Source organism: Phyllobates terribilis, unplaced genomic scaffold, assembly GCF_046119375.1.
Source record: "Phyllobates terribilis strain yellow unplaced genomic scaffold, ASM4611937v1 Scaffold_191__1_contigs__length_3620865, whole genome shotgun sequence".
Lineage (NCBI taxonomy): Eukaryota > Metazoa > Chordata > Amphibia > Anura > Dendrobatidae > Phyllobates > Phyllobates terribilis.
This window is the reverse complement of record NW_027362951.1, coordinates 86,447-230,625: the sequence shown is the minus strand read 5'-3', so window position 1 is coordinate 230,625 and position 144,179 is coordinate 86,447. Positions and strand designations below refer to the sequence as shown.

The 144,179-nt window shown below is 45.8% G+C and overlaps 1 long non-coding RNA gene across 1 annotated transcript; it reads right to left on the bottom strand.

Moving 5' to 3' along the window:
• Positions 1-29,489: 29,489 nt before the first annotated feature.
• LOC141213273 (uncharacterized) lies at positions 29,490-113,670 on the bottom strand. Its single transcript, XR_012282786.1, has 3 exons — positions 113,577-113,670; positions 108,867-108,935; positions 29,490-29,634 (listed from the first exon to the last, which is right to left on the bottom strand). It is a non-coding gene; the product is annotated as an uncharacterized lncRNA (long non-coding RNA).
• Between the last annotated feature and the right edge of the window lie 30,509 nt (positions 113,671-144,179).

The following is a 144,179-nucleotide window of genomic DNA, read 5'->3' as shown; positions in this document are numbered from 1 at the left end:
ACACTAAATTTCCCCCTTCACACAGTAAATCTTACCCAGCTCCATTACACTAAATCATTCCCAAACAGTATATACCCCCCGACATGCAGTAAATATCCCCAACACACATAGTATACCCCCCTCCCACACAGTAAATATCCCCCAGCCCCTCGTTACATTTAATCTTCGGTGTCTTCAGCTCAACTGCTGTGGAGCATTTTCCACCAATGTTCTTCACATTTCTCAGCACCGGTGAATGACGCTAGCAGCATGATCACATGGTCTGATCGCGCTGCTGGCATCGCTCTGACCCAGCGGTGAGAACTTCAATTGTTCACTGGGAGCCAGCGGGTTGCATGTTCTGTGCGGCCACCAGGGAAGATTAGACCACCGCATTAGGCTGCCTGACTGCGCCCCCTTGCCAGCTGCGCTTGGGGCACATGCCCTGGCTACCTTCCCCTAGATATGCCTCTGGTTTGGGGGACAACTACCATAACGCACAGGGGCTGTGGACTGAGATCAAAAAGCAGCTAGATAATATAATATTGTCACTCAAATTAAATATTTTTTTTTTTTGTTCATTGAAATCATATTTGTCAAATTGTGTTTGCAGATAACAGGAGGTGCTGGTTTTGTTGGGTCTCATCTCACAGACAAGCTTATGATGGATGGCCATGAGGCTACAGTAGTAGACAACTTTTTTACTGGTAGGAAAAGAAATGTGGAGCACTGGATTGGCCATGAGAACTTTGAGCTCATTAATCACGATGTTGTGGAACCACTTTACATTGAAGGTAAACACTTCATTCTTTTCTGGGGGATTCCAGCTTCTTCAGTCTCTTTATTGATCATGTAGACTTTTTTTATTTTTTCCATCCATCTGAAGGACCAGCCTAAAAAATTAAGTGCTACAGTCAAAAGTATTTTGTAATAGGTTTACTGAAGGTAGACCCTATACGGCCAAAAGTAGATGACCAATATTCCTAATTTTTCTAGTTAGTATTTCGACTACATCTATTGCAAACAGATGCGAAAAGTCAAGCACACAGCCATGCCATTTTCAAATATAAGTAGTAATAGAAAGTTCTTACGTTTTAAAGAATTGTGCATATGAAGCTTGAAATTGGTCTCCATGGTCAAACAGCTTCTTTAAGCCTAAGATCACAATGCCAAGCATCGGCAGTAGGGGTGTAAAACACATCCACCACTGAGCTGTGGAGCAGTGGAAATATTCTCTGCAGTTATAGGGAATCTGTCACCAGCTTATGCCACCCCAACATGATGTAGAGGCAGGGACCTTGTTTCCAGCAATGTTTAACTTGCTGTGGTGTTTGCTGTAGTTTTGCTAAAATTGGGGTTTTAGCTGCTGCAGATCTACCAATATTTTATTTATTTTTTTTTTTTAATGCTGAGCTCTGTATAACACGGTCCATGCCACTGACAGCTTTCTGTACTGCTGCCAATCAGTGCTGTGAGCGGAGTTATACAGAGCTAATCAATATGGAGGACTACCTGGAAGAAGGCTTGCTAGTTCTTAACTGACTTGCTGTTTCAAACTGTGTGTGTGTGTGTGTGTGTGTGTGTGTGTGTGTGTGTGTGTGTGTGTGTGTGTGGTGTATGTGGTGTGTGTGTGTGTGGTGTATGTGGTGTGTGTGTACAGTACAGACCAAAACTTTGGACACACCTTCTCATTTAAAGATTTTTCTGTATTTTCTTCACTATGAAAATTGTACATTCACACTGAAGGCATCAAAACTATGAATTAACACATGTGGAATTATATACTTAACAAAAAAGTGCGAAACAACTGAAAATATGTCTTATATTCTAGGTTCTTCAAAGTAGCCACCTTTTGCTTTGATGACTGCTTTGCACACTCTTGGCATTCTCTTGATGAGCTTCAAGAGGTAGTCACCGGAAATGGTCTTCCAACAATCTTAAACGAGTTCCCAGAGATGCTTAGCACTTGTTGGCCCTTTTGCCTTCACTCTGCGGTCCAGCACACCTCAAACCATCTCGATTGGGTTCAGGTCTGGTGACTGTGGAGGCCAGGTCATCTGGCGTAGCACCCCGTCACTCTCGTTCTTGGTCAAATAGCCCTTACACAGCCTGGAGGTGTGTTTGGGGTCATTGTCCTGTTGAAAAATAAATGATGGTCCAACTAAACGCAAACTGGATGGAATAGCATGCCGCTGCAAGATGCTGTGGTAGCCATGCTGGCTCAGTATGCCTTCAATTTTGAATAAATCCCCAACAGTGTCACCAGCAAAGCACCCCCACACCATCACACCTCCTCCTCCATGCTTCACAGTGGGAACCAGGTATGTAGAGTCCATCCGTTCACCTTTTCTGCGTCGCACAAAGACACGGTGGTTGGAACCAAAGATCTCAAATTTGGACTCATCAGACCAAAGCACAGATTTCCACTGGTCTAATGTCCATTCCTTGTGTTCTTTAGGCCAAACAAGTCTCTTCTGCTTGTCGCCTGTCCTTAGCAGTGGTTTCCTAGCAGCTATTTTACCATGAAGGCCTGCTGCACAAAGTCTCCTCTTAACAGTTGTTGAAGAGATGTGTCTGCTGCTAGAACTCTGTGTGGCATTGATCTGCTCTCTAATCTGAGCTGCTGTTAACCTGCAATTTCTGAGGCTGGTGACTCGGATAAACTTATCCTCAGAAGCAGAGGTGACTCTTGGTCTTCCCTTCCTGGGGCGGTCCTCATGTGAGACAGTTTCTTTGTAGCGTTTGATGGTTTTTCCAACTGCACTTGGGGACACTTTCAAAGTTTGCCCAATTTTTCAGACTGACTGACCTTCATTTCTTAAAATAATGATGACCACTCGTTTTTCTTTACTTTGAATTTGTATTATGGCAAGAAAAAAAGCAGCTAACAGTCTATTCAGTAGGACTATCAGCTGTGTATCCACCTGACTTCTGCACAACACAACTGATGGTCCCAACCCCATTTATAAGGCAAGAAATCCCACTTATTAAACCTGACAGGGCACACCTGTGAAGTGAAAACCATTTCCAGTGACTACCTCTTGAAGCTCATCAAGAGAATGCCAAGAGTGTGCAAAGCAGTCATCAAAGCAAAAGGTGGCTACTTTGAAGAACCTAGAATATAAGACATATTTTCAGTTGTTTCACACTTTTTTGTTAAGTATATAATTCCACATGTGTTAATTCATAGTTTTGATGCCTTCAGTGTGAATGTACAATTTTCAAAGTCATGAAAATACAGAAAAATCTTTAAATGAGAAGGTGTGTCCAAACTTTTGGTCTGTACTGTATTATATATATATATATATATATATATATATGTATATATATATATATACACACTAGATGGTGGCCCGATTCAAACGCATAGGGTTTTCTAGAATATGTATGCGGTACACCGGGCGCAATCAGCACAGCGGTGTTTAAATTTGGCGCCAATATCGCTGACTGGTCGTGGCCGGGGGGCGCGACCAATCAGCACAGCGGTGTTTAAATTTGGCGCCAATATCGCTGATTGGCGAACCGTATTACTGAGGACCGGGCAGCGGCGCCGTCCCTCCCTTCACACTTGCCGTCGGGAGATCAGCGGCCCAAGCCGCTGATCTCCCGACGGTAGCCGCATGGGGGTCAGCGGCGCCACAGGTTGGGATACTTATGCTGCTAGCAGCCGGGAGATGAGCGGCTAGCGCCGCTCATCTCCCGCTGCATCGCCGCTGATCTCCCGACGGTAGCCGCATGGAGGTCAGCGGCGCCGCCCGTCGGGGTACTTGTGCTGCCAGCAGACAGGAGATGAGCGGCTAGCGCTGCTCATCTCCCGGCTGCATCGCCGCTGACCTCCGTCCGGCAGATGAGCCGCTAACGGCCGCCATCTTTTTCTGAAAACCCGCATCGCTGATTGGCCGCGGCCGGACCAATCAGCGACGCGGGATTTCCTGGACAGACAGACGGGATAAGACGATTATATATATTAGATATACACATATACATATATATATATATACACACACACACACACACACATATACATACACTGGTGTGAAAAAGTGTTTGCCCCTTTCCTTGCATATTTGTCACACTTAAATGTTTCAGATCACAAAACAAATTTAAATATTAGACAAAGATAACACAAGGAAACACTTAATGCAGTTTTTAAAAGGAAGGTTTTTATTATTAAGGGAAAAGGAAATCCAAACCTACAGGGCCCTGAGTGAAAAAGTGATCCCCCACCCTCCTTAAAACATAAATTAACTGTGGTTTGGTGAACTTTCCTAGGCGTGGCCGGCTGATCAAAATTACCCCAAGAGCACAGCAAAGACTCATCCAAGAGGTCACAAAAGACCCCACAACAACATCCAGAGAACTGCAGGTCTCACTTGCCTCAGTTAAGGTCAGTGTTCATGACTCCACCATAAGAAAGAGACTGGGCAAAAATGACACGCATAGCAGAGTTCCAAGACGAAAACCACTGCTGAGCAATAAGAACATAAAGGCTCATCTCAGTTTTGGCACAAAAAATCTTGATGATCGCCAAGACTTTGGGGAGAATACTCTGTGGATTGACAAGACAAAAGTTGAACTTTTTGGAAGGTGTATGTCCCATTACATCTGGCGTAGAAGTATCACTGCATTTCAAAAAAGGAACATCATACCAACAGTAAAATATGGTGGCGGTATTGTGATGGTCTGGGACTGTTTTGCTGCTTCAGGACCTGGAAGACTTACTGTGGTAAATGGAACCATGAATTCTGCTGGTTAAACAAAAAATCCTGAAAGAGAATGTCCGGCCATCTGTTCATGACCTCAAGCTGAAGTGCACTTGGGTTATGCAGCAGGTCAATGATCCAAAACACAGCAGTAAGTCCACCTCTGAATGGCTTAAGGAAAACAAAATTAAGACTTTGCAGTGGCTTAGGCTTAGTGCCCACGATGCAGAAATGAAGCAGAAATTTTCCTGAGTATTTGCATGCGTATTTGCCATGCGTTTTTCCAATGCATTGTATAGGCAAATACTCATGCAGAAATGCACAATAATTGGTCATGTCCGTATTTTTTCTGCGAGTAAAATCTGCGCAGAAAAAATACGGACAATGTGCACAGAACTTGCAGAATGTCATAGGAAGTCATGGGATAAGGTATGCAATGCATTTCTGGAGCGTTTACGCGCTGCAAATATGCACCAAAATCCGCACCAAAAACGCATCGTGGGCACACAGCCTTAGTCAAAGTCCTGACCTTAAGAAAGCGGTTCATGCTCGGAAACCCTCCAATGTGGCTAAATTACAACAATTTTGCAAAGATGAGGGGGCAAAAATTCCTCCAGAGTGTTGTAAAAGACTCATTGCCAATTATCCCAAACACTTGATTGTAGTTGTTGTTGCTGAGGGTGCTTCAACCAGTTATTAGGTTTAGAGGGCAATCACTTTTTCACACAGGGCCCTGTAGGTTTGGATTTCTTTTACCCTTAATAATTAGGATCTTCATTTAAAAACTGCATTTTGTGTTTACTTGTGTTATCTTTGTCTAATATTAAAGTTTGTTTTGAGATCTGAAATATTTGTGTAACAAACATGCAAAAGAATGAGAAATCAGGAAGGGGCAAACAACTTTTCACATATACACATATACATATATATATATTCATCCCACAATGTCACATTCACCGCAGGAGAGAGGGATTGGTAAGATGGGACAACCATTACAAACCAGCCACCTGATCAGACGTTATTGAACACCTTTCCAGAAGCTTTAATCAATCTTATCTACTGTTATTTTCTGAAGAGAGGAAACAATTGTCCTAAAAATAAAAAAATATAAAAATGAAAGTTAAAAAAAATAAAATAATAATAATAGGCTCACCTCCACTATGAGCATTTTTTGCTCTTCTAATAATCCAAGCTTTCCTAATTGTTCTTCTATTTGCTCCTGTGTCTTCATATTCCTCTCCAGCACAAATGATGCATGCTGGGGCTGTAAGAGCTGTAATAGAGGCCTAGAAGAACCATCAGAGGTCAGGCCGATCTGGTTACAGCAAGAACACAGATACACGCTGTATAAGACAATGGGATGGAAACAAGATTTTAAAAGGAGTTATCAAACACTTTTATACTCCACTGGATAGGTCATTAATATAAGATAGGTGGGGGTCCAACCATCGGCCCCCCGATGATCAGCCGCCATCACCTCTGGCAAGATGCAGGCAATGTTCAAAGTGGAACAAAACCGCTCCGTACACTGCGGCCGCTGCCGGGTGCAGACCAGCTATTGAGGAGTACCGGAGGTGATCTGCAGCACCAGGCAGTGGCCACTGGGGTGCGCTCTGTTCACAAGTTACATCCGGCCGTTGCCAGAGCTATAAACAACTTATTGGTGGGGAGCCAAGAGTCGGACCTACAACCATCTGATATAGACGACCTATTTTATGCATAAATCATCTGCATTAAAGTATTAGAGAACGTCTTTAAGAGCCCTGCATTTTCAGAGCCAAACTTCAGTCAACATCTGATAACCAATTACAATGTCTTTCTTAGGACTCGTTCACACGAATGTATTTTCAGTAGGAAAGTTGTCTGTGGAACAAATGGACAGCACTCAGACCAATGCTATTCAATGGGAAAGTGCAGAGGAGTCATTTTTTTTTTTTGTCACTGATCGAATCTGTGTGAGCAAAAAATAAAGAAAGAAAATGGCAGCATGTCCTCGTTTCATCCGTCAGACCAGATTCACCCATTCAAGTCTATGGGTACAAAAAAAAATCTGCTTTATACAGATACATTGCAATCCTGTAGCCCTGGAAACAGTAAATGGTTAAAAAGCCAGATTAGATCTGGACTGCACATGGATGACAAGTGAGAAAAGAATTCTCCCACTTTTCTGGATGAAACTCTGAATGATATTTTATCTGCTTGTGTGAACAGGCCCTTAGAGGTCTCGACAAGACGGAGGAGCTGATCCAGAGTGTCCCGGGAAAGCTAGCAGTCCAGGTAATGGCGGATACGGAGGCAACCATCCACATCGTGCTCCATGCCCTTCTCATCTGACGTCCGTGACAGTGATGCTCAGTGTAAAGCCTGAGCTCAGGAGATGTGGGCTCGGACCCTGTTCAGACACACTGGAACTGATCAATCTCCATTCAACATTATGAACGTAAAACTGGAGCACGGGCCCCACTCAAATATATTGTATTATGGTCAAATCATTCCCTTTAGGAACTGAGTGCTGTGTAATAGAGGAGGATAAGGCCCCCCGTATACAGCAATCTATTCTCTGATAGGCGAGAGGGAAGAGACGTCATCTCCTCCTTTCTGATAATGTCCCCTGTATCCTGGTGACAGTGATTGTGCCATCCCAGCAGGTGACACTAGAGCCGCTCCCCGCTCTTAGGCTATGTGCCCATGAAAACGCTTGTAAAACCGTCTGCCATGCAAAGCAATGTGAATTCGGATGTGCTGTGCACATGATGCGCTAATTAGAGAGCCAAATTCGCATTGCGTTGCAAAACGCAGCATGACCATTTCTACCGCGATTACGCCGCAAATTCGCGGCCATTGAAAAGCAGCAACCCCGCAGGTATATGTGGATTTGCTGCGTTTCAATTAAATTCAATGGCCGAGAATTTGCAGCGTAATCGGGGTGCGTGTGGTACCCAGGATGAAGAAGAGACTACAACTCCTCTTCATCCCGGCTACCAAGCGGTGAAAAAAAGAAATAAATAAGTTAAAAATAAAAATCCCTGTATACTCACCTCTCCGGTCTGCTCCCGGCGGCGATCCTCTCTCCTCGCCGTCCAGCGGTGTACTTGCAGGACCTGCGGTCACGTCATCTAGTCAGCTGATGGTCACGCGACTGCTGACGTCAGCGGTCAGGTGATGGTCGCGTGACCATCAGCTGACTAAATGACGTCACCGCAGGTCCTGCCAGTATACCGCGGGACGCTGAAGCGAGAGAACGCCGCCGGGAGGAGACTGGAGAGGTGAGTATACAGGTTTTTTTTTATTTTTAACTTTTTAATTCTTTTTTTTTTTTTTACTATAGATGCAGCTATATAAAAGCATCTAAGTTGGTCACACAATATAAATCCATGCCGGTTGCATGGATTTATATTGTGTGACCAACTTGTCAAGCACTTTTCCAAGTTATGCTCAAAATCACTTGGAAAAGTGCTTGAAAAAACGCTGAAAAAATGCTGAAAAAATGCTGAAAAAACACTTCTCTCTGGCAGAAAAAATGCATGTAAATCTGCATGTAAATCTGCATGTAAATCTGCATGAGAGAGGCAAAAACGCTCTGCATCAAATCTGCTACGTGGGCACATAGCCTTAGCGTGTATGTGCTGTACTCATCATTCAGGACTGTGCAAAGACTTGCCTGTGACCAGAAGAACAACAAGGCTGTGTGCACACGCTGCAGATTTGGTGCGTTCTTCAATGGAACAGGCTGCCACGAGAGGTGGTGAATTCTCCTTCAATGGAAGTCTTCAAACAGAGGCTGGACAGACATTTGTCTGAGATGGTTTAGTGAATCCTGCATTGAGCAGGGGTTGGACACTAGGACCCTGGAGGTTCCTCCAATTCTAATGTTCTAGGATTCTATGTATAAACACCAGCTGCAATCTTCCATGGAGAAGTAACTGTGGTTTCAGGAGAACTTGCAGCAGAAGGTCTGTGCCTTCCGGTAGCTCCTCCCCCTTCCGCTAGCTCCTCCCCTTCCTTCTTTAAAGAGTATTAATCGCGCTAACTGTCATCTATCTCACTAATAGGAAAGTTTGTCTTCACTGAATACAGATTTTACAGATGTTACCGTGAATTGAGACTGAAAGATCAATCCAGCAGGAAAAAGAAGACTTCTCTGATAAGATTATAAAATTACTTATTATCATGTGTAATATTAATTTACAAAACAAAAATTAAAACAACGGTTATTCTTTAACTAATAAAGCACTTAGGACACGGATTCATTAAGACTGGTCATATTCAAGCTGCTCTTGATGAGGGAGCGTGCTGGAGTCAGACGGTCCAGATTCATTAAGTGGCGCATGAATTATGCGCTTCTGACAAGTGGTGCGTGCACCTTTCCACAAATCTTACTCCAGTCACGGACTGGAGTAAGATTTCTGGTGTAAGGGAAGCCACAGTTCGCTATGAATTAGACAAGCTGTGGTGCCACACTTCCATCCTGCCCCAACTCTGCCCATTTTGGTGAAGCTGGGCAAAACTGACGTGAAAACACCAAAAGTCACAACATTTTTGATCAACTCAACAATGCACAAAAATTGTGACTTTTCAAAGTGATTTACACCAGAATTCTGGCATAATTGCATTGATCAATCAGGACTATAGTGTCCTAAGTTTTTATACTTCATTAAAACATCCTCCTCCTCCCAAGAGGTGGTCCTAGGTACTGACCCTCGCAGTGTTAGGTCACTTCTGCTGCAGGACTGCTCGTCCGGCTTCTCGGTACAGATGAGATCCTCTATATACCTTGCCCTAATGAAGCCGGCACAGGACCACGTCCACAGCTGCTCCCTGTGTGTGGGGGCCGTCCACTTCTATTACAGGGTCCTAGTACGGAGTGATCAGCTCTGGATACAGTGGGGTGGTCTGTTCTGGCAATGTCATGTATACATTGCTGGGGGGCTCCCAGTGATGTCTGAGCACATAAGCTGAATCTATGGCAGTTATGTGATGGATCCTCGCAGTCAGTGATGGAGAGGAAAAGCCTCATGGAAGATTCAGCCGGACAAATCCACAACTGTGGACTGAATGGAGGCAGAGAAATCAGTGGCTGCAAACAAGACATTTCTTCTTGTAGATTCCCCGGATGATTGGGAATAGTTGCTTGAAGATGTAAGACCCCAGTCAGGTGGTCGCTGTTATTAACTCCTTTTGCCTAAAAAAAATACAAATAAAATCTGCAGTCACTTTTGATCATTTTTGGTCACAGCTTCGAGCCTTAGTCTTTCTTCTCTAATTCTATCCAGTAATGGAGATTACAATGATAGCATACACGGTGCCATCTAGAGCCCACAATACATTTATATGGAAAGGAGTTATAGAACATCAGAAAATGTCTGTTTTGTCACAGAAACAATCACATTAAATAGGATCTGTCACTTGTCATAAATCTGTAACATTTATTTGGTGTAAATGCCGCTGTTCTTCTGAATCTGGGATTGGTTTTATTCCCTTTTCCATCGGCCACTCCACTCCTCTTACTTATATATTAATCTTCTCCCTTTAGCTAAGTGGTAGTGATACAAAACTCCTCTACATGGGAGGCTTTTTAACCCCTTAATGACCGGAGCAGTTTCCATTTTTGCATTTTCATTGTTTGCTCCCCTTCTTCCCAGACCCATAGCCTTTTTATTTTTAGGTCAATATTGCCATGTGACGTCTTATTTTTTGCGGGACAAGTTGTACTTTTAAACGCCATCACTGGTTTTACCATATCATGTACTGGAGAACGGGGAAAAAAATTCCAAGAGCGGTGACATTGCAACAAAAAATGCAATTCCACGGTTGTTTCTTTTTTACCACGTTCACTGAATGCTATAACTGACCTGCAATTATGATTCTCCAGGTCATTACGAGTTTGTAGACACCAAACATGTATAGGTTCTTTTTTATTTAAGTGGTGAAAAAAAAATCCAAAATTTGCTAAAAAATGGCGCCATTTTCCGAGACCCGTAGAGTCTCCATTTTTCGGGATCTGGGGCCAAGTGAGGGCTTATTTTTTGCGTGTCGAGCTGATCGCCCGTTATTTCATTTTATTTCAATGTTGTGACGACCAAAAAACATAATTCTGGCGTCTAGAATTTTCTCGTTACGCCGTTTACTGATCGGATTAATTCTTTTTTCTATATTGATAGAATGGGCGATTCTGAACGCAGCAATACCAAATATGTGTTTTTTCTTTATTATTATTTTATTTTGAATGGGGAGAAAGGGGGCGATTTAAACTTTTATATATTGTTTTACCTTTTTCATATTTTTAAAAACATTTTTTCCACTTTCTGCCTCTTCAATAGTCTCCACAGGAGACCAGAAGCTGCAGATACCTGATCGGCTCGGCTTCAGAAAGGCGATGACCAGATTGCCTCTATGTAGCAGAAATGCTCATGTGCTATGAGCGCCAACCACTAGGTGGCGCTCATAGCAAGCAAGACATGACAACCACAGGGGTCTGCTGCAGACCCTGGGTTGCCATGCCCACGCATCGGTAACCCGCGATCACGTGACAGGTCACCGATGGGCGGGGCTAATGCCGCTGGCCAGTAAGGGGTTAAAGACCACTCCGAGTTGGCTAAAAAGACTACTTTACACAAGGCGTAAAGTGCCATATTTTAGAAACGAAGGGGCACAGGAAAGAAAAACAAAATGAAGCAGATTCATGAGAACGGAAAAAATGACACATTTATGTCAAGTGACAGCTTCTCTACAAAGGAAGTTGTTCAACAGAAAAAGTTGTCTTAATGTACTTAAAATAAAAACTGATGAAACTTCCTGTAACACGGCTGGGTGTGGACCCACTGCTCCTGGGGCCGGGCTGACCCTGGAGTGGCGTGACTAAGCAACTAACTGGTTTTCACTAGAGCCTCTGGTGGCGAGGATAGTCTTGGCCACAGGTAGTCGCCAGGTACCACTCCTGATCTCTGCAGGACAAAGCAGGGTTAAATTCCTGCAGAGACCGGCCACGCCCCCTAAGGCCAAATGGAAAACACCATGCTGTTGCAGCTGTGCAGAGGAGAGCTGCAAGAGGCAAACCTCAGCGAGCCGCCCTGATGGGAGGAGACGCCGAACGCTGACGATGGAGAGTAGGACGACGCTGAGGAGGCACGTGAGTTACTGCTGTGGCAGCACCCCCCTGACGCCCCACTGTTCTTTAGGCCAACCCGACGGAGAAACTGCTCAAAAATCACAGGGGGGAAGAGGGGGGAGAACGATGTTGTCGGCAGGCTCCCAAGACCTTTCCTCAGGACCGAAACCCCTCCAATCAACTAGACAGGCAGGTGTGGAGAAATGCTGCACAGTGAAAATGGTTTAAAATGTAGAAGTGTCTATTTTTATCAGTTAACAAAATACAAAGTGAATGAACACAATACATCATCAAAGCATCAATTCTTCTGGATGCACTTACACAGTTTTGAAGGAACTTGACAGGGAGATTGTTCCCAACATCTTGGAGATGTAACCACAGATCCTATGTAGGCTTTCACAAAACCTTCTGTCTCTTCATGTAATCCCAGACAAACTTGATGTTGAGATCAGGGCTCTGTGGGGACATATCATCACTTCCAGGACTCCTTTTTCTTCTTTATGCCATTTACAGTTCTTAATGACATTGGCTGTATATTTGTGGTCATTTTGCTGCTGCAGAATAATGTTGGAGGCAATCAGACGCCTCCCTGATGGAATTGTATGATGGAGTCCTTAATGCTGAAAAATACAGGCAGATAATTAGCCATCAATCCTGACTAAATCCCTAACTCCATTTGCTAAATTGCATGGACCATCCACTGTGCTTCACTTGGCAATCAACCTCTGCCTTAACGAAACACGCGTTCCAACAGTGCAGAGCAAATTCACACCACCTCCATACTGCGCAGCACAGCAATCAGGCAGTCTTCAAATTAATATGCCTTGAAGATCGCAGTCATACAGCTGAAGAGTTGTGGACAGCTCTCCAGGCTCAGTTTCAGCAATAGCTGTCTCCGCTGAACCTGGAGCCAGGGAAGGCCATGTACGATAACGGTGCGAACCTGTTTGCGGCTCTACGCCAAGGCGAACCCACACACGTGCTTTGCATGGCTCACGTCCTCAACCTGGTGGTACAGCGATTTCTCCACCACTATCCCGGCCTGGATGAGCTGCTTCAGAAAGTCCGGAAGCTGTGTGCTCACCTCCGCCGTTCGCACCCCTCATGTCATCGACTTGCATTGATACAGAGGTCTTTCTCCATGACAGTTAACAGGTTGATAGTGATGTGCCAACGCGGTGGAATTCCACTCTGCACATGTTGCAGCGACTGTGGCAGCAGCAACGAGCCTTGACGCAGTATGTCATGTCGTATAGCCTGTGCCAACGCAGTACGGACGTGGGGCATATCACATTTACGGTGTGGGAACAGATTAAGGACCTCTGCACCAGCAGCTCTCTTTGTCATGCAGCCTGTCAGCGCTGCACACCGGGGAGACATTACTTTGGTCGCGCACTGCGCATGACCAAAGGAACGTCCTGCCTGCTGGTGACCCGGATGTTGTCATAATGACATCGGATCGTCATAGCAACATCCGGAAGCCGCCGCAGACATCGCTGGACGCCGGCAGGAGAGGCGAGTATACCGATCACCTCCCCCCTTGCCACCGCAATGCTGCGATCGACTTCGATCGCAGCATTGTGGGGGTTAATGTGCCGGGAGCGGTGCGGGACCGCTCCCAGCACATAGCACCGGGTGTCAGCTGTGACAATCAGCTGACACCCGGCGGCGATCGCCCCGCTTGTGTGCGGGCACGATCGCAGCGAGCGTAATAATACGTAGCTGGTCCATAAGTCCCAGGGCACAGCTACGTACTATTACTGACAAGGTCGGAAAGGGGTTAAAATAGTTAGCGCTGACGATGCCATCATCAGCATCACTATTCCGGTCATACACATGCTGGAGCAGAATTTGAATAGTGTGCAGCACGAGGTGGTTGTCCCAGAAGAAGAGGAGTATGCGGAAGGGATAAGAATGTCTCAAAGTTCCAGAATATCGTCACACAGGCGGATGCCAAGTGACTGTGGATTCCGGCGATCGAGGGGTTTGGTGACACCAGACATACTGTTAGTGAAGGTGCAAGAGCCGAGGAACAAATGGAGGAGGAGGAGGAAGAGGTGATGGGTGAGTAGCTGTCAGAGGATGAAGAGGATAATCATCCCCTCTCTGTTGAACATGGTTTGCAGGAGGGGACGGAGGGAAAAAGCATCAGTGTTACGCAGCCAGCAACAGAGCCTGGCTTTGGACCACCTGGAAGAGCCTGACATACAAGTGCCTTCTTGATGCACTATATGCAACATGATTCCCGTATAGTTAGGATTCGAAATAATGCTGACTACTGGGTTGCCACTCTTGTTAGTTGCGATAAAAAACTCAGTAGAGGGAAAAAGTGCTAATAATTTGACTACTACATGCATGAACCTTCACATGCGCACACAACATGTGTTACGCTGGTAATCTTACCGCGCTAAAATGCGGACCTCAACAACCATCAGCTGCCCCATCAACCGCATCAGCTGCTTCTTCCTCCTCCTCCTCTGTTACCGTGCCAAGTATTGTCACGCAGGTCTCCCACCGCAGAACTTCTAGTTCTGTACCCGCTCCAGTCAGGCTGAAAGAGAGCCTGTCAGCTGTATCAGAAGCAGACATGCCTGCTGTGTTTGTTTCACTGAGCACACCACGTTTCTCAATCCATCGTTACATCTGTGCTTGCACCTCACTCACGGTCCAGCAGTTTGTCCGTTTCACCATACTCCGCCCTCTATCAGCACCACAGCCAGCCCTCAGTCCCGCATTTGTGGTCACGTAAAAGATTGTTTCCTCCCACACATGACAAAGCTAAGAGGTCGAACTCCACCATCTCCAAACTGTTGGCCACGCAAATGGTGGTGTCAGTCCCTAATTTTTGAACTGTGAACACTGCTGTATGGCTGCTTTTTTACTGAGGAGGTAACCGGAGAACCTGAAGGAAACACCCACAAACACGGGGAGAACATACAAACTACTTGCAGATGTTGTCCTCTATCATCATGGAGTTAGCTCGTTGTGTAGGAGACCGACCACCACTGCTGTCTACCTTGTGACCATTGTGTTGAAGCTTGCAAGGTGTTATGGGTTTACCGTCACAGAGAGGAGCCAGAAGCGTCTGATTCCTCCCACTCCTGCAGTCATTAGAAGCCTTTCGCCTTCATATTAATCGGTGCAGGGGTTTATCTGCTCAGTTGTGAGCTCTTGGAAGCTTACCGTGATTTAGGCTCTCAGCAGATTTGTTCCATGCATCTCTCCTACTGTGATAACGCTGTACCCCAACACATCAGACTGTCGCCTACCATGGAAAACCTTGAAAAAGAAGCTGAAGATCCACTTCTTCTGACAAGCGTACAATATGTGGTAACCCTCACTCCAGCGTACTTTTGCACAACCAGCTGTACCCTGACCTACTGTATCCTCAACCATCCCTTGCAGATTGATTGTGCGCCCTCGCAGGCAGGGTCCGCTCTCCTCTTGTACCAGTCGGTGACCCCTTTTCACATGCAAAGCACCACGGAATAAATGTCGCTGCAATAGTAATAATAAATATAGTATTTGTACTCTGGCATCAATTGACCCACTTTCCTGGTGTCTACACCCTTAATTGGATGTGTTTTGACAGCTTTTGGGCCAGAGTGAAGGTGTTGCATATGTTTTTTTTTTTGTCCCCCCCCCCCCATTGAACAGTATGGTGTTCGGAAATGTTCGGCGAATGTCTAAATATTCTATGAACATTTCCAAACCTAACGTTGAAATGTTCGCTCATCTCTACTTGTTAGCTAATTAAAAAAAAAAAAAAGATTGCTCTCAGTAGAAAAAAACAAGATAATCTTGTAGTTATGATATCTTTTAATGGCTAACAAATATAATAAAATAAACGATGTTGCAAAGCAAGCTTTCAGGACTTCTTAGGTCTCTTCCTCAGGCATGGTATAACAAAATATCTGAAGAAACACAAATATATGCACAAAAAAAAGACAGGTATGGCATCATAAATGGACATTTAACTAAACAAACAAACTGAGCTTAGAGCTGATGACACTGCTGGACATATTCCAACACTGAAGGGAAGTAATCCTGATATATCTTTCATCTGCTGCACTACGTTTCCTTGGTTACATAGTTACATAGTTTATAAGGCCGAGAAAAGACAAGCGTCCATCCAGTTCAGCCTATTTCTTGTGCACTGCAGCTATTCCGCAGCGTTGATCCAGGGGAAGGCAAAAAAAAAACCATGCGGTATAGGCCAATTTACATCATTGAGGAAAAATTCACTTCCCGACACCAATCTGGCAGTCAGATTAAATCCCTGGATTAATTAACTATTACTAAGCATAAGATGTAATTTTATTGTTCTCAAGAAAGGCGTCCAGGCCTCTCTTGAACTCATTAAGTGAGTTGGACATCACCACTTCCTCTCCCAGAGAGTTCCAGAGTCTCACGGCTCTGACCGTAAAGAATCCCCTTCTATGCTGGTGCAGGAACCTCCTTTCCTCCAGACGCATAGTGTGCCCCCTCGTCTTTGTCACCATCCTTGGTATAAACAGGTCATGGGAGAGATCTCTGTACTGCCCCCTGATGTATTTATACATGTTTATGAGGTCTCCCCTAAGCCTTCTCTTTTCCAACGTAAATAGGCCTAATTTTGACAACCTCTCTGGGTATTCTAGTCCCTCCATTCCCTTTATTACCTTAGTCGCCCTCCTTTGAACCCTCTCTAGCTCCAAAAGGTCTTTCCTGAGCACCGGAGCCCAGAACTGTGCACAATATTCTAAGTGCGGCCTTACCAGCGCTTTATACAGAGGAAGAACAATGTTCTCATCATATGCCCCTATTCCTCTTCTGATGCATGCCATGACTCTATTTGCCTTCGCAGCTGCTGCCTGACACTGGGCACTCCAATTTAATTTGCTATTAACCAAGACGCCCAGGTCCTTCTCCATGTCAGATTTCCCCAACGGTTTCCCATTTAATATGTATGGGTGACTGCTGTTTTTCTTTCCCATGTGCATGACCTTACATTTATCGGCATTGAACCCCATTTGCCATTTTTTGGCCCAACTCCCCAATTTATCTAAATCCTCCTGTAGCTGTGCCCTATCCTCATCTGTATTAACTACTTTACAAAGTTTAGTATCATCTGCAAATATTGCTATTTTACTATGCAACCCTTCCACTAGATCATTAATAAATATATTAAATAATATAGGGCCCAAGACAGACCCTTGAGGCACCCCGCTAGTAACCCTGACACACCCTGAGCTTACTCCATTGATAACCACCCTCTGCTTTCTATCACTCAGCCAGCTATTGACCATTGCATCTACAGCACTTAACGTTGCCCATTTCTTCGTGTCCTCGATGTTGAGAAATACAGGCAGATTCTTATCCACCATTCAGTACCATTACGGAGGTGTCTGACTGGTGCCAAAATCATTCTGCAGCCGGACAACAACTATCCAGGCAATGTCATTAAGAAAATACAGAATGAAGTACATACTACAGTACAACAAAAGAACAAGTCAACCGAACATGCAGTGTACAACTAGGAGGGACCGATGTGCAAAGAAAATATCACGTATACCAAGTGCACTGCCATGAGATTGTACATTATGAAGGCCTGGGATCAAACAATTTTAATAATAAAAAAATAAAAATAAACTGCTCCCACTGGGGGCCCGGAAACAGAGAATGGGCCGGGGGTGAGACCCAGGAACAGTAAGAAGGAAAAAAATGACGAACACTCCACCATACCACAAACTCTGCCACCAGATATGAGGATCGACCCTCTCACCCTTCCACCAGCCCCAAAAGAGTGCAGGCAGTTAGGAGTGACCCGGGCACGCCTCAAGGTCAAGAACCAAAAGGCAGGTTACAGGGTCCTCTGCGACAGGCTTCTCCATACTGTCATGTAGGAATCTAACCAACTTGGCCAGTAAGCTCAAATCTCTGGACAGTGTCACAGAAGGTGGAGGAACGTCCCCCGGCCCTTGCGACACATGAGGCATACATCCAGGAACTGGGGCTGGACCCTACTCATCCTGGCTGTGGTGTAATATGTGCAACGTAGGATACAGAGTTGAGCTGCTCTCTCGGAATAGCTAGGAATTAGTTTGTCTAAGCTGTAGGAAATGGAAGGGTAAAGAAGATTTCACTTCAGAACATGAAATGGGTCACCAGCCACATAGACCTGACCCAGGTAAACCGAGCCTGCCCTTTCCCATAAAGGCCCTCACTCCAAATCTAATAATTCAATAAGAGTGCTGCTATGCCAGAGAGGGGTATGATTGTGAGAAAAAGGAGCACAGAAAAGTTTCCATACCATGGTCTAGATTGATATAGCCTGCATGAAAATCAGTTATGTATTGAAGGGGCCCTCTAGAACAGGGATGTCAAACTCAAACACACAGAGGGCCAAAATGAAAAACTTGGACAAAGTCGTGAGCCAATCAGTATACAGTATAATGTGCCCCACATAGTCCTCCATACAGGGTAATGGACCCCACATAGGGGTGGCGGTTCTGGTGCCGCAAGCCAAATATAAATCACCTTGCGGGCCAGAGCTTTCCATGTATGCTCTTGGAGGAGCAAAAAAGTATGTACAAAGGGTGTTTAATCTCTGGGTCATAGGGTCAAACAATGACCACAAGGGATCTCAGGAAGTCATCCCTGTTCCACCTACATATACAAGAAACCTGAACAAACCAATAATGCGCAAAAGGATAATAATACGCCCAATAATACAGTCTAGGGTCCGATAAAGCCACCCCCTCACCCGAGCATATTACAGGACCGGGCGATGGATCCCAGTTCTGTTACCCTGCAAAATGACTGAGGAAAAGATGGAGTTACGCTTATTGAAGGTATTGAAGTTCACATATATTGGGGATATAACCTGATGTGAGCCGCGACAAACAGGAGTAACTTCTCTTATCTCCTTATCTTAGCTTTTATAATCAACAAAAGAGTGAAGCTGTGTAGCGAATTCACCTAAATATGTAGATACTTGGACTCCTAGATAAGAGAACTTTGAAACCCATATCAAAGATAGGAGGGAGGCTTGTCTGGAGGGGACTTTCAGGTCTACAGGGAAGACAAAAGACTTATCCCAGTTGATTTTTAGTCCTGAGAAGAGGCAGCACTCATCAATCACATTCAGCGCTGCTGGTACTGACACGTTAGCACCTTGCAGGTACAGGAAAGTGCTGTCTGCGTAGAGACTAAGTTTGCTGTGTGTTGGGGCCTGGATAAACCCCTGAATCTCTGGGGTGGAGCGGATAAGGGCGGCCAGTGGCTCCACTACAGTCACATACAGCATTGGGGACAGCGGACATCCCTGCTGCGCGCCCTGGATCAGGGGTAAGCATATACGCACCACAGTGTCCGCGTATAGGAGCTTCTCCCATTTAGTAATCACTGGCCGAAAGCCCATCCAACGCTTGGTCGCCCAAAGAACAGACCATTCAATAGAGCTGAAGGCTTTATTGGCATCAAGTGAGACCATAACGTGTCTTCCTTAGAGAAAAATAAATAAAAACGCTGGAGGTTGAGAGTTGTCGACTTTCCTGGCACAATGTCAGTTTGGTCACAATGAATAATTTGCCGAATATATGAACGCAGAGGAATTTCCAATACTTTATCTAGAATTTTTACATCAAACTGAAGTAATAAACAGGCCTGTATGAGGAATAAAGATTGGTAAAAATTATCAAACTCCGACAGAACATGTTTAGGGTCCCCTCTAGTTCTCCTCTCCTCGCCCCTAAGTGCCCTGATTACCATGGGATCACAGTAACGATTTGCCATATAGGTAAGTAGTTTACCACATTTGTCCCCATTTAGTATTCCTGTCATACATAAAAGGACCATGTTGCTCATCATCTCTAAGCAGAGGGAGTGTAACAAGTAAGGCTGCCGGCCACTGGGACTTATGCTCCACAGGTACTGGAGCTCCTGTGTGATACCTCAGTCATCTCCACATCCCTCACAGCAGGAGCCAGGATATCATGAGCAAATGCTTCAAAAGTATCCCATACCTGTTGTATTATACGGTCCTCATTGTTATTTTAAAATAAAAAAAAAAAGGAGAAGGAGAGAGACACAAGATGGATTTATATGTCACAGTGGCCTTGGAAATGGACCCTCCCAAGAGGGGAACAGGGAGAGGAGTAAGATCTGGGATGGAGTGACAGAGGTAATAATAGAAAATGACTGCAGCCAAGGCAGAGTCCGGCACCAGGGCAAGATCTATGTGGGAGAGGCAAGAAAGCAAAAACCTGACCAGAACCTCTGTAGCATCGGCGTCTCTGCCCCCTGATAGGTAGAGACGCCGTTCCCCTTACCGCCGCGCTCCCAGCCCGGCACCTTCCGGCTCTCCTGCTGCTGCCGGCGTGTGCAGCTTCCCAGGCACTGTGCTTAGGGCATGCGCTCCCTCCCTCTTAAAAGGGGCCACACGCATCGTCCTAAGGACTCCCCGGCCAAGGGCCGGAGGTCTTATCATATAAAAAGAACCTCCTCCAAAATGGAGGTGCCTGTGCAAGGTTGTAGCTCGGTGTTCTAAACTCTGCTTCAGCCCTCAGGTCCCGCTTCTAGCCTGACTACCAGTCCAGTCCGCGAGCCTGACTACCAGTCCAGTCCGCCACCCTGACTACCAGTCCAGTCCGCCAGCCTGACTACCAGTCCAGTCTGCCAGCCTGACTACCAGTCCAGTCCGCCAGCCAAGTACACTCTCCAGCCCGACGGTCTGCCTACAGTCCAAACCCGCCAGTCTGTCTATGGGCCCGGCTTGCCTGCCTACCCGGAGAACGTACCAGTTACCTGCCGTGCCTACCAGCCAGCCTACCCGGAGGCTCCTGCCAGTTACCTGTGGTGTACGCCAGTCCGTCTACTCTACCCAGATCACCAGTCAGTCTGCCTGCCGTGCTCATCTGCTGTACCGGTCAGTCCCTGCATTCTGACCCATGGGAGTCACCTGCTCTCATACAAGGACTGGCCCAGAGTAGCACCTAGTCCCTCTGCTCGGTCCTTCCCTGGTTCACGGAGTCGATTGAGCCGCCGTGCGACCTTGGTCAGTCCGAGTTGATACCTAGTTACGCCCCTCTGGTCCCTCCTTGTACCGCAGCACAGAGGTTCCACCACCCGGATCCGTAACAGTTTGCACGGGCCATGGAACCCGGTGACCCCCAGGCTCCTTTGCTTGCTGACCTGTACCAGGAGGTTTCTCCTCAGAGATCCCAACAGGAAACCATCCTGACCTGCCTGCGGTCTGTCAACTCTCGCTTGGACACGCTGTCCGTCCCACCTGTGTGCGCCTCGAGCCGAGCGACACCCGCTTCGGCGGCGCCTCTGCCTACCAGTGCCACGGGATCCAGCTCTGGAACCCGGCTCTCTGCGCCTCCTCGTTTTGGGGGTGACCCCGTCTTACGTCGGGGTTTTCTGAACCAGTGCACATCAGTTTCCCTCCGACCGGGCCAAGGTGGCGTTCATTATGTCTCACCTCACCGGGGAAGCATTGGCATGGCTAAACCCTCTAATGGGAGAGAGGGGATCCCCTGGTGTCAGATCTTCTGGCTTTCCTCACTGCCTTCCAGAGGGTCTTCGATGAGCCCGGACGAAGAACTTCTACTGCCTCCTCATTGCTCCGTCTCCGCCAAGGGAGTCTCACCGTGGGCCAGTATGCCATACAGTTCCGTACCCTCGCTTCTGAGCTTGCCTGGAACAACGAGGCCCTAGTGTCCACCTTCTGGGAGGGTCTTTCCGGACAGATCAAGGACGAGCTGGCTGGCCGGGACATTCCTACCACCTTGGTTGACCTGGTGTCACTAGCTACCCGGATTGACATCCGTTTCCTGGAACGTGCTAAGGAGACTACCTGGGAGAGAAGATTTCCTCGTCTTGCTCCTGTTTTCCAGAAACCTGCCTCCCAACCAGCAACTCCCCGGACACGCTCGCCTGAACCCATGCAGATCGACCAGACCAAGATGGTCAAGTCTCGCCAAGAAACACGCTGAGCCGAGGGGAGCTGTTTCTACTGTGGTAGTAAGGAGCATCTGATCCGTTCCTGTCAGGTGAAGCCAGGAAACTACAATGTCTAGGACCGCTCAGAGAAGTCGTCCTAGGCAAGAGTAAATCCTCTCCGTTCTTGACTTTATCCGTTTCTATTTCCTGTGGAGAGAACCGCTTCTTTGAAACTGCCCACCTGTATTCCGGAGCCGCTGGGAATCTCATTTCTCAGTCCCTTGTAGAGAAGTATCAGATTCCTACCAAACCTCTGGCTGAACCATTGGCAGTCGCTTCCGTGGATGGAAGACTCCTTCCGGTGACCATCTGGCTCGTCACAGAGCCTGTAACCCTTCAGGTGGGAATGCTGCACTCGGAGAGGATCTCCTTCCATGTGCTATCCGGACTCTCTCACTCCCTTTTGCTAGGTCTACCCTGGCTACAGAGACATGAACCCGTTCTGAATTGGCAATCCGGTGAGGTGCTCCGTTGGGGGCAGGATTGCCACGAGACCTGCCTGGTTCCGATTCGCCCGGCTCGACCTCCGTCTAATCCGGCTAATTTACCTGGTCTACCGGCACCTTACTGGTCCTATGCAGATGTCTTCGACAAGAAGGAGGCAGAGACCCTGCCACCTCATAGGCCATATGATTGCCCTATTGACCTGGTACCCGGTGCCACTCCACCCCGTGGGCGTATCTACCCATTGTCGTTGGCCGAAACCCGGGTCATGTCGGAGTACATCGAAGAAAATCTGGCTAGGGGATTCATCAAGAAATCTACCTCCCCGGCTGGAGCTGGATTCTTCTTCGTAAAAAAGAAAGACGGTTCACTACGCCCCTGTATCGATTATAGAGAACTCAACCAGATTACTATCAAAAATAAATACCCCCTGCCGCTCATCTCTGAGCTGTTCCACCGCCTTAAAGGCGCGAAGATCTTCACCAAGCTCGATCTTCGTGGGGCGTATAACTTGGTCTGGATCCGCCAAGGAGACGAGTGGAAGACGGCATTCAATACCCGGGACGGCCATTATGAATACCATGTGATGCCCTTCGGCCTCTGTAATGCTCCAGCCGTCTTCCAAGAACTAGTTAACGACATCTTCCGTGACCTCTTATATTCATGCGTGGTGGTGTACCTGGACGACATCTTGGTCTTCTCTCCGGATCTTCCCACACACCAGAGGAATGTTCGTCAGGTTCTGCTTAGGCTCAGGCAGAATCACCTATACGCAAAATTTGAGAAATGCCTCTTCAAGCATACCTCTCTTCCGTTCCTGGGCTATATTATCTCTAAGACTGACCTACGGAAGGACCCCGAGAAGGTCTCTGCCGTCTTAAAGTGGCCCCAACTGGAGGGGTTGAAGGCGATTCAGCGATTGCTGAGCTTCGCTAACTATTAAAGCCTCTTCATCCCACATTTCTCTTCCCGGACTGCACCCATCTCTGCGCTCACCCGTAAGGGAGCAAATCCTAAGGAATGGACGTCCGAAGCGGAGGAGGCCTTCCTCTCATTAAAACAAGCCTTCTCCTCTGCCCCGATGCTGCACCGTCCAGATTGCAACAAACAGTTCTTTCTGGAGGTTGATGCTTCCTCTTCCGGAGCGGTGCTCACCCAGGAATCTCCGTCCGGGAGAATGGTAACCTGCGGCTTCTTCTCCAAGCTCTTCTCCTCGTCCGAGCGCAACTATTTCATTGGAGATTGAAAACTGCTAGCCATCAAATTGGCGCTGGAGGAGTGGTGTTACCTGCTAGAGGGGGCTCTGCACCCGGTGGTCATCTACACTGACCACAAAAACCTGGCATATCTACAAAATGCCCAAAGACTCAATCCGCGTCAGGCCCGGTGGTCTTTGTTCTTTGCCCGTTTCAACTTTACCCTACATTACCGCCCTGCGGACAAGAACGTTAAAGCCGACGCTTTGTCGAGATCCTTCCTGTCTTCCGATCAAGAGGAGGAGCCTATGCATATCATCGATCCCTCCAAAGTGATGAATGAGGTCCAAGGGAGCCAGTCTCGTCTCCCACCCGATAAGACATTTAACCATATATTCATAAGGTACATTGTAAAAAAACACTCTACCCCAAGTGAGGTCCCAAAAATTGGAAAAGTGGAAGTTTATGCCACTCCATAAGACAAATATGCATGCTACCACAAAACACAGGAGTTTTTTTGGCAATAATTAGTAGACAAATATTTTATTGAACACTTAAAGACATGGGACATACAACAAGGAACAACCCGGCATAAAAAGTGGGGCTGCATATATAAATATATTAAGATCGAACAATCATAAAGAATAGAAATAAAAATGGAGAAAAAAAGTGCCACAGTATTTAACCCCTAGTGGGATAGTTGTCTAAGTGCTGCATACAGTAAAAGTCTATAAAGACATGCATTGTTAATACAAAAAAGTATATAATAATCATGTCAGCACATAAACTCCTATAATCTTTGTTCAAATCATGGTATTGCACGCTTACCCATTGCTAAATAGCAGCCCCACAAGAGAAAATCCCCAACGCACGTTTCGCTTGGTGTGTTAAACCACTTCCTCGGGGGGAATAAGGACTTCATCCATCACATCTTTCGTCTCCACGGCCTACCCCTCCACATCGTGTCTGATCGCGGGGTTCAGTTTACTTTGCGCTTCTGAAGAGCTACGTGTAAGCTGCTGGATGTCTCCCTGTATTTCTCCTCTGCTTATCATCCACAGTCCAATGGCCAAGTGGAACGTATCAACCAGATCCTTACCAGCTTCCTCCGGCACTTAGTCAAAGCTCACCATACCGATTGGGTAGAGTTCCTACCATGGGCCGAGTTCTCCTATAACAACCATGACAGCGAATCTTCTTCCAAGTCCCCATTCTTTGTGGTCTACAGTCAACATCCCCGGATTCCGTTTCCCGTCTCCGCTTCAGTGGACAACCCTGCCGCAGAGTCTCTGGTCAGCGAATTTTCCACCATTTTGGAGGACACTAGATCCGCACTTCTTCAATCCTACAAGCAGATGAAGAGACATGCCGACAAGAGTCGTCTGGATCAGCCTCCATTCCGCCCGGGAGACAAGGTTTGGCTCTCCTCCAAACATGTTCGTCTCAAAATACCCTCCTATAAGTTGGGTCCACGGTTCATCGGTCCATTTGACGTCCTCAAGCAAATCAATCCAGTGGCCTACAAGTTAAAACTCCCGGCCCCCTTCGGGTTCCCAACTCCATCCAGGTATCTCTCCTCAAACCAGTTGTTCTTAATTCTTTTTCCGACAATCCAGGTACCTCCCCAGCTCCGGGCTCCACTGAGGAAGTCTATGAGGTAGAGAACATTCTGGACACCAAGAGGGTAAGAGGAAAAACCTTTTTTCTGGTGGATTGGAAGGGGTTTGGCCCAGAGGAGAGAACTTGCGAACCCAGGGAGAACATCCACGCCCCGCTTCACCTTAAAAAATTTCTTTCAGGCTTAAAAAAGAGGGGGCATAAAGGGGGGGGTACTGTAGCATCGGCGTCTCTGCCCCCTGACAGGCAGAGACGCCGTCCCTCTTACCGCCGTGCTCCCGGCGTCTTCCAGCTCTCCTGCTGCTGCTGGCAAGAGCAGTTTCCCGGGCACTGTGCTTAGGGCGCGCGCGCCGTCCTAAAGAGTCCCCGGCCAGTGGCCAGAGGACTTCTCATATAAAAAGGCACCTCCTCCAAAATGGAGGTGCCCGTGCAAGATTGTAGCTCTGTGTTCTAAACTCTGCTTCAGCCCTCAGGTCCCGCTGCTAGCCTGACTACCAGTCCAGACCGCCAGCCTGACTACAAGTACAGTCCGCCAGACTGACTACCAGTCCAGTCCGCCAGCCTGACTACCTGTCCAGTCCGCCAGCCTGACTACCTGTCCAGCCTGTCAGTCCGCCAGCTTGACGTCCAGTCCACCAGCCTGACTACCAGTCCACCACCCTGACTACCAGTCCGCCAGCCTGACTACCAGTCCGCCAGCCTGACTACCAGTCCGCCAGCCTACCAGTCCAGTCAGCCAGCCAAATACACTCTCCAGCCCGACGGTCTGCCTACGGTCCAAACCCGCCAGTCTGTCTATGGACCAGGCTTGCCTGCCTACCCGGAGAACGTACCAGTTACCTGCCGTGCCTACCAGCCAGCCTACCTGCATGCTCCTGCCAGTCCGTCTACCCGGATCACCCGTCAGTCTGCCTGCCGTGCTCATCTGCTGCACCGTTCAGTCCCTGCCTTCTGACCCGTGGGAGTCACCTGCTCTCATACAAGGACTGGCCCAGAGTAGCACCTGGTCCCTCTGCTCGGTCCTTCCCTGGTTCACGGAGTCGATTGAGCCTCCGTGCGACCTTGGTCAGTCCGAGTTGATACCTAGTTACGACCTTCTGGTCCCTCCTTGCACCGCAGCACAGAGGTTCCACCACCCTTATCCTTAACAACCTCCATATAGTGTGAACAGGTGCACGTTGCAATGACTGCATAACATAAAATAAGAAAGAACAGCAGCACTCTCTAAGGGCCAAGAGGTGGTGGTCAGGTTTTTTGTTTTCTTTCAGTTTACCATGGAGGTTTTGACTGCCTCCTTTTCTGACTCTGCACTCCACCCATCAACCCAAGGGTGCTTTTAATTAGTGTTGCTTTCTAACTGCCCACTTAAAATTGTAGGCTTATAGCCCAAGAGAGGCATGTTTCGGAAAATAGTTACCCATCATGCGGAGGTCACCTTGCCGTGGTTGATGGGCACACATGAATTGGCCAATTTATGTGCTAAGAACCTTGATTTTTTTCTAAGTACATTTTATTTAGCAATAGTGCAGTTTAGATCTTATTTTCTTAGTATTTGCATATGTCTTGGCCCTTACAGAGTGCTGCTGTGCTTTCTAATTCTATGTGGGAGAGGCAGTCATGAGTGAAAGGATAACAGGAGTGTGTCCTAGACGAGGAGATGGAAGAGCACCAGACCCAGTCCCCATACACTGCAATATTACAGAGGAGTCCACATCAGTGTCAGGGCTCAACAGCCGGGACCGCTCCCTATTTATACCACGAGTACAGTTAAAATACTGGAGCCAGATTACTAGTGGGGAACTATATAGTAGCATGAAAGCAACAGCTTTGTGCATGACGACTGGTATAAATGGAGGGGGTATATAAATATCCAGATGGGTAATAGGACACACAAGTTCCGTACAGTACAAGAATACACACATACCCTCTTTATATAAATGTCAATGTTGTAAAGGGTACAATTTAGGGTGCGCATGACTAGGATAGAAACTCCCCAGGCATATGTGCAAAAGACAGAATAGTAAGCCCACCTGAAGACAGATAACGTGAAAACGCCTCCAGTGGGATTTCAAAGAAGTCAGACTGGTTGTCAGCAATGACCTTCAGGCGAGACAGAGAGAACATGGAGTATATAAGGTTGAGTTCCTTCAGGAATTTGACAGAACTGAGCGAGTATTCTCAAACTACATATGGTCTTTTCGAGACAAGCAAAGAAGAAAGTCTCTGTCCCTACAGTTGAAGAATTTTGCAATGAAGGTGTAAGGTGCAGACCCAAGGGGCAAGGGATGGAGGGATGTGATATGCCCTCTGCAATGTACATAGCCGAGAAACTATCCCGGCCATAGGTGGAGATCAGTACATTCCCTAAAAAGAGCCGTGGATATTTGGGAATATGTCTGAAATACCCCCACAAAACAAGGTCCAGGAGTATGTGCCAAAGGGGCCATAGACTGTAATGATGCAAACTGAGCGAACGTCCAGTATACGCCTCCCGGAGACAGACACCCAGACCCAGTCTACTATGTCCAGTCAGTGAATACGCCTGGACCCTGTTTTTTGGGGAACTTCGGAAGTATGCCCCGATGGGGACACAGAATGCAAGGTGAAAGCACCCTAACAAGTTGCAGTTTATCTGCTGTTCTGTTGTGAGATGAAGCCCATTTTGGTGGAGTCCGTATAAAATGGATCAACTCAGACTCCTAAAATATATAATAAATTGGGTACAGTAGTTTGTGGGGAATATTTTTCTCACAAGAATTTGGTAAAGTTATGAAATGTCCTATAAATGTCTGTCCTATTCCTGATCTAAGGGTCTAGACTTTTAGCTGAGATGAATCTGTGCTACAGTAAATTTATCACTTACACATGAGCCGTGTATGAGGGAGTCGGAGGCCTGGAAATGGAGGAGTCGGAGGTTTGGCTTACTGACTCCACAGCCCGGGTTAGCAATAGCCGGATGCAGGTGAAGCCGAGCAAAGGACGGACACTACATCTCCCCTTCTAATGAGCCGTGTAGTAGGTGGTCTCTGTCACAGAATAAGGTAAGGGTCCGGTGTGCTACCGGGGGTGTACAACTCCAAGAGGGGCAGGAAGAGAAGGATAGAATCCAACGGAAAAGGAGATCGCACAGTTTCCCAAGGAGACCGGATCACTAATGATCTACTCCAGACACACAAACAAGAGGATCTGATGGGGGAGGGGCGACAGACAAATTCATAGAGAACTGGATTCATGTAGCCAAAGTAGAATTAGCAAATGAGCTATAATGAGCCTGAAAAGGACGGACCCCACAAAGCCAGAGTTAATGCTGCAGATGTCACCGGCATCAGACAATGAGAGCGGGGGGCTTTGCACAGCTTAAGATACTGAGAGAGTTCAGTATATAAATTGTAAGCTTGCGAGCAGGGCCCTCACTCCTCCTGTAACGGATAAAATGTGTTACATTGTATTGTTTTTATTGTCTGTACAGGTCCTTACTTAATTGGAAAGTGCTGCAGAATATGTTGGCGCTATGATACAATAATCATTTTTATTTATATGTGCAGAGATGTTTCAGTTTTCACATTCACCACATGAGGGCAGCAGAGTACTATGCTCAGAATAAGGTCAGACATAACAGTACCTGCATATTACATGTGCTGACTAATGAAAGATACTGCCACTTGCACTGGTATGGCTGACATCAGACTGTAAGTGCGCCCGATAATGTCTGTGAGGGCGTATCTGTGCCCTGTTCCTCAGTCTCCTCTCGCTCTCCCTCTGAGCGCTGGTAAATAGGTGATGGTATCAGGGGGAACAATGTCTACCTACAACTGCACCCTTGGTCTGGGCCAACTACACCATCTTGTGGTAACGGACAGTACCAATTAGTGAAGCGCTGCTAAGGGGCCATGTGTTTCTGAGTCGGGTCTCACAGTCTGGGGCCCATTCGTAACAGGACAATGGCAGACAAGGTCCTCTGGTCTCCCACCTCAGCTCAAGTGAGGCCGCAACTCTGAGCATCGCGTAGGCCATGCTAATGGAGCACAGCCAAACTCATCTGAAAATGGGCCCATAAGCTTCTTGTAACCAAGAGGAGTCACACTGATGGCCCTCCATGCCGGGATGAGCCCTCTGTGTAGCTCGGAGCCCCCTTGGACACATACGCACCCAATGGCTGCCGGACATGCCCCCCCTACACAACACTTATTTTTTAAAGCATTCTGACTTTGCAGCGTTTTCCCACAACACTATATCAGCGCTGGTCCCAGGTGTTGGCAGCTCCATTCCCACATAGGTGTCACTGGCAGAAGGAGATCCTGGACCAATGCAAATATGACAACTTTTCCATACCTTTTTTTTTAACTAGAGCATAATAGTAAGTTTCATCCATTTTTACTTTTAAACATAATAAAGCAACTTTTTCTTCTCAAGTTGGACAAATAATCTTTTCCTATAATGTCTCCAATTCCATTGCCAGCAGTTCTGCGCTCTCCAGCGCTTCTTTGCGCCTCCCCAGACGTAGTAAGCCGCGCGCCTGACTTTCCTGGACGTCGCTCCTCATTGCGGTGTTTGCCAGCGGTATAAGTGCAGAGCAGTCGCTGGACACATTAAACGCCTTCTGAAAGGGAAGAAAGAGAACGGCCATTATCCTTCCTAAAAGAAAGGGATGGTGGCAGAATTCTTTTCAGCTGTTTTAGCAAAGTTTTTTGGATTTATGGGCAAAGTGTTTCCTACAAAACTGCAGAACTGATTTCTTGCAATTCTGCGAGTCTGATCATTCTATAAGAAAATCAACTAAGTGACAAATATATTGTTTTATTATAGTTCTGTGAGTACAAATCATTCCATAACCTTGGGTTCACCCTGGTATTACACACAAAGCAAATGGTTGGCTTGCTGTAAGGGGTTGTCGGGTCACTGTGTAACTGCAGACTTATAAATCCTCCAGCGCAGAGACTGGGCACTGTGCGGAGTCGCTGGTTTCTGACCCGGGGACGGCGGTGATATATGCATTATACATACTCCCGGGCAGAACCCGACTAGTGGGCGCAGCCCCGCTCCAGAGTGGCCTTGTACACACCAGTTTTCTGATTTGGAAGTGACAGTCAGTTTTTTGCTATTTGTATATTGTCTCTCTGACCGAGCGCTCCACCCTCCAGCCTGTGGCGGATTTAATTGCAGCAGGATCCTAGCTACCCATAAATGCAGGCTTTAGCCTAGCAGAGGATTCACATTAGATCAGTTCCCAGCAAACCGGAAAGTGCCTTGTCGTTGGCTGCTGGGTTTGCAAGAATTGGCCAAATTATGTGCTAAACATCTCCATTTTTTCTTATTATCTAAAGCAGTAATGACATTCAAATTCCATGTATTTCATGTTTCCATGCTTTAGCACTACAGAGTGCTACTTTGTCTTTATATCATGTGGCTTCTGCCACAGAAACAGCACGGCCATGCCAGCCACACATCCCCTGGATGCTCACTATGGTTATAGTGATATACTGTACTGCTGCTCCCAGGGCTGCCATTGCTGGCCCTACACTGGAGTCTCTGGGCAATGGGGAGCCAGTGAAGGGATTGACAGAGAGGAGAGGCGGGGGACACGTGGATTAGTCGGGCAGCAGAGTTTAGGATAGATTGGAGGTGTGCGAGTGGTAGAAGGGAGGCCACAGAGCAAGAGGTTGCAGTAGTCAAGGCAGGAGATGATGAGGGCGTGCACTAGTGTTTTTGCAGATTCGTGGTTGAGGAATGTGCGGATCCGGGAGATATTTTTTGAGTTGGAGTCGGAAGGAAGTGGAAAGGGCTTGGATATGTGGTTTAAAGGAGAGGTTAGAGTCCAGGGTTACCCTGAGGCAGCGGGCTTGCGGGACTAGGGAGATTGGGCAGCCATTGACTTTGATGGATAGTTCAATTGGGGGGGTTTGAGTGAGACGGTGGAAAAATGATGAATTCAGTTTTGTCTATGTTAAGTTTTAGAAACCTGTCAGAGAAGAAGGATAAAATAGCGGACAGACATTGTGGGATTTTGGTTAGTAGGGAGGAGAAATCGGATCCAGAGAGGTAGATCTGTGTGTCATCAGCATAGAGGTGAAACGGAAAGCCATGGGACCCTATGAGCTGTCCCAGGCCGAAGGTGTAGATGGAGAAGAGCAGGGGTCCTAGGACTGAACCTTGGGGGACACTGACAGATAGGGGGCGAGATGAGGAGGTGGTGTGTGAGTGGCAGACACTGAATGTCCGGTCAGTTAGGTATGAAGAGATCCAGGATAGAGCCAAGTCCGTGATGCCAAGAGATGAGAGTCTGCAGTAAGAGGGAATGGTCGACTGTGTCAAAGGCAGATGACAGGTCCAGGAGGAGGAGGACAAAGTAGTGTTGCTTGGATTTGGCAGTTAGTAGGTCGTTGGTGACTTTAGTCAGGGAAGTTTCAGTGGAGTGGTGCGGTCGGAAGCCAGATTGGAGGCGGTCAAAGAGGAGAGGTGGGAGGACAGTTCAGAATGGACGTGTTGTTCCAGTAGTTTTGAGCCATAGTGGAGAAGTGATATGCGGCGATAGCTAGACAGAGAGGATGGGTCAAGGGATGGCTTTTTGAGGATGGGTGTGATCGAGGCATGTTTGAAGCATGAGGGGGAAGACACCAGTTGTTAGTGACAGGTTGAAAAGGTGGGTTAGGGTTGGGATGAGAATAGTGTTAAGGTTAGGGATGAGGTGGGACGGGACTGGGTCAAGTTTGCAGGTGGTGAGGTGTGATTTGGAGAGTAAAGAGGAGAGTTGATTGTAATGGTGGAGAAGCTGGTTTTGGAGGAGGATGGTTGAGTAGGTGTGAGGAGGGGCTGTGGGAACTTTAGTCAAAAGATTTGTCTGATAGTGTCAACCTTCGGCTTGAAGAATGTGGCAAAGTCTTCGGCTGAGATGAGAGGAGATGAAGGAGGCGCTGGGGGACGGAGGAGAGAACTGAAAGTTTTGAATAGCTGTTTAGGGTTGTGAGACAGGGATGATATGAGAGATGAGAAGTATGTTTGTTTTGCTGCAGTAAGTGTGGACTTGAAGGTAGTGAGGGACTGTTAGAATGCAATGAAGTGCTCGTTGGAGTGGGACCTTTTCCATTTCCACTCAGCAACCCTGGAGGCCCTTCTCAGTTCTTTAGTCAGGTTGGTGTGCCAGGGTTGCCGGTTGAATGGGCGAGCTGTGATACGTGTGAGGAGGCGACCCATTTGAGAGCTGCAGCTATTGAGGTGTTATATAAAGTGGCAGCAGCATTTGCATTGTGTAATGAACTTATGCCTGTGAGAGGGAGAAGGGATTCAGAGATTGAGTGTAGGTCAAGGTGTTTGAGATTTCTGTGAGGGTGTGCAAGTTTGTGGAGTGTGGCTTGTGTACCTGGAGAGGAGAGGTAAGAGAATGTAAGTTGTGGTCAGAAAGAGGGAAAGGTGAGCTTGAGAGGTTAGATAGGGAACAGAGGTGGGTGAAGATGAGGTCCAGTGTGTGGCCATCTTTGTGAGTGGGGGCTGAAGACCATTGAGCAAGGTTGAAACTTCGAGACAGATGAGTGAGAAGTGTCAATGGGGATGTTGAAGTCACCCATGATGATAGTGGGGATGTCATCAGAAAGGAAATTAAGCAGCCAGGTGTTGAAGTGGTCAAAGAAGGTGGTGGCTAGTCCTGGGGGGCAAGTAAACGATGGCCAGTTGGAGGGGGGAGTAGATGAGCACACAGTGTACTTCAAAGGAGGGGAGAGTAATGGAGGGTGGCAGTGGGATATGGGTGAAGGAGCAGTTGCCTGACAGGAGAAAACCTACTCCTCCACCATGCTTGAAATTGGAGCTGGGTGTGTGAGAAAGATGGAATCCACCGTACGAAAGTGCAGCTGGGGACGCCGTGTCAGAGGTGGTGAGCCAGGTATCGGTGATGCCGATGAAGGAGATTTTGTTAGTAATGAAAAGATCATGGATGTAGGAAAGTTTGTTGCACATGGAGCGAGCATTACATAGAGCTCCTGTTAGTGGGACTGGGGAGGCGGGGGCTGGGCGGATAGGAATAAGGTTAGAAGGGTTGCGAGAGTTTGTGACAGATCGTGGATAGGAGGTGGAAGTGACTATATGACAGAAATACCCAACAGTGACAGCATTCTAAAAACTGCACCCCTCAAGGTGCTCAAAACAGCATTCAAGAAGTTTATTAACCCTTCAGGTGCTTCACAGGAATTTTTGGAATGTGGAAGAAAAAAATGAACATTTAACATTTTTCACAAAAATGATCTTTTAGCCCCAAATTTTTTATTTTCACAAGGGTAAGAGGAGAAAATGGACCCCAAAACTTGTTGTGCAATTTCTCCTGAGTACGCCGATACCTGATATGTGGGGAAAAACCACTGTTTGCGCGCACGGCAGGGTTCAGAAGGGAAGGAGCACTGTGTGACTTTTTGAACGCAAAATTTGCAGGAATCGAGAGCGGACGCCATGTCGCATTTGGAGAGCCCCTGATGCACCTAAACAGTGGACATCCCCCACAAGTGACCCCATTTTGGAAACTAGACCCCCCCAAGGATTTTATCAAGGGGTTGTTGTAGATCGGCTCACTTGGTTGCATATAGCGGTACACAGGAACATTGTCTCTTTAAATCTTCTGCTGGGTTTATTAAGAATGCTGCATAAACCACAGCACAGATAGCAAAAACAAACACGGCCTTCCTGGCCTAACAGGAAAAACAAAACATAAAGTATGGCACAGTCCTTGCTGCTACGAGTAACCGCCCGCTTCAGGAACAAACAACTCAAGGTTTGTCTTTCCTTCACATGACAAAACAGCTCAGAGCTTTCACCTCCAAACCCACCCTACACACAAATGCTCTAAAAGGCTGGGATTTTATCCTCTGACCCCCTTCCTTTCTACAGGTGTTTAACCACCTTAGAACTAAAGATGGCTGAGTAACCCCTTCGTGTGCTGGAACCTTTTTCCTATATTTAATTACTGGAGCTCCTAATCTCAGTGCTACACATCTTCCCTCCAGTACTTTGCCAGTGACTTTGTCACAGGGTATAGTGAACATTTTGAACCCAGAGGTACGACACAGAACACAGAGTTTGATAACATTATGTCATCATATTGAATATGTTGTCATTAGTCTTAAGAGCAAGTGCTCGCTACTTGAGTTTGCATCAGGTACTCAGGTATGAAACAAGTATCGCGGGGGCTCGAGTGACATGCTCGAGTCCCCGCCTCGCATGTTTCACGGTTTTTAGACACTCAAAAAAACAAAAAAAAAACATGCAGGGATTGCCGATGCATAGCAGGCAATCCCCATGTGTTTTCTTTTGGCTGTATAACAGCCGTGAAACATATGGGGCAGACACTCGAGCATGTCACTTGAGCACCTGCGATACTCAGTGCATACCCGGCACCCGATGCATACTCAAGTAGCGAGCACTTGCGCTCAAGACTAGTCACCATATCGTCATCATTTTTTTTTCTTTACTTTTGAAAAAATCCCAACCTCAACACAACCCTAACCCTAAAACAACCCTAAGGCCAGGGCCCCATTATCAGTATCTGGTCAGTATTTTTTCTCAGGAGTGGGAGACAAAACCAGGAGAGGAACAATCAGAGAAAAGGTATAATAGAAACAAGTCACCAACTCTGCATTTATCACCCACTCCTGGTTTTGGTTCCCACTCCTGAGAAAAAATACTGACCGAATACTGATAATGAGGCCGTGGTCTAACCGTAACTCTAATGCTAGAGCTTATTTTTTACGCTGTTCCTCGTGTGGTATAAGTGATTAGACGACTTTATTCTTCAGGTTGGTGCGATTACAACGATACCAGATTCATATTCATAAAAGACGCTTTTTTTGCACAGACTAGTTTTTGCATCCCCATATTTTGATAGCTATAATTTTTCCATATTTCGGCCGAGAGAGTCATGTAAGGGCTTGTTTTTTGCGGGACAAGTTGACGGTTTTATTGGTATCATTTTCAGGCACGTGACATTTTTTGATCGCTTTCTACTCCTATTTTTGGGAGGCAGAACAAACAAAAAACAACAATTCAGGAATTGTTTTTACTTTTTTTATGCTGTTCCACGTGTGGTAAAATTGATAAGGTCGCTTTATTTTTCGGGTCAGTACATTTACTGCTATACTACATTTATATAGTTTTTTTGTTTTGGCGCTTTTACACAATAAAAATGCATCTGAATTGATGATATTTCGCCAACGAGGAATTGGTCTTCACATTCCGGAGTTATGTTCATCAAACTTATCTGAATAAATACCAGTGACAGGCTGCTGTATATTAATACAATAGCTTTTTTGATATAGAGGTTTCTAAAATTAGTGGCTCCTCTCAATCCTTATATATTTATTATTGTTTTAAATAAATTATATACACATTTTTTATTGTTCATATATGCACTGTAGCACTTTCATAAGTGTATGGAAAGTATGATCAATTGTTATTCACTTTGTGTCGTTTACTTTTAGTTCACAATCATATACTGTACAGACCAAAAGTTTGGACACACCTTCTCATTTAAAGATTTTTCTGTATTTTCATGACTATGAAAATTGTACATTCACACTGAAGGCATCAAAACTATGAATTAACACATGTGGAATTATATACTTAACAAAAAAGTGTGAAACAACTGAAAATATGTCTTATATTCTAGGTTCTTCAAAGTAGCCACCTTTTGCTTTGATGACTGCTTTGCACACTCTTGGCATTCTCTTGATGAGCTTCAAGAGGTAGTCACCGGAAATGGTTTTCACTTCACAGATGTGCCCTGTCAGGTTTAATAAGTGGGATTTCTTGCCTTATAAATGGGGTTGGGACCATCAGTTGTGTTGTGCAGAAGTCAGGTGGATACACAGCTGATAGTCCTACTGAATAGAGTGTTAGAATTTGTATTATGGCAAGAAAAAAGCAGCTAAGTAAAGAAAAACGAGTGGCCATCATTACTTTAAGAAATTAAGGTCAGTCAGTGCGAAAAATTTGGCAAACTTTGAAAGTGTCCCCAAGTGCAGTTGCAAAAACCATCAAGCGCTACAAAGAAACTGGCTCACATGAGGACCGCCCCTGGAAAGGAAGACCAAGAGTCACCTCTGCTTCTGAGGATAAGTTTATCCGAGTCACCAGCCTCAGAAATCCCATGTTAACAGCAGCTCAGATTAGAGACCAGGTCAATGCCACACAGAGTTCTAGCAGCAGACACATCTCTTCAACAACTGTTAAGAGGAGACTTTGTGCAGCAGGCCTTCATGGTAAAATAGCTGCTAGGAAACCACTGCTAAGGACAGGCAACAAGCAGAAGAGACAAGTTTGGGCTAAAGAACACAAGGAATGAACATTAGACCAGTGGAAATCTGTGCTTTGGTCTGATGAGTCCAAATTTGAGATCTTTGGTTCCAACCACCGTGTCTTTGTGCGACGCAGAAAAGGTGAACGGATGGACTCTACATACCTGGTTCCCACCGTGAAGCATGGATGAGAAGGTGTGATGGTGTGGGGGTGCTTTGCTGGTCAAACTGTTGGGGATTTATTCAAAATTGAAGGCATTTTGAACCAGCATGGCTACCACAGCATCTTGAAGCGCATGCTATTCCATCCGGTTTAGTTTAATTGGACCATCATTTATTTTTCAACAGGAGAATGACCCCAAACACACCTCCAGGCTGTGTAAGGGCTATTTGACCAAGATGGAGAGTGATGGGGTGCTACGCCAGATGACCTGGCCTCCACAGTCACCAGACTTGAACCCAATCGAGATGGTTTGGGGTGAGCTGGACCGCAGAGTGACGGCAAAAGGGCCAACAAGTGCTAAGCATCTCTGGGAACTCCTTCAAGATTGTTGGAAGACCATTTCTGGTGACTACCTCTTGAAGCTCATCAAGAAAATGCCAAGAGTGTGCAAAGCGAAATCAAAGCAAAAGGTGGCTACTTTGAAGAACCTAGAATATAAGACATATTTTCAGTTGTTTCACACTTTTTTGTTAAGTGTATAATTCCACGTGTTAATTCATAGTTTTGATGCCTTCAGTGTGAATGTACAATTTTCAAAGTCATGAAAATACAGAAAAATCTTTAAATGAGAAGGTGTGTCCAAACTTTTGGTCTGTACTGTATACTCATTACTTAGTTTATTTTTCAATTTTCTTCTTTCTTACTTACATTTTTCACATCTGCTTACCCCCCCCCCCCACTGTTTATTCATAATAGGTCACTAACATTCATTCATTCACCTTTCACACTTCTGTTTTACGTTTCAGGACATGAGGCTCCTTGTATATTTATTGCGCTGAGCCCAGCCGGCTGTTATTTGACCCTTGTGTTCTAACGTGGAGCGTAGAAGACGCCATCTTGTTTTGCGCTCCAACGCTGAACGCATAACGCCGTCACTTCTACCCTATTGATACGCTCAAGCGAGTCGAGTCACGCGGACCGGATGTGACGTTGACATGTCATGCATGACGATCCCTCTCTCTGTTACCAGCTAATCGCGGCTTGCTATATCGCACTTTGCACCCTTTTTGGCTGACTCCGGCTTAAATACCAACTCTGCCTTTTTGTTCCTTGTCCCTAGTCAAAGCCCAGATGGCGAAAAGTGCGTTGGGTGCAGCAGCATGTGTGTGTGGTTTCAGCTCATGCCGGTATGTAAATTTTTTCTGGCGATATGGCACCAGAGAGATCCCGCAGAATCCCACCACTGCCACCACATGTGAAGGATCCACACCTCGCGACCCGCCTGACATCACAGTTACGTCTGACGGATCACATGATATGGATCTGCCCTTTGCACCAACGTGACGTTCCGCACCCCCTCGAGGACGCGTAATGTCAGATTGGTTCAGTTCTACACAGACACCCCCTGTCCACACAGGTACAGGAAGGTACCGGGCGTGAGAAGAGGTTGCCAACTCAGTGTCTGACGTGGCACCACACTCGCTCACACCCCTGACAGGCTGAGAGGCCCCTTCCACTAGCCCCAGTGAAACAGAACCTTGTCAGCCTGGTAGAGCTGCTACAAGTTTCCATTAGATATAAGCCCCCAGGTCCGTTAACGGGAATTATCGGGCCAGAAACCAGCCCCGGTATCGTGTTAGTTGGACCGTACAATGGATATGAGGATTCGTGGATCGAGATAAAAGATCAGCCCAAGGTTAAACTATATATTTAATCGCCATCACATCGCCTATATACATAAGGATTATAAATACATAATGGTCAGAGATGCAAACACAATAGTAGTGGTACAAAAGATAAAAACAGATATTAAGAGTGAGTTACCAGTCAGATGGAAAGCCTGGCTTGTGGGGGAGGGCTGCCACATGGGAGGCTTGTGGGTCCCTCTGTGGGGATGACTTATCTCACATGATGAGTTATCGCGACCTCCCAGAGAAAAAGCCCTAGGCTAGAACTGCAGGAGCTTTTAAACTCTCTGGGTCACTCCCCCTCCTGCCCCCTGGACTGGACCTAAATCTCCACCCATGGCCTCCCTCAGCTATAAACTCCAAAAACAAAAATGGGTTATACTTCCTTAATGGACGGTCCTAGGGAGTCGGTTCTGGTGTCATCACGATCCAGGCGGGCCCCTGCTACACGAGGAGACTAAAGACAGTGGCCCTACGGGTCTTCAAAAGGCTGTGTCTGGTATCTCCCCATCCCTACGCGCTAGACTGGGCTGGGAGTAAGGCTGACATTCCCCATTCTCTTGGGATCTTGAAAATCTATTTTATAAATAACTAGGACATATAGCATTTCCATAATTTTGGATCTCCAGGGGGTCTTCCTATTGAAGCCCACCAGCTAGCTGGTGGGGGTGTAATTTCTTGGCTTGGAGCTGCTAAGTGAGATATTTGTCACTCACTCTCTCGGGCCCCCTTCTTCCTTCTTGGCTGTAGAAGTGTCCAGTTACAACTGTATGCAGTAGATCTTTATAATCCCCTGCCAAATAGGATACAATGATTGACATGGGATTATATCTACAATATTCTTTACATATTTTGCATTTTTATTGCATCGTTTTATTCTGAGAGCTATAACTTATTTTTCAGCTGATGGAGCTGTATGGTGGCTTGATTCTTGCGGGACAAGATGACGTTTTCAGCGGTACCATTTTTATTTACATTTGTCTTTTTGATTGCGTTTTATTCCATTTTGTGTTCGGCGGTATGATGATAAAGCACTGTTTTTTGCATTTTTTTTACACCGTGTTCACTAAATGGGTTAACGAGTGGGACAGTTTTATAGGTCAGGTCGTTCTGGACATGGTGATACCAAATATGTTTACTTTTATCGTTTCGTATAATATATTTTTATTCTTTAAGATTTTTTCATTTTGTTTTATATTTTTCCAATTTTTTTTTTACTTTCTGACACTTTTTACTTTGTACTACTATGGGACTTTCATTTTTTTGCAGGCTGATTGCTTGTATAGCATAGGGATGCAGCAGCATCTCTAAGCTATGCAGGCTGTAAGCTCTGCACTGACACAAGTTAGACAGATAGTGCTCTGCACATGATCTAACAAACTTACTGGTGCCTGGTGACCCGGATGTAGTCATGAAGACATCGGGTCACCATGGCAACAAACAAGACCACCACACTGAGACAGTGAGGGGTCTCTGATCCAAGGTAGGAGGGGCTGTCTTACCTCTGCCTGCTCCCGAAATGCTGCGATCGACTTCAAATCGCAGCATTTTGGGGGTTAATGTGCCGGGCTGCTCCTGGCACAGAATACTGGGTGTCAGCTGTCAGAATCAGCTGACACTCGGAGCTGAACGCGCCAGCACAGCATGTGTGCGGGCGCGATCGCCGAGGTGTAATAATACGTACCTGGTCATTAAGACCCAGGGCACAGGGATGTCTTATTACGCCTCATGCCAGAAAGGGGTTAAAGAAATTTTTGTATGACTGTGACGCTGGATTTCCAGCATTTCCATTGCTGGTGAGCTGGATTTTTCCTATAAAGTCTGTTAGTGCAGTTAATAGTTACCATCCGTTTTCCTCTAGTCAGATAGGTTCAGATCACTTGGACACTAAGTTTGTGTTAAAAAACTCAAAAGAGAATAAAAAAAGTTAGAGAAGACCTCCATGTGTTATACACGTATTTTCCCATCAATATTTTGCCACAAATCAATTTATTGTGGAAAACTCATCATGGCTGGCAAACTGAAATGTTACCAGATTCTGTCATCTGCTCCTCAATGTTTGCTGATCCCTCAGTGCACACGTTGTATAATGCAGTCACAGCACCCGGCACTTACTTCCAGCTGTTAGGAGGTGCTGGGAAGTTTCCTTCAGTTTAATGCTGACTGATATTATAGTGAATGATTCCCAGTGAATAGACCATGCTGGCGATGTGGAGCATTATTCTATTCAGGGGTCGCCCACCCGTCACCTCCAGTGACTCCGCTCAGTAAGCGCTGCAGCTGCAAGAACTGGTAATAATCAGTGTGGGGCGTCACATTCCTCCCGCAGCGGCCATTTCATCCATCTGCCACATTCTTACACTGTCTTCTCCACATTTACACCATCTAGTTAGTTAGTTACTTAGTTTCTGCCAGAAATGTGAGCTACAATTTTGGTGTAATTTCTGGAGTAGAATGTTAGGCCCCTCCCCTCTCATATAAGCCACACCCCTTTTCAGCTAAGCCACGCCTCTTGTCAGACAAGGCACAGAAAGGGTTTAAAACATGTGAAGCAAATCATGAAATACAGATTTTGCTGCACAGAACTACAGGATTCTGTCATTTAGCTGATAAATCTCTCCCAGTGACTTCTGATTAATATTTAGATTTGTAATGAACATAAACCGCAATCGTATGACCATTAATAGATAACCAGCCTTCTTTATACACGTTCAATTGTTACCATAAGTTATTTTCCCCCAAAATATCTCTGCAGATCCTCTAAATGAATCTATGTAAAATATGAAGAGCTATATATGGAGAGCTATATATGCCCCCACATTATCTGCACAGGGCCACATAATATACAGTATTTGGGGAACATTATAGTAAAATGTATGATAGCACTATAACGGCATCCTGTCCCTTTAAATCTTCAGATACTTCTGTCACCATGGTAACTGCATTTCTGAACAACCAATAGGATTGCTCAGTTTGAATTTGGAAAAAAAAAAAAAAAAAAGAAGTCAGTCTGTTATATCTCATCCGAGTGTGAAGACAGACACCTGCAGTCAGCACGAGATTCCAGGTATAAGACGTCTATAAGATAACGGAGGAGCCACATCCCATCACACGCACTCACAGACCACAACCAAGACGTCCTGAGAAATCTGCTCATCACCAACTTATTATTCCCCAACACACAATAGGATGAGATATCAGGGGGTGAGGCCGCACTCGTCACATCTCCCATCTGGATGGATCCGGCGACAAGATCCCGATATTTACCCCCCGCTCTGCTCCTCCATGGGGAACGGCCCCGGCGCACACAGGATGGCCGCAGTGTAGTATTGCTAGTACTCTGCACGATACCCCGTCCTCCATATATACCACATACTAAAGGGGAGCTCCCAACAAGTTATCACCTATCTGCGGGATAAGATCAGAGTCCGACCACTGGGAACCACCAATCGCCAGAACAGGGCCCAGTTATCCTGTTAGGAGGCAGCGGCAGTACCCTCGCCCAACCACCGAGGGTGCCAGAGAACGTTGAGTACAGCTCCTGCAGGCCCCAGAGAGGGTGAATGGAGCGGCGGTGGAGCATGTGCACCTCCTCTACCATCTAACGGGGATAAAAGTTCTGGTGACGGCTGGAGTTCCCAGCGGACGGACCCCACTGATCTATAAGTCATCACCTATCCCAGGTATAAGTGATAACTTGTTCCAACTGAAAATCCCCCTGTAATGGAGCCGACATATGTAACAGTCAGTATCCTGTACATTTCTCAATGTTGCCCTTCCCCTGCACCAGAATTTATAGTCAAAACCCCTGCTGACTATTCCTGATGTTTTATAGGATTTGGATACATTGTCAGTGAAGATGTCAGCAGTCACCATGTGCCCCGGATACGTCCCCCCTGAGGAGATACTGAGAAGACTGGCGTATTGTACGAAGCTTCTCCCTTCTCCCCTCTACAAGAAGGAGCGCCTCATGCCAACCAACCCAGAAGACCAAAGAAGGTATACTGTAAGGAGAGAAGAACGGCCCGCTCCACCCATAAGCATCCAAGCCAGGGAGAAAAGGAAACGGGAAGAAGAAGAACAAATGGCTCTAAGAGAAATGCTGGACTATCTGGATGAAGAGGAAGACAAGAAAGAAGAGCAGAAGGCGGCAAAGAAGATCAAACTGGACATTAAGCTCCCGAGAAGCAGCACAAGAAGAAGCAGGACCAGGCCGCACAACTTCCACCACCAAGTCAGCCAAGTCTTCCCTATGACAAGAAAGAAGAACATCCTGTGGACCGTCCTGCTGGGACCTCTCTGCCGATAACATCAGATGCGGCATTACCGGCCCGTAAGTATAAAAACACTAGTAATAATAATAGCAGGAGAATAGTAATATAGTGGTAATAGATCAGTATTAGACTAACAAGAGTCATTATATTAGTGATAATAAGAAAGTCATAAAAGTAGTAATAAAATATCCGTAGTAATAGTCCAGTAGTAGGTGGAATAGCAGTGTGATCCGGGGTCCTAGGACTGATCGCCTTTTCTCGGGGTCAAGAAGGAATTTTTCCCCTGTGACACAAATTGGCTGAATGTGTCCTGGGGTTTTTGCCTTCTTCTGGATCAACAGTGTAGGAATAGGGTAGTATTAACGCTAATAGAAAAGTTAGAATAATAGTTATAAAATAGCAGTATTAATAATAGTAAGAATATAAAATAGTTATATCTATAAAAAGAACAAAACACTAAATTAAAATAATTATAGTAGTAGCTCAATCAGTAGTGTAAAGTGAAATAGTCATAGAAAAGTTAGAATAGTACTATAAGATGCAAAAGAATGAGGGGTCGCTCACTGTTTTGTAGTGGGTGCTCAGAAGAAAAAAGGTGTATACTCTGTATTAAGAAAGCTTCGGCACTCCAATAATTATGCTTGAAGAAATTATAAATTTTATTTACATATGTCCCTTGTTACACAAAACAGGGTGTGAGCCCAAAGTAAAGGAAAACAGACCAACGTTTCGACCTTTAGGACGGTCTTTCTCAGGGTCATCACTAGGTATAAACAAACAAATAATTAATGCAATAATCCATATACAATGAATTCCATTATGTAGTGTGTGAACAGCAGGAGAACGAAAGTGCATGGATATAATCGAGTTTAAATATAGTGTATGCACCAAAATTTGGGTCTATTTTTCCATAAGATAGAAAATAATAGAAGAGGCTATGCTTTATAAGAAAACATTTCACATGGGTCAAATTATATGCTTATGGATATATACCTCATGGGAGGCCAAAGAGTCTACCAATACATTAACTGGAACTAGTGGTACATAAAATGAGGTTCATATTACCAGTTTGAAAAAGCTGTCTCACTCAGAGTTTAGAGAGCTGGAGGTATCCTATGTAATATAAGAATAGGGATTATACTTTTAAGACAGTATAACAGGTCAGCAATGGCTAGTATATAGGTGTAAAAGACACCTATGGTCCCATTCACTCACTAGCGGTATCTTACCTGTGCCTGGGGTGAAGGTGGATAAGGCTGCACGTGATGTGGGGAAGTGTGGAGTGCTGATTATTTTTATATCCAGTGCCGTAATCTCATTGGTGGTTCTGGTGGAGGAGCGTTCTGCGTGAGCAGAGTGTGCATCGCTAGTGGTTTGAGGACCTACAGGTCCTTCAAGTCACATGTATTGCGACTGCCTGTCACATGACTCGTGACTTCCGGGAGCAGTGGAACGCATATGCGTTCCATAGCCTCCGCTACTACGTAGCGTATTATTACAAGGGGGAAGAACTGAGTCACCAATGTAGTGTGGGAGAGTGTGCACGGTGGTTAGAAGGAAAGGGGACCTACCCACAAGGTGCCTAGGAAATAATCATAACACATAAATGAACGGAGAGAGTGCGGTCCTTAAAGGATGAGGGAGTGAAAATCCATTACTGATCAGGCATCCTGGAGTGCAGTGAGATGGGACCCTGGTGAGATTAATGAGTGACCTAAACATGAAGAAAAGAGAAAACAGATGAAACGATATAGCTAAAAAGTCTTGAATATGACAAATCGTATACAGTATGGACAAATAGACGATATAGGGAAGAGATCTCGGAATCTACTAATAGTATATTTCATGCATATTATTCCTTTACTTTGGGCTCACACCCTGTTTTGTGTAACAAGGGGCATATGTAAATAAAATTTATAATTTCTTCAAGCATAATTATTGGAGTGCCGAAGCTTTCTTAATACAGAGTATACACCTTTTTTCTTCTGAGCACCCACTACAAAACAGTGAGCGACCCCTCATTCTTTTGCTACTTATTGTCCTTTTGGGATCCCGCTCCTGTAGCACCCATGTCATTTTCAACATTTGCCTTTAACCAAGAAGAGGCCAGTGGCATCATATCACGGGTCACTACCCCAGGCTCTTTTCTCCATACCCCTGTTGAGGAGGTACGTGCAAGAGACTTGGAGAAAGAGCTTAAACGACATACGGCGTTGGATCTCCATTGTATTACTCTAGCCGAATATCATAGGAGCCAACGAATACCGAGGGGCCTTAGAGTCTCCTTACGCCCCACTTTATTCAGTGACAATCAAGATTTCTGTACCAAATTTGAAGGGATTCTAAATAAATGTTCTATGGACATTATTCTTCTAACCATTGACTTTTTACAGAAGGAGATAACAGACTTGAACACCCGCATAGCTACAACGGAACAACAACTGAATAATACGGTAACGCCCGAAGAGTTCTCCACCCTGAAGACTAGGATTGATAAGACTATTGCCGATTATCGCACAGAATTACAAGTGAGAAAAAAATCCAAATTTCTCCGCGACGCAGAAGATTACCTACACCATCAAGTGTACAGATGGCGTTTCTCCGATTCTTACCGGACTCCAAGACTACCACGAAGGGGCTACTATACCTCATCAGGCCGCAATTCCTCAACCGACAGCGACCACAGTACCCAATATCCGAGTCATTTTTTAGAACAACGAGGACGCCGACCACACAAAATAGGACGCGGAGGGGGAGGCGGACGTCCACAAGACTACAACCGAATGACGACACGCTCCCAGGTAGGACGGAGAACATTGTATACAACATCTCAAAATATAATTTAACGTCAACAGAACTAACTGTCCTCCAGAAGGGACTTTCTTTTTGTCCTACCCCACCTCTTGACACATTTGTGTTAGAACAAGAACTCCAGAGATTTTATAGAAATATAAGACTTAAGGTACATTTTTTGAGTAACAAAAACGATATCTCTAGTAATAAAAATGATAATGGTGGAAATATTGAGAATAAGAGCGAAGGCAGATTCTCTTTAAACGATTTACAGCTAAGGGTCACAAGCCGATTCCAACCCCCTCGCCATTATCACCATGTCGAAACCTTTATAGATCTGGTAAATAGGGATATTGAGCAGACCCTCTCCTCCATCAAGAGGGGACTATTTCATAATAAAAACAACCTCACCAATGAGGAATCTAAGGCACTTCAGTCCCTCAAAAATAACAAGGACATTATTATTAAACCAGCCGATAAAGGCGGATCAGTGGTCGTGTTAGACCGGGCATACTATGTCACTGAAATTAGATCACAATTACATGATAGTGATACTTACTCTGTGATACCTTCCAATCCCACATCGCAGATAAGAGATCTTATCACCAGATTAATCTCTCAATATCTAGAAATAGGTACCATCGACTCCAAATTGGGCGAATTCTTGCTTAACCACCATCCCACCATACCAGTTTTCTATACATTACCAAAAATACACAAGAACTTACAAGCTCCACCAGGTAGGCCCATTGTTGCTTCCACAGACTCTATTCTATCACCCCTCGCCATTACACTCGAAAAGATTCTGACACCATACATTCCTCAAATTACCTCATACCTTAAGGATACCGACCATTTTCTCACCACCTTGCGAGACATCAACGCTATTCCTCCTAACAGCATACTTGTGACAATGGATGTCAATAGCCTTTATACAAGCATTGGCCATAAGGAGGGTATCGCAGCCACCACTAACTTTCTTAATACATTGACCCCTCTAACCCCACAACAAATCCTTTTTTGTGTGGATTTGCTCACACTAATCCTCACTAAAAATTATTTTCTTTTCGAGGACACTTTTTACTTTCAAATAAGGGGTACTGCAATGGGGTCCAATGTGGCACCCCCGTACGCCAACATCTTTATGGCACACTTCGAGGACGTTTTCGTATATACCCATGACTGCTTTCCAAGATATATACTATATTGGAAACGATTCATTGATGACATTTTTTTCATTTGGACAGGGACTACCCATGAACTACATTCTTTTTTTTCATATCTTAATACATGCATTCCTGATTTGACCTTCACAATGCACTCTGACTTCCATTCCATCCATTTTTTGGACACTATAATTACTCTAACTGAGACCGGCTCTTTAGAGAGTGACCTGTATATCAAACCCACCGACAGAAATAGCCTACTCTTATATTCCAGCTGCCATCCACGGCACATTAAAAGGTCTCTACCCCGGTCTCAACACCATAGAGTCGAACGTATAGTCTCTAATAATGGACTCAGAGGCATCAGACATATGGAAATGAACCAGAAATTTTTACAACGGGGTTATCCAGAACGTTTTTTAACACAAGACAATCCACGTCCCTCCACACAGGAGAAAATCCAGAGGATTGTCTTTGTTAATACATATCACCCCTTTGGAAATGTGATACAACGATGTATATCACGGCATTGGTCCCTATTGACCAAGTCATACCCAACTGTACCTGAATTTGCCAACCAACCACTGATATGTCACAAACGCCCACGGAATATACGCGACCATCTGGTTAAAGCAGATGTAGGTCCCTTAAAAAGCGGACCAATACAACGCACTCTATTGACACCCCGCCGGGGCACTTTCCCATGTCTGGGGTGCCTCCAATGCTCGAATATCATAAAAGGTGGTTCTTTTACACACCCCCTCTCAGGTAAGAGATTCTTTATTCAGGGATACTATACATGTGAATCTACATACGTTGTATACCTTATCAAATGCCCTTGCGGTCTCGGGTACGTTGGGGAAACCACCCAGCATATCCGAGATCGCATATCCCAGCACAAGTCAACAATCAGATGCAAACGTACTATGCTACCCATACCTGCACATTTCCTGGATAAATCCCATAATATATCTCAATTGAGATATCAAGTGATAGATCATGTACCTCTGGCCCGTAGAGGTGGCAATCGGATTAGAAGGTTGAAGGAGCGTGAATCCTTTTGGATTCACACCCTTCAGACCCTATATCCCAAAGGTCTCAATAGGGAATATGAAACACTGTTTTGATCATCAGTATTAATATGCATGAAATATACTATTAGTAGATTCCGAGATCTCTTCCCTATATCGTCTATTTGTCCATACTGTATACGATTTGTCATATTCAAGACTTTTTAGCTATATCGTTTCATCTGTTTTCTCTTTTCTTCATGTTTAGGTCACTCATTAATCTCACCAGGGTCCCATCTCACTGCACTCCAGGATGCCTGATCAGTAATGGATTTTCACTCCCTCATCCTTTAAGGACCGCACTCTCTCCGTTCATTTATGTGTTATGATTATTTCCTAGGCACCTTGTGGGTAGGTCCCCTTTCCTTCTAACCACCGTGCACACTCTCCCACACTACATTGGTGACTCAGTTCTTCCCCCTTGTAATAATACGCTACGTAGTAGCGGAGGCTATGGAACGCATATGCGTTCCACTGCTCCCGGAAGTCACGAGTCATGTGACAGGCAATCGCAATACATGTGACTTGAAGGACCTGTAGGTCCTCAAACCACTAGCGATGCACACTCTGCTCACGCAGAACGCGCCTCCACCAGAACCACCAATGAGATTACGGCACTGGATATAAAAATAATCAGCACTCCACACTTCCCCACATCACGTGCAGCCTTATCCACCTTCACCCCAGGCACAGGTAAGATACCGCTAGTGAGTGAATGGGACCATAGGTGTCTTTTACACCTATATACTAGCCATTGCTGACCTGTTATACTGTCTTAAAAGTATAATCCCTATTCTTATATTACATAGGATACCTCCAGCTCTCTAAACTCTGAGTGAGACAGCTTTTTCAAACTGGTAATATGAACCTCATTTTATGTACCACTAGTTCCAGTTAATGTATTGGTAGACTCTTTGGCCTCCCATGAGGTATATATCCATAAGCATATAATTTGACCCATGTGAAATGTTTTCTTATAAAGCATAGCCTCTTCTATTATTTTCTATCTTATGGAAAAATAGACCCAAATTTTGGTGCATACACTATATTTAAACTCGATTATATCCATGCACTTTCGTTCTCCTGCTGTTCACACACTACATAATGGAATTCATTGTATATGGATTATTGCATTAATTATTTGTTTGTTTATACCTAGTGATGACCCTGAGAAAGACCGTCCTAAAGGTCGAAACGTTGGTCTGTTTTCCTTTACTTTGGGCTCACACCCTGTTTTGTGTAACAAGGGGCATATGTAAATAAAATTTATAATTTCTTCAAGCATAATTATTGGAGTGCCGAAGCTTTCTTAATACATAGTACTATAAGATAGCAGGACGTAAGTAATAAATATAAAATCTATAAAAAGAACAAAACCGGATGTAAAAGTTAGAATAGTTCTGAAATAAAATAGCGGGATATTAATAATAGTATAATATCTATAAAAAGAACAAAGCCCTATATATAAAATAATAATAACTATAGTAGTAGTATAATTAGCACTGCAATATTAATTAGATAACTAGTAATAACATAATTAGGTTTGATCCAGGGTCCTAGGACTGATCGCCTTTTCTCGGGGTCGAGAAGGAATTTTTCCCCAGTGACACAAATTGGCTGAATGTGTCCTGGGGTTTTTGCCTTCTTCTGGATCAAAAGCTTTAGACATAGGGATTTTAGTAATACCATTATTAGAGTCACAAGAGTAATAAAAAAATGATAAAACGAATAAATAAACTAAATAATGAAAGGTACATTTTTAATAAATCATAAAAATGGTAGTAATAAGATATTTGTGAGGCCGAGTTCCAGTTAGTAAATAAATTAGTGTTAGGTTAGTGTAGGGACCCATCTGAAGAGGTCGCCTTGTCGTTGGCAGATGGGCTCGCACAATTTGCTCAAAATGTGCGCTAAGAACCTCATATTTACAGTACAGACCAAAAGTTTGGACACACCTTCTCATTTAAAGATTTTTCTGTATTTTCTTGACTATGAAAATTGTACATTCACTCTGAAGGCATCAAAACTATGAATTAACACATGTGGAATTATATACTTAACAAAAAAGTATGAAACAACTGAAAATATTTCTTATATTCTAGGTTCTTCAAAGTAGCCACCTTTTGCTTTGACTGCTTTGCACACTCTTGGCATTCTCTATATGAGATTCAACTTTTGGTCTGTACTGTATATCTATAGTAAATCTAGCAGTAATACCATTCAGGAGATATAGATATACATGTATACACTCGTTTTGTGAATAACTTTTTGTGCAGCACCACAGCAGCAGGTATACAGGTATAGGGAGCTCACATATAATGATAGTGTTACAGTGATATTATAGCTGGGCCTTAACGGGAATCTGTCAGCAGGCTTTTGCTATGTAATCTGACAGCAGCATGATGTAGGGACAGAGACCCTGATTCCAGCGATGTGCCACTTACTGGGTGCAGCAATTGTGATAGAATCACACTTTTCTCTGTAGCAGAGCTCAGATGTTGAGCCCTGTATAACCCCGAACACACCATTGATTGGCAGCTTTCTATGTACACTGTATATTGACAGAAAGCCGCTAACCAGTGATGGCGGTGTGGTTGGACTAGGAGACACGAGACACCTAGTCTTGTAGTGATAACGTCCTGCTGATAAAATACTGATTGTATTAAAACAGCAAAACACACCCAGTAATTGACACATCACTGGAATCAGACTCTCTACCCTTAACCTGCTGAAAGATTAAGAATAACTGGTTCCCGAGAAGCATCGAAAATATACTTCACAGTCAGGATCCAGCACCCGCTCAATAGTGCACATTTTCATCAGGCAGGTGTCGTCAGGGCACCTACGAGATCTGCAGCAGTCGTACAGCGGTATTACACAGTCCCGCTGCTGGAGGAGCTATTCCTGATCCTGGCAGTTTAACCCCTTATACCCCACCGTCAGTAGCAACCACAGCATCTAGATGGTTTGGACAGAAGGAGAGGGAGATACGATTACGGTGCTGATGAGTTTCTATAGAAGTTGGGGTCCTAACAGTGACCCCCATGACTGACATCTTACTGCTCCTATTAGACCTTGACTGAAGAAAGGTCTATTAGGACATCGGTCAAAGTAATGTCACCTGCTCTGCAGCTATTAGAAATACCTAGGTCTGATTACTTTCCTATTTGCAAAATGTGATTTTGCGCTGCACCTACAGCAGCACTGTTTTACCATCATCATCAGTGACAGGACCTCCAGCCTTTCCTGAGATTGATCAGTGGAGGAAGAAGCTTTCAGTTCCTTGTTCCACCATTCAGTTCACCTGTATGTCTCTGCTAGCAGCTGATTGGACTGGTTAGTGCAACCAGCTGTGACATGCCACTGCTGCCTTGCACTGTGTGCAGGCACAGGAGGCTGAAGGAGGAGGGTCTGGCAGAAACTGGGTGTGGTGTTAGTTGTGACTTCATCACTAGTCTCCGAACAGAACACGAAAAGACTAGTCAGGATGTGACCAGGTCCTCCAAAACCAGGAGTGAGGCTGGTCACATGCTGAAGTATAGTATGTAGGCAACGGTGCAGAATGCTGACAGTGAGTATATTACAAGGGGGCAGCATTCTGCAACTTAGACACACACATTGAAAAGTATAAAAGCTCGGACAACCCCTTTAAAGAGGTATTCCTATTTTGTTAACACACACCATACACTTTTTGCACATAATGGTCCTAAGCCCAGAAGTAGCAGAATTCTCTACACTTGTCTCCATTAGTAGCAATGATATCACTCGATGCCTCGTAGTCCTCCAGCTGAGAAATTGTCATTTCTCATTACACAAAACTTCATTTATGGACATCTATGGTGATTTCTTTGCCTGTGTGGATTGGATGGGCTGTTACCGACATCTGGTGAGAATTTCATGGCAATAGTGTAGCACCCCGAGGGCTCGGCTGCTACAGGGGTATTGCACCTCGAACCAGAGGTGTGATATTCCACTCCCGGGTAAGGATGGAGTGTGGACCGGGGCTCAGTAGGCTGCATACACTACACTCACCCCATTTCCGAGGGACAGATCTACGGTACTCCCACCAGATAGATGTGCAGGTACGACAGCGTCTGTCCCTGGCTGGAGTGGGGAGGGGGGTGGAAAACCCAGTGGTGTAGGAGCAGATAGGGGTGGGTTTCTGGGCATAGGTAGGAGCCCATTGGTTGCTAGTCACCTGGGCTCACACATAGAAGGAGGTATAAAAGGTGGGCACCATCATAGAACAGAGTTCAGTCCGGTTCAGTTCAGAGAGGAGCTCAGCCAGAGAGGGCTGACAGGGAGCTGTGGCTCAGTCTGGGTCCAGCCCCAGAGCCAGGCCTGGAGTAGAGGCCTGAGACAGCAGAGAGGGAGAGAAGAGAAGGAACAGCAAGGAGAGTAAGAAAGGAACTGAAACAGAGGAGAAAGGAGGCGAGGAACACAGAGAAAGGCCCAGAGACACGAAGGCAGAAGGAACCCCATATTCCCAGAGGAGATACTGGGTGAAGGGTTGGCAGAATAGGGTACCGGAACCCAAATTGGTGGAGGCGACTAATCCTCAGCCAAAACCGGAGGTTGTCACCACATCTTGGTGCGACCCCTCACTACATCCACCAGAAAGGCATACCGCCTAGGGTCAGGGAAACCGCAGAGAGGTTTCACCAACAGAAGGCCCGAGGAAGCTGGACAAAGGTGGGTCACTGGTGGGGACGGCCAGTAGAAAGGAAGAGAGGGGAGCTTTCAGCCACACTCTGGAATTGCTTGGGAGTTGACCGAGTCCCTCACCTGGTGGACGCAGCACGGCTCGGGCGGTCACTGCTGGCCGAAGTGACCGAGCAACAACTGTGAGTAAAGCTTTGGAAACTGCACCACAAGTCTCTGTGTTTCATCGCCGCACCAGCACCATCAGTACCGGGACACTCGCACCATCACTACCACCATCATCCACATTAGCTGCCCTGAGGCAATACTCCTCCCGTGGGGAGTCATCCCATACTCAGCTGCGCAAACAACATCAGCCTCAGCGGTCTGCAGCGAAGCGGCGGTCCCCACTGACCGCAATCCACGGGTGGCGTAGTCGGACACTTATTATAACACCAATAGACTGCCACTGGTTTGACCACCCTGGGCACGGGCCGGGTCACCGCCACGGAGAACTACAACCCCCAGCATTCTACAACAGGCCCGGTTCCGGGTTCCCCAGCAGCAGCACAGGCCCAGGGGGCGCGTCAATAGCACCTTTAGAAATATATTTACTTAGAATAGTAGTGACGTGATGAATACTTATTCCACCGCTGTTTGTTCAGGGAAATAGTCATGGGATAGCCGCCATAAGAAAGCTTGTCCAGCCGTCACTATTCCTCCTGCCCCGCTATACACATGCACACTCCACAGCCAAGAGGGCATTTATTCTCACCAGAGAGATAGCCGCTGTCAGACGCCTCTGGTGACAGCTTCTCTCAGAAGAAAAGGATTGGGCATGCTGATATCCAATATGCCTGATCTTTCCTTCCCAGACATGAAGAAACACCATACATGTTAGGTGGTGAATATGAGCAGGCTTGGTCCACATCCACCCAGTGAGTGTGAGCATTGTTACCGGGAGTTCACACTAATAAATCCCTTGTGCATTTGCAATGTGATCTACGAGCAGAGATTCATGGCTGACCCTATGATTCCCGCTGCAGGTTTAGGCTCTGTGCACACAGCGCCTTTATCAGGCCGGTACGCTCCACAACCCGTCTGAAGAACAACCACCCAATAAATAGATAGAATGACCATATACCCTGCAATGTAATCCGCCTCGCTGTGCACATGGTCAGTCCTTTAACCGTTTCACGTTGATGAAGAGGCCACACGGTTAGAAGTGACCGCTCCGTTCTCCAGGCGGTTTCTGCTCGGAGTTCTCCCTGTCTCGGTTTCTGCAGCTTCTTCCTGTAGTAAAGCTGAGCGGGTTGCCAGCATCTACAAGACGTGGTGCGCACAGACCCTTATACTTATATCCAGAACACTGAGGACCACGGAGGTGTGAATGAGACCCCACTCGTATCCAAGGTGCGGAGCTCCGAACAGTCATCGTTTCTGGGGCGTCACCGGCAGATCTCTTCTAGGAGATCACAGTGGATCCGGAGATCTCCAGCATTTCTCCATCGTTATGTCTCACTATATTGTGGCTGATATCAGCGACTCCACCCTTATAAATGTACAGAGGCCACAGGTGCAACACACCAGACGCCCTGACCACAACACCCCGGACCCCCTGACCACCAGGGCACAACACCCCGGACCCCCTGACCACCAGGCGGTCACTATGGGGGCTAATGGACTATGTTACTGGAGGAGAAAAGGATTTCTATAGAATCAGTAGGAAACACCCTGAAGGTTTCTCTTTGCGGCTTTTCTCCAGGATTTTCCTCACCCGTCATTTATCGCTTCTCATTATTGCCAGAATCCCAGTGGGTGAGGACGATCCCGGACAGCGCCCCCAATAGTGAAATGCACCGAGGAGTTCACAAGATTCTTTTATATGTTGTAGGGGATTAAACGTCCTGCAGATTGAGGGGTTGGGGTCCTCAGACCCCCAACAATCATGCAACAGACTTTATAGAAACCCCTGAGCAGCAGAAGCAGTGAGCGGCTGCAGGAGCGTGCACACAGTGCGGTGTGAGGACCAGAGACTTTCTATGGAGTCCATACACAATGTGCTGAGCGCTCTGGCAGGGAAATAACCTCTCTATTGGTGGTGGATCATAGGACCGCTGCAGACAATCAGTAGCTATAGATCGGCTGCAGACATCACATTCTATATGTAGGTATGGGCTGAGTGTGGGATGGAAATACTGAACAGCCCCTGTTGAGACCCCCCTAGTCCTCCATGCTGCTGGTCGGGTCCCTCCAGGCTCCTTTCCCAGTTCTGTTGCCATGTGACTGCTGCAGCCAAGTCAGTGGCCATACCTGCTACCACCACTGCTTGGATAGGACAGGCACGAGCCAACAATGAAAGAAGAGAAGAAACCGGCGGGGACCCGGCCAGTAGGACGGAGGAATGGAGGGGGGGGATATCAGCAGGAGGGAGGAATGGAGGGGGGATATCAGCAGCACGGAGGAATGGAGGTGGGGGATATCAGCAGCACGGAGGAATGGAGGGGGGGATATCAGCAGCACGGAGGAATGGAGGGGGGGATATCAGCAGCACGGAGGAATGGAGGGGGGATATCAGCAGCACGGAGGAATGGAGGGGGGGATATAAGCAGCACGGAGGAATGGAGGGGGGGGATATCAGCAGCACGGAGGAATGGAGGGGGGGGATATCAGCAGCACGGAGGAATGGAGGGGGGGATATCAGCAGCACGGAGGAATGGAGGGGGGGATATCAGCAGCACGGAGGAATGGAGGGGGGGATATCAGCAGAAAGGAGGAATGGAGGGGGGATATCAGCAGCACGGAGGAATGGAGGGGGGGATATCAGCAGCACGGAGGAATGGAGGGGGGGCTTATCAGCAGGGCGGAGGACTGAGGGGAGGGATATCAGCAGGAGAGAAGGTGCTGGGGTATATCTCATAGCACTATGGAACCGCACTAACATTAACGGCAGAAAATACCGTTGATAAAATATTCAGTTATCAGAAAATAATATAATAACATTTATACCCATCACTGGAGTGGACGTCCATATGTGCCACGGCCACCGGGCCAGGAGGAACTGCAGGAGGGGCCTTCACCTTCTCGTGTCTATTACTCAGGGGCTACTCACATCTTATAGGGTCACATTGTAACCCGGAATATAACGATCACAATGGCACAGAGCGACGCTGCAGCTAATCCCTGGTATATAACGATCAGAATGGCACAGAGCGACGCTGCAGCTAATCCCTGGTATATAACGATCATAATGGCACAGAGCGACGCTGCAGCTAATCCCTGGTATATAACGATCACAATGGCACAAAGCGACGCTGCAGCTAAACCCTGGTATATAACGATCATAATGGCACATAGCGACGCTGCAGCTAATCACTAGGACTTGGTTACAATCCGCTTCTTACAGCCAATCCCAGCTGTAGAATACTGGCAGATCAGCAGGTGATCGAGTCTCCCCGGGCACAGTGAGCAGCACAAGTCTCCCGGGCACTGGCAGCGTTACCAGGGCAGGTGCCAGTCTCACCCCATCACTCCAGACACCACACACTATGGGCATCTCCTCCTGCCAGCATCCCTGGCACTGCTGCGCCCCCATCTGACCAGTATGTGCCCACTTCACACAGGACCCATCACCTGCTGCCAGTCCCGGCTGCCATCGCCTCTGCCAGCAGCAATCAGCAGCCGGAGGCTTCTCATACATACAATAAGTTTAATACAAGGTAAGACAGTTTAAACTGTTACATGAGGAGTGAAGTCCCTGCTCCTAAGCTTACCATCTGCAAGCAACACTATTTTATTCCTTACATCCATGGTAATACAGCAATTCCAGGTAAATGTCCAAAATACAATTGTCTCAGTCCACAAGATCCCCTCCCCGGGGAGGTAATTCCACTGCCTTTGTGCCAAGCGATACTCACTATCCCCCAACTTTTGGTTGGCCCACATATTTTGTATCTCCAGCAAGTATAGTCTGTAGTCACAGTCCACGATCCTCCATGTGACACATAAAACGATAGAAGCAAAGGTATTCAGTAGCAACTGTCCTTTAAGAAAATGTATCAAATCCAGACAATGGATCACGGATCCCACAACTGTAACACATTTATTCAGCTCAGGTGGTAGCTGATCTCTACGCCATAAGCCATCGATTCATCCATGGTCCAGATCCTCAGACAAGATACTATCCCTTCAACGACATTCCACCAGCTCTAACCATGTGGCTTCTTTTCTCCTTCACTGGGATCAGCCCTCTGAATGGACAGAACTGCTCCCACCCTCCCCCCAAAGCTAGTGGAGGTATTTTTCTCAGGTCAAACACATCACCTGGGTCTACATGTGAGACTCCCTGTGGTGACGGCTCCGCTGGATATACTTTCAACATTCACACAATGGGCCTAATATAATGCCTCAATAATACTGCCATACAGTGGTCAAATTAATTCCACCAAACAATCCCTAAATACCCACCATATGAAACCTCTAAAGAATAGTAACACATTACTAAAAACGACGATACAATAACTAAATAATGGCGCCATACAGTCCATAAGAAAATAATTCCATAAAGAGGTCAAATAATTCTGTCATAAAATAATACCGCACGTACGGTGTTCAAAATGTTACATAGACTATAAAAATAGAAGCAATTACATTAGAATGAACAGAATTGTACAGTCCACAAAATGATGACACAAAGTTTCAGAATAATAGTATCCATAGTGCCAAAAACTACTACCATATGCTGGCCAAATAATATAGCCACACAGTTCTATGGAAAATAGTGCAATACAGGGCACAAAATAATACTACCCCACAGTCCATAAATACACGTCAGAAAGTCCCCAAATAATAGTGCTGTACAATACTGAAATACACCGGCCAAATAACTGTGCCATAGTCCTGACATCACACCGTAAAGTTTATTGTATTAAAGTTTTAAATATTAGTACAATACAAATCATTACCTAAAAATACTGTTATACCCTGACCAAATAGTTGATAGATTAATGTCCCAAATACTGCACAAACAGCATAAAACCCCCCAGATCAGTGTCAGCTCCCATACTCCGGAGGGCCCAATTCCCAACAAAATAAGCAAAATGTTGTGGACCAGGGTCCTCTCTCTGTGGAAAAGCCGCAGCGTATTATAGCAGCAGGAAAGCGGATGCAAGTTTACAAAATGTAATCTGCACGCTGAAAATAAATGTCTCTGCTGATTTCATGCAGAAATTGTTTGCAATGTAGAATTAAAATCAGCATCATGTCAATGTATGTGACACATTTATGTGACGTCCCTTTAGCGTTTCCAAGCGTCTCCTGCCCATTAAACCCTAAAAGACAGACATCGCTCAAATGACGTGGATAGCATCCGAGTGCTGCGCATTTTCCTTACAGACTTTCACTTGAAGGGGCGAGTTTTATCTGCAAATCCGATGGAAAATGGATATATCCATGTTTTATCTTTGTGGACATTGTGAACATGACCATAAATTACAGCCCCAATTCCCAAAAAGTTGGGGCCGTGTGTAAAAATGGAAAGAAAACAAGAATGCAATGATTGGGAAATCTCTTATAGCCACATTTTATTCACAACAGAACATAGATCACAGATCAGAGGGTGAACATCAGACATTTTCCATTTCATTTGAAAAACTTACCTAATGTAGAAATTGACTGCAGCAACACAACTCAAAATCAGGTCATGGTCATGTCTACCACTGTGTGGCATCTCCTCGTCTTTGTACAGCAGTCAGGAAACCTCCTGTGGAAAGCTTTAACAAGCCTAGGAGCAGAGACATCATCCGTCCTTACCCAGGAGTTGTCTTCGGGACCGAAACCCTTCCAGGAACCAAGATACTGTAATATCCCTCTATGCCATCTTGAATTCAAAATACGAGAAATTTCATATTCACCGTCCTCCACCACAGGAGGAACTGTGACAGTGGCGTCCCTATTAGAAATGTCAGCCTTTTTCAACAAGGAAACATGAAACACAGGATTAATCTTCCAGGAAGTAGGGACATCCAACCTGACAGCAGATGGGTTAACAACCTGAAGCACTTTAAATGAACCCATAAACTTAGGACCCAGTTTTTAGAGGGAATCATCAACCGCAAGTTCTTTGAGGACAACCAAACCATGTCACCCACAGTAAACAAAACCTCTTTACGTTTCCTGTCAAAATACTTCTTGGACTTCTTGTTAGCCTCTTGCAGGTTACAACGTACATTAGTCCAAACTCTCTTCAAATCACCGGAAAAATTCTCCTCCTCCGGCACCGCCGACCCCAATTTGGAGAACGAACCAAAAGACGGATGTCTCCCAGTGCAACAAAAAAAAGGAGAACACCCAGCAGAGGAGGATGTATGATTGTTAAGAGCAAATTCTGCGAGAGGCAGAAACTCAGACCACACCTCTTGATTGTCCGCCACAAAACAACGCAAAAACTGTTCTACATCCTGGTTCTTCCTTTCAGTCTGTCCATTAGACTCAGGATGATAACCAGACGAAAATGACAAATGAACTCCCAACCAGTCACAAAAAGCACGCCAAAAGAGATCCACAAACTGAGGTCCTCTATCACAAACAATATCCGTGGGAAAGCCATGGAGCTTGACAATCTCCTTAACAAACGCCTTAGCGAGTGTCTTGGCGCAGGGCAGCTTAATGAATGGAACCAAATGACACATCTTACTAAAACGGTCCACGACCACCCAGATGACAGTAAAACCCTCAGACACAGGAAGATCAGTAATAAAATCCATAGAGAGATGCGTCCAAGGCGCACTAGGAACCTCCAGAGGGCAAAGCAACCCTGCAGCAGGAGTATGTGAAGCCTTTGACCTGGCACACACAGTACACTGACGCACCCACTTGATGACTTCCTTCTGCTATCCAGGCCACCAAAAACTGCGACTGATAAGTCTCTTGGTCTCCGAAACTCCTGGATGACCTGCCAACCGAGACTCATGACACTCCACAAACAAAGCTCTCCTAAAGGCTCTAGGCACAAACAACCTCCCATGTGGAGTGTTAGATGGAGCATCATCTTGAGCATTCAGAATCCCATTCTCCAAATCGGAGTCCAATGCCGCCACCACAACTCCTTTCTGCAAAATGCTCTCCTCCTCCTCGGCACTGACCGTAGGAGAGAAGTTGCGAGATAAAGCATCAGCTTTAACATTCTTAGTACCAGGGATATAGGTAACAGAAAAAGGAAACCGAGAAAAAAAAAGTGCCCACCTAGCTTGACGGGCATTCAAGCGCTTGGCAGCATCCAGATAGATCAAATTCTTATGATCTGTGAAAACCTGAATAGGAAATCTAGCGCCTTCCAAAAAATGATGCCAGTGTTCAAACGCAAGTTTAATAGCCAGCAACTCCCGATTTCCAACATCACAATGCAGTTCGGTTTCCGAAATTTTTTTCTAAAAGAAGGCACAAGGATGTACTCCACCCTTGTTCTCCTGAGACAAAACTGCTCCGACCCCCACTGATGAAGCATCGACCTCGACCAAAAAAGGTTTGGTCTCATCAGGCTGTATAAGGATAGGGGCAGAACTGAACCTCTCCTTGAGATACACAAACGCTTCAATGGCTTCAGTAGTCCACTGGACCGTATTCGCACCTTTCCTGGTGAGATCGGTTAGAGGTTTAACAGTTACAGAAAAATTCTTAATGAATTTCCTGTAATAATTGGCAAAACCCAAAAACCTCTGTATAGATTTCAAACAAATAGGCCTAGGCCATTCCTGCACAGCCTGAACCTTCACAGGGTCCATCTCAAAGCCCTCGCTGGAGACTATGTAGCCCAAAAAACTAATTTTCTGCACAGCGAACTCACATTTCTCCAGCTTAGCAAAGAGTGAATTATCACTCAATAACAGCAAAACTTCACGTACACTCTGCCAATGGGACTCCAGATCTGGTGAATAAATCAAAATGTCATCCAAATACACAACCACATTCTTGTGGAATGGAATTTTTGTGTAAGTAGTTGTATCAGACAAAAGCTCCAACATTTGGTTGTGATACATGTCTGCATCCATAGCTACTACTAGTCCGCCTTTATCTGACATCTTAATAATGACATCCTCCATCCGTTTTAGTTCCTGTAATGCCTTCATTTGTTTTTTGTTCAAATTACTTTTTGAGCTGTTATTTTCCACCTGCATATGGAGATTTTTTAGTTCACGTTGAATAGTTTCCTGGAATTTATCCATTGTTCCCGTTCTCGATTGTATAGGATAAATAAAGGATTCCGCCCTGAAAAAAACTGTGCTCAATTGACGCTAGGTTGTGGAGAGCGATTTTCCTTTTCCAAATCTTGAAGGTGTAGTAATGCTGATTGTTCCTGAAAATTAAGAGTCCGAAATTCATTGGTTATTTTGTCATGATCTATATTGTTAGGTGCAGATAAAAAAATGTCTTTTTACCGTCAGGTTTCTTACAAATTTATTGACATCTTTCATCTTTTTATTACTTTGAGAAAAAAATCTATGCAAAAAACAAATGAAGGCATTACAGGAACTAAAACGGATGGAGGATGTCATTATTAAGATGTCAGATAAAGGCGGACTAGTTGTAGTTATGGATGCAGACATGTATCACAACCAAATGTTGGAGCTTTTGTCTGATACAACTACTTACACAAAAATTCCATCAAATCCCTCCACAGATTACAAAATAACAACCCATGCTATAATAAACGAAGGTTTTGTTTTAGGGGTTATTACTAGTGTTGAGCCACCCCCGTAGTGCTCGAGTTCGGTTCGGTTCGTCGAACATCTTCGAACACCGTTAAAACCAATGGCAGGCAAACAAAAACACATAGAAACACATAGAAAACACCTTCAAAGGTGTCCAAAAGCTGACAAACTGCTCAGAAGACATAACTAACACATGGAAAAGTGACAAGTACATATAGTCATGCGAAAAGAAAAGAGGTGGAGGAGTAAAAGGAGGGGGAGACACAGATATAGGCATGTCATGCCCTTCTAAAATCCAAAAAGTGAGAAGCCGACACGGCCAGTCCATTCCTGCCCGTGCCACCTCCGTGTCGCCGGGTTTGTGCCAGAGCCGCGGTGAACCCTGACGGCCAGCCCCCTCTCCCAATACTGGTGCCTCTCCGCTGGTGGGTCGAGCGAGCCCCCCTGTGGTGGAGGCAGCTCTAAGCTTTTTAATTTAAATTGTCTCTCTAATTTGAATGAATACACTTTAAATCCTTTTACAAGGATCTATTGGAGGGCAAGTCTCATGCCAGCAGCCGCGTAATTCCAGCTCCAGTAGCGTCCACTAAAGCTGCTGCAGTTAAAAAGCTTTTATAAGGATCGAGCTCGGCTGTCCACCGCAAGGCATCCTACCGCCAGTCCCAGCCCCTATGCCTTGGGGTGCCTCCTGATGCTCTTCACTGAGTATCCCGTGGTCCCGAAGCATTTCCTTTGAAAAAATTAAGTGTCCAAACTACAGGTGGTGTAGCTTGCTTAACAGCCGGGATAATCCGCTGACTAGCAGACACTGCTACTAGGCACAAAGTATTTCCTGGGCTAGATGCAGTTAAAAATTTGTAATTAGATACTCACGTTGGATGCTGAGAAAGCATTCCATAGAGTCTGCTGGCACGCCATATATTATTCTCTTAAAAAGCTTGGGGTAGGGGTCTAGGGGACCCTTTTATAGCCAAAATCACGGCCCTGTATCGCAATACGTCACCTAGGCTGAAGATAAATGGAACTGTAGCACCCTTAGGGCTCGGTTGCTACAGAGGTATCGCACCTCACCCAGAGGAGTGATATCTCACTCTCAGGTAAGTGTGGAGTGTGGATCAGGACCCGACACCTGCATGCATTACACCACATTGCCGTGGGGCAGGGTGACCAATATGCCCCTGAGATGGGCACGACAGTCCCTGTCCCTGGCTGGAGTGGGGGGAGGGAACACTGTGGAAGGGGAACCCTGTAGTGCAGGAGCAGGGAGGAAGCAGTTCCTGGGTGCATTGAGAAGGGAGTATAAAATGTGGGCACCATCTTAGTTCAGTGCAGAGAAGTCTGAGCAGAAGTGACAGGGAGCAGGGGCTCTGCATGAGCTCTGCTCCGGAGGCGGGCCTAGTAACAGAGGCCCAGGCCTGGAAGAGGGAGAAAGAAGGAAGAGGAGCGGAGAAGGCTCCAGGAAAGAGGAACGAAGGGATCCCAGGGGTGCGGACGGGCGAGTCACCACCGCACGCCCGAATCCACCTGCGTGGAGGGGTCAGGCCAAAGGGGGAGACCGGTCCCCGAAACTAGTGGAGGCGGGAAACGACCCTCAGCTAGAAACCGGAGGCTGTGACATTTTATGTGGCGCAGCCCCTCGCTACACCCGCTAGGAAGGCACCACATAGGGTCAGGGAAACTGGCGCCAAGTTTACCAAGAGGAGGCCCGAGGCAGCCGGACAGAAGGGTTGGTAAGAAAGGCCAGACAAAGGACACACAAAGGGGGTCCTGTGAAGCGCTCCAAAGTTATCTGGGAGTTGTCTGAGCCCCTCACCTGGTGAGCACAGTACGACGTGGGCAGCCGTTACCTGCAGAAGTGGTCTGGATAATAAGAACTGTAAGTAAGGGCCCTGGACTGCATCACTGACTCCGTGTCGTTACTGCTGCTGCCCTGCACCATCACCCCAATCCTCCGCATACACTGCCCTGAGGCTATACTCCTCCCGTGGGGAGTTATGCTACGCTCTGCTACACCCACAACACCAGCCTCAGCGGTCTGCCCTGCAGCGGCGGTTCACTCTGACCGCAATCCACGGGTGACGTAGTCGGACATTTAAACATCAAAACCACATAAATAGTTCCGCCACTGGTTTGACCGCCCTGAGCCACGGAACCGGGTCGCCGCCACGGAGACTACAACCACCAGCATCCACCAAAAAGGGTCCGGCTCCGGGTGTCCCAAGGCCCAGGGGGCGCGTCAGAACATTTTCATCACCTTTCATAAACACCAATGGGACAAGGCAGGGATGTCCTCTGTCCCCTCTCTTATACATCCTAGTGACGGAGCACCTGCTCTCATCAATTCGCCATAACCCCAATATTAGGTGGATTGAGGTGGGAGGCACCGAGTACAAGTGCTCTCTATTTGCTGATGATGTCCTAGTATATATCACTCAATCACATATATCCATCCCTGCTGTTATGGCTGAAATAGATCACTTTGTTACATGGTCAAACTTTAAAATCAATGCAGTGAAGTCTGAGGCCCTCGATGTCTCCCTCCCCAAATCCATACAGGATTCCATCCAGTCCAACTTTCCCTTTGCCTGGCCCTCACAGGGTATCAAATACTTAGGAATTCCTATTCATAGAGACCTCTTCCGTCTATGTTATCTTAATTTTGGGCCCTTTATTGAACAACTCCATACAGACCACGGTTGACAAGTTAGAACTGTAAGATTCACTACGTGAACCACTGGTGTTTTGTGGAAAAGCACATGTACACTGTGTTCCAAATTATTATGCAAAAAGCGTTTAGGAGTGATAAGGGAAGAATTTGTTTGTTTGTCAGTTAAACTCATTGATGGTGATGTGTGTCAGGGCTCTTTATATCACTGTAAGCAATTGCAGACACCTGTGCTAATTAGTTTGGCAGGTGTGTCCAATGAAAGGCAAGACTACTTAAGAAGGCTGTCCCACATTATGAAGCAGCCTACATTTTCTGCCAAAATGGGAAAGAAAAAGGATGTGTCGGCTGCTGAGAAGCAACAAATTGTGGAGTGTTTAGGTCAAGGCATGACTACAATCAACATTGTGCGATGATCAGGATGAAGTGTTTTGGCAATCAAGAAGTATGTAGCTGATTCACAGTACACACGTGTGCGTGCTGATAAGGGCAAATTGAGGACTCTTTCCTACAGGCAATTACGTCAGGTTAAAAGAGCAGCGGCAAAAAAGCCTTGTCATAGCAGCAGACAAGTTTTTGAAGCTGCTGGTGCCTCCAACGTCCCCCGAACAACAAGATGCAGGGTCCTTCAGAGGTTTGCAGCTGTGCGTACGCCATCCTGTCGACCTCCTCTATCCACTGCACACAAGCAGAAATGGCTCCAGTGGGCCAAACAATACATGAAGACTGATTTCAAAACTGTTTTGTTCACGGATGAGTGCCGTGCAACGCTCGATGGTCCAGATGGATGGAGTGGAGGATGGCTGGTTGATGGACACCCCACGCAAACACGGCTACAGCGCCAACAAGGAGAAGGTGGAGTAATGTTTTGGGCTGGAATCATGGGGAGGGAGATTGTCGGCCCCTTTAGGATCCCTGAAGGGGTAAAGATGAACTCCATAATGTATGTGGAGTTTCTCAAACAGCATTTCCTGCCATGGTTCAAGAAGAAGAACCGTGTATTCCACAGCAAGATCATTTTCATGCATGATAATGCACCGTCTCATGCTGCACATAACACATCTGCATCTCTGGCTGATATGGGCATAAAAGGGGACAAACTTATGGTGTGACCCCCATGCTCCCCTGACCTCTACCCCATTCAGAACCTCTGGAGCATCATCAAAAGGAGTGTCTATGATGGCGGGAGGCAGTTCACATCTAAGCAACAGCTCTGGGAGGGTATTCTGTCCTCATGCAAAACAATTGAAGCAGAAACCATCCAAAACCTGACAAATTCAATGGACGAGAGAGTTCAGAAGCTCCTTTCGAACAAGGGGTCCTATGTGAAAATGTAACATCACCTAGAATAAAGTTTTGAGTTGAAAACTGTTTGATTCCAGTTTCTAATAACCTGCTAATGCTTATAATTTCAAAAATGACCATTTTTTTGGTCTTTATTAAAATGAAAAGGTTGATCGAAGAGTGTGGGGGATCTGAGAGTGTGGCAACCCAGTAGTCAGGATTACTTCGAATTCTGACATTCTGAGGGTCATGTTGCAGGTAGTGCAGCAAGAAGGCACTTATGTGTCTTGCGCATCTCGGAGCCCCAAAATTATTTTCCGGGCTAGATGCAGCTAAAAATTATTATTAATTTTAAATCTGGTAGAGCTTAGTATAGATGGCCTAATAGAATCAGTACTGCACACTGCTACAAAGCCCAAATTATTTTCCAGCCAAGATACAGATAAACATGATTAGTAATTTTAAATCCGGTGGAGCTTAGTATAGATGGCCTAATAGAATCAGTGCTGCACACTGCTACAAAGCCCAAATTATTTTCCAGCCAAGATACAGATGAACATGATTAGTAATTTTAAATCTGGTGGAGCTTATTATAGATGGCCTAATAGAATCAGTACTGCACACTACTACAAAGCCCAAATTATTTTCCAGCCAAGATACAGATAAACATGATTAGTAATTTGAAAGCTTAAAACAGTTGGTGAGGTGATTTTAACCAATCATCAAGCTTTTACTCTCCCCAGGATGACACAGGGGTAGAAAAGTCGTTTCGGATCCATGATTTATTCATCTTTATGAACGCGAGTCTGTCTACATTATCAGTGGAGAGCCGCGTGCGCTTATCTGTCAGCACACCACCAGCAGCTCTGAACACACGTTCAGACAGAACGCTGGCTGCGGGGCATGACAAGATCTCCAAGGCGTAAGTGGCTAGCTCCGGCCATTTATCCAGATTGGAAGCCCAAAAACAGCAAGGGTCCAGTGACACAGTCATGGCTTCAATGTTTACTTGGAGATACTCCTGTACTATCGTCTCTAGGCGTTGACTATGTGTCAGACTTCTTGTCTCCTGTGGCCTTGCAAAGGATGGGCTAAAAAAGTGGTGAAGTGATTACGCAAAATTGATGTTACCAGCAGATACTGTGTTTCTGTTACAGTTTGAGTGCTGAACACTCGATGGTCCCACGGTTGGCAAGTTGGAACTGTGAGATTCACTACGTGCACCACTGGTGTTTTGTGGAAAAGCACATGTAAGATTCTGCTACAGTCTCTGCTGATACTCCTGCATGCGTGCATCCCTTTCTATGTCAGGAATAATTTCTGCAAATTTACTTTTGTACCGGGGATCTAACAGTGTGGCAACCCAGTAGTCAGGATTATTTCTAATTCTCACAATTCGAGGGTCATGTTGCAGGTAGTGCAGCAAGAAGGCACTCATGTGTCTTGCGCATCCAGGAGCACCAAGTCCCTGTTGTGTTGGTGGCGAGGTAACAATCATGCTTCCTTCCTCTGTCCTCTCCCCCCAACCTCGCACAACAGAAATGTGATTAAGGTCTCCCTCATCTGATGACTCTTCCATCAGTTCGTCCTCCATTTCTTCCTGGGCTCCTGCACCTTCCTCACTAGTTTGGCTGCTACCATGCGCCCTGGTAAAACCATCTCCCCCACCCTCACATGCCTGCCGCCTTGGTGCTGCCGACCGTCTGGACCTTGCAGATGTTAGCCCTTCCGCATACAACTCCTCCTCTTCTACTTCCTCCACCTCCTCTTGTGCCACCACCTGACTCCGAATTCTGTTTAACATGTGCTCCAGCATGTAAATCACCGGAATAGTCATGCTGATAATGGCATTGTCAGCACTAAACATCTTCGTCGCCATTTCAAAACTGTGCAGAAGGGTGCATAGGTCCCTGATCTGAGACCACTCCTCCAGCGTGAGTTGCCCCACCTCTGGATCTCTTTGGCCCAGGCTATACGTCAGAACGTATTGCACCAGGGCTTGTCGGTGCTGCCACAGTCGCTGCAACATATGCAGAGTTGAATTCCACCGGGTAGGCACATCGCATTTTAGACGGTGAAGTGGCAGGCCCAACGACTTCTGTAGAGATGTAAGTCGCTGAGCTGCGGGATGCGAACGGCGGAAGTGAGCACACAGCGACCGTGCCCTCTGCAGAAGGCCATCTAGTCCGGGATAGTGGGCTAAAAATTGCTGGACAACCAGGTTCAACACGTGAGCCATACAAGGCACGTGTGTGACATTGCCTCGGCGAAGGGCCGCACCCAGGTTTGCAGCATTGTCGCACACGGCCTTCCCTGGTTTCAGGTCCAGTGGAGACAACCATTCATGAAATTGGTTCTCCAGAGCTGACCACAACTCCTCAGCTGTGTGACTCACATTTCCCAGACATTTCAAAGTAAAAACCGCCTGATGACGTTGAGCCCTACTGCCAGCATAGTAAGGAGGTGTGTAGGATCCCTTCTGCGCAGTTAGAAAGCTTGTGGCATGACCAGACAGGCTTTGGGTGCAGGTGGAGGACCGAGAGGAGGCTGAGGAGGCAGAAGCAGTGGAGGAACTTTGAGATAAAGAGGATTGACGCACAACTCGTGGGGACGGCAAGACTTGGACAGCAGCCCCTTGTCCTGCTGTCACCATAGTTACCCAGTGCCCAGTCAGCGACATGTAACGCACCTGTCCATGCCTACTCGTCCAAGGGTCTGTGGTGAAATGCACCCTGTCACACACAGAGCTTCTCAAAGAAGCGGTGATGTTGTGTGTGACATGCTGGTGGAGAGCAGGCACACCTTTCTTTGAGAAGTAGTGCCGACTGGGCATCTGGTACTGGGGCACTGCGACGGACATAAGGTCTCGAAAATCCTCTGTGTCCACCAGGCGGAAAGGCAGCATTTCTGTAGCCAAGAGCTTGCAGATGGTGAAATTCAACCTCTTAGCTTTCTCATGGCTAGGAGGAAATGGTCTTTTACTTGTCCACATCTGAGGGACCGAGGGCTGGCTGTTGTGCTTAGATGGGGTTGATAAGGGTGTCCCCGGCAAACTGCCGGTCTGTGAGGAGGATGCAGGCGGACATGTTAGGTTGCCTTGATCCAAAGGTGGTGCTATCGATGTCGGACAGCGCTCAACACCAGCTGGTGTTACCACCTCCAAAGAAAATGATGACCTGCCAATCACGCTGGCTGTTGTGGGTAAAGAGGTGGCAGGTCTGCGTCCCAAAACAGGTGTGACTGCTGTCCCCCCAGTCACAGAGGATGAAGAGGCCGCGGATGCACAAGATGTGGCAGACAGTGGTTGGCCCGGCCGGCTAGGCCGCATTGTAGCACAGTGAGCTTCCCACTGCAACTTATGCTTCATGTCCATGTGCCGGTTCATGCATGAAGTACTCAAACTATGTATTTTTTGGCCTCTACTTAGCTTTTGCTGACAAATGTTACAGATAACACGAGTTGGGTCATCTTTATCGATCTGAAAAAATGCCCAGGCTATGCAAGGCTTAGCACCCATGCGACCTGAAGAGCCACCATGACTTGTGGTGAGAGGCAGAGTTGTGCTTGAGGATGCAGTTGTTGACGTGCTTCCAGTACTACGTCTCTGTCCAGGAAGGCGCAACCTGACCTCGTCGTCACTAGCATTCTCCTCCACCTCCTCTGCTGACCTCATCTCTTGGCTGACTGTGGGTTGACAGTAAGTGGGATCTCCAACCTCATCATCATCACCCTGTCTATTATCACACCCGTCGTCCTCAGAGCCAACCTGTTCCTGACCTGACAAAAAACTAAAGTTGTCGCTCCAATCAGGTATTTGAGTCTCATCATCGTCTTCCTCATTGTCTCCACCAACAGGAGTTACAGTTTGGGAATGAGGATCTACATTATGGTCAGAACCTTCTGCGTCTGGTCCTAGATCCGACTCATAAAGATTCTGGGCATAAGTGCAGATCATTTCCTCGTCTGGATTCACAGAAGCGCTGGAGCCGACCTCTGATTCCCAGGCTATAGTATGAGTAAACAGCTCTGCAGACTCAACCATCTGTTCTACCTCATACTCAGACGGGCAGCTGGAGATTTGGGAGCTGTGAGGAAGCAAGTGCGATTGGGGTGACACCTCTGAGGACTGGAGTATTTGTGATGTTGAAGTTGATGTGGAGGAGAGCCCACTTAAAGGAGCACTTGATATCCGTTGAAGCACCTGCTGTTTTTGTGCCTCATCTGGAATTTGTAGCGATTGGCGTGGCCGTAAGAAAGGGATCTTATCACATTGTCCGCTAAAAGAAGTAGACATTTTAGTTTGGCTGGAAGATGGTCTTTCTTCTGCAGATGTTACTGTTGCTTTAACACCTACCCCACGGACACAACCTTTTTTCCCCTTCCCAACACGCCTATTCCCCTTTCCACCAGCAGCAGGCCTTTTTCCACTCATTTTAGTGGTTAACTAATTCACAACTCTGGAGTTGTTTGCACAAAAAAACAATGGATGGGAACCGAGCAGAGCTGAGTGGCCAAACTGTGGTATTGTTAGAACCTTGCTGTTAGGTTTTTTTTCCTTTGCTGGTCACATGACCTTGTTGGCCTATTTAATCCTGCTCCGCCCTTCTGGCTTTGCTGGACTTCATTGTATATCTACTTTCTAGCTAGCCTGTGCTCTGTATCTAACTCTGTTAGTTTGCTTGGTCTACGGACCTCTATGTTCTATCTATTTTGTTTGTTCGTCTGTCTGCTACTATTTCTGTTAGGAGGTGTCCCATATTCCTCCCAGTCCTTAGTACTTGTAGGGATTCCCTCCCCACATCTATAGGTCTTCGTACAGACTAGATTAGGACTTTAGCAGGTCTGATCGCAGGATCAGGTTCCCTGTTACATCGTAGGGATTCAGCTGAGTCCTATAGTAGGGACAGATCTCCTCTCTTTCCTTAGCTTTGGTAGCAGAACATAACAGTAAGTCCAGCCAGCAAATTCTCTAAGGAAAGATTTTTTTTGTTTCATCATGGTGTCGGTTCAGGATTTGGCTAAACACCTGCAGGGACTCTCTCTGGAAGTGGCCGAGCTCCGTCAGCACGTGAGTAACTGTCCTGGAGCATATTTCTTGGAGCCTAAGGTATGTTTGCCGGATTTATTTTTTGGTGAACATCGAGAATTTTTTTCATTTAAAAATGCTTGCTTATTGTATTTTCGTTTGAGACCCAAGTCCTCTGGGGATGAATCCCAGCGCGTAGGGTTCATAATGTCACTTTTGCGCAAAGAGCCTCAGGAGTGGGCCTTTTCTTTGCAACCTAGTGACACATGCTTCAGATCTGTGGATAGTTTTTTTTCTGCTTTAGGACTATTATATGATGATCCTGACCGTGTGGCATCAGCTGAGACTGAGTTGAGACGTTTAAAACAAGGATCAGGTAATGTAGAAAAATATTGTACACATTTTCGTCGTTGGTCCACTCAAACAGGGTGGAACGATTCTGCTCTGAAAAGTCTACTTCTTGCTGGGCTCAGTGAAAGGGTTAAAGACCTGCTAATTGCTTATCCTACACCTGAGGATTTGCAACAGGCTATGCAATTAGCTATACGGGTGGATAGAAGACTGCGTGCTAGGGTTAATGAGAGCAAATCCTCTGCTATGTCAGTTTCTGGTTATGATAATGTGTGTACTAACAGTGGTGAACCGATGGAGATTGGATCGGTGGCACCTCGCTCTCAAGAAAAAGACCGTCGTTTTTCGGAAGGCTTGTGTTTCTATTGCGGAAAATCTGGTCATTTGATTAAAGGCTGTGAGCTTCGTATGAAGAAAGAAAAAAAAAATGGTCAGTCACGCCCGTATTGCCTGTTTAAATTCCAAGGGTATATTTTTAGCTGCTTCCACGATTGCTCAGGAAAAATTAATGGAATTTCGGGTGTTTGTTGATTGCGGGTCTACACTGAATGTAATTGATGGGGGATTCGTGGAAAAACTCAATTTAAAACCTGAACCTTTATCATCCCCCATTGCTGTGGTTTCTGTGGATGGCTCCCCTTTGAAGAATATTACTCTCAAGGTCAGTGAATTTCCTCTCACTATTAATGGTGTTCACCATGAGAAATTGGATTTGGTAGTGTTGAATAACTTGCCTTCTCCAGTAATATTGGGTTTGCCCTGGTTAAAATTTCACAATCCTGTACTGGATTGGTCTACCAGTGAAATTAAATCCTGGAGCCATAAATGTTATGACAAGTGTTGTAATGGGCGTATTGCAGCTGTGGATAGAGGGGAATTGCCTGTTCCTATTCAGGATTTTTGGAGAGTTTTTTCTGAGAAGGAATCGCAGGTTTTGCCTCCCCATAGAGACTATGATTGTTCTATTGAATTTGTCCCTGGAGCGACTCTTCCTAAAAGTCGTTTATTTAACCTTACTATTCCTGAGAGGAAGGCTTTGGAGGAATACATACAGACAAGTTTGGCCGCCGCTCACATTAGGCCCTCTAAGTCTCCTGTGGCGGTTGGATTTTTTTTTGTAAAAAAAAAGGACGGCGGTTTACGTCCTTGTCTGGATTTTCGTGAGATTAACAAAATTACGGTACGCAATCCTTACCCACTGCCATTGATTCCTGATCTGTTTAACCAGTTATTGGGGGCCAAGTGGTTCTCTAAAATTGACCTTAAGGGGGCATACAATCTGTTGCGCATGAAGGAGGGTGATGAATGGAAGACTGCTTTTAACACTCCTGTGGGTCATTTTGAGAATCTGGTTATGCCTTTTGGTCTTACTAATGCTCCTGCATTTTTTCAGAATCTGATTAATGACATCCTTAGACCTTTGATCGGTAAAAATGTGGTTGTGTATTTGGATGACATTTTGATTTATTCGCCAGATCTGGAGTCTCATTGGCGGAGTGTGCGTGAGGTATTACAGTTATTAATGGACAATTCGCTTTTTGCTAAGCTGGAGAAATGTGAGTTCGCTGTACAGAGAATTAGTTTTTTGGGCTACATTATCTCCAGCAAAGGTTTTGAGATGGATCCGGTTAAGGTTCAGGCTGTGCAGGAATGGCCTAGGCCTATTGGTTTGAAATCGATACAGAGGTTTTTGGGTTTCGCCAATTACTATAGAAAATTCATAAAAAAATTTTCTAGTATTGTCAAACCTCTGACTGATCTCACCAGGAAAGGTGCTGATGCGGTTCAGTGGTCTTCTGAGGCCATTGAAGCTTTTGTGTATCTCAAGGAGAGGTTCACCTCTGCTCCCATCCTTATGCAGCCTGATGTTACTAGGCCGTTTTTGGTTGAGGTTGATGCTTCCTCTGTGGGGGTTGGCGCAGTATTGTCTCAGGATAACGGGGATGGATTACATCCCTGTGCCTTTTTTTCAAAAATTTTTTCGGAGACTGAATTGAATTACGATATTGGTAATCGGGAATTATTGGCTATTAAACTCGCATTTGAACACTGGCGCCACTTCTTGGAAGGTGCGGAATTTCCCGTTCAGGTTCTTACGGATCATAAAAATCTGCTATATCTTGATGCTGCCAAGCGCCTGAATGCCCGTCAGGCTAGGTGGGCACTGTTTTTCTCGCGGTTTAATTTCTCCGTTACTTACATCCCTGGTACTAAGAATGTTAAGGCGGATGCCTTGTCTCGCAGTTTTTCTCCCATAGTCGGTGCTGAGAAAGAGGAAAACATTTTACAAGAAGGTGTTGTGATAGCTGCTTTGGACTCCGTTTTGGAAGATGAGATTCTTAAAGCTCAGGAGAATGCCCCATCTAACACTCCTCATGGGAGGTTGTTTGTGCCTGGGACCTTTAGGAGAGATTTGTTTGTTGAGTGTCACGAATCTCGGTTGGCAGGTCATCCCGGAATCTCTGAGACCAAGAGACTGGTGGGTCGCAGTTTTTGGTGGCCTGGATGGCAGAAGGAAGTCATTAAGTGGGTGCGCCAATGTACTATATGTGCTAGATCTAAGTCCTCACATACTCCTGCTGCGGGGTTGCTTTGTCCTTTGGAGGTCCCCAGTGCTCCTTGGACACATTTGGCTATGGACTTTATAACTGACCTTCCCCCCTCTGAGGGTTTTACTGTCATCTGGGTGGTCGTGGACCGTTTTAGCAAGATGTGTCACTTGGTTCCCTTCGTCAAACTGCCCTGCGCTAAAACTCTCGCTAAGGCCTTTGTCAAGGAAATTGTCAGACTTCATGGCGTTCCTACTGACATTGTTTCTGATAGGGGTCCTCAGTTCGTGGCTCGTTTTTGGCGTGCCTTTTGTGACAGGTTGGGAATTCATTTGTCGTTTTCGTCCGGATATCATCCTGAATCTAATGGCCAGACAGAAAGGAAAAACCAGGATGTTGAGCAGTTCTTGCGTTGTTTTGTGGCAGACAATCAAGAGGGGTGGTCTGAGTTTCTGCCACTTGCCGAATTTGCTCTGAACAATCATACATCTTCTTCTGCTGGTTGTTCGCCTTTTTTTTGTTGTTCTGGGAGACATCCGTCGTTTGGGTCGTTCTCCAAGTTGGGATCTGCCGTGCCTGAGGAGGAGAATTTTTCCGGTGATTTGGAAAGAGTTTGGACGGATGTGCGTGGTAATCTTCAGGAGGCCAACAGAAAATCTAAAGACTACTTTGATAGGAAACGACAGGAGGTTTTGTTCGCTGTTGGTGACATGGTTTGGTTGTCTTCTAGGAATCTGCGGTTGAGGATTCCTTCTAAGAAATTGGGTCCCAAGTTTGTAGGGCCCTTTAAGGTGCTTCAGGTTGTCAACCAATCTGCTGTTAGGTTGGAGGTTCCTACCTCCTGGAGAATTAATCCGGTCTTTCATGTCTCTCTGTTAAAAAAAGCTGTTGTGTCGGATGGTGACGCCTCTGCCTCTGTTCCTCCAGTGGTGGAGGACGGGGAATATGAAATTTCTCGCATCCTTGACTCTAGACGGTATAGAGGTAGTTTGCAGTATCTTGTGGCCTGGAAAGGTTTCGGACCCGAGGATAACTCTTGGGTGAGGTCAGATGATGTTTCCGCGTCCAGACTTATCAGAGCGTTTCACAGGAGATTTCCTGATAAGCCTGGTCCTAGGGGATCCGGAGGATCCTCTTAGAAGGGGGGGTACTGTTAGAACCTTGCTGTTAGGTTTTTTTTCCTTTGCTGGTCACATGACCTTGTTGGCCTATTTAATCCTGCTCCGCCCTTCTGGCTTTGCTGGACTTCATTGTATATCTACTTTCTAGCTAGCCTGTGCTCTGTATCTAACTCTGTTAGTTTGCTTGGTCTACGGACCTCTATGTTCTATCTATTTTGTTTGTTCGTCTGTCTGCTACTATTTCTGTTAGGAGGTGTCCCATATTCCTCCCAGTCCTTAGTACTTGTAGGGATTCCCTCCCCACATCTATAGGTCTTCGTACAGACTAGATTAGGACTTTAGCAGGTCTGATCGCAGGATCAGGTTCCCTGTTACATCGTAGGGATTCAGCTGAGTCCTATAGTAGGGACAGATCTCCTCTCTTTCCTTAGCTTTGGTAGCAGAACATAACAGGTATTAGGCCAAAACTATTGGCTGGGTTAGATGCAGAAAAAAATTATATTCAATTTGCAACCTGATGGAGGTCAGTATAGATGAACTAATAGACCAAGTCCCACACACTGCTAGAAGCCCAAATATTTTTTCAGAGCTAGATGCAGAAAAAAATGATATTCAATTTGCAACCTGGTGGAGGTCAGTATAGATGGACTAATAGACCAAGTCTCACACACTGCTAGAAGCCCAAATATTTTTTCAAAGCTAGATGCAGAAAAAAATTATATTGAATTTGCAACCTGATGGAGGTCAGTATAGATGGACTAATAGAACAAGTCCCACACACTGCTAGAAGCCCAAATATTTTTTCAGAGCTAGATGCAGAAAAAAATTATATTGAATTTGCAACCTGATGGAGGTCAGTATAGATGGACTAATAGAACAAGTACCACACACTGCTAGAAGCCCAAATATTTTTTCAGAGCTAGACGCAGAAAAAAATTATATTGAATTTGCAACCTGATGGAGGTCAGTATAGATGGACTAATAGACCAAGTCCCACACACTGCTAGAAGCCCAAATATGTTTTCAGAGCTAGATGCAGATAAAAATTATTTTTAATTTGCAACCTGATGGAGGTCAGTATAGATGGACTAATAGACCAAGTCCCACACACTGCTAGAAGCCCAAATATGTTTTCAGAGCTAGATGCAGATAAAAATTATTTTTAATTTGCAACCTGATGGAGGTCTGTATAGATGGACTAATAGAACAAGTCCCACACACTGCTAGAAGCCCAAATATTTTTTCAGAGCTAGATGCAGATAAAAATTATTTTTAATTTGCAACCTGATGGAGGTCAGTATAGATGGACTAATAGACCAAGTCCCACACACTGCTAGAAGCCCAAATATTTTTTCAGAGCTAGATGCAGATAAAAATTATATTCAATTTGCAACCTTATGGAGGTCAGTATAGATGGACTAATAGACCAAGTCCCACACACTGATAGAAGCCCAAATATTTTTTCAGAGCTAGATGCAGAAAAAAATTATTTTTAATTTGCAACCTGATGGAGGTCAGTATAGATGGACTAATAGACCAAGTCCCACACACTGCTAGAAGCCCAAATATTTTTTCAGAGCTAGATGCAGAAAAGGCTATAGTATGAGTAAACAGCTCTGCAGACTCAACCATCTGTTCTACCTCATACTCAGACGGGCAGCTGGAGATTTGGGAGCTGTGCGGAAGCAAGTGCGATTGGGGTGACACCTCTGAGGACTGGAGTATTTGTGATGTTGAAGTTGATGTGGAGGAGAGCCCACTTAAAGGAGCACTTGATATCCGTTGAAGCACCTGCTGTTTTTGTGCCTCATCTGGAATTTGTAGCGATTGGCGTGGCCGTAAGAAAGGGATCTTATCACATTGTCCGCTAAAAGAAGTAGACATTTTAGTTTGGCTGGAAGATGGTCTTTCTTCTGCAGATGTTACTGTTGCTTTAACACCTACCCCACGGACACAACCTTTTTTCCCCTTCCCAACACGCCTATTCCCCTTTCCACCAGCAGCAGGCCTTTTTCCACTCATTTTGGTGGTTAACTAATTCACAACTCTGGAGTTGTTTGCACAAAAAAACAATGGATGGGAACCGAGCAGAGCTGAGTGGCCAAACTGTGGTATTAGGCCAAAACTATTGGCTGGGTTAGATGCAGAAAAAAATTATATTCAATTTGCAACCTGATGGAGGTCAGTATAGATGGACTAATAGACCAAGTCCCACACACTGCTAGAAGCCCAAATATTTTTTCAGAGCTAGATGCAGAAAAAAATGATATTCAATTTGCAACCTGGTGGAGGTCAGTATAGATGGACTAATAGACCAAGTCTCACACACTGCTAGAAGCCCAAATATTTTTTCAAAGCTAGATGCAGAAAAAAATTATATTGAATTTGCAACCTGATGGAGGTCAGTATAGATGGACTAATAGAACAAGTCTCACACACTGCTAGAAGCCCAAATATTTTTTCAGAGCTAGATGCAGAAAAAAATTATATTGAATTTGCAACCTGATGGAGGTCAGTATAGATGGACTAATAGAACAAGTACCACACACTGCTAGAAGCCCAAATATTTTTTCAGAGCTAGACGCAGAAAAAAATTATATTGAATTTGCAACCTGATGGAGGTCAGTATAGATGGACTAATAGACCAAGTCCCACACACTGCTAGAAGCCCAAATATGTTTTCAGAGCTAGATGCAGATAAAAATTATTTTTAATTTACAACCTGATGGAGGTCAGTATAGATGGACTAATAGACCAAGTCCCACACACTGCTAGAAGCCCAAATATGTTTTCAGAGCTAGATGCAGATAAAAATTATTTTTAATTTGCAACCTGATGGAGGTCTGTATAGATGGACTAATAGAACAAGTCCCACACACTGCTAGAAGCCCAAATATTTTTTCAGAGCTAGATGCAGATAAAAATTATTTTTAATTTGCAACCTGATGGAGGTCAGTATAGATGGACTAATAGACCAAGTCCCACACACTGCTAGAAGCCCAAATATTTTTTCAGAGCTAGATGCAGATAAAAATTATATTCAATTTGCAACCTGATGGAGGTCAGTATAGATGGACTAATAGACCAAGTCCCACACACTGCTAGAAGCCCAAATATTTTTTCAGAGCTAGATGCAGAAAAAAATTATTTTTAATTTGCAACCTGATGGAGGTCAGTATAGATGGACTAATAGACCAAGTCCTACACACGGCTTGAAGCCCAAATATTTTTTCAGAGCTAGATGCAGAAAAAAATTATATTCAATTTGCAACCTGATGGAGGTCAGTATAGATGGACTAATAAAACAAGTCCCACACACTGCTAGAAGCCCAAATATTTTTTCAGAGCTAGATGCAGATAAAATTTATTTTTAATTTGCAACCTGATGGAGGTCAGTATAGATGGACTAATAGACCAAGTCACACACACTGCTAGAAGCCCAAATATTTTTTCAGAGCTAGATACAGATAAAAATTATTTTTAATTTGCAACCTGATGGAGGTCAGTATAGATGGACTAATAGACCAAGTCCCACACACTGCTAGAAGCCCAAATATTTTTTCAGAGCTAGATGCAGATAAAATTTATTTTTAATTTGCAACCTGATGGAGGTCAGTATAGATGGACTAATAGAACAAGTCCCACACAAGGCTTGAAGCCCAAATATTTTTTCAGAGCTAGATGCAGAAAAAAATTATATTCAATTTGCAACCTGATGGAGGTCAGTATAGATGGACTAATAGAACAAGTCCAACACACTGCTAGAAGCCAAAATATTTTTTCAGAGCTAGATGCAGATAAAAATTATGTTTAATTTGCAACCTGATGGAGGTCAGTATAGATGGACTAATAGAATGATGCTATGCCCAAAAGGTTTTACTTCACTAGGTGCAGTAAAAAAATTGGTATGCTATACACAGGTGGTGTAGCTTGCAACACAGATAGGCTACTCCACTGACTAACACACACTGCAAGAGGCCAAAAAGGATTTGCTTTGCTAGATTTAGCCAAATGCTGTGAAAAAAACTTGCACAGCACTGGCACAGACCTGCCTGGCAAAAACTGATAGGAGCTGATGTTACTTAGTCCTGAAAAGGACTGCAATTACAATTAGTCTTTACTCCCAACCTATCTATTTAAGAGCACAGACCTGCCTGATAAAAGTCGTAGGAAATGCTGTAACCTAGTCCTTAAAAGGACTGCAATCACAACTCTTCCCTACTCCCAAGCTATCTGTAGATTTGTGCGAAAATTGGCTTGAAATTAACAAGGTATAGCGCACACAGCAACAGCGGTGCCGTCTAACACGCAGCTGCAGCAGTGAGAAAATGGTGGCGACTGGGAAAATGGCTGGGTCTTATAGGGCAAGGACATGTGACATACACTGCCAATGACACATGCCCTTGCTTGTGTGAAAAAAAGCACTTCGCTCCGTGTGTGTGCTGCTGATAGGCTGACAGACTGCACCTCCCCACTGTAAATGTGGGAAAGAGAAAAAAAAATGGAGATCCTCATTATTTCTGCAGAGATCCATCCCCTGCCCCTCCCCCCGCCCCGCTGAACACTCAAACTGCGTATTAACATTAATTTTCATCATTACTGAGAAAAAAATCCAGTTATGATTTTGGTGCACGAACAGTTATCGAACATAACCTCGAACAGCCGAATTTTTTTCAAATCGTTCGTGTTCGCCGAACGGCTCGAACACCGCCCAAAACAGCTCGAATTTGAGATTGGCGAACAGTTCGAGTAGAACAACGCTCATCTCTAATCGTCGAGTTCAGAATCACCCGATCTGTCAAAATATAAAAAGAATTAATCAGATCGGTAATGAGGGAAAAAAACAAAAATGTAGAATTTTGGTTGCTGCAACATTGCAATAAAATGAAATAACGGGTGATAAAAACATCGTATCTACCCCAAAATGGCATCAATAAAAACGTCAGCTCAGCGCGCAAGAAATAAGCCGTCACCCGACCCCAGATCCCAAAAAAGGAGATTAAATGGGTCTTGGAAAATGGCTCCTTTATTTTCTTTTTTACAAACTTTGGAATTTTTTTCACCACTTAAATAAAAAAGAACCTATACATGTTTGGTGTCTACAAACTCGTAATGACACAGAGAATCATAATAGCAGGTCACTTTTAGCATTTAGTGAATATGTTAAAAAAAACAATTGTTGAATTGCACTTTTTTTGCAATTTCACCACACTTGGAATTTTTTTCCCGTTTTCCAGTACACAATATGGTAAAATCAATGGTGTCGTTCAAAAGTACAACTTGTCTGCGAGAAACAAGCCCTCACACGGCCATATTGACTAAAAAAAAAAAAGTTATGGCTCTGGGTAGAAGGGGATCAAAAAATGAAAATGCAAAAACAAAAAATCCCAAGATGGTAAAGAGGTTAAATGAGCAATGTATATATGTGATTTGTGTTTTGAAATCTATGTCTTAATCCACAGTTTTTAATATACCGTATTTTACAGACTATAAGGTTTTAGAGGAGGAAAATAGAAAAAAAATGTGAAGAAAAAAATGTCATGCCGCATTGTTATGGGGAAGGGTCTCCTGCTGGCACTGTTTATGGCCCCCACACGCCGATGTCAGCTGCCGGAATATTCACTGCTCCCCATGCCCGGGGGTCTGTAGAAAGTTTTAAGAAAATTATACACACAACCTTTTCACCTATCTAAATTAGTGCCCTTATGGGAAAATCCTAGATTTATTCAGGGTAAACAGAACACGCTTTGTAAGCAATGGAACCAGAAAGGGATTTATTAAATGTTAATGAAGGAAGGCTGCTCACCTGGCAGGAATTCTCAGGGATGTATGATATGGGAGATCATCAATGTCTACAGTACCACCAAACAGTTACTTTCTACAGCTCTATGGTGAGAGATTTCGGGAAGGTGGAAAGGAGGGGTGATTTTGACATATTGATGTGGTCTAGCTCATGGGTAAATTCCCTATCCACAATATACCAAAGGATTAGGAGACAAATTCTGCACACTGCGGTACCTGATTCATTTATCCATTGGAGTATAGCGCTAAATGACACTTAGATAGATGGTAAACTTTTGACGGGCTTGGATAAAGTAAAAATAGCAATAAACAATGGAGAGAAATGCAGTACAAACTGATTCATAATGCCATTTATGCTTTCAATTTTTCCTACAAAGATGCTTCATCACATTATTTATGAAAATGCCCAAAATGTAACCTAAAACCAATTTGTTTGATAGCATCAGGCGATGCCCTTCCACCCAAATGGTGTGGGAAGAGACCCTTCTCTATTTAGATAATGTTTGGAAAATGAAAGTACCACAGTCTCCTCGGGCATGTTTATTTCATCATATTGTAACAGAACATCGGGAGGATGGGGACAGAGTTCTGTCTATACAGATAATACATGTCGTTCTTTTGGTGGTTAAAAAATGTCCACTTAGATATTGGTTGAAGAAAGAGACTCCTCAATTATCTGAAATAATCAAAACTCTGAAAACCTTATTAGTTTATGACAAACTTGAGTCAGAAAGACAAAAAGGAAAGTCGACGACAGCGTTTTTTCACAAACTGAGATCTTTTAATGAATATAGCAATACACAATCTGATATGTCACAGCTGATGAAAGTATTCTGACACACATCCTGGCATCATACGGAGGAACATAGGGGGCAACAGGATTACTTAAAGTCTAATGGATTCACTTATTTTTACATCTATTCATATAAGGATTTTGGAAAAGTATTTTTTGCTGTTTTGCATGCGGAGTTAAAAACTGAATCTGTTAAAATTGTGAAAAAAAATGATTGGATGGATTTCACACTTATTTCTAAAGATGTGGTCTGTGTTGGTAAATGTCATGGAGATTCTAGGATTATAACCTGATTTGTTTGTCTATTTTGTCTCATTAAATAAAGTTTGTTTAAAAAAAAAAAAAAAGATGAGAACACTAGATTCCATCATGACATCATAATTAACCATCACTACTTACAGAAGTGTTTACACCCATATAGTCACTTTGACATTCCGGTGTCATTGCTGTCAGTGAGAAGCTACATAGCTAATCATATACTGATTGCGCTTGGATTTACTTTGGATTTACTTGAAATGTCTGAAATTCCTTCAGACAGACTTCAGGTGTTAGCACTGCTCCAGGGGATTCTTACCACCTACGCCCCTGACATTGTGCTACCACTACCCGATGGCGTCCTCAGCTTCACTTACCGGCTGGTTATGAAGCTTGTGAGAGACTGCCTGACCAAATACCACAAAGGTCGTATTAGCTCAGAATATCTTGAGCATTTACAGCAAAACATCTGGACACTCGTACAGCAGGTAAATAGCAGGCAATCTGCACAAATCTTATAATAATAATAATAATAATAATAGAATATGATAAGGGATTACAAGTTTAAGTTTAACCTGTTCCAAATACTAAGATAAGAATAGCTGGGGACCAAAAATAGGGCATACAGGCTACATGACAAGGGAAATTGAGGTATCTAAAGGGTTAATTGAAATAGGGACAGGAAGGTTGTTACCGTGAGGTGAATGGGATTGGTTAACCTTGTAAGGACCAGGAAATTTGACATTTTTTTGCTGTCATTTTTTCATCACTTTCTTTTAAGAGCCATAACTTTCTTATTTTTCTGTTGGGGTTTGTGAGAAGAGTTGTAGCTTTGAGTGGCTCCATTCTTTTTACCATAAAATATACAGTAGTTTTTGGGGGGTTTTGTTTTTACAGCGTTTGTTATGCAGTAAAAATGACCTGGAAAAATGATTTTCCACGTCAGTTCGATTAAGGCGATACCGAATATGCAAAGAAAATTCAGAATATTGCGAAAACATTTTTTTGCTTTGTGTCGCTAAATTCTGAGACCCGTAACATTTCTTATTTTTCTGTTGATGGGGCCCAGTGAAGACTTGTTTTTTTACGCTGTAAGAAATGGAGGAGAGGAAGGAGGATTTAAAAGGCGGTACTTGATAAATAGATGGTTTGGGGAGATGTGATTTTTAATTGTCACAGGCCGATTTACACAAGTCGTAAGCAGTCATGTGTCTTACTTACATGCCCTAGGTGTGGAGGGTGGACGTGGAGATATAAAGGGAACCTGTCGCCTAAAATAATGCTATTAACCTGCACCTGAATCTGCAGGTTAACAGCGTTCTGACACCATGGAACCGCCACACTGAAATAAACTGTATCACCCCTGGCAGCCTCACTCTTTCCGTCATATCGGTGGCGCCGGCAGGCTTTCAGTCTCCGTTCTCTGCATAGTGAGCGGCGGCTGTAACCGCACCCGGCACTGACTGACAGCCGGTGCTAATATGGCAGCACAGTGTCAGAATGCTAATAACCTGTATATCAACTCCATATCTGCAGGTTAATAGCATTACTTTACATGACAGGTTCCCTTTAGAGGTTTACAAATGACCGGATCCCTCGTCAGCTGTCATGTAGCATTTGTAGTGCCGATATCAGGAGTAACACGGCGATATAAATGGCGTCCTCCATTCTGCACTTTCTCTCATGATTTTCCTTTCTTGTTTATTTCCATCTCTATAGGCTGAAGAAAAATCCCATAGTGGAGAATTGGCCTTTATTAAACAACTGGCCCAGAATGTCCTGCTTGTACTGGAGTATCCGGCCTACTCCCTGGAGCGCCTGGTAAGGAGCCATCGTCTTCTATATCTCATGTCCTTGTTGTCTGATCCTCTCCAGATTACCGTCATATAGCAGAAGCTCAGATTTATGGTGGTAGAGGCCTCCCTGTCCGCTCCAGGCAGACACATGACATTTTTGGCCGCCTGTCTCTGCGGCTCCATCATCTGTGAGGACAGTCTGTACTCAGCGGTGCGGAGTTAGTATTTCCGCTTCTGTCTCTCTCAATCATCACAATCTTCCTTCTTATAAATGCTGCAGTCCTGATAGAAGATATTGGAGATCAGCTGTAGATACAAGTCCCTTATACAAACCCTGGCAAAAATTATGGAATCACCGGGCTCGGAGGATGTTCATTCAGTTGTTTAATGTTGTTGAAAAAAAAGCAGATCACAGACATGGCACAAAACTAAAGTCATTTCAAATGGCAACTTTAGGGCTATAAGATACACTAAAAGAAATCAAGATTAAAAATGTGGTACTCAGTAAGGGTAATTTTTTTCATACCAAGTAGAGGGAAAAAAATGATGGAATCACTAAATTCTGAAGAAAAAATTATGGAATCACCCTGTAAATTTTCATTTCCAAAACTAACACCTGCATCAAATTAGATCTGCTAGTTAGTCTGCATCTAAAAAGGAGTGATCACACCTTGGAGAGCTGTTGCACCAAGTGGACTGACATGACTCATGGCTCCAACACGAGAGATGTCAATTGAAACAAATATGGAATCACTCAATTCTGAGGAAAAATTATGGAATCATGGAAAACAAACACACAAAAGAACACTCCAATACATCACTAGTATTTTGTTGCACCACATCTGGCTTTAATAACAGCTTGCAGTCTCTGAGGCATGGACTTAATGAGTGACAAACAGTACTCTTCATCAATCTGGCTCCAACTTTCTCTGATTGCTGTTGCCAGATCAGCTTTGCATGTTGGAGCTTTGTCATGCACCATTTTCTTCAACTTCCACCAAAGATTTTCAATTGGATTCAGATCCGGACTATTTGCAGGCCATGACATTGACCTTATGTGTCTTCTTTCAAGGAATGTTTTCACAGTTTTTGCTCTATGGCAGGATGCATTATCATCTTGAAAAATGATGTCATCATCCCCAAACATCGTTTCAATTGATGGGATAAGAAGACTGTCCAAAATATCAATGTAAACTTGGGCATTTATTGAAGATGTAATGACAGCCATCTCCCCAATGCCTTTAACTGACATGCAGCCTCATATCATCAATGACTGTGGAAATTTGCATGTTCTCTTCATGCAGTCATCTTTATAAATCTCATTGGAACGGCACCAAACAAAAGTTCCAGCATCATCACCTTGCCCAATGCAGATTCGCGATTCATCACTGAATATGACTTTCATCCAGTCATCCACAGTCCACAATTGCTTTTCCTTAGCCCATTGTAACCTTGTTTTTTTTGTGTTTAGGTGTTAATGATGGCTTATGTTTAGCTTTTCTGTATGTAAATCCCATTTCCTTTCGGCGGTTTCTTACAGTTCGGTCACAGACATTGACTCCAGTTTCCTCCAATTCATTCCTCATTTGTTTTGTTGTGCATTTCCTGTTTTGAAGACATATTGCATTAAGTTTCCGATCTTGACGCTTTGATGTCTTCCTTGGTCTACCAGTATATTTGCCTATAACAACCTTCCCATGTTGTTTCTATTTGGTCCATATTTTAGACACAGCTGACTGTGAAAAACCAACATCTTTTGCAACATTGTGTGATGATTTACCTTCTTTTAAGAGTTTGATAATCCTCTAATTTGTTTCAATTGACATCTCTCGTGTTGGAGCCATGAGTCATGTCAGTCCACTTGATGCAACAGCTCTCCAAGGTGTGATCACTCCTTTTTAGATGCAGACTAACTAGCAGATCTAATTTGATGCAGGTGTTAGTTTTGGAAATTAAAATTTACAGGGTGATTCCATAATTTTTTCTTCAGAATTTAGTGATTCCATAAATTTTTTCCCTCTGCTTGGTCTAAAAAAAATTACCCTTACTGAGTACCACATTTTTAATATTGATTTATTTTAGTGTTTCTTAAAGCCCTAAAGTTGCCATTGGAAATGACTTTAGTTTTGTGCCATGTCTGTGATCTGCTTTTTTTTCAACATTAAACAACTAAATGAACAACCTCCGAGCCCGGTGATTCCATAATTTTTGCCAGGGGTTGTATATTAATGTGGATTTACTGGGGGGAGCGGCGTTGTACAGTTCGTCCAATACTGAAATTATCCAGGAAATCCAATGTTTAGTCCTTCCTGTCTATTGTATGTGGTAATGTAGTATTTGTGAAATGTTATATTAATTGTATATATTATATCCATCAGGAAACATCTGAAGGCGACTCCAAAGAGGGGCAAAATGGAAATATTGCTGACCCTGATATCAGTCAGCCGGGGCCGAACCCTGATCTGATGGAAGGTAAGCCGGTCATCTAATATTCTACATACAAATATCAAGTTATAGAGAACGGCAGAGAACATGGAGATTTACTCTTCATCCAATGTATGAGGCCGCTGGCGGCTCATGAGCCCCCATGGACTATAATGGAGGGGGTCACAAATGTACAAAGAGGCTCATTGGTCCCCAATCATGTAATTGTTGAGGATTCGGTCAGATCCTGCGCAATGACACGTTCATAGTACAGTATATATATATATAGATATGCCATAAATATATACAGTGTGTGCAGAATATCCTTATATCTAGTATATTCCATGTACAGGGGTCTTATCATTTTCATTATTATATGGATGTGTTATATAAGTGGTGATATAGACTAATACATGTCGTCTCTTTTTTATTTTATCATTATTATAGGAATAACTGTGCCGGCAAATACTGATGGTGGAACATCTGAGCCACCAGAAATCATCCAGGAATCAGCCAGTGTAAGTATCATGGGACGTCTGTATATCATCAGATGAGGGGTGAGAATTACACATCCCATATTATACCCCATATGACAATGGGATATCTCTGCTCTTATGTAGATCAGACCTATTATGGGTGACGGTGGTGTTATTATTCTGTCTCCTCCGTGTGATGTCCCTTATCCTCCCCTGCAGTACAATGATTTATGTGTATGGGGAATATCCCCTTATAATATAATAGTGTCTGTGGGGGGTCCGGCTTTTATCACGTCCTCTACTTCGGTTGCAGTGTAATCAGGGGGGATATAATATAGACGGGAGATGTTCCTGCATCTGGAGCTTTTATCCTCCTGCAGCTTCGTTGTCTTGATGTCATTTCTTATTCCTTTTTAGGCCTTGATCGGATCAGTGAACCCGGGGAGAAATCCTTGTAAGGACGACTTTAATCCTATCAAACTGATCAGCTGTGGAGGATTTGGGTGAGCTTTACTTTGGCATAATATTTATTTCTCAGGGCTCCTTATGACGATGCCTATGTCTCTACGTCCTGCCCCTGCAATGCTACCATAGAGAAATTATGGTTCCACATCACTGTCCACATCTAATTGTCTCTCTTCAGGTCAGTTAGGATGTGACGTGGATGAGGACTTTCCATAGGTGATCATTTATGGAGTGTTATTTTATGGATTTCTAGTGATGGCCGCACATCTAGTATTAACCATTAGTACAGGAGATCACTTGATCAGGTCTATGGATGGACTGTTAGTAAGAATTCATAATAAATCATGGATTTTCTTCCTCCTCAGATCCGTCCACCTAGTTCGCCATACAGACACAAACAAGATATGTGCTATGAAGAAAATGGACAAGCAGAACCTGAAAAAGCCAAAGACCCTTAAATGGGCCTTTCAGGAGAGGGACATCTCTACATTCGCTGATTGTCCCTTTGTGGCCTCCATGTTCTGCTCCTTTCCTACTAAACTTCATCTGTGTATGGTCATGGAGTATGCACCAGGTAGGACACATCCATTGTATTTATATCCAGCCCACGTCTGCCTAATCCTAGCACCTTATATATAACCTGAACATGTCCACATGGACGGTTACATGTCCACACCGCATTTACTATAATGTTACTAAGATGCCTTGTGTGTCCTCACTGAGCATGGCGGCAATATCTGCTATGGAGGAAAGGAAGATTTCTCTGTATTTGAACAGTTTTTATAGATGAGAACTTTCACAGAGAAATAAATTAGAGGCTTGTAGATGAGGCCTGGCTCTGTCTCTATGTACAGGGTTCCTCTGCAGTATACGCTCTACATTACACAGTGTATCTCTATATATACCATCCTGTCCCAATATCTCCGCTTGTTTCACATTCACACTCATCATGTGTAATTTACTCTGTAACAGACCCTCACCTGTCATATTTGCTTTTTCCTGTAGGAGGAGACTGTGGCAATCTTCTACAGCACAGGGGTCCTTTACCTATCACCTTGGCCCGTCTGTACATTGCAGAAACAGTCCTTGCTGTGGAATATCTGCACAGCTATGGTGTGGTGCACAGAGACCTGAAGCCTGTAAAGTAAGTGACCCTTGAGGTATAATAAAGGGGATGAAAGTTAGTTTGTTATACAGTCTATGGGTTATTACTTGGGGCTGACACCATCTTTTCTTTTACAGCATCCTGATAACATCAACAGGACATATTAAAGTGACCGATTTTGGAGTTTCAAAACTTGGCCTCATGAGACCAACATCAAACATCTATAAGGCTCCAACTAAGGACATCACCAAAGAGTTCTGTGATAAAGAGGTCGGCTTTACTTACAGGATCTTCTACTTTACATATCTCATCTCTTTCTCCTTCTCTGATCATTTCTCATCACATTTCCACTGATGTTATTTGTCGTATGTATTGATCATCATCTCATTCTTCTGTTGTTTTCCAGACTGCTGGCACGTCTAGTTACATGGCCCCAGAAGTTATCCTACAGAAAGGCTATGGAAGACCTGTTGACTGGTGGTCAGTAGGCATCATCCTATATGAATTTCTCTTTGGATATACACCATTTTATAGGGCTTCCCAAAAGGAGAAATTACGCAGTATCCTCAGTGGTAAGTAAAATAATCTGACTGCTTGTCATGTCGCTGTTGTTTGGTTTGATTGGTTCCTTGGTTTAGCTTCTAGCTTTTTTAAGGAAAATGCTTTTTTATGTAAATAAATGAAGAGGTTTTATTTCCTGTAATATTTTCTTTTTATATCACAGATGACATTGTTTGGAGATGTAATTACTTTCCTCCACCAAATGCTCGGGGCATCATCACTCAGCTACTCAGAAAAAATACAGAACAAAGACTTGGGACAGGTAATATGATAATAGTATTAATAATGACTTATTACACCTCGGGACAAATGAAGGTGTCCATGAGGATGAGCACTGAAGGTCTCTACCAACGTGTCCATTCCCCATTCTTCATGCTCTAATGTTCAGTACATTTCCTTCATGTTGGCTCTTTTAAATCTCCAGTTCAGATTACCATAAACTGTATAGATACAGAGTAGTTTCTCTGACAATAACTGTATCGATTTCTTTCTTGTCTTCCTTTTCCAGGAGGGGCACACGAGATCAAAATTCATCCATTTCTGCGTGCCTTAAACTTTAACAACCTTCTAAGTCAGAAGCCTCTGTTCGTTCCTGATCTAAAATCAGATGAGGACACCAGCTACTTTAGCAGTAAGTAAAATGAGACGTTATCAGCAGAAAACTGCTGAGTGCCTTTTCTTTCATTATGTGTGACAATCAGTTCCCATCATAATGAGTAATAACATGGTGACTGTCTGACCGGCTCTTATACTAATAATTTCTCATAACACTTTTACTTTTCAGATCGCTCTGTGCGCTATAAATTTAGGAATTCAGATGATGGGGACACAAGTGAGGACAATGACTGTCCAGAAATCAAAAACTTTGAATCATCTTCTCAAAGGTTTTCCAAAGTAAGTATGTCTAAAGCATGTAGGTCAATAAAATGAATAAAACCTATAATTAGAAAAAAAGTTTAAAAATATATCTATTTATATTTCTTTGTGTTTTTTAGCTATATACCACCAGTACCAAGATGGTGACCATTGAAGAACCTATGTCACCTCCAGAGTGTACCCCTGAGAACAGCGAAAAACACCCAGACTGGTGAGTAGATTATTATTATTATGAGATTTAGCTCTGATATATGCTCAGACACGAGTAACACAAATCTAAATCCAGCATCCACCACCCCATGATAACTGATTACTGTGGATCTGGCTTGTGATTACACAGCAATATCAGTTGATCATTGCAACCAGCCATTCATTCCCAGCTCTTTATAGGCCAATATTACTAGTTAGACTCCATTCTTGCTGGTAGAATGGGGTCCTGAGCAGAGTATCCCCTTCATGATGTCCCAAATGGCCTTACAGACAAGTGTTCTTCCTTTTTGTATTGTTTTCACTTGTAATTTACTTGACTTTCTTCTACCAAACAGGCAGAAAGAATCTCCCCCTTCCAAAACTGATGATGGTGACAATCAGTGTGTCACTGCTAAAAAGTGTGAGTCATCCTCGCCCTCATTGTCAGGTATGTACAGATTTATAGACCATCCCATTATAGACTATGATACAAAAGTGTAATGTGAATCTGCACATGAAGGCTCAGATAATGACTTACTTTATTCCTGCTGCCCCTGAGTATTCAATTTTTTGTTTTAGTAAAATCCACCATACGGTTCCAGAGTTATTGGCAGTTTTATTTAGTGCTAATTTTTATGGTCTTTACAAGGGGGTGGTGCTTACAGGATTATCTGGGGGGGGGGGGGGGGTCTTCAGCCTCTTCTTCAGTATTATAGTGTGGTAAAGACCATAAAAATGACCACTAAATAAAAAGGCCCCTGTCTGTGGGACTGTAAGGCGATGTGCTCACTATGTGTTTTTAATCGTTTCCGCAGCGGCAATTCCGCCGCAGAAACGCTTAAAAAACGCTTGGTAGAAGGTCTGCCATGTTCCCCAATGATAATCCGCATCTGCTGTGCACATGCTGCGGAAATTTCCGCTGCGGATTATCATTGCGGAAAAATCCGCAGCACTACCAATTATTTTGCAGAAGTGCTGCGTTTTCACCGCCATTGACTTGCATTGGAACGCATGGAATCCGCATCACTGCATCTGTACATGCGGAATCCATGTGTTTCAATGTGCGGATGGTACTCGGGTCTGGAGAAGAGGAGACTCTCCTCCGGACCCCCCCCTACCATAGAACCTGTAAAAAAAAGAATAAAATAAAAAATAAATATTATACTTACCTTTTTATGGCCTCCGGTTCCTTGTCTCGGCTTGCCGGCCGATCGCGGTAGACTAAAGGACCTGCGCTGACGTCATTTAATCATGTGACGGGTCATGCGACCAATGATGTCGGCAGGTCTTTAAATCTACCGCGAGCTGCCGGCAAGCCAAGACAAGGACTCCGGGGGCCATCAGAAGGCAAGTAGATTTATTTTTTACCATTCTTTCGATCAAAACGCTTCGCATCCGCATGTCCCTGGCAGGAAAAACGCGTGTACAATCCGCGTGTACAATCCGCGTGTACAATCCGCATGCGTTTTTTGTGCCAGGGAGATGCAGAAAAGCTCAGGAGAAACTCCGGAGCACTGCTGCATCGTGGGCACATAGCCTAAGGGGGATTTTAATAAAAACCAAAAACAGAGTCCTCAGGGGAGCAGGGGGAACAAAGTAAGAGTGAATTCTGGACACTTAAGACCTGGTGATGAGTCTTCTTTAAACTTACGCTTAAGTGTTATCTGACGGATTATATAAAAACACTTTGGCTTGCTGCAAGTAATGTCATGTTAATAAGGGAGACACCACACGGCCGCACACAGAAAAGCTACAAGTGCATATTAACCAGTTTGAGTAACTCTATAAACATATAAAATTAATCTTTGAGGAGTTTATAATCAACATCTTTTTCTGACTTTTTATTAGAACCTCCAGTTCAGGAGAGAAAGAAATCTGCACTAAATCTGAGAAAACAGCAAAGAACAGATAAAGTGGAAGAGGGGGAAAGTAGTAGGCGAGGTAAGTGTGAGGATAACCTCCATGTTGTATGATGTCAGTGAGATAAGTCATGTGGAGCAGATGTCATCTGTCAGTGGTGGGATTGTCACATGTATGATGGCTGACAATGATCCCGCACCTCTGTATGGAGAAGATTCCTCTACCGGCCTCCCACAGAGACACCACAGTAGTGTCCTCTAATATGGAGTCCCATTACTTACTTCGGTTTTACATCTTTTTTATAGGTTCTATCTTCCGCCGGATGATATCATCCTGCCGGCGTGGATTGTCCAGGGCTGCTCGCACTATCAGACAAAGCTGCATTTTTGCCCACTGTCACCAGGGCACCAGAAACATCTCAAGGGCAGAAAACCCTCACATCTAGTGCCCTGAAGAAAGTACAGCACATCCACCATCAATGCTGTACCTGCATGGAAAGAGTTGTACCATCTACTGTACCTGCGGCCGTCTGACCAGCAAGAAATATCTGCAAAAGTCAAAGGCCTCCAAGAACATCTTTTCAACCTTCCATGTAATTCTTAATTAAAAAAAAAAATTAAAATTGATTAATGTCCTTTTGAATTTAATTGAATATTACTGACATTTATGGCATATCAATGCTATACATGTTATATCTGTCCAATGGTTTGGACACCAAACAGAAGATTAGACAAGACTGAAACATACAGTTTGCACAGCAAGTTGTTTTTACATTGCAGTGTATGTTCAATTTAATTTTTATTGAGTGCTTTTCATAAGGGAACCAGGAGGAAACCACCTGAAATAGACATTGTGTGCACAAAAAGTGGCAACCAAGCTAGGGGGAAACATGCCCTGATCCACTGATTTTACAAGAACTCAGATACTTTTACCTTAGTAGCGCTCTATTTCAGATTCAGGCACAAGAACAAGTTGGATTCTGTGCTGTGCATCCTGGGGGTCCCAGCAGTCACAATCCACCAAAATCGTAGCTAAGACTTCAAGCACAGGGGAGGCGAAACATCCGAGTGGGTCACTAACCGATATTACCACTATTTGGTGACCATATAGTGGTAGATAACAGCATATAGATGAGTGAGCACTAAACTGCTCAGATGCTTGTTACTCGAACCGAACAATTCCTAATGCTCGTGTGCTCATTTCAAGTAACAAGTATAATGGAAGTCAATGAGAAATCCGAGCATTTTTCTGGAAGACCCTACAAGGAGGTCTGGGTGGCAGTGAAAATGTACAAATGGATGGAAAAAGTGCTGAATGGAAGGAGAACAGCATGGGGAAGACCCCTGGAGGCATCTCTGACTCCCAGATCACTGCTGAGAACAATGGTGTGACACTTTTTCTCCACTTTAAGAACTGACAATAAAACATTCCCAATCAATGAGAAATTGCATTTTACAGGAACAAAAATGTTAAAGGGGTTGCCCAGTACTTTAGATTACCCCCACAATGTATCCCCCCTGGGCCCCTAAGGATTTTTGTAATTACCTTACGTTGCAGATAATGCCTGTGAGTGGCGCTATCACTGGCCGCTCACAGACATCACGTGACCCCCGGCTGCAGCCGGCTCTGATATCCGCTGATGTCACGACAAGTGCTGGCAGCAGCCGGGGGTCTCTCTCTTCCACATTCCACGGTGAATGCCAGGCTGTAGGTGGGGTTACCCCCTGCGTCACACCTGGCATCCACCTCGCGCTCTCCCTCTCCCCATTCATTGGGAACGCACGCGGTGAATGCTGGGTGTGACGCGGGGGGTGATCGCGCCCACAATCCAGCTGTCACGCCTCACTTGTCGTGACGTCAGCGCGGGGTCACGTGATGCCTATGAGCGGCGCTATCCTTGGCTGCAACGTAAGCTAAGTACAAAAATCCTTAGGGGCCCCGTGGGGATACATGGGGGGAGGGGGGTAATCTAAAGTACTGGACAACTTCTTTAAGAATCATTTTTTTCCTGTATAATGACCAAAATTTTATTTTTATTAACAAATAGGTAATTTCAGTGTAATTTATGAAGGAAGAAAGAACTGCCAAAAATTAGGGATTCTGATACATCCTGTATTAGAATAAAGGAGGGTCTCATACACATTCTGGTCAATTTGACATATAGTAGTACTTCTAGACTCATAAAGGCTATGCACTAAGTGCAAAATGCAAGTAGTTTCATGCTTTGACTACACCCCACAATTTTTTGGCATCTGTTGGCTTTGCCTCAGAAACAGCATTTTTGATGTCACCCCACAAGTGTTCTATCGGATTAAGATAGGGGTGTAGCATCGGCGTCTCTGCCTCCTGCCCGGCAGAGACTCCGTCCCCATTACCGCCGCGGTCCTGCTCCGGCGTCTTCTGGCCTCCCTGCAGCTGCTGCTGGTGCACGCAGCTTCCCCGGCTCTGTACTTGGGGCGCGCACACGCTCGCTCCCTCTTAAAGGGGCCGCGCGCGCCGTCCTAAAAAGTCCCCGGCCAATGGCCAGAGGACTTCCCCTATAAAAGGCACCTCCTCCAATATGGAGGTGCCCGTGCAAGGTTGTAGCTTTGTGTGTTAAACTCTGCTTCAGCCCTCAGGTCCCGCTGCTAGCCTGACTACAAGTCCTGCCTGCCCGCCAGCCTGACTACCAGTCCTGTCCGCCAGCTTGACTACCAGTCCTGTCCGCCAGCCTGACTACCAGTCCTGTCCGCCAGCTTGTCTACTCTCCAGCCAAACAGTCTGCCTACGGTCCAGTCCGCCAGTTTGTCTATGGGCTCAACCCGCCTGCTTGCCTGGAAGCATCTGCCTTTTACCTGCCGTGCCTACCTGTCTGCATGCCAGCCGTGCATGCCAGTGCCCACCTATCAGCCTACCTGGAGGCTCCTGCTTGTTACCTGCCGTGCCTACCTGTCAGCCTACCTGGAGGCTCCTGCTTGTTACCTGTCGCGCCTGCCTGTCCATCTGCCCGGATCACCCGTCAGCCTGCCTGCCGTGCTCATCTGCTGTACCGATCGGTCCCTGCCTTCTGACCCGTGGGAGTCACCTGCTCTCATACAAGGTTGGTACCCAGAGTAGCACCTGGTCCCTCTGCTCGGTCCTTCCCTGGTCACGGAGTCGATTGAACCGCCGTACGACCTTGGTCGCTCCGAGTTGATACCTAGTTACGCCTCTCTGGTCCCCCCTTGCACCGCAGCACAGAGGTTTCACCATCCGGATCCGTAACACCGGGGATTGGGCTGCTCACTCCATAACCTCTATTTTGTTGGACTGGAACCAAGATTTTGATCGTTTACTGGTGTGTTTAGTGTCGTTGTCTTGTTGAAACACCCATTTCAAGGGCATATCCTCTTCAGCGTAAGGCAACATGACCTCTTCAAGTATTTTAATATATGCAAACTGGTCCATAATCCCTGGTATGCGGTAAATAGGTCCGGCACCATAGTAAGAGAAACGTGCCCATATCATGATGCTTGCTCCACCATGCTTCACTGTCTTCAGAGTGTAATGTGGCTTGAATGCAGAGTTTAGGGGTCGTCTGACGAACTGTCTGAGCGCCTTGGACCCAAAAAGATCAATTTTACTTTCATCAGTCCACAAAATGTTTCTCCACTTCTCTTTAGGCTAGTTGATGTGTTCTTTGACAAATTGTATCCGCTTCAGTACATGTCTTTTTTTTAACAGTGGGACTTTGCGGTGACTTCTTGCTAAGAGATTAGCTTCACACAGGCATCTTCTAACTGTCACAGTACTCATAGGTAACTTGAGACGGTATTTGATCATCCTGGAGCTGATCATTGGCTGAACCTTTTCCATTCTGGATATTCTTCGATCCATTCGAATGGTAGTCTTCTGTTTTTTTTCCACGTCTCTCTGGTTTTGCTTTCCATTTTAAAGCATTGGAGATCATTTTAGCTGAACAGCCTATCATAGTCTGCACTTCTATATAAGTTTTACCCTTTCCAAACAACTTTTTAATCAAAGTACGCTGTTCTTCTGAACAATGTCTCGAATGACCCATATTTCTCAGGCTTTCAAGGAGAAATGCATGTACAACATGTGCTGGCTTCATCCTTAAATAAGGGCCACCTGATTCATACCTGTGTCTTCACAGAATGATTGACCTCACTATTGAACTCCACACTGCTATTATTTTGAACACACCCCCTAACAATTAATTATTCAAATACACAGACTCAAAAACATGCAGATCATGAATGCGGAGTCCGTTGGTTTTCTTAGAATCTACTGCACCAACTGGTAAATTGTTTGACATGTGGTAATATAATTTATAAATCATATATAGCAACTATAGTGGATTTAAAACTTAACTTTTACTATTAAGAATAAAAGATTTGGCAATCCTCAATACAAAATTGACAATACACATAACAAATATGTTAAAAACTATAAAATATGTCCATGTCCCTGTTTAGGATCATACTCTGACAATAGTCAAAAAGGTGGCAACAAGGCATCAATGAATACCTATATAAATATATAACATGTTACAACAAAACCAGACAATAAAGTCCAGAAATTGTATACAGTAGGGCCAATGGATATAAGGAAAGATCTCGCCAAATTTGCTGGTCTCCAAATTCCTCCAACAGGTCCTCATCCATAAAGGCCCAAATCATGGAGTCCAAGGGGTTGATTATTCCTGTCAGTCTCCATAATCTTGACTGACCCTCAAACCCCAAGACTCCCTCCCTTACAAGGGCAGTCAACAGGTGACCCTGAAAACCTGGACAGCCCTGAACTGACCCTATGCGCCTCCCGACACGTTTCTTCAAAAATCTTGAGTCATCAGGGGATTGGCACAAAAAACTGTAGAATATAGGGCTGGGAACTGGGCTGGGAACCCTCTATCTGGGTTGTAATTTTAGGCAATGGCAGATTCCATAGAGGCTGCCAGCAATTTATAGCATGTCTAAATCAGGGAGTGTGGACACCTGGAGAGTGGTGCCCCACCCCTTAGTTATGTAGATGTGTCGTAATTGGTAGATTCAAAAATAAACTAATCAAGTGGACCTATCCAAGACATTCTCGCCTTATTTGGGCAAATAGGATTACAAAACCACCCATATCTGTGACCCTGCAATAAACAGAGGGCACGCCCCTATAACCAGATTTAATATTATATCTCATGTTTGTGGACCGCCGGTTGGTTCCGGGATGTATGCGCCACTATGCTATTATGGAACGCTGTATGCTCTCCACAGGATTTCCGGGGGAGCCGCAAACTATGCTGTATGCGCTCCACAGTTTCCCTACTATATTTCCGGGGGAGCCGCAAACTTCGTTTCCGGTACGCTGGAACGCACCCTGCGTGCCAAGTAGATGGGGCGCACCATTAGCGACACGTATGCACGTCACTTCCGGTGCACTGGAGCGCAGAATACGTTTGAGGGTCAGTCAACATTATAGGGACTGAAAGGGATAATCAACACCTTGGACTCCATGATTTGGGCCTTTATGGATGAGGACCTGTTGGAGGAATTTGGAGACCAGCGAATTTGGTGAGATCTTTCCTTATATCCATTGGCCCTACTGTATACAATTTCTGGACTTTGTTTGGTTTTGTTGTAACATGTTATATATTTATATAGGTATTCACTGATGCCTTGTTGCCACTTTTTTGACTATTGTCAGAGTATGATCCTATACAGGGACATGGGCACATTTTCTACTTTTTAACATATTTGTTATGTGTATTGTCAATTTTGTATAGAGGATTGCCAAATCTTTTATTCTTGATAGTAAAAGTTAAGTTTTAAATCCCTATAGTTGGTATATACAGTTAGTGTAGGTCCATATATATTTGGACAGATACAACATTTTTCTAATTTTGGGTCTAGACATTACAACAATGAATTTAAAAAAAAATAATTCAGATGCAGTTGAAGTTCAGACTTTCAGCTTTCATTTGAGGGTATCCACATTAAAATTGGATGAAGGGTTTAGGAGTTTCAGCTCCTTAACATGTGCCACCCTGTTTTTAAAGGGACCAAAAGTAATTGGACAATTGACTCCAAGGCTATTTCATGGACAGGTGTGAGCAATCCCTTCGTTATGTCATTCTCAATTAAGCAGATAAAAGGCTTGGAGTTGATTTGAGCTGTGGTGCTTGCATTTGGAAGGTTTTGATGTGAAGTAAACATGCGGTCAAAGGAGCTCTCCATGCAGGTGAAACAAGCCATCCTTAAGCTGCAAAAACAGAGAAAACCCATCCGAGAAATTGCTACAATATTAGGAGTGGCAAAATCTACAGTTTGTTACATCCTGAGAAAGAAAGAAAGCACTGGTGAACTCATCAATGCAAAAAGACCTGGGCGCCCACGGAAGACAACAGTGGTGGATGATAACAGAATAATCTCCATGGTGAAGAGAAACCCCTTCACAACAGCCAACCAAGTGAACAACACTCTCCAGGAGGTAGGAATATCAATATTCAAATCTAGCATAAAGAGAAGACTGCATGAAAGTAAATACAGAGGGTTCACTGCACGGTGCAAGCCACTCATAAGAATCAAGAATAAAAAGGATAGACTGGACTTTGCTAAAAAAAAACATCTAAAAAAGCCAGCACAGTTCTGGAAGAACATTCTGTGGACAGATGAAACCAAGATCAACCTCTACCAGAATGATTGAAAGAGAAAAGTATGGCGAAGGCGTGGTACAGCTCATGATCCAAAGCATACCACATCATCTGTAAAACACGGCGGAGGCAGTGTGATGGCTTGGGCATGCATGGCTGCCAGTGGCACTGGGTCACTAGTGTTTATTGATGATGTGACACAGGACAGAAGCAGACGAATGAATTGTGATGTATTCAGAGCCATACTGTGTGCTCAGATCCACCCAAATGCAGCCAAACTGATTGGTCGTCGTTTCATACTACAGATGGACAATGACCCAAAACATAAAGCCAAAGCAACCTAGGAGTTTATTAAAGCAAAGAAGTGGAATATTCTTGAATGGCCAAGTCAGTCACCTGATCTCAACCCAATTAAGCATGCATTTCACTTGTTAAAGACTAAACTTCAGACAGAAAGGCCCACAAACAAACAGCAACTGAAAACCACCGACGTGAAGGCCAGGCATCAAAAAGGAGGAAACACAGCGTCTGGTGATGTCCATGAGTTCAAGACTTCAGGCAGTCATTGCCAACAAAGGGTTTTCAACCAAGTACTAGAAATGAACATTTTATTTACAATTATTTAATCTGTCCAATTACTTTTGGTCCCTTTAAAAACAGGGTGGCACATGTTGAGGAGCTGAAACTCCTAAACCCTTCATCCAATTTTAATGTGGATACCCTCAAATGAAAGCTGAAAGTCTGAACTTCAACTGCATCTGAATTGTTTTGTTTAAAATTCATTGTGGTAATATCTAGAACCAAAATTAGAAAAATATTGTCTCTGTCCAAATATATATGGACCTAACTGTATGATTTTCGAATTGTGGACTTGGCAGGAGGGGCAACCCACACATATTGCCTCCCCTTGAATTTTGCTGTTAATGTTTAATATAATTTATACCAAAAACAGTGATCAATCTGGTTAGTCATATTGGACTGCTATTATTTTGAATACTACTGTACATACAGCGCCGGACTGGGGTGTCTGGGGCCCACCAGGGACATTGACTCCAGGGGCCCACCCACCTTTCAGCTATTTGCAAATACCTGTTAGCCGTTATACCCATTATATTGTCGGCTCCTGCATATCACTGTGCGCTCACAAGAACTGCGATGTACAATTACTGTAGTTTGCATTAAAGGGTTTTTATTGGTGAAAACAAGTTATCAGCGATGCACAGGTTGGGAAGGTGATCACTTATTTATTGGTGGAATCCGCACTGTCAGAAGATTGTGGCACTTTGAATATTTGGTGAGATTTTTACCTCTGTATTTATAAGACAAAACCAGGAGTGGAGCAATCTGAGGTAATGTTTTATGCATTTCTCACCCACTCCTGGTTTTGTCTTATAAATATGTGGCACCCCAGGGGTCTGGTTACCACAGTAATAGAAATATTACGTCTGAGAGCAAGTGGGAGGTTTCCTGGTCAGGAGCCCTTAAACATGCAACACCTCCTGTCCAGTCCTGGGAGGGGAGGAATCTGCCCTTATAAACTGGGTCTGGGGCGGGGTTAGGGAGAACAAGCAGACACAGGGAAAGTAACAGCAAGGAGCTCTGTAGGAGCAGGAGCTGAAGACCAGGGGCTGGAGCTGAGCAGAGCTCGCCCTGGCAGAAGAATCTAAGTACCGGACACCGGAGTCCGAGGCTGTAAGGATCTCTAAGTCCAACAGCAGAACCCAGCCGGCAGGGGATTCCAGGTCCTCTGGCCATAGAAGCCCGGAGGCTCAGTCACAAGCAAGGGACCAGCACCGCCATCGAGGAGCGGAGGCTAACAGAAGGCCCCAAGTCACCAGCCATACGGGTGAGCACTACACGGTACACTCAGGGACGTGGGCTACTATCACCCGCTTATAGCAAGGTAGCCAGGAAGAGTGCAGACAGACGGGGAGGCCTACAACTCCACCTGGCCACGGGAGCTCCTGCTTGCTCACAGACTGACCAGGCCTCTTATGCTAGCCAGTACTCCCGGGAGGGTCTGCCTTATTATCATCAGTAAAGACCCTGAACTGCACTGCAAAGACTCTGAGTCGTTCCTGTTACGCTCGTGCACCATCACTCCCATCATCCACACTCATTGCCCTGAGGCTATACTCCTCCCATTCTCTGCTGCGCATACAACACCAGCCTCAGCGGTCTGCCTCGCAGCGGCGGTATACCCTGACCGCAATCCACGGGTGGCGTAGTCGGACAATTAACCTAAAACCTTACAAATAGACTGCCACTGGTTTGACCACCCTGAGCCACGGGACCGGGTCACCGCCACGGTGACTACGACCCCCAGCGTCCCACGAAAGGCCCAGTTCCGGATTCCCCACGCGGCCCAGGGGGGCGCGTCAACTTTGGCGTAGTCGGCAGGATTTCGTGCCCGCAACCACCGGGTACTGCGCGCCTTCAAAAGACTGTCATACCTGCCGTGGTGAAGGTTTCCGCCCTCTTCAGCCGTTTTCCCGCCATCTGCAACTGTTTTCCCGCCATCCGTACTCGTTTTCCCACCATCGGGCGCCATCTTCGGGACGCCACGCGGGAAGAAGAGGGGCGTGGATGCCGAAAGCGCGCGAGACCTGAAGCTCCGCCCTACGCACCGACGCTGCGCAAGGTCCTGGAAGGGAGAGAGAGCGACGCTGACGTCACCAGGACGCGACGCAAGGTCCTTGTCCGGAGCAGCACCAGCGGAGCCGCGGCCTACAGAAGAGGATCGTCGGAAGGTAGGCCACACTTAACTAGGGGGGAGGAAGATGACGGACACTGAGGGACCCTCTACCACCAGCGCGGCCGCTGCCGCAGTAATGCCGTTCACAATGCCATACATCCCCGGAGCGGCCTGGCTGCCCCAATACTCAGGGGAGTCGCATATCCTAAGCGACTATAAAGAGAGACTGTACAGCCTATTTAAGGTATACCCCCTGACGGAGGGCCAGAAAGTGAGCATATTGATAGGCCAGCTAACCGGCGCAGCCCAACGCGAAGTAAAGTCCTGGTCAGTCCGGGACAAGGAGACCGTAAAGGAGATCTTAGCCCGGCTGAAGGACACTTTTGATACCCGCACCTCAGACGAGATCAAAATGAGATTTTATGGGTGCAAGCAGCGGGCCCAAGACAGTATAAGAGACTATGCTTTGAGTCTGCATGAGGCCCTGGGAGCCATTAAACAGGCAGACCCTGACAGTGTGCGGAATGCAGATGAACTATTAACTGAGCAATTCATTGAGGGTCTGCTGTCCAACGCCCACCGAACCCAGTTACGTGCAATGGCCTTGCAGAACCCTGGTTTAGACTTTGCAAAGTTCAAAGACAGGGCCATCCGGGTGCTCAGAGAACCGGCACCGGGTAGTGCTGTAACCCACCGGCACCCTGCTATTACCTATCACCAGGAGGCGGCGCCCTTGTCTGCAGAGCCTATAGGAGCTGGTGCGCAGGCTTTGGACAACAACCCGGCTACAGACCTGCACCATCAGGTCCAAGAGCTAACTAAAAGCGTAGCCGCGCTAACTAGAACTGTGCAGTCTTTACAGGTCTCTCCTCCAGGAAAGATCCAGCCGGCATCCGGACCGGAGGATGTCCCGTGGCGCCGACAGAGGAGGATCTCATCGTCCAGAGGAAGACCCAGCGACAGATACAACGAGGACAGACAACCCATCTGCCGCCGCTGCAATCAACCCGGACATATGGCAAGGTACTGTCATTTAAACGGGCACAACCTGGGGCAGAGGGCCAACCCCCAGGCATAAGATCATCAGGCCCCTCGAACTGGCGTGATAAATATGTAGGGGGACGTCCAGTCTTGCCTGTGGTACTGGATGGCATTCCAATGAGTGCCCTACTAGACACCGGGTCACAGGTAACTACCATCCCTTATGTGCTCTTTAAGCGGTACTGGAATGACTCGGACATAACCCGCTACCCAGATGACGACCTGAGTATCATCGCCAGCAATGGTCAGCCCGTGCCGCAGGTGGGATTCAAAGAGGTGACCATTAAAATCGGTAAAGTCGAACTGGCGGCACAAGGACTGATCATTGTGGACATTGACCGTCGTGAGAGTCACCCTAAAATAACCTTGGGTACTAACGTGATTGAAAATTGTCTTGCAGAGATAATTCTCATTTTACAGCAGGTTGCCATGAAAGCCAGTTCCAGCCAGCAGCGTGTCCTCCAAAAAGAGATCTGGGCACTGATGAAACGGCAACAAGTGGAACTATCTGATGGTGAGATAGGTAGCGTGAGAAAGTGCGACTCGTTCCCTATTACCATGCCCCCGAAAAGTGAGATGATGATCTGGTGCAGAGCAGCTATTGGTCTAAGAGGTAGAGACTACCAAGCAATGGTAGAGCCCGTCTACTCAGACAGTAGGCCCACCATTTTGACAGCACGGGGAGTAGTCGATGTACGCCATGGGAGGGTACCTGTCCGCATCGTAAATATCGGGGAGAGAGAAGTATACCTGCCCCGGTATGCCACGCTAGCCAAATTGTTCACCATAAATCAAAATTCTGTAAAAACCGTGGAACCCTTGCCTCCATCTCAACCAAAGGAAGGTAACGGCTCTAAGAAACAAATGGAGGACAGGTGTCAGCAACTGCATTTGGGTACTGACTCCACTCCCTCACACCAAAAACAGGGAGTCTACCGGGTGGTTCAGGAGTACGAAAGAGTCTTTAGTAAACACCCGCTAGACTTCGGGTGAGTAAAGGGGGTAGAACATCACATCCCCACGGGAGACCATCCACCCATAAAGGAAAGATACCGACCTGTACCCCCTGCACACTATCAGCATGCAAAGGGGATGTTGAAGGACATGAAGGAGGCTGGGGTAATCAGGGACAGCTGTAGCCCCTGGGCAGCTCCACTAGTTCTAGTGAAAAAGAAGGACAACACAATGAGAATGTGTGTAGACTACAGAAAGGTCAACCGTATCACACACAAAGATGCGTACCCGCTACCTAGAATAGAAGAATCTTTAGCTGCATTAAAATCTGCTAACTTTTTCTCCACTTTGGATCTTACTAGCGGGTACTGGCAGGTTCCTGTAGCAGAGGCAGACAAGGAGAAGATCGCATTCACCACCCCGATGGGTCTCAGCGAATTCAACTGTATGCCGTTCGGGCTCTGCAACGCACCAGGAACCTTCCAGCGGTTGATGGAATGCTGTCTGGGACACCGGAATTTCGAGACGGTCCTGTTATACCTGGACGATGTCATCGTTTATTCCAAAACCTACGAGGACCATCTGAAACACTTGGCAGAAGTGTTTGACGCCCTGGCAAGCTAAGGCCTAAAGGTGAAACCCTCCAAGTGTCACCTGCTGAAACAAAAGGTGCAGTACCTGGGACACGTGGTGAGTGCTGACGGAGTGGCTCCCGACCCCGATAAGATCACCGTGATTAAAGACTGGCCAAGACCCTCCAGCATAAAGGAAGTGCGGCAGTTTCTCGGGTTGGTAGGCTACTACCGAAGATTCATTCCCGGTTTCACCAAAATGGCAGCTCCTATGCAGGACCTCCTGATAGGTCAATCCAGGAAGGCCAAAAACCAGAAGCCGCCCTTCAGGTGGGAAAAGCTGGAAGAGGAGTCCTTCCGCCAGCTGAAGATGGCCCTCACGGGGGATGAAATCCTGGCATACCCTGACTACGGCCAGCCCTTTATCCTCCACACGGACGCGAGCAACATCGGGCTAGGAGCCGTACTGTCCCAGATCCAGCAGGGGAAAGAACGGGTAATCGCTTACGCCAGCCGAAAACTACAGCCCACAGAGAGAAACCCTGAGAATTATAGCTCATTCAAGCTAGAGTTCCTGGCAGTGGTGTGGGCAGTGACCGAACGTTTCAAGCATTACCTTGCCTCTTCAAAGTTCACCGTGTACACGGATAACAACCCGTTGACACACCTGGACACTGCAAGACTTGGTGCACTGGAGCAGAGATGGATGGCCCGCCTGTCCAACTATGAATTCACCATCAAATACCGGGCGGGACGCTCAAATGCCAACGCGGATGCCCTGTCCAGAATGCCAAAGTTACCGGACGTAGGGGAAGATCCAGAAGAACTGGAAGAAGTCGAACTCCCTGCGTTCCACCGTCATGGGATTACCCTGTATTCCCACCGTGTAAGGGACAAGCGCTCTGCTACGTTCAATCCCTTACCCCACTATAGCTGGGCGGAGACACAAGACAGTGATCCCGCAGTCCGTCTGGTGAAGGAAATGCTGACACAGGCTGATGCCCGTCTTGACCCAGATGCTCCGGAGGAGACCAAGCAACTGTGGAAGGAGAAAAGTAAACTGTTTCTTTACAAGGAGAAGCTGTGCCGGAGAATGGTCAACTCTAGAACACATGAGCTGACCTGGCAGGTAGTGGTCCCAAGACGAGACGCGGCTATGGTTCTGGAGGCATACCACGACGGAGCAGGACACTTTGGATGGAAGAAGCTGGAGTTCTTGTTGCGTGGACGGTTCTACTGGGTAGGCATGAGAGGAACCACGAGAGGTGGTGCAGAGACTGTGGCCCGTGCAGCCTAAGGAGAAGAGACCGTGCCAGCCAGAAGACTCCCCTGCAGCCCATCATCACCAGGCAGCCACTAGAACTGGTAGCCCTGGACCATGTGAAACTGGCTCCAAGCAAATCTGGGTACGTCTACGCCCTCACCATCGTAGATCACTACTCCCGGTTCCTGGTGGTGGTCCCTGTCAAGGACTTAACGGCTCAAACAGCAGCTAGAGCCTTCCAGCAGCACTTCTGCCGTCCACACGGGTATCCGGAGCAAGTGTTAACTGACCAAGGGCCAGCCTTCGAAGCGGAGGTCTTCCAAGAGTTCTGCAATCTGTATGGCTGCAGGAAGATAAGAACAACGCCCTATCACCCTCAGACCAACGGACTATGTGAGAAAATGAACCAGGTGGTGATAGACTTGCTAAAAATGTTGCCCCTGGAAGAATGCGGTCTGTGGCCTGAAAAACTGCCTGATCTGGTGGACTTGTATAACCACATCCCCGTAGGTTCTACCAACTGTACCCCGGCTTACCTAATGAGAGCAAGACCTGGTAAGCTGCCTATTGACCTGGATATGGGAGTCCTGACACCTGAGGACACCTCGCCAGAGGCAGACTGGGATACAGAACGGCAGCAGCAGTATCAGAAAGTACAGGAGAGCGTCGAGCAAAGTCTGTCTCAAGCAAGAGAAAGGCAAGAGAAGACTTATGACCAGCATGCTCCCGCTGTTCCCCTGGTACCTGGAGAGCAGGTCTTGAAGAGAAAGAGGCGGCTCCACAAGTTGGACAACCAGTGGGAGAAGGACCCGTACACAGTACTGCCCTCAAGCCATGATAATCCAAAAGTCTGCATAATCAGTAAGGATGGAGGAGAAACCACAGCCATTGTTTCCAGAGACCACCTGAAAAAGTGTCCCAAGCAGCTGCAAAGAGCTGACGAAGATCAAGAGAACCCTCAACCCGCAGAGGAAAGAGAAGAAATGATCAGTACCGTACTCGGAGACTTTCCCCGGTCCTGGACTCAAATCAACAACGCAGTCGTGGTACCCGTCCTCACCTTTCTCCAGCCAGCCCCTCAAGGGCCTACAGAAGAACAGGGAGTGTCAGAAGAGCAGCCGGCCCAGGAGGCAGAAGAATCCATACCAGCAGCCCAGGAGAATCAACCCTCTGCTAGTAGTGAGCCTGCCGTGCCCCTAGTAAGCCAAAGAGTACGCAGAAAGCTGCCAGGCCTACCCGCAACACCTTCTACACCCTGTAGTGCAGAACCAGATAGTGGGTTACGTAGGTCCACCAGGAGCACTAGAGGACAAATGCCCGCTCGCTGGAGAATCTAAACTGTAATGTGAATTTACCTGTAAACTGCAAATGTTGAAAATGGTTTATGTTTGCTGCCTGTTTATTAATTATGTTTCTCTAGTTACCCTTCAGGTTTATTTGGACTGACAGGTTATGGACGCTGAATAACCGGAACTACATTGTAGATAGTTACACTTGGTGCTTCTTGCGAAAACGAAGAAAAACCTGTCTGGCGTGGCCTCCTTGTGGCCCAAAGTAGTTAGCTTTGCCTTGCAGCCACGCCCAGGGCCAACGTTCGGGGTTTGCTTTGGACAGGTCCCCTACTCTATTCTAAAAAACTTCACCTTGGGTGATATGGACACCCGGTTACGGAAATGCCGTGACCATCAATACAAAATGTACTTTTCCGGTTATTGTTTTACCCTGTATTTGTGTTTTCTTAAAAATGTGTTTAGTCCCGGAGTACTAAAATTTACTAGGGGGGAATGTGGCACCCCAGGGGTCTGGTTACCACAGTAATAGAAATATTACGTCTGAGAGCAAGTGGGAGGTTTCCTGGTCAGGAGCCCTTAAACATGCAACACCTCCTGTCCAGTCCTGGGAGGGGAGGGGAGGAATCTGCCCTTATAAACTGGGTCTGGGGCAGGGTTAGGGAGAACAAGCAGACACAGGGAAAGTAACAGCAAGGAGCTCTGTAGGAGCAGGAGCTGAAGACCAGGGGCTGGAGCTGAGCAGAGCTCGCCCTGGCAGAAGAATCTAAGTACCGGACACCGGAGTCCGAGGCTGTAAGGATCTCTAAGTCCAACAGCAGAACCCAGCCGGCAGGGGATTCCAGGTCCTCTGGCCATAGAAGCCCGGAGGCTCAGTCACAAGCAAGGGACCAGCACCGCCATCGAGGAGCGGAGGCTAACAGAAGGCCCCAAGTCACCAGCCATATCGGTGAGCACTACACGGTACACTCAGGGACGTGGGCTACTATCACCCGCTTATAGCAAGGTAGCCAGGAAGAGTGCAGACAGACGGGGAGGCCTACAACTCCACCTGGCCACGGGAGCTCCTGCTTGCTCACAGACTGACCAGGCCTCTTATGCTAGCCAGTACTCCCGGGAGGGTCTGCCTTATTATCATCAGTAAAGACCCTGAACTGCACTGCAAAGACTCTGAGTCGTTCCTGTTACGCTCGTGCACCATCACTCCCATCATCCACACTCATTGCCCTGAGGCTATACTCCTCCCGTGGGGAGTCATCCCATTCTCTGCTGCTCATACAACACCAGCCTCAGCGGTCTGCCTCGCAGCAGCGGTACACCCTGACCGCAATCCACGGGTGGCGTAGTCGGACAATTAACCTAAAACCTTACAAATAGACTGCCACTGGTTTGACCACCCTGAGCCACGGGACCGGGTCGCCGCCACGGTGACTACAACTCCCAGCGTCCCACGAAAGGCCCAGTTCCGGGTTCCCCACTCGGCCCAGGGGGCGCGTCAACTTCAGAGGTGAAAATCTCACCAAATGCCAACTTGCTTTCTCTGGTGAACCTCTGTAACTGCATCTCTGCTGCTGTGTAATAGTCACAGGGCAGGGAGGAGTTAAACATCCAAGTATTTAATATCTATTGGAAATAAAGAGGTTTCCCCTTATTGATATCAGGTAAAACAAATGACCAACCACAATCCACTCTACCAAGATCAATATCAGGGCAATGAAAAACAAAAAAAGGGCTTTCGGTAAACTTAAACAAGAAGGCAGCGAGGAAGCGCTAATATCTTATAGGGAAAAAAACTAAATCTGTAAGAAACAAATAAGAATAGCAAAAGAGGAGACAGAGAGACTAATTGCGAAGGAAAGTAAAACGAATCCCAAACTGTTCTTTAACTATATAAACAGTAAAAGGATTAAAACTGATGGAGTTGGCCCATTGAAAAATAACCTGGGTAAAATCATAGAGGCCGATGAGGGTAAAGCAAACCTACTCAATAGCTTCTTCTCCACTGTTTTCACAAAAGAAAACAATTTATCGAAGGAAATGCAGAGTGATAAAGTAAACCCTCCGCTAAATATCACCCACCTAACCCAGGAGGAAGTTCAGAAACGCCTAAATAATATCAAAATAGACAAGTCACCAGGCCCAGATGACATACACCCCCGGGTACTAAAAGAATTAAGTAATGTGATAGACAGACCACTGTATCTTATATTCAAGCACTCTTTATGGACAGGGACTGTCCCACTAGACTGGCGCCAAGCAAATGTGGTACCAATATTCAAAAAGGGGTCTAAAAGTGACCCTGGGAACTATAGACCAGTCAGCTTAACGTCTGTTGTGGGTAAATTGTTTGAAGGATTTCTTAGAGATGCTATTGTAGAATATCTTAATAATAATAACTGTGTAACTCCATATCAACATGGATTCATGAGGGATCGCTCCTGCCAAACAAACCTGATGGCCTTCTACGAGGAGGTGAGCTCACAGCTGGACCGGGGAGAGTCAGTGGATGTTGTATACCTTGACTTCTCCAAAGCGTTTGATACCGTGCCACACAAAAGGTTGGTATATAAAATGAGAATGCTTGGTCTGGGGGATAATGTGTGCAAGTGGGTAAATAGCTGGCTGAGTGACAGAAAGCAGAGGGTGGTTATCAATGGAGTAAGCTCAGGGGGTGTCAGGGTTACTAGCGGGGTGCCTCAAGGGTCTGTCTTGGGCCCTATATTATTTAATATATTTATTAATGATCTAGTGGAAGGGTTGCATAGTAAAATAGCAATATTTGCAGATGATACTAAACTTTGTAAAGTAGTTAATACAGATGAGGATAGGGCACAGCTACAGGAGGATTTAGATAAATTGGGGAGTTAGGCCAAAAAATGGCAAATGGGGTTCAATGCCGATAAATGTAAGGTCATGCACATGGGAAAGAAAAACAGCAGTCACCCACACATATTAAATGGGAAACCGTTGGGGAAATCTGACATGGAGAAGGACCTGGGCGTCTTGGTTAATAGCAAATTAAATTGGAGTGCCCTGTGTCAGGCAGCAGCTGCGAAGGCAAATAGAGTCATGGCATGCATCAGAAGAGGAATAGGGGCATATGATGAGAACATTGTTCTTCCTCTGTATAAAGCGCTGGTAAGGCCGCACTTAGAATATTGTGCACAGTTTTGGGCTCCGGTGCTCAGGAAAGACATATTGGAGCTAGAGAGGGTACAAAGGAGGGCGACTAAGGTAATAAAGGGAATGGAGGGACTAGAATACCCAGAGAGGTTGTCAAAATTAGGCCTATTTACATTGGAAAAGAGAAGGCTTAGGGGAGACCCCATAAACATGTATAAATACATCAGGGGGCAGTACAGAGATCTTTCCCATGACCTGTTTATACCAAGGATGGTGACAAAGACGAGGGGGCACACTATGCGTCTGGAGGAAAGGAGGTTCCTGCACCAGCATAGAAGGGGATTCTTTACGGTCAGAGCCGTGAGACTCTGGAACTCTCTGGGAGAGGAAGTGGTGATGTCCAGCTCACTTAATGAGTTCAAGAGAGGCCTGGACGCCTTGAGAACAATAAAATTACATCTTATGCTTAGTTAATTAATCCAGGGATTTAATCTGACTGCCAGATTAGTGTCGGGAAGTGAATTTTTCCTCAATGATGTAAACTGGCCTATACCGCATGGTTTTTTGTTGCCTTCCCCTGGATCAACGCTGCGGAATAGCTGCAGTGCACAAGAAATAGGCTGAACTGGATGGACGCTTGTCTTTTTTCGGCCTTATAAACTATGTAACTATGTAATATTACCAGATAGAAGGCAGAAATACCACCACACCGTGACGTCATGTCATGACCAAAGCACATAATGCTACCACATAGTGACAAATAATGCTAAAATAATAAAAATGTAAAAAAGCTCTGTATATTGGGTCAGTGTACAGGTTATACAGTCATCACCAGTGACATTATACACAGAAGCTCTGTATATAGTGTCAGTGTGTGTGTATAGGTAATACACATACTCACCAGTGATGTCTAGGTGAAGTTCTTTATCTGCCGCAGACCGATATATCACATCTTCTATGCAGGACTTATCTATGCAGAAAATAACATAGTTAGCTATAACTGATCACTTCCAGAGCACAATCCACACTGCATGAAATGACAAAAAAGCAACATAGTGCCGCACTACACAGTAACAGTGCTCCAGTGTCATTCTGTGCCTGCTCATCTGTCAGCAGACATATTTGTCTGATGGCAAAGATGTAGCAGAGCTGAAGACAGAAGACCCATGGATTACGTCAGAGCGAGGATTTTTTTTTTATATTAAAGATAGAGTCCCTTAGGCTACGTTCCCACGCGGAGTAATAGCCGCATATTCCTGCTTTTATGCGGCGCTTTAGAGCGCTCGCGTAAAAGCAGTGCCAAAGAAAGCTGGAAACGGCTTCCAGCAAAAGCTATGGCTTTTACTGAAAAGCGTTCAGACGCCGCGTTTTGCCACGTATTTTTGCGCGGGCTCTTTCACTGCAAAAGCGGCTGTGCAAAAAGAATTGACATGCCAATTCTTGGCGTTTTTTTCGGCACGATTTCCCCATAGGCTACATGTTAACATGGCCTTGGGAAAAGCACGCTGAGAAAAGCGCAACCTCAGCATGCAGTAGCGATTTTTTGCGCCGCGTATGAACGTAGCCTAAATATGTTTTGTGTTTTATTTTTAATAAAAAAAAAATTTCTGTGTTTTTTTTCTGTTTACTAGAAATTCATGGTGGCCATGTCTAATTTGGCGTGACAACATGAATTCCGGGCTTAGTATCAGCTGATAATACAAAGCTGGCCTGGTACTAACCCTATTATTACCCAGGGTACTCACCACCAGGGCCGCTAGAAGAGCCAGCTAAAGCGCCTGGAAATTTTCAAGGGTGGCTGCGGGCTGCGATTTTCAGCGTGGGGGGCCAAGAACACTTGGGCCTTACCATGCTGAGAATCCCAGCCCCCAGCTGCCTTGTCTTATCTGGCTGGCGATCAACATATGGCAGGAGCACACACCTTTTTCTAAAAAAAAATATTTAAAATAAGTTTAAAACAAATATTCGGCTTCTCTGTCTTTTGATCGCCAGCCAAGGTAAAGCCAGGCAGCTGGGGGTGGCAGGCCGTAGCTGTCCGCTTTACCTGCGGTGAGAATCAAAAATTCTGCAGAGTGCTACATCATGTTTTAAAAATGATTTCTTTTCACACTTCTATATGTCACAGACCCAACAGCCAATCACAGATGCTGTCAAAGAGGAAGGGCGTCTGTGATTGGCTGTTCGAGTAATGTACAATCAGCCCATACATTCTAGTATGGTACTATGTATGGGCTGCTTTCAGGTTACTCAAGCAGCCAATCACAGACGCCCATTTTCTGTGTCAGCGTCTGTGATTAGCTGTTGGGCCTGTCACACATATAGAAGTGTGAAAATAAATAAATAATAAAACAAAAATGACATAGCGCTCCGCAGAATTTTTGATTCTCAGCGCAGATAAAGCAGACAGCTACAGGCAGCCACTTCTAGCTGCCTGGCGATCAAAAGTCAGGAAAGCCCAATGTTTTTTTTAAATTATTTAAAAAAATAATTTAAAAAAAAATGCGTGGGCTCCCGCCATATTTTGATCGCCAGCCTGGTAAAAAAACAGGCAGCTGGGGTCTGGGATTCTCAGCATGGTAAGGCCCAAGCATTCTGGGCCCCCCACGCTGAAAACGGCAGCCCGCAGCCACCCCTGTAATTGGCGCATACATCGTAGCGCCATTTCCAGGCACTTTATCCGGCTCTTACAACGGCCCTGGTGGGGGTGGCACGCTGGGTAATAATGGGGTCAGTACCAGCCTTGTATTATCAGCTGGCACTAAGCCTGAAATTCATGGCGTCACGCCAACCTAGACATGGCCACCATGAATTTCTAGTAAACAAAAAAAAAAACCAAACACAGAAATTTTTTTTTAATAAAAATAAAACACAAAACACATGTAGGGACTCCATCTTTAATAAATAACAAAATCCTCGCCCTGACGTAATCCACTGATCTTCTGTCTCCAGCTCTGCTACATCTTTGCCATCAGACAAATATGCCTGCTGACAGAGATGAGCAGGCACAGAATGACACTAGAACACAGTTGTCAGAGAAGTGCTCAGCTGGCCTCCAGCCGCCGACCATGTTTTCCTGCGCGTTGCAAATAATGCATACTTTCAAATGCATGCCTATTTTTGCAATGCAAGTCTACGGTACATTGCGTCTGCGCTGATTTACAACGGATCCGTTTTAACGCACAGCATAAACGCAATGGTAACCCATCCTAACAGCAGCGAGAAGGGGAGACGGAGCCCTGGAGACCGCCTAGTCAGTCTACTGGTGGTACTATCATGCCCATTGCCCAGTATGTACTGCCAGCCTCTGTGGTACTAGCATTCAAGCTCACATGGCATGTCCTGCCAGCCAGCCACTGGTGTTAGTACTAGCATGATAGTACCACACCACCAGTGACTGGGCAATGGGCATGCATGATGGTACCACCAGTGGCTGGCAGGACAGGACATGCTGGGCATGATAGTACACAGAGGCTGGCAGGACATACTAAGCATGATTCATGCCTAGTATGTCCTGCAAGCCTCTGTGGTACTATCATGCCCACCCGGCATGTCCTGCCAGCCAGCCACTGGCGGTAGTAGTACTAGCATGATAGTACCACAAAGGGCCGGATCCAGGTTTTTCTGGGCCCCGGGCGAAAGAGTCTCAGTGGGCCCCTTTAACACATACCACGATTCATGATGCACAGATACTGCAGAGAGATAAAAGTATAGTACAATGCAAAGATTTCACTTCTTATATTATATGAGTGATATCTATTTTAAATTCTACAATAGCTCAGAAACCGGTGAATCGCTCCACACAGTGTACTGGCCCCCAAAAAATGCTCCATACAGGATATTGGCCCCCCAAAAAATCCTCCATACAGGATACTGGTCCCCATATAACGCTCCATACAGGATACTGGCCCCCCAAAAATGCTCCATACAGGATACTGGCCCCCATATAACGCTCCATTCAGGATAATGGCCCCATATAACGCTCCACACAGTATACTAGCCCCCATAAAATGCTCCATACAGGATACTGGCCCCCATATAAGGCTCCATACAGGATACTGGCCCCCATATAAAGCTCCATGCAAGCTGTTCCCCCCACATAATGCCCTATGCAGGCTGTCCCATCCCCCCCTTATAATGCCCCATGCAGGCTGTCCCCCCCCCAAATAATGTCCCATGCAGGATGTCACCCCCCATATAATGCCCCTTGCAGGATGCCACTTCCCCCCATATAATGCCCCATGCAGGATGCCACTTCCCCCCATATAATGCCCCATGCAGGATGTCACTCCCCCCCCCATATAATGCCCCATGCAGGATGTCCCTTCCCCCCCCCAATATAATGCCCTATGCAGGATGTCCCTTCCCCCCCCCATATAATAACCCATGTAGGATGTCCCTTCCCCTCCATATAATGCCCCATGCAGAATGTCACTCATCATATAATGCACCATGAAAGATGTCACTCCCCCACATATAATGCCCCATGCAGGATATCACTCCCCCCCATATAATGCCCCATGCAGGATGCCATCCCCCATATAATGCCCCATGCAGGATGTCACTTCTCCCCCCCATATAATGCCCCATGCAGGATGTCACCCCGCCATATAAGCCCCATGCAGGATGTCACCCCCCCTTATAATGCCTCATGTAGGATGTCCCTTCCCCCCATATAATGCCCCATGCAGGATGTCACCCCCCATATAATGCCCCATGCATGCTGTCACCCCCCCCCATATAATGCCACATGCAGGCTGTCACCCCACCATATAATGCCCCATGCAGGCTGTCACCCCACCATATAATGCCCCATGCAGGATGTCATCCCCCCATATAATGCCCCATGCAGGCTGTTACCCCCATATTATGCCCCATGCATGCTGTTACCCCCCCATATAAAGCCCCATGCAGGATGTCACCCGCCCCCAATATAATGCCCCATGCAGGCTGTCACCCCCGCCCATATAATGCCCCATGCCTCCATACATAAAAAAAAAAAAAATCAAATATTCACCTCCCTCCTCCTCACCTGCTGCCGCTGCTCAGGTCTATACTCCTGCGTTGCCGGCGTCTTCCCGCTCTGCGCTGCCTGTGATGGCTCAGGGGAGGACGCAGTGGAAAGTCGTCACCGCACCCTCTGACCTGAGACGTCACAGGGAGCGCAGACCAGGAAGACAGCGGATCTGCGAAGGCACGGGGAGAGGTAAGTATCCGGCTGCCGGGGCCCTGAGCAAGCGGGGGAGAAGGGCGGGCGCTGGCACTGCTCTCCTCCGCCCATAGCCCGGCGGGGAGCCCGACGGCAAGTGGACCTCCCGCCTGCTCAGGGCCCCGGCACTTGCCCGGGAGCTGACGCCAGCCCTGACTACCACACCACCAGCCTCCTTGGTACTATCATGCCCACCCAGCATGTCCTGCCAGCCCCTGGTGGTAGTACATGCTGCTAGGCATAGTACCAGTAACCAGAGGCTGGAAGCAAGACATGCTAGGCAATGGGCATGATGATAATCATGCCCACTGCCCAGTAGTATTTACTGCCAGCCTCGGCCAGGGGTCCTCCCAGTCACTCCCACCGATCCCTCCCCCCGTCCCGGCCCCTGCTTTTCATACTCACGCGTCGAGATGAGAGGCAGGCCTGCAGCCGCTGCCTGGAGCGACGCCGGGTCCGTCAGCGCGCACAGGAAGCAGTCCCAGGGCGATGACGTCATCACCCTGAGACTGACCTCCTGCGCACGCTCCGGCAGTGTCGCGCTGCGCACAGGAGGCAGAAGGCCACTGCGGCAGCAGGCAGAGCAGGGAGATCGCTCTCCAGAGGGCCCATCACTAATCATATCCGCAGTGCTGCCGACATGATTAGCGAACCGGGGGGCCCTCTGTTCTCTGTACAGGGGGTGTAGGGGGCGGGGCTTGATGGAGACATTAGGGACAGAATGGAGACATTGGGGGCAGAATGGAGGCAAAATGGAGACATGGGGGCATGATAGAGACATGGGGGGCAGAATGGAGGCAAAATGGAGACATGGGGGCCAGGATAGAGACATGGGGGCCAGGATAGAGACATAGGAAGCGGGATGGAGACATAGGAAGCGGGATGGGGGCAAGCTTGAGACATGGGGGGCAGGATGGAGACATGGGGGGCAGGATGGAGACATGGGGGACAGGATGGAGACATGGGGGGCAGGATGGAGACATGGGGGACAGGATGAAGACATGGGGGCATGATGGAGACATTGTGGCCAGGATAGAGACATGGGGGGCAGAATGGAGACATAGGGAACGGGATGGAGACATGGGGGAGAGGATGGGGGCAAGCTTGAGACATGGGGGGCAGAATGGAGGCAAAATGGAGACATGGGGGGGGAATGGAGACATGGGGGACAGGATGAAGACCTTGTGAGGGGGGTCATGTTACTGTGCAAGGCGACACTAGGTTGCTTTATTTTCTTTATCTTGTGCAGTGTAGAAGCTGGGGAAAAATTGGGGAATGTGCTCTGGAAACTGTTCTTGATAACTGTGTTATCTTATGCAGAGATGAGTCCTGGCTGGAAGAAGTGATGGCAGTCTGCGCTGGATGAAGAGGAAAAGCAAAGATGAAGGACTTCAACTAGAAATGTCACCGGTGAGTCAATGTGTTATCTGTACATTTACACTATACACTGTGTACGTTGTACAGAGCTCCTGTGTATAATGGTACTTATGGTAATATTAGTTTTCTTTTTTTTATTAATAATCAGTATTGTAGTATTCGGTCACTATGTGGTGGTAATATGTGATCTGGTCATAGTGTGGTGGTATTTGACCCTTGTATGTGGTATTATTCGGTCACTATGTGGTGGTATTATGTGATCTGGTCATGGTGTGATGGTATTTGTCCCTTATACGTGGTATTATTGGTCATTTTAAAAAATATATGTAACACATTCCCATAAATAAAAATATACCTAAAAAGAATATTGGATATTATAAGAAATTTTTAATAGGTTAGCGTAGAGTATGGCCCGGCTAGAAGAGTCTCCTTGTCGTGGTGGTGACTTAAAATATCTTTTGGCAAAAACAAAAGCTGCTGGCTATATATGTGATCTGCTGTTCAATGGGAAATGTTAATGTGTGATTGGTGAAGATGTGGTGCAGAAAGTAGAGTTTTTCCAGGAGTGGGCGGTGGGACTGTGGAACGTTTGAGGGATGGAGACAGAGCTGGGGTGGAGGTGGAGCTGGGATGGAGCCTTCCTGGAGTTTCAAGGGGGCCCAAAAATTACTGGTGGCAGCCCTGCATCTGATGGATGGCTCTAGGTTTGGTGAATGCCAGGAGAATGTGACCTGCCTGAATACATTGCAGGGCTGCCTCCAGGAATTTTAGGGCCCCATACAGCCAAAGTTTTTGGGCCCCCCTGAGACTTCACCCCAGGCTCCACACCAGCTCCACCCCTCGAACCTTCCACAGTGCCACCGCTCACTCTTGGAAAAACTCCACTTTCTGCACCACGTCCTCACCAATCACATATTAACAGTTCCATCGAATACCAGATCACCTACATAGCCAGCAGCTTTTGTTTTGGCCAAAAGATTTTTTTCAGCTGCCACCACGACAAGGAGATTCTTCTGGCCGGGCCCTACTCTACTCTAACCTATTAAACATTTCTTATTTTACCTAAAACTCTTTTTAAGTACAGTATATAGGAGCTCTGTGTATAGTATGTAATGCATAGTGTAAATGTACAGGTAACACACTGACTCACCGGTAACGTCTCTAGTTGAAGTCCTTCATCTTCGCTTTTTCTCTTCATCCAGCACAGACTGCCATCACTTCTTCCAGCAAGGACTCGTCTCTGCAGAAAATAACACATAGTTATCTAGAGCAGTTTCCAGAGCACATTCCCTAATTTTTCACCAACTTCTACACTACACCAAATGAAGAAAAAAAGCGACATAGTGCCACCCTGCACAGGAACAGGGTCCCCTCCCCACTGAAAACAGCATTCTCAAAAATAAAATACATCAAACTTGTAATAATGTCCTTTTATTAGCCCCTACAGTAATAATGTAATAATGTCCCACATCCTGCTTCCATATGTACTCCATTCTGGACCCCATATGTCTTCATCTTGCCCTGATATGTTCTCCCATCCTGGCCCCATGTGACTTCATTCTCCCTGCATATTTCTCCATTCTGGCCCCCATGTGTTAGCTCGCATTCTGCCCCGCATGTGTCAGTTCCCATTTTGCCCCCCATGTCTCAGCTTCCATTCTGCCCCCATGTCTCAGCTTCCATTCTGAACCCAATTCTCAGCTTCCATTCTGCCCCCCAGGTCTCAGCTCCCATTCTGCAACAATGTGTCATCTCCCATTCTGCCCCCCATTTCTCAGCTTCCATTCTGCCCCCCAATGTGTCAGCTCCCATTCTGCCCCCCAATGTGTCAGCTCCCATTCTGCCCCCCATGTCTCATCTCCCATTTTGCCCCCCGTGTCTCAGCTTCCATTCTGCCCCCCATGTGTCATTTACCATTCTGCCCCCATGTCTCAGCTTCCATTCTGCCTCCATTTCTCAGCTTCCATTCTGCCCCCCATGTCTCAGCTCCCATTCTGCAACCATGTGTCATCTCCTATTCTGCCTCCCATGTCTCAGCTTCCATTCTGACCCCCATGTGCATGTGTTAGCTCTCATTCTGCCCCCCTTGTCTCATATTCCATTCTGTCCCCCATGTGTCATCTCCCATTCTGCCCCCCATGTGTCATCTCCCATTCTGCCCCCCATGTGTCATCTCCCATTCTGCCCCCCATGTGTCATCTCCCATTCTGCCCCCCATGTGTCATCTCCCATTCTGCCCCCCATGTGTCATCTCCCATTCTGCCCCCCATGTGTCATCTCCCATTCTGCCCCCCATGTGTCATCTCCCATTCTGCCCCCCATGTGTCATCTCCCATTTTGAACCCAATTCTCAGCTTCCATTCTGCCCCCATGTGTCAGCTCCCATTCTGCCCCCCATGTGTCAGCTCCCATTCTGCCCCCCATGTGTCAGCTCCCATTCTGCCCCCCATGTGTCAGCTCCCATTCTGCCTCCATGTCTCCTCTACATTCTGCCCCCATTTTTTTGCTCCATCCAGCCTCCATGTGTCTCCTCTCTATTTTGCCCCATGTGTTATCTCCCATTCTGCCCCCCATGTATCATCATCCATTCTGCTTCCATGCCTCATCTCCCATTCTTCCCCCTGTCTCAGCTTCCATTCTGCACCCCCCCCATGTGTTAGCTCCCATTTTGTCCCTCATGTCTCATCTCCCATTCTGCCCCCATGTCTCATCTCCCATTCTGGCTCCCATGTCTCATCTCCCAGATTTCCAGTGTGTAGTCCCAGTCAATGTATAGCAGTCATCACCAGACAATGCAGATCAGGCACTAGAATAGCTTGCAGCCGTTGATCTTTGGGGATACAGTATATCACAAAAGTGAGTACACCCCTCACATTTTTGTAAATATTTTATTATATATTTTCATGGGACAACACTGAAGATATGACACTTTGATACAATGTAAAATAGTCAGTGTACAGCTTGTAAATTTGGTGTGCCCTCTAAATAATTCACACAGCCATTAATGTCTAAGCCACTGGCAACAAAAGTGAGTACACCCCTACTTGAAAATGGCCAAATTGTGCTCATAGTGTCAAAACTTTGTGTGGCCACCATTATTTTCGTTTTGATTTAAATTATTTATTTATCATGAATCAAAAAAGTAAAGACAAATCAGAGATACAACAATGGTGGAACAACATCTGGAAATAAGATATTACAGGAAGATCAAAAATTAGAAATCAAACAGAAGTGCCAGTTGAGTAGAGCTAAAGGTGAGGATTAGTTCCGACAAGAGGAAGAGAATTAAATAGATGATTCGTGGCCACCATTATTTTCAAGCAGTGCCTTAACTCTCTTGGGCATGCAGGTCACTAGAGTTTCACAGGTTGCCACTGGAATCCTCTTCCACTCCTCCATGATGACATCACGGAGCTGGTGGATGTTAGAGACTTTGCACTCCTCCACCTTCTGTTTGAGGATGCCCCACAAATGTTCAACAGGGTTTCGGTCTGGACACATGCTTGGCTAGTCCAGCACCTTTACCGTCAGTTTCTTTAGCAAGGCAGTGGTCATCTTGGAAGTATGTTTGGGGTCATTATCATGTTGGAATACTGCGCTTTGGCCCAGCTTCCGAAGTGAGGGAATCATGCTCTGCTTCAGGATGTCACAGTACATTTTGGCATTCATGGTTCCCTTAATGAACTGTAGCTCACCACACCCGGCAGCACTCATGTATCCCCAACCATGACACTCCCACCAGCAGGCTTGACTGTAGGGAAGACACACTTGTCTTTGTACTCCTCACCTGCTCGCTACCTAACACACTTTACACAATATGAACCAAATAACTTTATTTTGGTTTCATCAGACCACAGGACATGGTGCCAGTAATTCATGTCCTTAGTATGCTTGTCTTCAGCAAAGTGTTTGCGGGCTTTCTTGTGCAGCATCTTTAGAAGAGGCTTTCTTCTGTGACGACAGCCATGCAATAAAAATTTGATTGCAAAGTATGGTCTGAGTACTAACAGGCTGACCCCCCACGCCTTTAACCTCCGAAGCAATGCTGGCAGCACTTTTACACCTCTTTTGAAAAGACAGCCTCTGGATATGACGGTGAGCACGTGTACTCAACTTCTTTGTTCGACCATGGCGAGGCCAGTTCTGAGTGGAACCTATCTTGTTAAACCACTGTATGGTCTTGGCCAGCATGTTGAAGCTCAGTTTCACAGTGTTGGTGATATGATCTGCTACAAGAACTAAGGAAAGATAGGAACACTGTCCCTACAATAGGACTAAGCTGATTCCCTACGATGCAGCGGGCAACCTGTTCCTTGTGAACAGACCCGCCTTCATCCTCAGCTAGTCTGAACACAGACCTATAGATATAAGGGAGGGGTCCCTAAAAGTACTAAGGACTGGGACAAAATTGGACACCTCCTAGCAGAAGTTGTAGCGGAGCAAAAAGACAAACAGACAGAAATACTTAGAGGTCCAAGGACCAAGCAAACTATAGAGATAGGTACAAAGCACCTGGCTAGATTAAGAGTCAAAGTAACACTGAAGTCCAGCAAAGCCAGAAGGGCGGAGCTTGAATAAATAGGCAGCAGGTCACGTGACCACAAAATAGAAAAAAAACTAACAGGAGGGTTCTAACAGTACCCCCTCTTCTATGAGGATCCTCCGGATCCTCCAGGCCTATCAGGAAACCTCCTGTGAAACGCTCTGATAAGTCTAGGAGCAGAGACATCATCTGCCCTTACCCAGGAGTTATCCTCAGGACCGAAACCTTTCCAAGCGACGAGATACTGCAATCTCCCTCTATGCCCTCTGGAATTCAGGATACGAGAAATTTCATATTCACCGTCTTCCACCACCGGAGGAACTGTGACAGTGGCGTCCCTATCCCATACATCAGCTTTTTTCAACAAGGAAACATGAAACACCGGATTAATCTTCCAGGAGGAGGGAACCTCCAACCTAACAGCAGACTGGTTAACCACCTGAAGCACTTTAAATGGTCCCACAAACTTCGGACCCAATTTCTTAGAAGGAATCCTCAACCGCAGATTCTTTGAGGACAACCAAACCATGTCACCAACCGTAAACAAAACCTCTTGACGTTTCCTGTTAAAATACTTCTTAAACTTTTTGTTAGCCTCTTGAAGGTTACAACGTACATCAGTCCAAACTCTCTCCAAATCACCGGAAAAATTCTCCTCCTCCGGCACAGCCGACACACCCAGCAGAAGAGGATGTATGGTTGTTAAGAGCAAATTCAGCAAGTGGCAGAAACTCAGACCACCCCTCTTGATTGTCTGCGACAAAACAACGCAAAAACTGCTCAACATCCTGGTTCTTTCTTTCTGTCTGTCCATTAGACTCAGGATGATACCCAGATGAAAATGACAAATGGACTCCCAACCTGTCACAAAAATCACGCCAAAAATGAGCCACAAACTGAGGTCCCCTATCAGAAACAATGTCGGTGGGAACGCCATGGAGTCTGACAATTTCCTTGACAAAAGCCTTAGCGAGTGTCTTAGCACAGGGTAGTTTAATGAAAAGAACCAAGTGACACATCTTGCTAAAACGGTCCACGACCACCCAGATGTCAGTGAAACCCTCGGACACAGGAAGGTCAGTAATAAAATCCATTGCAAGATGCGTCCAAGGTGCACTAGGAACCTCCAGAGGGCAAAGCAACCCCGCAGCAGGAGCGTGTGAAGCCTTTGATCTGGCACACACAGTACATTGACGCACCCATTTAATGATTTCCTTCTGCCACCCAGGCCACCAAAAACTGCGACCTACCAGTCTCTTAGTCTCCGAACTTCCTGGATGACCTGCCAACCGAGACTCCTGGTACTCCACAAACAACTCTCTCCTAAAGGTTCTAGGTACAAACAACCTCCCATGGGGAGTGTTAGATGGGGCATCCTCCTGGGCTTTCAGAATCCCATCTTCCAAAACGGAGTCCAATGCTGCTATCACAACTCCTTCCTGTAAAATGCTCTCCTCCTCCTCGGTACCAACCATGGGAGAAAAGCTGCAAGATAAAGCATCAGCTTTAACATTCTTAGTACCCGGGATGTAAGTAACAGAAAAATTAAACTGTGAAAAAAAAAGAGCCCACCTAGCCTGACAGGCATTCAAGCGCTTGGCAGCATCTAGATAGATCAGATTCTTATGATCAGTGAAAACCTGAATGGAAAATTTAGCACCTTCCAAGAAATGACGCCAATGTTCAAATGCGAGTTTGATAGCCAGCAATTCCCGATTACCAACATCGTAATTAAGTTCGGTTTCAGAAAATTTTTTCGAACAAAAAGCACAGGGATGTACTCCATCCTTGTTCTCCTGAGACAAAACCGCACCAACCCCCACCGAAGAAGCATCAACCTCGACCAAAAAAGGCTTGGTCTCATCAGGCTGCATAAGGATGGGGGCAGAACTGAACCTCTCCTTGAGATACACAAAAGCTTCAATGGCCTCAGTAGTCCACTGGACCGTATTCGCACCTTTCCTGGTGAGATCGGTCAGCGGCTTAACAATTATAGAAAAATTCTTAATGAATTTTCTGTAATAATTGGCGAAACCCAAAAATCTCTGTATCGATTTTAAACCAATAGGCCTAGGCCATTCTTGCACAGCCTGAACCTTCACCGGGTCCATCTCAAAGCCCTCGCTGGAGATAATGTAGCCCATAAAACGAATTCTCTGCACAGCGAACTCGCATTTCTCCAGCTTAGCAAAAAGTGAATTGTCACTTAACTGCAATAACTCACGTACGCTCTGCCAATGAGACTCCAGATCTGGCGAATAAATCAAAATGTCATCCAAATACACCACCACATTCTTACCAATGAAAGGTCTCAGGATGTCATTAATAAGATTCTGAAAAAACGCTGGTGCAATGGTAAGACCAAAAGGCATAACCAGATTCTCAAAATGACCCACCGGGGTGTTAAAAGCAGTCTTCCATTCATCACCCTCCTTCATTCGCAACAAATTGTATGCCCCCCGGAGATCAATTTTAGAGAACCACTTGGCCCCCACTAACTGGTTAAACAAGTCAGGAATTAACGGCAGTGGGTAGGAATTCCGTACGGTAATTTTATTAATTTCGCGAAAGTCCAGACATGGACGTAAACCGCCGTCCTTTTTTTTTTTCAAAAAATAATCCAACAGCCACAGGTGACTTAGAAGGTCTAATGTGACCAGCAGCCAAGTTCGTCTGTATGTATTCCTCCAAGGCCTATCTTTCAGGGATAGTAAGATTAAATAAGCGACTCTTGGGAAGAGTAGCTCCAGGAACAAACTCAATGGTGCAATCATAGTCCCTATGAGGAGGTAGAATTTGTGACTCCTCCTCTGAAAAAAACTTCCAAAAATCCTGAATAGATACAGGTAATTCCCCTCTTTCCACAGCAGCAATGCGACCGTTACAACATTTATCATAACACTTAGGACTCCAAGACTTAATCTCATTAGTAGACCAGTCCAGTAAAGGATTGTGCAGTTTTAACCAAGGCAAACCTAAAACTACTGGAGAAGGTAAATTATTTAATACCACTAAATCCAAATTCTCTTGGTCAATACCATTAATAGTGAGAGGAAATTCAAAAACCTTGTGAGTAACACATTTCAAAGGAGTGTTATCAACAGCAACCACAAAAATAGGAGATGACAAAGGTTTGGGTTCCAATTTAAGTTTTTCCAAAAATCCCTTATCAATCACATTCAGTGTAGAACCACAATCCACAAATACTTGAAATTCAATCAATTCCTCCTGCAATGAGGTACTCCCTGAAAGAAATACTCCCTTAGTGTTTAAACAAGCAATACGGCGTAACTGACCTTTTTTTGGTTTAACAGAAGCTCACAGTTCTTAACAAAATGGTCAGATTTACCACAATAAAAACACAATCCCTTGGAAAACCTGCGGTCTTTTTCCTGAGCGGAGTGGCATCGCCCCAATCTCCATCGGTTCTCCGTCGTCCGAGCAGACCCCCTGATGACTAGGAGCTGCCATAGCAGGAGTTTTCTCCTCATTAACCCTGGCACGCAGTCTCCTGTCCACCTGAATAGCTAATTGCATGGCTTCTTGCAAGTTTCCAGGTGCAGGGAAAGCAATCAGCAGATCCTTAACCCTTTCACTTAAACCAGCAAGAAACAAACATTTTAACGCCGAATCATTCCATCTCACTTCAGAAGACCACCTTCTGAAGTGTGTACAATAATTTTCAACATCACCTGACCCCTGCTTTAAACATCTCAGTTGTGTCTCAGCAGAAGAGACTCGACCAGGATCGTCATACAACAACCCCATAGCAGAAAAAAAATCTTCCACCGATCTAAAACACGGATCATTAGGTTGGAGAGAAAAGGCCCATCCCTGTGGTTCCTTGCGCAAAAGTGACATGATAAACCCAATGCAATGTGATTCATTCCCAGAGGACCTGGGTCTCAAACAAAAATATAATAAACAAGCATTTTTAAAGGAAAAAAAATCTTGTTGTTTACCATGAAAAAAATCAGGCAGTCCTACCTTCGGTTCAACAAAATGCACTCCAGGACAGCTACTCACGTGTTGCTGGAGCTCGGCCACCTCAAGAGACAATCCCAGCAGGCGTTGAGCCAATTTCTGAACAGACACCATGCTGATCTCCGGATCTCTTTCCTTAGGATTTTTTATTTTATTTTGGGCTGGACTTACTGTTATGATTTGCTACAAGAGCTAAGCAAAGATAGAAAAACTGTCCCTACAATAGGACTAAGCTGATTCCCTATGATGCAGCGGGCAACCTGCTCCTTGTGAACAGACCCGCCTTCGTCCTCAGCTAGTCTGAACGCAGACCTATAGATATAAGGGAGGGGTCCCTAAAAGTACTAAGGACTGGGACAAAATTGGACACCTCCTAGCAGAAGTTGTAGCGGAGCAAAAAGACAAACAGACAGAAATACTTAGAGGTCCAAGGACCAAGCAAACTATAGAGATAGGTACAAAGCACCTGGCTAGATTAAGAGTCAAAGTAACACTGAAGTCCAGCAAAGCCAGAAGGGCGGAGCTGGAATAAATAGGCAGCAGGTCACGTGACCACAAAATAGAAAAAAAACTAACAGGAGGGTTCTAACAGTACCCCCTCTTCTATGAGGATCCTCCGGATCCTCCAGGCCCAGGCCTATCAGGAAACCTCCTGTGAAGCGCTCTGATAAGTCTAGGAGCAGAGACATCATCTGCCCTTACCCAGGAGTTATCCTAAGGAATGAAATCTTTCCAAGCGACGAGATACTGCAATCTCCCTCTATGCCCTCTGGAATTCAGGATACGAGAAATTCATATTCACCGTCTTCCACCACCGGAGGAACTGTGACAGTGGCATCCCTATCCGATACATCAGCTTTTTTCAACAAGGAAACATGAAACACCGGATTAATCTTCCAGGAGGAGGGAACCTCCAACCTAACAGCAGACTGGTTAACCACCTGAAGCACCTTAAATGGTCCCACAAACTTCGGACCCAATTTTTTAGAAGGAATCCTCAACCGCAGATTCTTTGAGGACAACCAAACCATGTCACCAACCGTAAACAAAACCTCTTGACGTTTCCTGTTAAAATACTTCTTAAACTTTTTGTTAGCCTCTTGAAGGTTACAACGTACATCAGTCCAAACTCTCTCCAAATCACCGGAAAAATTCTCCTCCTCCGGCACAGCAGACACCAATTTGGAGAACGAACCAAACGACGGATGTCTCCCAGTACAACAAAAAACGGAGAACACCCAGCAGAGGAGGATGTATGGTTGTTAAGAGCAAATTCAGCAAGTGGCAGAAACTCAGACCACCCCTCTTGATTGTCTGCCACAAAACAACACAAAAACTGCTCAACATCCTGGTTCTTTCTTTCTGTCTGTCCATTAGACTCAGGATGATAGACGTTGTAGTGGAGCAAAAAGACAAACACACAGAAATACTTAGAGGTCCAAGGACCAAGCAAACTATAGAGAGAGGTACAAAGCACCTGGCTAGATTAAGAGTCAAAGTAACACTGAAGTCCAGCAAAGCCAGAAGGGCGGAGCTTAAATAGGCAGCAGGTCACGTGACCACAAAATAGGAAAAAAACTAACAGGAGGGTTCTAACAGTTGGCAATATTCTTATAGCCTAGGCCAGGGGTCATCAAACTTTTTAAACAGGGGGCCAGTTCACGGTCCCTCAGACCATTGGAGGGCCGGAATATAGTTTTTTAAAAAAACTATGAACAAATTACTATGCACACTGCACATATCTTATTTTGTAGTAAAAAAAAAACAATACAGGAACAAATACAATATTTAAAATGAAGAACAAGTAAAGTTAAATCAACCGGTATTTCAATAGGTAGGTAACTGTACCCAATAGGAAGCATAGGTCCTCAATAGGCAGGTAAATGTCCCCAATAGCCAGCATAGGTCCTCAATAGGCAGTTAAATATCCCCAATAGGCAGGTAAATGTCCCCAATAGGCAGCATACGTCCCCAATAGGCAGGTAAATGTTCCCAATAGGCAGCATAGGTCCCCAATAGGCAGGTAAATGTCCCCAATAGACAGGTAAATGTCCCCAATAGGCAGGTAAATGACCCAATGGGCAGCATAGGTTCCTAATAGGCAAGTAAATGTCCACAATAGGCAGGTAAATGTTCCCAATAGGCAGCATAGGTCCCCAATAGGCAGGTAAATGTCCCAAATAGGCAGGTAAATGTCCCAAATAGGCAGCATAGTTCCCCAATAGGCAGGTAAATATCCCCAATAGGCAGCATAGGTTCCTAATAGGCAAGTAAATGTCCCCAATAGGCAGGTAAATGTTCCCAATAGGCAGCATAGGTCCCCAATAGGCAGGTAAATGTCCCAAATAGGCAGCATAGGTCCCTAATAGGCAGGTAAATATCCCGAATAGGCAAGTAAATATCCCCAATAGGCAGGCTGTTTCCCCCTTATAATGCCCTATGCAGGCTGTTCCCCCCTTATTATGCCCCATGCAGGATTTCCCTTTCTCCCACCATATAATGCCCCATGCAAGATATCACTCCCCTGTCTTTATAATGCCCCATTCAGGATGTCACCCCCCCATATAATGCCCCATTCAGGATGTCACCCCCCCCATATAATGACCCATGTAGGATATCACTCCCCTGTCTTTATAATGCCCCATTCAGGATGTCACCCCCCCCATATAATGCCCCATTCAGGATGTCACCCCCCCCCATATAATGACCCATGCAGGATATCACTCCCCTGTCTTTATAATGCCCCATTCAGGATGTCACCCCCCCATATAATGCCCCATGCTGGATGTCACCCCCCCATATAATGCCCCATTCAGGAAGTCACCCCCCCATATAATGCCACATGCAGGATGTCACCCCTAATATTATGTCCCATGCCTCCATACATTAAAAAAAAATAAAAATTCAATACTCACCTCCCTCCTTGCCTGCTGCCGCTGCTCAGGTCCGGACTCCAGCGTCGCGGCGTCGTCGTCCCTCTCTGCGCTGCCTGTGATGGCTCAGGGGAGGGCGCGGTGTAAAGACGTCACCGCACCCTCTGACCTGAGACGTCACAGGGAGCGCAGACCAGGAAGACAGTGGATCTGCGAAGGCACGGGGAGAGGTAAGTATCGGGCTACCGGGGCTCTGAGAAAGCGGGGAAGAAGGGTGGGCGCTGGCACAGCTCCCCTCTGCCCACAGCCCGGCGGGCCGGATAAAAATCCTCCACGGGCCGCATGTGGCCCGCGGGCCGTAGTTTGAGGACCCCTGGCCTAGGCCATCTTTACATAGAGCAACAATTCTTTTTTTCAGATCCTCAGAGAGTTTTTTTTGCCATGAGGTGCCATGTTGAATTTCTAGTGAGCAGTGTGAGAGCGATAACACCAAATTTAATGCTCCTGCTCCAAATTCACATCTATGACTTTGTAACGTTAATGAGCCACATGAAATCGGTGAAGGAAAGTACCTAATTGAGCACAATTTGGCCATTTTCACTTAGGGGTGTACTCCCTTTTGTTGTAAGTGGTTTAGACATTAATGGCTGTGTGTTGAGTTACTTAGAGAGCACACCAAATGTACACAGTTATACAAGATGTTCACTGACTACTTTTGTGACTTTAATGTGCTTTAACAATATTATTTGTCATATCTCCAATCTATATAGGATACCACCGATACCACCACCTGCCTTGATACCACCACCTGGCTTGATACCACCGATACCACCACCTGCCTTGATACCACCACCTGGCTTGATACCACCGATACCACCACCTGCCTTGATACCAACGATACCACCACCTGCCTTGATACCACCGATACCACCACCTGCCTTGATACCACCACCTGGCTTGATACCACCACCTTCTTTGATACCACCACCTGCCTTGATAACACCGATACCACCACCTGCCTTGATACCACCGATACCACCACCTGCCTTGATACCACCGATACCACCACATGCCTTGATACCACCACCTGCCTTGATACCACCGATACCACCTCCTGCCTTGATAGATACCACCACCTGCCTTGATAGATACCACTTTTTTATTTTTTTACTGGCAATTTTGGATGACAGCCCAATAAACTTTGTTTTTGATTTCTACCTTTCATTACTCCTGAATTTCTTTTTATTTGCTGCACTCTGCTCTCCAGACTAGGTTGTGCTCCCTGTGCTTTTTTTTGTAGACTCAGAACCAGAGCTAGCACTGCCTGGCTCAATTGTCCAGCACTTGCTTCTACCCGCCCAATACTCACTCATTGGCTGTTAGTAATCCGCCCAGCACTGACCTCATTCATTCCAGCATTGGAACTGACTGAGCAGTGATCCTGTGCTTTTATCTGTGGCAGTGCAGCACCGATCACTTCATCTCACACCCCATCCACAATGATGTCAGTATCATCCCATGTCCCCTACATTACCCAGGGGCGTAATGATTGCGGTCTCATAAAGTGCAACTGGGCCCATATGACTACTTCAGTCGGATGTGCACCTCAGGACTGAAGTGTGTTGCGGTGCAGAGAATCGTTGAGTCCCTGGACTACAATACACGCCGCCGGCCAATCAGAGGGCAGCAGCTGACGTTGATGTGCCAGGGATTGGCGTTTCATGGCAGTGACGTTAGCCCACACACATGGTCTAGCCTATGCTTGGGTGACACGAAGTTTGGTCACAACATAGGTCAAGCTGCCAAACTTCGTTCTATGCCGCTGCTGCATGGTAGCGTGATGCAGGTGAGTAGGGTCACATTGCGACTCCTGCGGTGACAAGCTTTAGTCTGAATACCAGCCGAAGAAGTTTTACAATAGATCCTGCCGATTTTCTCAAGTCCGTATATTCTACACTAATATATATGAGGACAAATCTATGCAGTTTTTGTTTTACATATAAAAATGTAACCATATAACTAGAGATTCATATAGATATTTATTTATAGTGAAATACAGCAAGAAAATGGCAGCACTCCATCTGCGAGATAGTAAAAACACTGATCTTTATTCACCCGTGTAGGTGCGACATTTCAGCTCTTTATACTGTGAGCCTTTCTCAAGCCATGAACATTCACAGTGCATAAACAAGGTATATATAAGATCTACTCCATAATCAGTGATTAATCACTGTACATCAGGAAATCATACTGCAATAATATTCATCTCCTCATATAACAATACTTCATTTTTATTCTGTACCACTTCACATGTATTTGCATATAGTGATAAAAAGCCTTAATTGCATCAGAATGATAATGTGCCAACACTTGTGTTATAATTAAAAACTGCTCACCCAACTGCTGAAGTATAAGTAATATACATAGTATGGCGTCCCAGGGACGGCCTTGCATGTGCTCTAGGCTCAGCTGTGATGTCAGGGACCCCAGCTACTCACTGCACCAGGGGCGGACATATGTCTGATGCAGCTGGAGGGGGCCCGCCGATACCAGCGACTATTTCAGCTTGATGTGCATCATCGTACACACATTCAGCTGAAATGTATTACGGTGCAGGGGACCCGCCGAGTCCCTGTGCTGCAATACATGCCGGCAGCCAATCAGTGCGTGACTGGAGACACAGGTCCTCTGTTGTTGTATTATGTTTTGCATATACACATACATACATATACAGTTAGGTCCACATATATTTGGACAGAGACAACATTTTTCTAATTTTGGTTCTAGATATTACCACAATGAATTTTAAACAAAACAATTCAGATGCAGTTGAAGTTCAGACTTTCAGCTTTCATTTGAGGGTATCCACATTAAAATTGGATGAAGGGTTTAGGAGTTTCTGCTCCTTAACATGTGCCACCCTGTTTTTAAAGGGACCAAAAGTAATTGGACAGATTAAATAATTGTAAATAAAATGTTCATTTCTAGTACTTGGTTGAAAACCCTTTGTTGGCAATGACTGCCTGAAGTCTTGAACTCATGGACATCACCAGACGCTGTGTTTCCTCCTTTTTGGTGCTCTGCCAGGCCTTCACTGCGGTGGTTTTCAGTTGCTGTTTGTTTGTGGGCCTTTCTGTCTGAAGTTTAGTCTTTAACAAGTGAAATGCAATTGGGTTGAGATCAGGTGACTGACTTGGCCATTCAAGAATATTCCACTTCTTTGCTTTAATAAACTCCTGGGTTGCTTTGGCTTTATGTTTTGGGTCATTGTCCATCTGTAGTATGAAACGACGACCAATCAGTTTGGCTGCATTTGGGTGGATCTGAGCACACAGTATGGCTCTGAATACATCAGAATTCATTCGGCTGCTTCTGTCCTGTGTCACATCATCAATAAACACTAGTGACCCAGTGCCACTGGCAGCCATGTATGCCCAAGCCATCACACTGCCTCCGCCGTGTTTTATAGATGATGTGGTATGCTTTGGATCATGAGCTGTACCACGCCTTCGCCATACTTTTCTCTTTCCATCATTCTGGTAGAGGTTGATCTTGGTTTCATCTGTCCAAAGAATGTTCTTCCAGAACTGTGCTGGCTGTTTTAGATGTTTTTTAGCAAAGTCCAGTCTAGCCTTTTTATTCTTGATTCTTATGAGTGGCTAGCACCGTGCAGTGAACCCTCTGTATTTACTTTCATGCAGTCTTCTCTTTATGGTAGATTTGGATATTGATACGCCTACCTCCTGGAGAGTGTTGTTCACTTGGTTGGCTGTTGTGAAGGGGTTTCTCTTCACCATGGAGATTATTCTGCAATCATCCACCACTGTTGTCTTCCGTGGGCGCCCAGGTCTTTTTGCATTGATGAGTTCACCAGTGCTTTCTTTCTTTCTCAGGATGTACCAAACTGTAGATTTTGCCACTCCTAATATTGTAGCAATTTCTCGGATGGGTTTTTTCTGTTTTTGCAGCTTAAGCATGGCTTGTTTCACCTGCATGGAGAGCTCCTTTGACCGCATGTTTACTTCACAGAAAAACCTTCCAAATGCAAGCACCACAGCTCAACTCAACTCCAGGCCTTTTATCTGCTTAATTGAGAATGACATAACAAAGGGATTGCCCACACCTGTCCATGAAATAGCCTTGGAGTCAATTGTCCAATTACTTTTGGTCCCTTTAAAAACAGGGTGGTACATGTTAAAGAGCTGAAACTCCTAAACCCTTCATCCAATTTTAATGTGGATACCCTTAAATGAAAGCTGAAAGTCTGAACTTCAACTGCATCTGAATTGTTTTGTTTAAAATTTACTGTGGTAATGTCTAGAACCAAAATTAGAAAAATGTTGTTTCTGTCCAAATATATATGGACCTAACTGTATATACCACCGTCCAAGGGCGGACACTAAAAGGTTGGGGCCCCTGTTTAAGAAATGTGTCTGGGCCCCCATCCTTTTGTGGTGACAAAGCTATATACACGTAATATAATTTTATATAGTGTCCTCTCTTGTCCTTTACATGTCAAATTCTCAATATTTTGGTGCCCTGTCCTTATTTCATTGCGTTCACTCTTGTTAGAAATAAATTAAAATGACGGCTGATGGAGCATGGGAAAGCTTTTTTTCTAATGGAGGCGGATGATGGACTGGTCTCCTGGTCAGATGCTGCTTCATCAGCAGTCATTATATATCTAACAAGTGAGAACCATGTGATAAAGAGAGGGCGCAGTGATTATCAAAACTAACAAGAATATGCTATGTAAGGGACGGTGCTATACATAATAAAATGCAGGGATTGCCTAACAAACAGGCAATCCCTGCATGTGTTGCAGCTGTGTAACAGCCGCGACACATGCAGCCGTAGCGACTCGAACATAGTTGTTGAGCACTCCGAAAATTCTCGGTCAGTATCCGAGCGTGCTCGGTGAAAGGGTTAACTGAGCGAGCTCGCTCATCACTAGTTACGACCACTAACAGCTGACTAACAGTCACTATGTGTGTGGCCATTTGCTAATATTACTACACCTACTACATATTAGGATAGGAACTTAGAGATGGGAATACTCCTTTAATGACTGTGCTATACATAATAAGGGAGTACACTATACAATAAGGGACGGTGCTGTATATAGTAAGGCTACATTTCTGTATCAGTGTGCTGCTCAATTTTCTTTTTCTCTCGAACAGCACACAGACCCACTGAGTAAGTCCTATTCTGATCTTCAAAATCAGATCAGAAACAGGACATGCCCCGAGTCTCGCAGACCTCATTCTCGGATCCATGATTTTTACTGATAAGTGAATGGATCTATGAAACCCTGAGTCCATGTGCCAACCAATAAAAAAATCTGGCAGCTCACAGACATTTCACACAAATGTGAGAAGTGGCCTAAGGAATTTTACAAAGAACAGTATTACTCCAAGTCATACACATCAGAATAAATACTTACATCTCGTCTGATTAGAGCCATTTTCTGTTGTTTCTTCTCAATCTGGTCAGACCTTCATGTCGACATCTTCCACCCACGACGCGTCTTGTCACACTGATCACCGCAGCCCTGAAAATAATAAGGTCACATATATCATATGCATATATATATACACACACACACACAAACGTCTCCATCACATTGCTCCTTAAAAATATAAACTGATAAGTAATCTAGCTCTGTGCCCCCCACCCCACATTAACTATAATTTTCGGAGCCCAATAAATAAATATTAGTCAGTGTCTAACATTCCCCCAACTAATTTCAAGGCTATGTGCACATGTTGCATCAAATACGCATCATTTTACTGTACCAGCAAATTGAATGAGAATCCTGAAGTCATGCACACGCTGCCTATTTTTTCCTTACAGATTTGCAGCAGATTCAAATCTGCATAATGTCAATTCTTGCAGCATATTTCACCCATTCCAATGAGTGGAGAAAAATCTGCAACAAAATCGCCTTTTAAAAGCACAGCAAAAAAGCATATTTTATGCAACGTTTTTCCTGCCAACACATTAGGATTTGCAGTAGAATTTTCTGCTGGAAATCCTGAATGTGTGCACATAGTCTTAGTCCCTGCCCTGCATCCATCCCCCCATTCATTATACATACTGTTCAAAATAATAGCAGTTTAATATGACTAACCAGATTAATCACTGTTTTTGATATAAATTATATTACCACATATCAAACAATTTACCAGTTGGTGCAATAGATTCTAAGAAAACCAACAGACTCCGCATTCATGATCTGCATGTTTTTGAGTCTGTGTATTTGAATAATTAATTGAAAGGGGGTGTGTTCAAAATAAATAGCAGTGTGGAGTTCAATTAGTGAGGTCAATCATTCTGTGAAGAAAAGGTGTGAATCAGTTGGCCCTTATTTAAGGATGAAGCCAGCACTTGTTGTACATGCATTTCTCCTTGAAAGCCTGAGAAATATGGGTTGTTCTAGACATTGTTCAGAAGAACAGAGTACTTTGATTAAAAAGTTGATTGGAGAGGGTAAAACTTCTAAAGAAGTGCAGACAATGATAGGCTGTTCAGCTAAAATGATCTCCAATGGTTTAAAATGGATCGAAGAATAGCCATAATGGCAAAGGTACAGCCAATGATCAGCTCCAGGATGATCAAAGACAGTCTCAAGTTATCTGTGAGTAGACAAAAGACAATTTTCAAAGTCATGAAAATACAGAAAAATCTTTAAATGAGAAAGTGTGTCCAAACTTTTGGTTTGTACTGTATATGTGATCCGTGTGACGGAGAAAACAGAGTTTTAAATACCTGGCCTGTAGGTAACTAGTTTGAACAGCAAACTGGTGTGAATTGCTTCACTGACACACTGAAGGAAATTTTTAATGGAGTCCAGAAATGGCAGTATTTTCTGACAACGTATATGTGATCCGTGTGACGGAGAAAACAAAGTTTTAAATACCTGGCCTGTAGGTAACTAGTTTGAACAGCAAACTGGTGTCAAAAACTTTGCTGACACAGTGAAAAAAAATTGGAATGGAGGCCAAAAATGGCAGTATTTTCTGAATACGTATATGTGATCCGTGTGACGGAGAAAACAAAGTTTTAAATACCTGGCCTGTAGGTAACTAGTTTGAACAGCAAACTGGTGTCAAAAACTTTGCTGACACAGTGAAAAAAAATTGGAATGGAGGCCAAAAATGGCAGTATTTTCTGAATACGTATATGTGATCCGTGTGACGGAGAAAACACGGTTTTAACTAGCTGGATTTCTAGCGCTGTAATATGGAAAGGACCTGACTGTATTCTGCAGTGCCAACAAGCAAATGGCGCAGAAAAAAATGGTGTTCTCTGGATTGCTTTTTAAGCAAATAATGAGGATTTAAAAAAAAAAGTATTCCTGGCCCCTGAGACCTGGGCCTTTGTATAGAAATATCTAACAGCAGCAGAAGGCAGAATTGGAATGGAGCCTCTTGTGCTATATGCACTGCAGTCTGCTATATACACTGCCTGCCAGCCTATGTACACTGCCTGCCTGATATCTCTGCATATGGATTAGTCAGTGCTCAAAATGACTGTTTGTTAAGATGGATAAGTGTAATGTACGGTTTTTCTCCCTACACTACCTAATACACAAGCAAATCTCTCCCTGAAGCAGCAGCACCTCTCCCTACTCTGCCTGACTCCGGAGTGACTGTGACGAGCACAGCGGCGCCAGGTCTGATATAGACCTGATGACGCTGTGCGGCCATCCAACCACTGTAATGCCACAACCACCATGGCTGCGGCATTACAATGAGTGGCAGGCAATCCCTGCATGTTGATTGGCGCTCTAAAGAGCGCCAAACATGCAGGGAGGGGACCCGAGCAACCCCGGGAATACTTGGCGAGCGCCGAGCATCTCGAGCAGTGAGATGCTCGGGCGAGCACCGAGCAGTAGCGAGCATGCTCACTCATCACTAATAAAAAACAGACTCGACAATACAACCTCAATGTAATCACATTGTTCAGCTCCTGCACCTCCTCCTTCTCATCCTCCTCCTGTTCGGCCTCCATTTCCAAAATGATCAGTCACAAGCTGGAAGCACTGCAGCACTTCCTTGGCCAAGCGGCAACAGGCTGTGCCGAAGATAATATGCTTAGGTGACAAACCACACACCGCTGCAGAGTTGTTGAAAGCTGTAACACAGCAGGCAGATCTGTGGCTTTCACCGCTGAACATGCAGCCAGACATGGTCGTGTGTGACAATGTCCGGAACCTGGTGGTGGAGAAATGACAACCGGAGTGGATAAGGTTTCCCTGTATTCCAGTCCTTTCATCTGACCTAAAGAATATGGATGTGGTGAAATACAACTCTCTCCTAGAAGCAGCCCTGGCTAAGAAAAGTATGTGTGAAGGTTTCCGGACACTCTATGGCTGCTTTTTTTTACTGTGGATTGGACGTGCTTATGCACGTTATTTCTCAAAACGCATTGCAGATCAGGCCATTGCCCAACTCTGTAGTCATGAAATTCAAGCCACAAAGAAAGATCTTTGTATGTTGAAGCACCACCCAGAAGTGGTAGCTGATGTTGGACGGACTGCCATTGCTTATGCAACAAGCTGCATTAGAGGACTTCCTGGGAGAAATGACAGCTGGAGTAGATACGGTTTCCCTCTATACCAGTCCTTTCACAGAGCTAAAGAATATGGCTGTGGTGAAATACAACTCTCACCGTGAAGCAGTGTGAGACTGAAGAACATTGGGCCCACCAGAGGATTTGATTCTCTGAGGGTCCACCTTTCTCTCCCGCTCAAGAGCCCCATAGCAGCTGTAAGGTTTGCACTATGAACTATTCAGAAGGAGAAGCCAGGGCCCACCGGAGGAGTCTCTGGTTCTCTGGTGGGCATGTCCAACCCTTCTGAGAAGCAGCCCTGGCTAATAAAAGTCTGTGTGAAGGTTCCCAGACACTCTATGGCTGCTTTTTTTTTTTACTGTGGACTGGCTCCAGCAATCTATAAGATTGCAATCTATAAGATCCCTTCACTGGCTCCCAATTGCCCAGCATAACCAGTTCAAACTACTAACACTGACCTACAAAGCCATCCACAACCTTTCTCCTCCGTACATCTCTGAACTACACTGTGTTCCAAATAATTCTGCAAATAATATTTTCTCAGATTTTCCCAAATTACCTACAGTACAGACCAAAAGTTTGGACACACGTTCTCAGTTAAAGATTTTTCTGTATGCTCATGACTATGAAAATTGTACATTCACACTGAAGGCATCAAAACTATGAATTAACACAAGTGGAATTATATACTTAACAAAAAAGTGTGAAACAACTGAAAATATGTCTTATATTCTAGGTTCCTCAAAGTAGCCACCTTTTGCTTTGATGACTGCTTTGCACACTCTTGGCATTCTCTTGATGAGCTTCAAGAGGTAGTCACCGGAAATGGTTTTAACTTCACAGGTGTGCCCTGTCAGGTTTAATAAGTGGGATTTCTTGCCTTATAAATGGGGTTGGGACCATCAGTTGTGTTGTGCAGAAGTCAGGTGGATACACAGCTGATAGTCCTACTGAATAGACTGTTAGAATTTGTATTATTGCAAGAAAAAGCAGCTAAGTAAAGAAAAATGAGTGGCCATCATTACTTTAAGAAATGAAGGTCAGTCAGTCCGAAAAAATTGGGCAAACTTTGAAAGTGTCCCCAAGTGCAGTTGCAAAAACCATCAAGCGCTACAAAGAAACTGGCTCACATGAGGACCTCCCCAGGAAAGGAAGACTAAGAGTCACCTCTGCTTCTGAGGATAAGTTTATCCAAGTCACCAGCCTCAGAAATCGCAGGTTAACAGCAGTTCAGATTAGAGACCAGGTCAATGCCACACAGAGTTCTAGCAGCAGACACATCTCTACAACAACTGTTAAGAGGAGACTTTGTGCAGCAGGCCTTCATGGTAAAATAGCTGCTATGAAACCACTGCTAAGGACAAGCAACAAGCAGAAGAGACTTGTTTGGGCTAAAGAACACAAGGAATGGACATTAGACCAGTGGAAATCTGTGCTTTGGTCTGATGAGTCCAAATTTGAGATCTTTGGTTCCAACCATCGTGTCTTTGTGCGACGAAGAAAAGGTGAACGGATGGATTCTACATGCCTGGTTCCCACCGTGAAGCATGGAGGAGGAGGTCTGTACTGTATATGAATTGCAGTCATTGTAATTTTCCAGTCAAATAACTATTAGAGTACAATTGAAAGGTTTTTGTACAAACTGCCTATGATAACAGTATATTTTTTAAAAAATAAAACACTCGAACTGCATGTTCCAAATTATTATGCACAGCAGAATTTTAAACCTTTTCATTTTAATAAAGAACAAAAAAATGGTCATTTTTGAAATTATAAGCATTAGCAGGTTATTACAAACTAAAATCAAACAGTTTTCAACTCAAAACTTTATTCTAGGTAATGTAACATTTTCACATAGGACCCCTTGTTCGAAAGGAGCTTCTGAACTCGCTCATTCATTGAATTTGGCAGGTTTTGGATGGTTTCTGCTTCAATTGTTTTGCATGAGGACAGAATACCCTCCCAGAGCTGTTGCTTAGATGTGAACTGCCTCCCGCCATCATAGACACTCCTTTTGATGATGCTCCAGAGGTTCTCAATGGGGTTGAGGTCAGGGGAGCATGGGGGCCACACCATAAGTTTGTCCCCTTTTATGCCCACAGCAGCCAGAGATGCAGATGTGTTATGTGCAGCATGAGACGGGGCATTATCATGCATGAAAATGATCTTGCTGCGGAATGCACGGTTCTTCTTCTTGAACCATGGCAGGAAGTACTGTTTGAGAAACTCAACATACATTATGGAGTTCATCTTTACCCCTTCAGGGATCCTAAAAGGGCCGACAATCTCTCTCCCCATGATTCCAGTCCAAAACATTACTCCACCTCCTCCTTGTTGGCACCGTAGCCGTGTTTGCATGGGGTGTCCATCAACCAGCCATCCTCCACTCCATCCATCTGGACCATCGAGATCATTTCATGCATGATATTGCCCCGTCTCATGCTGCACATAACACATCTGCATCTCTGGCTGCTATGGGCATAAAAGGGGACAAACTTATGGTGTGGCCCCCATGCTCCCCTGACCTCAACCCCATTGAGAACCTCTGGAGTATCATCAAAAGGAGTGTCTATGATGGTGGGAGGCAGTTCACATCTAAGCAACAGCTCTGGGAGGGTATTCTGTCCTCATGCAAAACAATTGAAGCAGAAACCATCCAAAACCTGACAAATTCAATGAATGAGAGAGTTCAGAAGCTCCTTTCACCTAGAATAAAGTTTTGAGTTGAAAACTGTTTGATTTCAGTTTGTAATAACCTGCTAATGCTTATAATTTAAAAAATGACCATTTTTTTTGTTCTTTATTAAAATGAAAAGGTTGAAAGGTTGAAAACTCTGCTATGCATAATAATTTGGAACATGCATTTTGAGTGCAGTTTGAGTGTTTTATTTTTTTTAAAAAATATACTGTTATCATAGGCAGTTTGTACAAAAACCTTTCAATTGTACTCTAATAGTTATTTGACTGGAAAATTACAATGACTGCAATTCATATAGGTAATTTGGGAAAATCTGAGAAAATATTATTTGCATAATAATTTGGAACACAGTGTAATCTCTCCTGATATATTCCCTTACGTAATCTCCGGTCTAACATACTGAAGAAACTTGCCACTCAGTATCTTCAGCTCCTTTATGAAAAACAAATGTATTTGGCCAGCTACTCATTCTACCAAATAAAATTCCTGAGAAGGAAATTGTGGATGGCTTCGCTACTGGTACTGGGGGCAGTGCTAATACCATGGCGTCGTGCCATAATTCACTGAAAATATTTCAGGCTGGTTGGAGCCAAGCTGATTCCTGCAGAAAAGTACCACCAGCAAGCTAAGGAGATAGTGGCCTCTATCATAGGCGCATTATAATGAAGGCAATCTGGGCTACCGCCCGGGGTCCGGAGCTCCGGAGGGGCCCTTGGCCAGATCGCCCTCATTATAATGTGTGCGCAGCTGATGTGGCGCACATATCCCGGTGGGTAGGGGCGAGCTGGACGGCGAGGAAGGGGGAGGCGTGCCACTCCCCCAGCAGCTGCGCAGGGCCCCTGCTTCTTCTTTCGGCCGGGCCAGCACTGCACCTGTAAACTTTCTTGTGTGCTGGACCGGCCGCGTCATAGCTAGGAGACACGGCCCTGTGACGTCAGGCAGTGCGCCTTGCACTGCTGCACCGGAGAGGAGTTGGATGACAGGAGCCGAGCAGAGGGATGGTGAGTGACGTGTGTGTTTGTGCGCATGTATGATTGTGTTTATGTACATAGGCTACAACACATATTAATGAAATTAATCTTCATTTATTAAAAAAAAATAATGATAACAGGCAATGGAAGAAAAAGTGCACAGTGCAAATCGCTATGTGAATAAAGGACGCGCAGCCGTGGAGACATAATTCATGGCAATATCAATAGAACAATATCTACTATATAATTGTCTTATCCCGTCTGTCTGTCTGTCTGTCCAGGAAATCCCGCGTTGCTCATTGGTCCGGCAGCCGCCAATCAGCGCCGCGGGATTTCAGAAAAAAATGGCAGCCGTTAGCGGCTCATCTGCGGGACGGAGCTCAGCGGCGTTGCAGCCGGGAGATGAGCGCCGCGAGGCGCTCATCTCCCGGCCGGTACCAGCAGAAGGACCCCGACCGTCGGACCCATCTGCGGGACGGAGATGCAGCCGGGAGATGAGCGGCGGGAGGCGCTCATGTCCCGGCCGGTAGCAGCGGAAGGACCGCCGGCGTCGCTGATATCCATGCGGAAGGGAGGACCGGGGAGCAGCGCTGCGAGTCGGGATACTTCTGCTGCGAGCGCCCGCTCATGTCCCGGGTTCTCGCAGCGGAAGTAGCCGCACAGGCAGCGCCGCTCCCCGGTCCTCACCAAGACGATTCGATGATTGGTCGGGTCCGAAGACCGTGACCAATCACTGATCTTAGCGCAAAAGTTAAATACCGCTGTGCTGATTGGTCGCGGACGCTGCCCGCGACCAATCACCGATTTGGGCGCCACATTTAAATAGCGGCCGCGACCAATCACCGATCTTGCCGCCACATTTAAACACTGCTGTGCTAATTGGTCGCGGACGCCAGCCGCGACCAATCAGCGAGCTTGGCGCCAAATTTAAACAACGCTCTGCTGATTGGTCGTGGCCGGCGACCGTGACCAATCAGCAGTATTGTCGCCAAATTTAAACACCTCTTTGCTGATTGGTCGCGGTCGCGACTAATCAGCGATTTTGGTGCCAAATTTAAACACGCTTTCCATTCCTCACTAACACGGTTCGCAGATTGGTCGCGGCCGCCGCCCGCGACCATTCACCGATATTGCCGCCACATTTAAACACTGCTGTGCTAATTGGTCGCGGACGCCAGCCGCGACCAATCAGCGAGCTTGGCGCCAAATTTAAACAACGCTCTGCTGATTGATCGCGGTCGCTGGCCGAGATCAATCAGCAGTATTGGCGCAAAATTTAAACAACGCTCTGATGATTGGTCGCGGCCGTCAGCCGCGACTAATCAGCGATATTGCCGCCAAATTTAAACACCGCTTTGCTAATTGTGCCCCGTCGGCCGCATACCTCTTCTAGAATACCCGATGCGTTCGAATCGGGCCACCATCTAGTATACATATATGTGTTTATTCCCTTCATATCATGAAAATTATGACCATGCTAATACACAATAATGCAGCACATGTATACATATACCTGCATGTCACCCCTATCAAAAATATTGTTATATTGTTATTACCATGAGTTATGTCTCCAGGGCTGCGCATCCTTTATTCACATTTGTAGTGTGCACTTTTCTTCCATTGCCTGTTTATTATTATTACTAGATGGTGGCCCGCTTCGAAAGCATCGGGTATTCTAGAATAGGTATGCGGCTGACGGGGAGCAATTAGCAGAGCGGCGTTTAAATTTGGCGCCCAAATCGCTGATTGGTCGCGTTAGGCAACCGCGACCAATCAGCAAAGCGGTGTTTAAATTTGGCGGCAATATCGGTGATTGGTCGCAGGCGGCGGCCGCGATCAGTCAGCAGAGCGTGTTTAAATTTGGCACCAAAATCGCTGATTAGTCGCGACCAATCAGCAAAGAGGTGTTTAAATTTGGCGACAATACTGCTGATTGGTCGCGGCCGGCGACCGCGATCAGTCAGCAGAGCGTTGTTTAAATTTGGCGCCAAGCTCGCTGATTGGTCGCGTGCGGAGAGCGCGACCAATCAGCGAATCGTATTGGTGAGGAGCGGGGAGCGGAATCGTATTAGTGAGGACCGGGGAGCGCCGCTGCCTGTGCGGCTACTTCCACTGCGAGGACCCGGGACATGAGCGACTGCTCGCAGCAGAAGTATCCCGACCCGCAGCGCCGCTCCCCGGTCTTCCCTTCACACCCTAGCCGCTGATCTCCCCACAGTATCCGCATGGTGTTACAAAGGTCCAGACATTTGTGTTAAAAATCGCTGATATTGGCTCCACATTTAAACACCGCTGTGCTGATTGGTCGCCGACGCTGGGCGCGACCAATCAACGATTTTGGCGCCACATTTAAATAGCGTCCGCGACCAATCAGTACAGCGGTGTTTAAATGTGGAGCCAAGATCGGTGATTGGTCGCGGCCGATATTTAAATTTGGCGCCCAAATCGGTGATTGGTCGCGGGCAGCGCCAGCGACCAATCAGCGATTTTTAACACAAATGTCCGGACCTTTGTAACACCATGCTGATACTGTGGGGACATCAGCGCCTAGGGTGTGAAGGGAGGACCGGGGAGCGGCTCTGCGGGTCAGGATACTTCTGCTGCGAGCGCCCGCTCATGTCCCTGGTTCTCGCAGCGGAACTATCCGCACAGGCAGCGCCGCTCCCTGGTCCTCCCTTCACACCCTAGCCGCTGATGTCCCCACAGTATCCGCATGGTGTTACAAAGGTCCGGACATTTGTGTTAAAAATCGCTGATTGGTCGCTGGCGCTGCCCACGACCAATCACCGATTTGGGCGCCAAATTTAAATATCGGACGCGACTGACTCGCCCCCTGGGCCTGCGCTGTGCAGGGGATACCCGGAGCCGGATCGCTGGGGGTTGTAGTCTCCGTGTGGCGGTGACCCGGTCCGTGCCCAGGGTGGTCAAACCAGTGGCAGTCTATTGGTGTTATAATAAGTGTCCGACTACGCCACCCGTGGATTGCGGTCAGTGGGGACCGCCGCTGCAAGGCAGACCGCTGGGGCTGATGGTATACGCAGCTTAGGTAGTGTGACTCCCCACGGGAAGAGTGCAGCCCCAGGGCAGTTAGTGTGCGAGATGATGGGAGTGATGGTGCGAGCGTCCCAGTACTAATGGTGCTGGTGCGGCGATGAAACACAGAGACGTGCGGTTGCAGTTTCCAACGCTTTACTCACAGTTGTTATTCGTGTCAATGCTGCAGGCGATGACTGCCCAAGCCGTGCTGCGTCCACCAGGTGAGGGACTCGGTCAACTCCCAGGCAATTCCAGAGTGTGGCACAGAACTCCCTTCTCTTCCCTTCTCTGGCCGTCCCCACCAGTGACCCACCTTTGTCCAGCTTCCTCGGGCCTTCTGTTGGCGAAACCTCTCTCCGGTTTCCCTGACCCTATGTGGTATGCTTTCCTGGTGGATGTAGTGAGGGGTCGCACCAAGATGTGGTCACAACCTCCGGTTTTGGCTGAGGATTAGTCGCCTCCACCAATTTGGGTTCCGGTACCCTGCTCTGCCAACCCTTCACCCGTTATCTCGTGGGTTCTTAAGGTTCCTACTTCACTCGTGTCTCTGGGTCTTTCTCTGTGTTCCTGTTCCTTGCTTACTGTCCTTTCTGTTCCTTCTCCTTTCTCTCTCTCTCAGGCTCCAGCCTCCGGACAAGGCCAGCCTGCGGAGCAGAGCCCATGCAGAGGCTCTGCTTCCTGTCTTCCCCTCTGACTCAACTGACTACTGTCCTAAGATGGTGCCCACCTTATATACCTCCTTCTAACACCCGAGCCCAGGTGACTAGCAACCAATGGGCCCCTACCTATGCCCAGAGACCCACCCCTATCTGCTCCTACACCACTGGGTGCACTCTCCCCCCCCCCACTCCAGCCAGGGACAGATGCTGTCGTGCCTGCACTTCTGTCTAGTGGGAGCACCGTTGAGCTGTCCCTCGGAAATGGGGTGTATGTGGTGCATGCAGCCTACCGAGTCCTGGTCCACACTCCATCCTTACCCGGGAGTGGAATACCACACCTCTGGTTTGAGGTGCAATACCCCTGTAGCAGCCGAGCCCTCGGGGTGCTACACGACCAATCACCGATCTTGGCTCCAGATTTAAACACCGCTGTGCTGATTGGTCGCGGCCGATATTTAAATTTGGCGCCCAAATCGGTAATTGGTCGCGGGCAGCTCCAGCGACCAATCAGCAATTTTTAACACAAATGTCCGGATCTTTGTAACACCATGCGGATACTGTGGGGACATCAGCGGCTAGGGTGTGAAGAGAGGACCGGGGAGCGGCGCTGACATCTAATTGGTCGCGGCCGCTATTTAAATGTGCCGCACAAATCAGTGATTGGTCGAGGTCTTGGCCCGCGACCAATCACTGATCTTGCGGCTAAAGTTAACCACTACTGTGCTGATTGGTCGCGGCCGATATTTAAATTTGGCGCCCAAATCGGTGATTGGTTGCGCGCAGCGTCCGCGACCAATCAGCACAGCGGTATTTAACTTTTGCGCTACGATCAGTGATTGGTCGGGTCCGAAGACCGCGACCAATCATCGAATCGTCTTGGTGAGGACCAGGGAGCGGCGCTGCCTGTTCGGCTACTTCCGCTGCGAGAACCCGGGACATGAGCGGGTGCTCGCAGCAGAAGTATCCCGACCCGCAGTGCCGCTTACCGGTCCTCTCTTCTGCATGGAGGTCAGCGACGCCGGCGGTCCTTCCGCTGCTACCGGCCGGGACATGAGCGCCTCGCGCCGCTCATCTCCCGGCTGCATCTCCGTCCCGCAGATGGGTCCGGCGGTCGGGGTCCTTCTGCTGGTACCGGCCGGGAAATGAGCGCCTCGCGGCGCTCATCTCCTGGCTGCAACGCCGCTGAGCTCTGTCCCGCAGATGAGCCGCTAACGGCCACCATCTTTTTTCTGAAATCCCGCGGCGCTGATTGGCCGCTGCCGGACCAATGAGCGACGCGGGATTTCCTGGACAGACAGACGGGATAAGACAATTATATAGTAGATTATTATTTATTATTATGATCTGCCTGTATTTTTCAGCATTAAGGACTCCATCATACAATTCCATCAGGGAGGCGTCTGATTGCCTCCAACATTATTCTGCAGCAGCAAAACGACCACAAATATACAGCCAATGTCATTAAGAACTGTAAATGGCAAAAAGAAGAAAAAGGAGTCCTGGAAGTGATGATATGTCCCCACAGAGCCCTGATCTCAACATCAAGTTTGTCTGGGATTACATGAAGAGACAGAAGGTTTTGCGAAAGCCTACATAGGATCTGTGGTTAGATCTCCAAGATGTTCGGAACAATCTCCCTGTCGAGTTCCTTCAAAACTGTGTAAGTGCATCCAGAAGAATTGATGCTTTGATGATGTATTGTGTTCATTCACTTTGTATTTTGTTAATTGATAAAAATAGACACTTCTACTTTTTAAACCATTTTCACTGTGCAGCATTTCTCCACACCTGCCTGTCTAGTGGATTGGAGGGGTTTCGGTCCTGAGGAAAGGTCTTGGGAGCCTGCCGACAACATCGTTCTCCCCCCTCTTCCCCCCTGCGATTTTTGAGCAGTTTCTCCGTTGGGTTGGCCTAAAGAACAGTGGGGCGTCAGGGGGGTGCTGTCACAGCAGTAACTCACGTGCCTCCTCAGCGTCGTCCTACTCTCCATCGTCAGCGTTTGGCGTCTCCTCCCATCAGGGCGGCTCGCTGAGGTTTGCCTCTTGCAGCTCTCCTCTGCACAGCTGCAACAGCATGGTGTTTTCCATTTGGCCTTAGGGGGCGTGGCCGGTCTCTGCAGGAATTTAACCCTGCTTTGTCCTGCAGAGATCAGGAGTGGTACCTGGCGACTACCTGTGGCCAAGACTATCCTCGCCACCAGAGGCTCTAGTGAAAACCAGTTAGTTGCTTAGTCATGCCACTCCAGGGTCAGCCCGGCCCCAGGAGCAGTGGGTCCACACCCAGCCGTGTTACA